The 144,179-nt window shown below is 30.6% G+C and overlaps 1 protein-coding gene and 1 pseudogene across 13 annotated transcripts; one reads left to right on the top strand and one right to left on the bottom strand.

Moving 5' to 3' along the window:
• Positions 1-29,095: 29,095 nt before the first annotated feature.
• On the top strand, positions 29,096-63,480 carry LOC142326572 (glycine dehydrogenase (decarboxylating), mitochondrial-like; annotated as a pseudogene).
• LOC142326673 (uncharacterized) lies at positions 58,416-143,326 on the bottom strand. 13 transcript variants are annotated; one of them, XR_012756832.1, is made up of 7 exons: positions 143,165-143,326; positions 142,496-142,604; positions 120,486-120,687; positions 95,894-96,001; positions 83,749-83,808; positions 67,981-68,104; positions 66,300-66,980 (listed from the first exon to the last, which is right to left on the bottom strand). XR_012756832.1 is itself a non-coding variant. In XM_075369287.1 (6 exons), exons 3-5 carry the CDS (start codon positions 120,601-120,603, stop codon positions 67,983-67,985), a joined length of 348 nt encoding a protein of 115 aa, XP_075225402.1. In that variant the 5' UTR covers positions 120,604-120,687; positions 142,496-142,604; positions 143,165-143,326; the 3' UTR covers positions 58,416-58,576; positions 67,981-67,982. The 13 variants fall into 13 exon arrangements, 7 of the variants coding, with proteins under 7 accessions (XP_075225402.1, XP_075225398.1, XP_075225403.1 ...); XR_012756833.1 differs by lacking the exon at positions 66,300-66,980 and adding an exon at positions 67,333-67,452; XM_075369287.1 differs by lacking the exons at positions 66,300-66,980; positions 83,749-83,808 and adding an exon at positions 58,416-58,576.
• Positions 143,327-144,179: the final 853 nt, after the last annotated feature.

The raw sequence follows: 144,179 nt of genomic DNA, 5'->3' as shown, positions 1-144,179 counted from the left end.
TAACCTTTTAATTAAATATTTAAATTTAACCTCTTTGGAGAGAGATAAATGTTTTTACTATGTATATTTTGTATACAAATTATGTTTACACAGTTTTGTTGGCTCAAACAGTAATTTTAATAATATACATAAAATAATTAGGTAGCTTGTAATTGCATGTACTTGTTATGTAGCTAGTAATTTCATGTAGCTTGTAATTGCATGTTCTTTTTATGTAGCTTAGAAATATAACTGTTTTATCATAAAAAATAGTTTTACTAACATTGACTAACATTAATTACACTAATTAATTTAAGTTTAGTTGATGGGTATTTTATGTATATCATTCATTCTGCTGTATTTGAGTTGAATATCTAAATTTAAATGTAATATAAATCGATTATCAATTATTAAATTATAACTGGGTCTTCAAAGAGGTTAAATTATAATTGATTTTAATGAAGAAGATATATTAACCACTTAACAGGCTTTTTATACAATTTTTCCAGTATTCTTTAAATTAATTATTTTTACAGCAATTTTTTTTAAATAAGGAGAAATTTGTGATTTGCTAATTCATAGTATTGGCTTTGTTCAATCGTATTTGATCTGTTTATGTAAAACATCCTTGCATCTTATTTTCTTTGTGGATTCACTTTTATTTTATAATTATCCTAAGTAATTTCTTAAATAAATAACCATATTTAACAAAAAAATTAATTCTAAAATGACCCTTTGATTATCTACATATAAACAAATTTAAGAATACAAATCAGATTTTTTGGCATTCGTTTAAAAAAAACTTTTCACCCTAACCATCTAATGTTAAATAAAACTATTTTTGACACCATCAAACAGTATTTGAAAGTATACTGGACTTCTACAGAGAACCATCAAGGAACTATTACAGTATATCCATCAGGAATCATTTTAGTTCTATTTAAAAGGCCTATCACTATTACCGTTGACATTTTTACAACCTAAAAATACACTATATTAAACCTTTTATATGAGCAAATTATATATATAAACCCCCTGGTTTTAGTCTTCTAGAATATATGCCATATCTTGCCTGGTGGTTATCCACTGAAATTATTAGTTTATTTCTATAAATGTATATTTTTTATAAACAATTTTCCAAAACCATGTAAAACTGAAATCGAGCACATTCTCTATCTTATACGGGATTAGAATTTGTAATTTAATTGGTACCTGTCACCTGCTATTAATCATTCTGCACCTCCCACTGTTCACATATAGAATTTCTTTGTAATTATATTTCATATTGTTGATGAAAAAAGATCTCCTTATTGATTACTGAATAATAAAATTTAATTTTTTTCTATAATCCTACAGATACAGGTAACTTCAATATTACATTTAGTATTTGCATTATTACCCCCTTTTCACTTGCATTGTCATTAATCGTAACTTGATCCATTTGCTATTCATTAGCAACTTTACCTTTTTGTCAATAATATAAATTATAGACTTTTAATTCCAACCAGGATTGGCAATATTATGCTGTGAAAATGCATTCTTAGAGAATCTTAAATGGGATAATCAAGAGGTCTGGATAGTAATGCATACACCTGCACAGGTACAAAAGGGAAAAAAAGAAATATGAAAAATACAAGTAAATTTATTATGATTAAAGACTCTCTGAGTAATTGATTTCTTCGAAAAATCTTCTATTTTTAATATTGAAAATAATAGAAAAATCCCTTAAGTTATATTTCTTCAAATCGATAACATTTTTCTGTTGAAATTATGAAACAAAAATCTTCTGGTTAATATTTCCCTAGTTCAGTCTTCTAATTCGGTTTCATTTTTAGAAATACAGTTTCAAATTATTTAACTGTAACAACACACAGATTAGATTGTATATACAGACAGAAAATTTGATATGTCATATAGTTAAGGGTGTATTGTTTTAAATTTTTTATCAACTTAGCAAGTCTGATATGCTCTGAAACACTTCAGGGTGTATTGTTATAATTTTGTTATCAACTTAGCAAGTCTAATATGCTCTGAAACAGTTCAGGGTGTATTGTTTTAAATTTTTGATCAACTTAGCAAGTCTGATATGCTCTGAAACACTTCAGGGTGTATTGTTATAAATTGTTTATCAACTTAGCAAGTCTGATATGCTCTGAAACACTTCAGGGTGTATTGTTATAAATTGTTTATCAACTTAGCAAGTCTGATATGCTCTGAAACAGTTCAGGGTGTATTGTTATAAATTTTTGATCAACTTAGCAAGTCTGATATGCTCTGAAACAGTTCAGGGTGTATTGTTTTAAATTTTTTATCAACTTAGGAAGTCTGATATGCTCTGAAACACTTCAGGGTGTATTGTTATAAATTGTTTATCAACTTAGCAAGTCTGATATGCTCTGAAACAGTTCAGGGTGTTTTGTTTTAAATTTTTGATCAACTTAGCAAGTCTGATATGCTCTGAAACACTTCACGGTGTATTGTTATAAATTTTTGATCAACTTAGCAAGTCTGATATGCTCTGAAACACTTCAGGGTGTATTGTTATAAATTTTTGATCAACTTAGCAAGTCTGATATGCTCTGAAACAGTTCAGGGTGTATTGTTTTAAATTTTTTATCAACTTAGCAAGTCTGATATGCTCTGAAACACTTCAGGGTGTATTGTTATAAATTTTTGATCAACTTAGCAAGTCTGATATGCTCTGAAACACTTCAGGGTGTATTGTTATAAATTGTTTATCAACTTAGCAAGTCTGATATGCTCTGAAACAGTTCAGGGTGTATTGTTATAAATTGTTTATCAACTTAGCAAGTCTGATATGCTCTGAAACACTTCAGGGTGTATTGTTATAAATTGTTTATCAACTTAGCAAGTCTGATATGCTCTGAAACAGTTCAGGGTGTATTGTTTTAAAATTTTGATCAACTTAGCAAGTCTGATATGCTCTGAAACACTTCACGGTGTATTGTTATAAATTTTTGATCAACTTAGCAAGTCTGATATGCTCTGAAACACTTCAGGGTGTATTGTTATAAATTTTTGATCAACTTAGCAAGTCTGATATGCTCTGAAACAGTTCAGGGTGTATTGTTTTAAATTTTTTATCAACTTAGCAAGTCTGATATGCTCTGAAACACTTCAGGGTGTATTGTTATAAATTTTTGATCAACTTAGCAAGTCTGATATGCTCTGAAACACTTCAGGGTGTATTGTTCTAAATTGTTTATCAACTTAGCAAGTCTGATATGCTCTGAAACAGTTCAGGGTGTATTGTTATAAATTTTTGATCAACTTCGCAAGTCTGATATGCTCTGAAACAGTTCAGGGTGTATGGTTTTAAATTTTTGATCAACTTGGCAAGTCTGATATGCTCTGAAACACTTCAGGGTGTATTGTTATAATTTTTTTATCAACTTAGCAAGTCTAATATGCTCTGAAACAGTTCAGGGTGTATTGTTTTAAATTGTTTATCAACTTAGCAAGTCTGATATGCTCTGAAACAGTTCAGGGTGTATGGTTTTAAATTTTTGATCAACTTAGCAAGTCTGATATGCTCTGAAACACTTCAGGGTGTATTGTTATAATTTTTTTATCAACTTAGCAAGTCTGATATGCTCTGAAACACTTCAGGGTGTATTGTTATAAATTTTTTATCAATTTAGCAGTCTGATATGCTCTGAAACACTTCAGGGTGTATTGTTATAAATTGTTTATCAACTTAGCAAGTCTGATATGCTCTGAAACAGTCAGGGTGTATGGTTTTAAATTTTTGATCAACTTAGCAAGTCTGATATGCTCTGAAACACTTCAGGGTGTATTGTTATAATTTTTTTATCAACTTAGCAAGTCTAATATGCTCTGAAACAGTTCAGGGTGTATTGTTTTAAATTTTTGATCAACTTAGCAAGTCTGATATGCTCTGAAACACTTCAGGGTGTATTGTTATAAATTTTTGATCAACTTAGCAGTCTGATATGCTCTGAAACACTTCAGGGTGTATTGTTATAAATTGTTTATCAACTTAGCAAGTCTGATATGCTCTGAAACAGTTCAGGGTGTATGGTTTTAAATTTTTTATCAACTTAGCAAGTCTGATATGCTCTGAAACAGTTCAGGGTGTATTATTTTAGATTGTTGCTTCACACGAAGCAAATCTTATATGCTGTGACAGTTCAGGGTATATTATTTCAACGTTTTCCTTAACGGGTAGGAGATTCAATGTGCTCTTGCACAGTTCCGGGTGTATTATTCTCATCTTAGCTTATCAGTTACCTAATATGATACACAATTACTTTTAATTATAATTCTTGATTACATATTGACTTTGTAAATATCTATGTTGTATGCAATGAATAGTTTTCGCAAGTGCCGGGTACATAAAGCATTCGTGCCGCGTCAACCGCGTCGCGACCGTACTTCATCATCCCGATATCGTTCATCGGGTTCGGTTGGGGGGTGCTGTGTATATAAATGTGTCTATATATTGGGGGGTGATATATAAATATGTTAATGTTAGAAATAGTTATTCATATAATTCATAATATTTAGTTATTCTATGTTTATTATGTTTCTTTGTGTTTTCAGCTCATCACTTCACTACCAGTGGCTGAAGTCCTCCTTAACTCAATTTAAATTCATAAAAAATTCAGTTTAATAATTTAAATTTTTATTTTAATTTTAAATTTAATCGCATAAAAATTCCTTTTTTTAGTTTAAATTGCTTTATCAAATTTTATTTGAAATATTAATGAGTGGGTTTTTAAAATTACCTTTTTTGTAAATTATTTAAATTTTGTTCATTTCATTGACAAAATTAATCATTTAAATAAGTTCAAGAAATTAAAAAAATAAGTAAATATATAGAGGCAATTGCTTAATTAAATGCAGCTTTTAAATCTGGTTCATGTAGGATATAATGTTAATTTTTAATTTTTTTTTTATTTGATATATATTATATTACATAAGCTTTTTCTTAAATTTTTTGGTAGGTGTTAATCAAATTGAAGGTTAGAGCATATTTATATCTAATTACAGTTTTAAGAATTTTTTATTTTTTATTTTATTTGAAATATTTTAAATTTTGAATACCCTTTGCATTCCCCAATCTGCATTCAGCCAACCAGCTTCAGAGAAGATGCATGCTTGCATGTTAGTTTAATTTTTTCAAACCAGAGTCAGCTGATTTTAGAGGTGCCATAATAAATTATTTCACTTTATTTGCTTGTTTTTTATTAAAACAATTAACTTAGTTGCAAAATTTACCAATTTTTTGTGGTAAAAACCTAAGTAGAATGATTATTTGAAAAAAATCCATCTACCATAACAGTAATCCAAATTACTTCAAAATTTAATAATTTTTTTATGTAATATATTTGCCTTGCATATTAAAAAGGCGTGTACTGATTCTGGTTTTTAGTGTGTAATTATTTTATTTTCACATATTTTGAAATTGTGGGGTAAATAAAGTGATTGGTGAAAATAAAGTGTGAAATTAAAGTGCGATCAATATCAAAGTGAGAAATTAACGTTATCTTCCTCACTACAAAAATTTACAAACTATAAATAAAAATGAGACTAGAAGTAATACAGATTACCAGATTACATTCCACATCTCATCAACTCTTCACTTCATGCTGCATCCTATTTCTTCAGACTACCAGATCGACCGATTCTTTCAGCTGCTCGATGGATTTGATCTTTGGATTAGCCTTGGCGATAAATGTATAGCTGTTACCAAATGGTAAAATATTAAGGTACTACTAATTCTTTACTACACCATATAATTTCATGATAATACTAGTATTTATTAAGACTCCATCCGTTTATGTAATGTTTAGCTTCAGTTAGAGCAACCAAGTATTGGAGATACTCACTCTGTGAATTCAACCGGCCATTATCACTTGCCTTGTACCAGGGGCCAAGGTCAGGGCATTAGCCCACTGTGGCTAGTCTAGTGGTAACTCGTCATTGCAAGTCAAATGATTTCAAAGTCGAGAGTTCTAAGGTTCAAATCCTAGTAAAGACTTTTAAATGGATTTGAATATTAGATTGTGGATATTAGTGTTCTTTCACGGTAGGGTTTCAATTAACCACACATTTCAGGAATAGTCGATGTGAGACTGAACAAAACTACACTTAATTTGCATTCCTACATATCATCTTCTTAAGTAATACCTTATGGTGGTTCCTGAGGCTAAACAGAAAAAGAGCGGGTCAGTCCATTAGTTTAGACTCCAGTTTATATCACTGATAGGTAACTTTCTCTTTTGATACTGCAGGTACTTTTATTTCTAAATTTTTAAAAAATGTTAGGTAGATCTGTCATTAAATGTCATGCGAAACACAGAAATTTTGTGTGGCAAATTACAACATAATGCAATAAAGGAAAAAACAGTATAATAAAGAAAATAAACTTAATAGTGTTACATATCAAGAAATGCCAGTATCTGGTCAATGCCTAATTTGTCTCTGATAAATATTTTATTTGAAATATAAACCACCAAAACACAGTAATTAGATAAGTTACACTTGCCATATTAATTTCCACCGACTGTTTTTTTGCAGTACCCTGCATCTCCAGTATGTATTAAATTCTATTTTTATTACATTAAAACTTATTTGTTTTAATGATATCTATTTTTTATGATAAATTATAATGTTATCTTTTGTGAAATTTTAAATGATATTATGAACATAATTAGGGTATACAACATACCCTATTGTACAGGTACAACGTATACCAAAATGAAACGACTAGCACTAAATAGGGAATCTTAAAGAGCTGCATCAAAAACCAGTCAAATGACCTAAGACAAAAAAATGAACATAAATGTACTGTGAAAATTTATAATTTATAATTATTTAATTAAATAAAATATTTATAATTTACACAAAAATAATACAAATAAATTAAAAAGAATAAGATAGAATATAATAGCAAGTGAAGGTGTAAGATACTGCACAAACCGGTTATTGGAACATAAGTATAAATAATCTAATTACTGTGTTTAGGTGATTTAAATTTCATATAATGTTAAATTTTATATATATATATGTATATACAAATTTTTATGAATTTTGTACAGCAATTAAACTTAATAACTTATTATGTACATTTCTTGGCTTACAATATTTAAAGAATATTTTGAGTATTTATCAGTTAACAACTGTACATCATTTGATTTTTTTTCATCATTGTTAATAAAATTGAAATGCAACATGTACTTATAATTTAACTCAATTATTCTTTTTGTAGAAGACAATTATTCTTTTATAATGTAAAGAATAGCCATGAAAAGCAACTGATTTTGTTTGATTTCATGTGTAAAATAAATGAAATAAGAATCAAATTATTGTCGTGACAGTCATCTTTTCACTTAGATACCTCCTTAATTATAATAAAAATGAATTTTATATATGTTTACAGATAGAGAATGGGTTTTGATAGATGAAACAAAGCAATATCTTCATTTAACGTATTATTTTAATAGAAAATATACTGTGTAAAAATTTAGAAGTGATTTCACAAGTTTTTTTTGTTTTTGATAATGGAAATTCTGTTTAGTCCTTTATTGTTTTAATTGCTTTGACAATGAATCTCTTGCCTGACGGGGGCTTGAAAATTTAATGAAACCATGCTTGCACCTCTTTGTCAAAATTTGTTGAATATACTTATAAAGTAGATGGCACATAAATATTTCATGAATTTTAAATACCAGAGCAATCAAAGCAAGTGGAAACCTATATAAAATTGTAAAAAATAATGAGAAAATAAATGATGCATTTCATTCTATAAAAATATTAAATATGATTTTAAAAAAATAATATAAAAATTAGTAAAAGGATCAGGTGGTATACCGATATCCTGTATCGATTTTTGTTACCATTCAACATTATTCTTAGCTGAAAATTTTAGCTCGGCCAAGTAGGTTCATATAACACACATTCCTGGATGCGATATAGATTTGTTACCATCTACATCAGTGAACCTTAATTCAGAATAATGTTTTTGCATTTATTCTTGGTAAAGCGCTCTGATCTTGTACGAGAGGAATCCTTGCTGCCTTAAAAGGGGCTTAGAGTTTTTTTGAGCGAGTTGTCTTGTTTAGCAATCTTCCTTTCTCACCTTCTAACTTCAACTTTCTTCCTTTATTTTCTTCTACCTTGATCTATTAAAAGGGTGTTTTTCAATGATTTCTCAATGGATATCTACCCGATGCGGGGTCCGTAAAAAATTCAGTGTTCTTTGTATCTATCTAGTGTGGAAGAAGGTAGGTACACAAGAAAAGTGTACCTACCAAGCTAGTGATTCTATTTCTGTAAAAAATGTCTATATAAATACTTGTACCTCAGGTTAAATATTTAAGAAGTAAAAATGGACCACCTAATCATTCCTAATAAATATTTTTGTTAGAAAAAGTTAAGTGCTATCATACATGAAATGAATAAAATAACTAAAACAAAACTATTTAATTTCACAACCGCTAATTGAATTTGTCTTATTTTTTTTTGTTTCAGGTAACTCAACGGTTCATTTAATATTCTAAGGGAGAGCTGCCATGTAAGTGGCCCTCCTTACATTGTGGTACTCCCTTTTATTGTAGGATAATTTTCTACTAAAGGTACTTACTTTTGTTATTATTGTTTAATATTATAAATTTTCATGTTAAAAATAAGTTGTGTAGTTTTTAAGTTAATAGTATAATATTCTTATAAAATCGCGGTAGGTGCCTAGTCCCAGTAGGGTCCCCTGATAGGAACTTTCCTTTAGGGAATTTTTTATGTCTATTTTTGTGCATGTTTCTATTTCAGGTTCAACATAAATTTTACATTAAAATTACTTAGATAAGCAGTGTAAATTAAGTTTTATGAAAATAGATATAAATTTTGTATATGCTGTGTATGTTTTTTCAGGTACAATGTAGATATTATTTTATTATTAGTTAAGTCGCGTCCGCGATCCCAATGCCTAGTCCCAGTAGGGTCCCCTGATAGGAACTTTCCTGTAGGAAATTTTTATGTCTATTTTTGTGTATGTTTCTGTTTCAGGTTCAACGTAAATTTTACATTAAAATTACTTAGATAAGCAGTGTAAATTAAGTTTTATGAAAATAGATTTAAATTTTGTATATGCTGTGTATTTTTTTTTTCAGGTACAACGTAGATATTATTTTATTATTAGTTAGTTAAGTCGCGTCCACGATCCCAATCCCTAATAGGGTCCTCCTCCCTAAGGGGGAGGTTTTTAGTCGGTGAGAGCCCGACACTACCGTCTGTTGCGGGCGCAGACGGTGGCTGGTAGAGCTTTTCCTCCTCCTACGCAAAACAAAAAAAAAAAAAAAAAAATTAACAGTTCATATTAAGTGCATTACTAATCTTTTTGCCAAGTGATTTTGAGTTGTAGGTGCTGTACTGGGAGTACTTTTAAATTCATGGAAGCTGTGACAAAAAAAAATGGTTACTGATTCTCAAATATAATATTGAAAGCGGAAAATGGTTATGGAAGATAAAAGAAAATTTTAGTTAAAGTGACTATCAACCGTAGTTTCAAATCTGGATTGAATAAAAAGTAAGTACTGTAAATGTCTAATAGAATTTTTAAAACGCAGCAAAATATAAAAATCACATCTAGAATTGGGCATGGTATTTTAACAAATATTGGGTGCTGAATTCAAAACTTATAAAATTTTGTGTAATACATTGCATTTTTAGATACATACGATTTATTTACCAATAAATGCATAATCAGTGTCATACCAATATTTCAAAAAAGTTATTATTTTTATGTATTCATTTGTTTTCAATTTGTTTAAATCAGCTAAGTTTTTGTTATTCAAATACAGATGAATTGAAATATATTCAATAGAGTTTTTAAACAATTAAATCATTGGAACTAAGTTTTTAAAATAAGTTTACAAATGTTTTCTCGCTTATACGATGTTTTATCAGTTTCTCTAAATAAAAACCAACAACAGTCATCAATCATTCTAGCGTCCCATCTTCCTTGGTAGTGATGCTGACGGAAACGGTCTCCTTGCTCATCACTGACAGAGCACAAATTTTCAGGAAAAAAGTCTAGGTGAGACTTTAGGAAATGAATTTTTAATGACATCCTACGTACTAAATATTTGTAGTTTTTTAACAGCTTATTAACCATAAACATAGTTTTCATCTTTTCTGTGGCCTAAAAAACACCAACAATGTCTCTGAAGGACTTCCATGCAGCTAATGCATGATAAATAACAGGGCTCGTCGTTTCCTGTTGAACCGTTCAGTTACTGAGCATCATATAAAAATAACACGAGGCACCCAGATTTTATCTTTATCCCTGAGTGCGCAATCCAGAAATAAGTTTTTCTTTGAGATTTATGCGTACATTTACCTCTAATGTAACAATAATTGTCTGGATGATTTGAGCATCCATCAACTTTTTAGAGGCCATGTAGCAAATAAAAATGAGAAAAAAATCTCTTCAGTATTATAAAGAATTTATGAAAATATAGCAAAACACTAATAACTGTGTGAACACAACACACAGTATAGACAATTGAAGTTTTGACTGAATATAATTTTAAGCTCTGTAGTAGGCAACAACAGATGTCTGTATTATTTGGCTGTCTCAGCGGACAGCCAAATCACCCAGCTTTTGACCCAGTTCTTAAGAATCCTAATATGAGGGAGTATGAGGACCTTCCACGTTGTACTGCGCCTGTGGGTGTCCGTACACGACGTCTGCTGCAGCATATGAGTGTTGACTCTCCCTCGTTCTTTCCATCATGTCCGTGCTCGAACCCCCCGTGGAGAATACACCATGTAAATTTTACGTTTGATCTTACAACATAATATAAGCGTTCCACGCCACCTATTGTTTTCTGGCAGATGTTTCAGTTTCTCCTCGCCAAGTTGAACCCAGGCGTGGTGATATATACTGATGGGTCGAAGCATGGCGGTAACGTTGGTTGTGCTTTTGTTATCAATGAACAGTCCTATATGTTTGGCCTACCCGGTGTTACGAGTGTGTTCACCGCAGAACTACTCGCTGTGGATAGGGCTCTAAGTATCGTTGGCCCTAAATATAGGAGCATTCTTATTTGCAGTGACTCGTACACTGCTCTCCAGACATTGGAAAACCTTTATTCCAAACATCCTGTCATTGACATTTATGATTAAATCGCTGAGTTAAATAAACGCAACAGGGAGGTAGGTTTTTGCTGGATCCCCAGCCACGTTGAAATTCTAGGTAACGAAAGAACAGATTCTGCTGCCAAGGAAGCGTGTATTCAGCCTCCTTTCACCACCCGAGTTAGTACCTTTGATTTTATCAATCATATAAAACAATCACTGCGAGCGAGGTGGCAAAGTGACTGGACGGCTACCGTCGATAATAAACTCCAATGGATTAAGTGTTGCCATGGGGCTCCTCTTGCAGAAACTCTCGTCGTGAGGAAGTTGTCCTCTGCCGGTTACGGTTGTGACATACGAGGATCACACACGAATACCTAATGTCAGGAGAAATGTTTTAATTATTTAAAACAAATAATTTTTATTGTCTATTTTACATCTACAATGATATTAGAATACAAGAATTAATTACATTTTTAGTAAGTAGAAGCAAAGTATATAATGTGCTAACACCAATCAGCTATGATTAATCTAATTACATATTCATTCATTTAATAGGTAATAGGTAAAAGAGTAGTCGATGAAACACATGATGTTACTGTTCCCAACTGTGAGGTACATTTTGTGAATAATTTTCTTTGACCTAGCAGAAGTCTTATCTTCAGTTATTGAATTACATAATCTGTCGCAATCATAATGTACTGATGCATATAAAGCACAAAAGAGGTAAGAGGTACAATTGCTTTCTATTTCATTAAGAATAATGATTTTCATACACGACCAGTCCCAGTGGTGAACGGAGTGAAGGTGTTGCTTGTAGAGCTGAAAGATTTTCTGCGTTTTAGTGGGCTTGGCCTACTCTGTGTAGAAGATGATGGGCAATTGTTTCAGTCCTCACTTTCCTTACTAAGCCCGGCATGAAATGCTTTTTTCTTGAGAATGCCAATGCTATTTTGTGGGACATGCATCTCGTATCTTGTCGCATTCAATCTTTTGTTTACGGCAAATGACATATATATATCTGATTATAATTATTTTATTGATTTATTTTTTCAAAGTACAATTTCTTCCTAAGTAACTAGAAATAAAAAAAAAATTATCATAACAGTTCCGGTTCCTCTATCGTTTTTTAAAATAAATATTTAAATATCAATCAGGTTTAAGGTAATTCTTGATTACAAATCAATATTCAGCTGTTCTTCATGATTTTCTGGCACCATGACTATGTCACTCATAATATTAGTATAATCATGAGATTATAATCTACAGATTTTAGTTTAACTGTAAGTTTGCTCACAAAAAATGAATTACAAAACAAATCTCACAGTTGGAAACAGCAATATCATATCTTTCATCAATTGCTCCTTTACCAGCACTAAATAGATTGAAGGAGTGGTTGAACAAGTCATTACATTGTAAATTCCTGATCTGTGAATTCTGTGCTATACAAGTCATGCGAGATACAAGTGATACCATATAAAGTTGATTTCTTTAAATTTACGATGACACTCTACAACCAGTCAATGTGATGAACAGAGTGAAAGGACCAATTTCAGGGCTGAATATCAGCTATAGTTTAGTCAGCTTCATGCTGGTATGCAATAATTTTTGTGGGAAAGGCACCAGGAAAACCATTAAAATATCCATTTTCCTCAGAAAGCCTAACTATTGATGTTCAGTTTTTATTAAGATTGGCTCAGCGTTTTTTTGGAAATAGATATGTGTCATGTCAGGTTATCTGTTGAGTTATGACTGCTTCAGAGACATAAAAATATTAATTATTGTGAACTAGATTCCTTGAGTCGATTGGAATCCCTTATTCATCAAATAGATTCCATGAATATCGATTACATCTTTGAGCTTTGTCTTGGATAAAATTCTGCATTTATCTCTTAGGCTGAGGCAATAGCTACTTTCTTAATCGCCCCTTAACAGAGTGATATCTGTCTGCTTATGAGACTTATATCGCAGGCAAATTATTATATTAAAAGCACAACAGACTAAACTTAGATGTCTTGATGAATTAATTTACACTTCTTATAATTTAATTCACCAAATTTCTTCATAACAAAAAGCATAAAGTTAAATTTTATAATTTTAAGGTGAATTGAATTTTGTGTTAACTAAATATCATTAAACAAAAAATTATACCAATACAACTTATAGACTTTGTTACTTATTTGTAATTTAATAATAACTAAATTGGTAAGTTTTCTTTTTCAGCAATGTCAGATGGAGGACTTTTATCCCAGAATTTAGCATAAATAGAATTGTCATTTTCATCAAATTAGATTGGAGAGGAAACAAAAATCTGTGAGTTTTCAATTTATTTATTACAATATATAAAACGTGCAATGCAATAAGTAAAAACCATTAAAAATTTTATGTAGCAAGCGGTAACATCAATGTACATTTAAGAATGTCCAGCAGCTCTTACAAAGGGGAAGACATGTGTAAGGAAAGACTAGAAGGGCTCTAGCAAAAAGAAAAAAAAGTTCCATAGGTTTTTTTAAGTTGAGAGAAAACATTAAAAAAATTAGGAAAACTTGGGATAACTCATCGATTCTTGATTCGATATTATAATATTTAAAGGCTTAACTCTATGTAAAGGCTTAGAATGTAATTAAATTCCATTGTATGAATAACAATTTGTCTTTATAATCAATACAATATTAGTAATGAAGCGATTAATTTGGATAACATCTAAAGTTCCAGGTTGTCTTTCAAATTACTTCATAAAAGAAATGAAGCATATTGTGTGTCTGTTTTAATGTATCTACCAAAGAGAGAAACTATCTGTTTAATTTTCATGAGAAAGTTTTTTATGTTTTTTGGGGTAAGAGTGACATCTTCACTTTCACTGTTGGGAAATGATATTTATAACCACTGATATTCTTTTGCAGAATTTACTAAATCTGCTATATTATAATTTTCAAACCATACAAAGATCACTTATTTTATTTTTTTTTTTGAATAAGTGTTAAGAGAATAAAGCTCACAGAGACGAAAACCCTTTAAATCATTAATTCACTTTCAGGTGTGATTTTTAATTGCAACTTACCTGTAAATTATAGTAGTAAATAATTTACTTTTTTATCCACTAAAACTTTGTGTACCTGCACTTACTCTGCCTTAACTTAAAATTATATTTTAATAAATGATGTCATTTTGTGATAATAAAATTCATAACAGTTAAAATTTATTATTTTTCATTTTACCTTCAAATAACTTTTGTGAACAAAAAGAAAACAAAAACAGAAAAAAAACAAGGATGTGGTAGTTGTAACTTTTAAAATATTTTTACTATAAATTTATATGTAAATTACAATACAATACCTATTGCAAACAATAATTCCATTTTACAATTTAATTTAATTCCACTGTAGTTATTCTCTCTTTTTAGAGCTTAATTTATTGTTAAATTTATTACAAAATGAAGCTTTATGTCACACAATTACTAGTTCATCAGAAAATTTAATAAGTATATCAAATATTATCAAGATACCGCAAAACTTACTGAGAAATAGATTTAAAAAAAACAATAATGGATAATATAGACAGATGGAACTTTTGATGGCAATAAATGTACTTTTATTGTTTTTCATACACTGAATTGATTCTTAAAGTATGTTCTGCATTACCTACCCAAATGCTACTCAATCAGAGTAAGATGCGTATTATAACGTACTTAAAATATCTTACTCAAATGCATGATAAATAAAAGTAAGTGTATACTTATATTGCAATGTTTATTCTTATAGATATTATTGTGCAGTGCACTGACAAGACAGCTTAATAGCAAGTGCACTATAATATTGATAAGGTAATCTAATTTTTATATTTCCATTAGCAAACACGTCTACCAAGCCGTAGCCATTAACCAGTTTTTGGAAAATATTTTAAATTCTTTAAGATAAAAAAATTTCATTTTCAATTTTATGAAATATTTGTAAAACATTTATTTATACCGATAAAACAACTTAGTAGCTGTGGTATCGGTATCTGAAAAGAAACTTTTCAAGTCGTACATTACAAATTCTGAACAAGTAATAGAAATTTTATCATTTGACAAGAACACACCTGTAAATTTAGGTCCTCGCTTCAAGATGTACAATGAGGAGGGCCTCAGTGAAACGTTTTTGCTTTCTTATGTTTATTAATGATCTGCCTTAAAATCTTTAGCCGTTCATTCCAACTCTTTTCACAGATGACACAACTGTATCTATTTCTAAGGATAATAAATATCTGTACTGTTCTTGTAGCTCTTTATAGTTCTTCAGGGCTATCCTTAAGTATGTCAGCAGCATCCATAATGCGAACAATTAATTCCTCACGAGAATGTATTTTTGTTTTTTGTACAATATTTTTCACCCATCCCCAGACGCAAAAAGATCTATAAAAGGTTTTAGATCAGGCGATCTTGGTGGCCAGGAATATGAACCTCCATGACCGCTCCATTTCTTAGGGAAATGATGGATACATTATGCATTAGGTTTATTTATTTTTGTAACGCAGGTATTTAAATGCCTATTTATATATTTTTGCAGATTTCATCAAATGTGGGATCATCATGATTTATCTGTTAAGTTGTTCCCTATCACAGTTGTAAACTTCATCAAATTATGATTATTTTTGTTACCTTCATCAGTCTGTAAATATCAAAGATCTTAATGATTAACTAAAACGCTGTTTACAAGCGTTTACAATATAAAAACCATTTACAAAATAACTAACTTAAGAAGATGCATTAATTTAAGAATACTGTGTAAATTCGAGTGAGTCATAATACAGTAATATTATTAATATTTGAAAATATTGATTCTTTCGAATACTGTTTTTGATATATTGAAAATTACTTGACCTAACATAATTGTATACAACAACATTAGGAAATTATTTAAACATAAAATTATTGGTAAATAATTATTAAAATTAATACAGAAAGTCAGTGTTTCTAGTAAAAAGAAAAAATATCTTAATTTATATTTTGTTTCATTATTAAATGTATTATAATGTTATAAATCCTTATTTGGAAATATTGTGGAGAAATCTTTCATTAAGATTATAATATTTAGTTTTATATTATATAAAATTAATCTTTCTTTCTTCATTGAAAGTAATATTGTTAATTATTATTGCAGGAACAATACTTTTTTATATTTATTTGGTTAATTTCTTTCTGATTTTGTTGTGTGTTTTATATTAAGAAATACTTTATTACTGAAAAACTATTATTAACTTATTTACTTTTATTAATTTTTATACTATTTATTTATGTAATTACATTAATTGTTATTTCTTTTACAAAAGAAACTAAATAATTTCCGATAGTTCCTTTTACTTTCTTCATCACTAGCATTCTTATATTTTCTACGTTCATCCATCTTTTTTACTCAGACCTCTTGCGATGTCCTCCTCAAAAATCTTCTTTACCTCCTCTTCCTCAAGCTTCTCTAAATTCCACCGATTCATCTGACACCTTTTCTTCAGGTTTTTATATCCCAATCTATATTTATTTATCACTAAATTATGGTCCCTATCAATGTCTGCTCCAGGGTAAGTTTTCCAGTTGACGAGATGATTTCTAAAACATTGCTTAACCATGTATAATCTATCTGATACCTTGCAGTATCACCTGGTTTTTTCCATGTATATATTCTTTTATTTTGATTTTTAAACTGTGTGCAATTACTAAATTATACTTCATGCAAAACTTTGTCCCCTCTTTCATTCCTTTTGCCCAGCCCATATTCACCCATAATATACTTCCTTGCTTTTTCCAGTGCTTGCATTCCAGTCTCCAAGTATTATTAAATTTTCATCCCCTTTTATGTGCTTAATTGCTTCATCAATTTCTTTGTATAAACTCTCTACATCATCATCATCATCATGAGCACTTGTAGGCATATAGATGTTAACAATCGTTGTCAGCCTAGGTTTTTTATTTTATCCTTATTACAATGATTCTGTCACTATGCATTTTGAAGTACTCTACTCTGTTCCTATCTTATTCTTCATTACGAAACCTACTGCTGCCTGCCCTTTATTTGAAGCTGAGTTAATTATTCTAAAATCATCTGCCCAAAAGCAGTTTTCCTCTTCCCAACGAACCTCACTAATTCCTACTACATCTACATTTAATCTATCCGTTTCCCTCTGTAAATTTCCTGATCTACCTACCCTTTTTTAGATTTCTAACATTCCATGCTCTGACTCGTAGAATGTTATTTTTTAATTTTCTGGTGACCCCTTCCTTAGTAGTCCCCAACCAGAGTTATGAACGGGGGACTAGTTTATCTCTGGAATATTTTACCAAGCAAGGCACTTTCATCTTTGTTATGAAAATGCAGACTTACATTTTTTTGGAAAAGCAGCTGTAGTTTTCTATTGATTTCAACTGCGCAGTACTCTGAAGATTGAGTGATGACAATATAGCCGTTTATGTCCTCTTTACCTTCGCCCTTAACAACTACTGAAAACTACTGCTGCCCTCTTTCAGGAATCATTCCTTAGTCTGGCTCTCAACAGATGCCTCTACGATATGGTTGCACCTTTGGTCCAGTTATTCTGTATCGCTGAGCACTCAAGCCCCCTCACCACCGGCAAGGTCTCGTGATTTGTAGAGGGATATAAGTTAAAATAACTTTTACTAAAATTGTTACTGATAATTACCAATTTTCTAATCATTTATCAATAATTACTCTAACAAATATAATGAGTAAACCAGGTTCATATAGATTATACCTGTAGTTCAACCTTTACAGGCCCTAATGTGTTTTATTCTGTAATATTAAAAAAAATTGATTGGGGATAATAAATGTATTTAAACCAAACCCAAAAGACAGAAATATCTGCATTTTGTAAGCTATTTTAATTAAAATGAAAATATTTACAAAGATCAATTTAATGCAAGTGAATTTATAATGTACATGTTTATGTCACCAAAAGCATTCTGTATAAATTACGTTTTAAAATATATACAACATTAATACTTATAAAAATCAATGTAATACTATATCATGATTTGTGAAGATTTATATGAATTTATATCGATTTGTGAAGGTCATTATACTAGTTTTATTAAAAGAGGAAAATATATATATTGTGAATGATATGATTCAACAAAAAAAGTTGGCCAAGAAATTTCTCAAATATGGTACTACAGATATTCTAAATAAATAAACAATTAATGAAACCCATCTTACCAGCACGTTGAAATCAATGCATGATCTTTCGGCTTACTTGAAAGCCATCATCAGGAGATAAAATTATTTAATTAAAATTAAAAATTTAAAAGCTCACATGTAAAAGTAATGACTGTATGGTCTTACCAGTATAGCGAAGGAATACTGATGTAGAGAACATGGAATACAGGAATAATCCACCAGAGTACATGTATCTTCCTTCAGTATAGTGGTAGGACCACACAGTTATGACTGTTTTAAATTTTAACTGTGATCTTTTAAATATTTTAAACTTTAATAAAATAATATTATCTCCTGATGATGGCTTTCAAGTAAGCTGAAAGATCTAGTTCATATCAACAAAATTTCTGTAATGTAGATAAAATTGTTTTTAACAAAATGATACTGATATCAAAAAAGATTAAGAGACTACATTTCTTTTATAGCATTAATAATACATAACTCATTGCTATGAATCGAATAGAATCGATTCGTAATTGAGAAAGATTTGGTTTCCCGTCGCCTATCCATTTCATTGTTAAGAATCGTAGAAAGAATCTGTTTCTCCTGCAAACCGATTCTCGATTCTTTCGTTCAGTATAAAGAGTCGAATCGAAGGAACGACTCGTTCACGATTCTTCCCATTACTAGATAGCAGTCGATCGTGAATTCAAATGATCGAAATTTGCAGGTTAATTTTCTAGTATTGTAAATAATGTGAGGGAGAGCCATTTTCCTAGATGAAAAAAATAATTACTGTAAATAATATTGTTTCAGCGTTGTGTATGATTTTTGTCTTTAAATATCATTTTTTGTAATGTATATAGTTTATAAAATGATTTATAAATAACATGTGATTTTTCAAGTATCCTAATTTATGTTGACCGGTAATTCTTACTTAACGGCTACTAATAATGTCACAATCAGCAATTTTTAGACTTAGTTTTAAAAAAATTACTGGTTTTTTAAACGTTTGTGATGGAGTACATAGAAAAGTAATTTTTAATAATAGGACGTGCTTTCATACATTCAATAAGAATTTCTCTTCTAAGAGAGATGATGAAAAACTATCGGCTCCTAACCGTTTTGAAAGAACTGAAGACAAATCAAAAGAAACTTATTTAGAATTATTGAATCATTTCAGGGTTAGGGAGACCCATAAAAGAGGACATGTGGAATTTATATATGCTGCCATGAAATATATGAAAGAATTCGGTGTTGAGAAAGATTATGCCTAAAGGAATATTTGTTGCCCAAAATATTCTTCAAGTTGAATTCATGCATTATCCTAAGCAGCAACAGTGTATATTAGTAGATCTTTTAGAGCAGATGGAATACAATAGTAAGTATTTGCTTATTATAATAATGTGTTTTATATTCTTTGTAATGTTTTATTATTTGTTCTCGTGGAATTTGTACAATTCTACAAATCCTAATGTTTCAAAAATAAAATCTAATAGAATTATTAATAAGTTTTAAATTACGAATGGGTTTAGCAATGTTTTCTGTATTTCAGTTTAAACCTGCCCTGACAGTCTTATTTTTGGAAAATATTTTATTGATCTCTATTTAATACCTTGCCTATCTGTCATTGCTAAGATTCATGCTGGTATCTTAGGCAAAATTTATGGCAAATGCAATGCTTTTGTCACATCAAATTCAATAATTTGAAAGTGTGTTTTATTCCTCAAATAGATTGTTAACATATTATCAGTCATTGTTGTAGTGTACATTATTCACTTTTTCGTTTTTTTTTAAATAACACTTTTTATGATTGTTTTCATTTTGAATTTTATTTAATAAAAAAATGTTAATTGAAATATAGTAGATTCAGTTCATTCTGAGCAAGACTGCAAAAATAGAATATAGATTTATGTGTTATGCAGCAGTTTTATTTTGACTTTAATAAGGGAATATTTAATTAAACAAAATAAAAAAATATCATTTGATGAGATCACTTGAAGTTAAAGGAATACAGTGAAAGGTAAGTTTGACAGATGGTACAGAAAAAGTTATATGTATGTTATCAAGGTAGTTGTAAATTTTATATCCTGTCTGTGAATGTAGTGATTTAAAACTTATAACCTCTATGTCTACAGCCTCTCAATGTATTATGACATGTTCTTTTAATTTAGTAAAAACTGGGTAAAATTTGCATATTGATGAAAGAGTCCTTCTAAATTACTAATGACTGATCCTTAGCACAATAATGTATACCATCAAAATCATTATCAAGAAAGTATGTCGTTTATTACAATTCACGGGAAGTGTATTGCAGACTTGAAAAAGCTGGATTCTAATCATATTACACTTTTTCTGTTTATGTTTAGCCTCCAAAACCACCATAAGGTATTATTTCAGACGATGGATGATTGAGAGTGATATGTATGAATGTAAATAAAGTGTAGTCTTGTACAGTCTCAGGTAGACCATTCCCGAAATATGTGGTTAATTGAAACCCAACCACCAAAGAACACTGGTATCCACAATTTAGTATTCAAATCCATATAAAAGTAACTGCCTTTACTAGGATTTGAACTTAGAACTCCCAATTTGAAATCAGCTGATTTATGATAAGTTCACATTAGACCAACCCAGTGGTTTAATCATATTAAACTTAGATAAAATAACTATGTCGATTCAGCCAGAGTATGATGCTCGTACACAAAACATGGAAAAAGTTGTGGGTAGTTTAAAGTGCTATAATATACTGCACAGCAGTACAGTTAGGCACCATTTCGATTTTCATTTAGCAGAGTTCCCTTGTTACAGCATATACCACAGATTATGCTTTCATAGAGATCTCTGGCTGTCATCAGTCGACTAATAACATACTTAAATATCACAAATCAAGTTTGTTAATTATATAACTAATATGAGTATAACTGTAAGTAATTGTCCAATACAATTAGGGGGGAAATTGTACACTCCTTTGTTATGGATAAGTACAAAAAAAAGGTTTTTCAGTAATTATTTAAATACAATGAGTTTTTTTATCTACTTGGCAAAATCATTCTTTTAGCAAAATTGTCTGAGTTGTCAAGTATGGTATGAATGACTGAATCTTGTTGAAATGACTGTTACAGCTTACCAATATGTGATTCATTTAACATTATATGTGCTAATGATGCATTATTGCAAAACTGGGAACGCTACTTAAAGTGTTGCTAAATAAGTACTTCTTATTTTTAAATTAATAATTTACTCATTTTATTAATGCTGTATCCAATAAATTACAAAGTTGCGGATATTCATATAAAAAGTAAAATTTGAAATATTATTGCCATGTTTATAATATTTTTATATGGAGTTTTTTTCTAAATTTCACATTCGGTTTCAATTTTTATTATCTTAATTAATGCTGTAAAGAAATTTAATATTGAATCTTAATTAGGGCAGGAAACTACATAATATACAATTGGCTAAATACAAAAAATATATAAAAAAATGTAAAGTGCAAAGAAGACAATAAATTCCCTTGGAGCACTTATTTAGTGAGTCAAATTGGTATTGCTTTTAACACGTTTTTCATGATTTTTGAGAGGTTGTTACATTTTTATTAGTATAATACACAAGAAACCTTTTTACTTGCCATAAACACATACAAAAACACTGTAGGTTGTGCAAATTTGAGATTTTTATCACCAGCCCAATCAGTTATTGGAAGCCAAAATTTGAATTTTAAAAAAGTTAGTTTTCAAAAATTCATAACAGTAGGGGTAAGTATATCACCATTAAAATTATTTATGGTAGAACTACTAACATATACCTACATATAAAGAAACATTTTTACTTGCTATAAACATCTACAAAAACATTGTAGGTTGTGCAAATTTGAGATCTTTATCGCCTGCCCAATCAGAGTTATTGGATGCCAAAATTTGAATTAAAAAAAAAAAATTAGTTCTCAAAAATTCTTAAAAAAAGGGGGTAAGTATATCCCATTAAAATTATTTATGTTAGAACTACTAACATATACCTACATATAAAAAAATCTTTCAAACTGTGCATGCCATCATCCCTGTCTATTGAAAAGAATTACCAAAAGTGAAATTTCACCGTTTTTCATGTTCAACTTTATTAGTAATTTTCTATCTCTCTTCAGTTTACCTATCTAAGATTGATGGACCAATCTTTTACGTTGAGAAAATATGAATAAATTGCTTTTTGTTTCATCCTTCCAGGAACAATAGTTTTTTTAGTTATGATTTTTTCCATAAACCCTTACAATCAGAAAAATAGGTGTGCGCATTTAGCAAAAATGGCCGCCACAGATAAACTGCTTAAAAAAATAGTTTTAATGTCCTGAGATATGTAGGAAACAATTGGGTAAGTTTCAATTTTTTTTTGAATTGGTCAAGCAACCACCCTTGGGTCACTTCAAATAGATTGACCCAGTTGCGTTATCCATTCACTGTTCAGAGCAATAGAACAAAACTTTAAAATTAACCTGATAGAAACAGAATAGTTATATAAAGATCTAATTAAAACATGCAAATTTTACTCTTAGTGGATAAAAGCCATGGCCACACTTGTACAATCTGAAATGCATATTAAATTTGAAAAAAATAACAATGAATTAAATGAACTAATACATCATAGATCAAGTATAATATTGTTGTCTGTTTCAAGATGGACATCATTATTCACATGCCACTTAATAACAGCACTTATAAAGGAGTTGCATAATGGTGCTTAGAGAACCTTCTAGTAGTAGTATAATTCTGTATATTAAGAAAGTAAGTTGTTTCTTAAATTTTTTCAAAGAATTTGTAGGGTTATTTTCAGAGATATAGGCTATATTTAATTTATAAACTCAAGAACTTAATTAGCCAATCTCCATGACGGAGTGATAGGATCTTCGCTTTTCATCCTGAGATCCGGGATTCAAATCCTGTCAGGCATGATATTTTTCATACGATACAAAATTCCATTTCCATATTCCATGTAAAAACTTCTAAGTTTCTGTGTTATTTCATCAAACAATAATAATAACCACTATTGGTGGAGAAATTATATTTACTGGAGTTTGATCTTAATAAAATAAGAACTATTCAGCTTTGTATCAAAACAAGTCTCATCACTGTTTAAATAATTTTGTTCATTGTTTAATGGTGTCAAATAGTAACTTTTACTATTTAAAGTACGTTATGTGGTGAAAATGAAAATACTCTATTTTCTGAGTGGCTGTCTCTTGACTTGACTTTGATTGCTTGCCATTAAAAACGTACTGCACATATAACCATGAAATTTGTAATAAATACTTTTTAAATAAAGTAAAAATAAATTTTTAGTTTATCATACGTTAAAGATATCAGATCTAAATCTTAAACTGTTTTAGAGTTGTTATTCAATTTGTAAAATCATTTTATGTTCATTCCTTTTTAACACTGGAATAGGTTCATTGTCTTCATTATTATTTTAAATTCGTTTACATGATATTTTATAAAAGTTAACACTAACTTGAATTTTTTTTAGAGATTTCTATGTATTGAGAAATAGATGTATTAATGAATTACTAAAAATTGTGCTGAGAAGTCAGTTCTTTCCCTCAGTTGTCTTCTTTCCAAACTTATTCTGTTACAAGTTTCAGATAATAGTAGTTGTCGACTTGGTTTTCTTATTGTATTTCCGTTTCTTTTTTAGTGATTCATTTATTTATATATTCTACTTTTCCTGGTTTTGAGAATCTGATTGGAAATGCTTCAAAAATAAAAGAAAAAAGTAGCACTTAAATTAATTATCATCTGGGCATAGTATGCATTCCTTTAGGTAATATACATTCATCCCACATATAATCCCTTAGGAAATCAGAATATTCAGAATGGGATCAGCCTGTAACAGATCACATATTTTGGCATTGATGTACGCAAATATGTGCTGTAAGAAATTGCTTTTCCTTGATTTATTAAAGAACTACTTGAGAAAAGGTGCAGGTCTCCTTAAAAGAAGTTATTCCTTGCCCATTCTTTAATTTATATGATTTGTGAAATGATTGTTTAACAAAATTATCAAGATAACTAGATGCTAGCATATTGTTATACAAAATTATTTTCTTCAAGTCTGTGACATTACAATAACCTATTGCTATTGTAACAATCTATAACAATAGCTCAGGCTATTCCTAAGGTTATTTCATTAACTGAATTTCAGCAACCAAATTGTAACAGTAATATGGGCTTTGTGTCAATCGATAGCGAGTAAGGCCCATATTAACAGTAGTGTATTAACACTGAAAGAGAATATGTGCAGTATATGGGAGTTTTTGTTAGAGTTTGAGTTATTAAAACTACTTTTAGAAGTAAACTGCTGGTCATCAATATGTGTATTTATTAATATTTATTAAAGCACTCTGCAACAGGTTATGGGCCCAGATATGTAACTGTGAACAAAGGTACAGAGGTCATGAAAATTTTGTTTAGTTGTGACCAGGTGGGTAAATATGGAATCACAGCAGTTTATGAAGTTAAATGAAAATAACTGGAATATTTGGAAATTCCAGATGAGAGTAGTATTGATAGCTAAAGATCTCTTTGTTATTACCAATGGAGATATACAGAAACCAGATGTTTTGAAAGCTGCAGAATTGAAAAAGTATGAAATTTATAATGTACGTGCACAGGAAGTGTTATTAATGTGCGTGGAATCCAGGCCTTAGTCGCACATTTTAATGTGCAAGACTGCAAATGAAATTTGGACTAAACAGAAAACAATATATGAGCATCAATTAAGTATGAATATTCATTTATTACAGCTACAATTTTTTAATTTGAAGTCTGAAAATGGTGTTATGGACTTTCTATCAAAAATTAAAAATTTAACTGTTTCTCTTAAGCAATAAGGAAGAAATACCTGAAATCTGATCTTTTTGTAATCTGGTTATTACAAAAATAATTTTATCTTTGATCATTTTTTTTGCTTGGAAATCAGTGGGTGAAAATCAGCAAATATTGCTTAAATATATTTATTGTATACTATATTATGACAATTAATACTAACAATAGAGAAATTATAAAAAGAAAAATTAGAAACTACAGTGAATGTTACATATGAGGAGAAATTTGAAAACTGTTTTCTTCTGTTAGATAAAATAAGATTTAAATTATGAGTTGCATATAAGAAAATTTAAATTATGAGTTACATATAAGAAGATTAAATTTTTATGTAATATACAATATAACAATATATACAATACAATATATACAATATAACAATACAAGAAAATAATCAACTTACTCTAAAACCTAATGAATCAAGCATAGAAGTCTGATCTTGTTCTCTTGGTCCAATATGTCTAGATGGAAATCCTTCAGATTTTGGTATCAATTCATCAAGTTTCGATCTACTATAAAATTTCATACAATTAGAAAATGTTCTATTAATGCCAAGACTTTTAAATAATACACTCCTATTAATTACATTTTTATTATATAAAACAGAATGTAATCGTAATTGTTTAAAATTTATTTTGTTTGTCATATTGTTTAGCATTTTTTTAAATAAAAATCACCCACTTGATTAAATTAGATAATATTTAATTCAGAAAATTAAAACGAATATTAAGTAAAATATAATCAAATAATAACTAGTAATAAAGCAAACCTGAATTACAATCATTAAATTAGAACTAGTACTCAAATATTTGTAACATAACTACTGTTATTTTATACATTTATAATTATATATTATTATCATACTGATAGTTCAAAAGGTTAATATTAAAAAAAAAACTACTGATATTAGTCAATTTAAAATACTATAACTGCTGTTTAATCTTTTTTTCATCTAATTTACGTGGTTAAAAATATTGTAAAAAAAAATAATTCACCACTAAACCTCAAACTTTGTACGTGAGAGTATGGAATAGACATTTTTTAGTGTATGAAAAATACCACGCCTGACCAGGGGATTCAAACCTAGGACCTTCTGAATGAAAGACTGAGATGCTACAACTTCTCCATGGAGATCAGTGAACCAATATTTTAATTCACATATATGTAAATAATGCATCATTTTATACAAAAAGAAAAAATATATATATATTTTTTTTTGTACTGGATTTTTAGCAGTTTACAACCATTATATGTTTATGTTCAAAAGTATAATAATATATTACATATTCAAAAAGGAAAGCTTTAAAAAACTGGCTCAGTTGTGGTGAGATTACTAAAAGGTAAAATAGCAATAAAAAATAAGGGCTATAATTCGAAATAAATGATAAAATAAAACTTTTATGCATTGTTCTCTTGGTCCAATATGTCTAGATGGAAATCCTTCAGATTTTGGTATCAATTCATCAAGTTTCGATCTACTATAAAATTTCATACAATTAGAAAATGTTCTATTAATGCCAAGACTTTTAAATAATACACTCCTATTAATTACGTTTTTATTATATAAAACTTCAAAAAAAAAAAAAAAAACTTCAGATAAAGTGACTTAGTACAGTGAATTTTTAGTCTCTGTCTATTGATAAGATTTAAGGGTCTGTCTCCAAGAAAAATTCTTTTAATGGTTCTTCCATATAAAAATTAAAAAGTAAATAAAATAGGGTTCATTAATGACTCATTCCTTACTTCACCTTTTCTACTTTTATTATAATTATTGGATTCTTATACAACTTATATAACTGTTTATATTTCATATTTTAATCCCATCATTCTTGAACATTTTATTTCATTTTAAATAATTTTTTTTAAGATTATAAATGTCACATTCAGATTTATACAAGCTAACCTTCTAAAATTAATCGGTAGACTAAATTTGCATTTTGTTCCCGTGCTTTTCCAGAAACCAATTCGGGTTCATCTTTATTTTGTTCTAATCTTCTATAAATTAAAAAGTTTACTGCAGAGATATTAAACTTACATTCAGATTGTTTACCTGTTTCTGCTTACTTTGGTATCTTAAAAAATAGATCATTTGTTAAAATCTGAGAGAACTTTTCAAATCTAATAAATTGCACTTTTTATACTTTTTGCTTACACACTTATTACGTATAAAAACAATTTGTTTGGTTTGTTGGAAAGATTAATATTTTGTTAGAAATTAATAAAAGTTATTTTTAAAATACTGAAAATATTTCTTCCAAAGGTCCTTTGAGAGCAAAATAGTCTTCACTGGAGATAGTCATCTTCACTGGAGATACTGCTGATGTTTATAATGTTGCTCATTTAAAAACTCAGGATACTTCTTAAGTTCATAGTTAAGTCTAAAGAAGTATGAGTACCAGTGCACATTCATATTTATCAGATGACTTTGCAGCTTTTATAAGATCTGGTTGATTTTTCCCATAATTATAACATTCAACACAGGTTTTGTTGAAGTAATACAGACAAATTAGTAAGTTTTAAACTGTTTCACTGAAAGGCCGTTGGCTCATTAGTCCACTGAGATGACATCACTGAAAAAATTCTCTCCACGTTTGCATGTGAGCTGGTATTAAAAATAAGTATTGGAACATTTTCAACAAGTGAGAATACTGATGCTTATCCATACTCTCAAAGCACCTAATCTACTTTTCACTTGAGTTTAAATTCTCCCATTTAGGCTCTCCTTCGTCATGCTGTTTGTCCATTAAAACTGTAACCGTGCTCTTTAGGCAAAGAAACTGATCATAAACCTCACTTTTTGGGAAAGAAATGTTTTTGAGGTAAAATATGTCTGATTTTTTTCTATTTGATCCCAATTAGGGATTGGCTTTAGCATTATCCAGTTAAAGGTGGATAAGTGCTGAAGGGACTCACTCCACTTATCCAATTAACCATAAGCTGTCTGGAAAAATTCCTTACATTCCCCATTAAACATCTTATCACTTTCTTTCTCTTTAACAATTATTTGCTTAATTTTAAACGCAATAAAGAGAGATTCTTTTTGTTCTTTAAGAGCCTTCAAAGTTTTGTCGAGAATTGATTTAACCTCAATAATTGAATATTTGAAGATTCAATTGTTTTTATTTTTTTTTTATGAAATAAAGACAGCTGCTTGTAGAGAAATCACATATAAGCCTCACTTAGTGTGGTTGAGAAAAAGTCCATGCGCATTTTAGGGGATTTTTCCTGATTGAGGAACTACACCTTCAAAGCTTCCTGTAAACTTAAAATTCATTCAACTGCAGGCGTAAGAGATACCCATCTTGTTCTTGAGTGGTAAAGCAACTGTTTGTAAGTTATATCAACAAACTCACAGAAACTTCAGTTCTGCTTGTGTAGAGAAGTAGTTGAACAGTTTGACAGCTACTGTGTCAAAATCCATTGCAAGGACATCAGCTGCACAAGAAACTGTATTGTGCAATGTGTGTGCAGGGCACCCAATCCCCTCTATGTCTTTCCGCAAATTACCTTGCAGTTTGTGGAAAATGTTGTTTACCCCTTTGTGGTTCGCACCTCCAAAATTAGCCTTTGTGTTATGACCACAAAATGACGAATATTTATCTAAAGGGAGGTTTACTTCAGCTAGGCTTGCTTGTTAAGCAGTAGATGGTTATGGTATCTGAACTGTTATCTTTCAGTGATGAAACCTTTATTATTTTACTGGTAATATAATCATCTTCTTTAAAATATTGAACAACAACAGGAAATATTTTTCTGCTTTATGGTCACTAGCATCAGTTGAAACTTCATAATATGGAATTTCTTCTAATTCTGAAACCCAAGTACTAACTGAATGTGAAGAAAGCATGTAACTGATAAATGAGTAGCTTTAGTGCGTGCTGTTTATTGTTTTACTGCAACCTTAGAGTCGGGATAAATATTCGGATTTAACTTATTTGAATAATCAACTGATTTAAAAGAGCGATGCTATTTTACAACATGGTACCTGCTGTAAGATCAGCAGTAGCTATGATTATTTCTTCTTTCGAATCCTTTTTCACAAAAAAATTCGCCAATCATCTTAGAAGAATTCACACCGTACATGCTATTTTTATGTTTGTTTTTAAATGGTTTAACAGATCAGCTCTAATGCCGTGACTTACTGAGATGAACTTGTTGCAGAAAGAACAATATGCTTCTTCTTCATTCTTCTCCTTTTTAATAAAAGTTCACCTTAGAATATTGTTCTCTGAAATGACATTTTCATTTTGGCATTGTACATGCAAACGCTACACTAACATGCAGCAACTTAAATATGTGCACAATGAAATAGCCTAAACTCCAAAATAACAGTAATGACACAGACTGTCTGTGAGCAGTGAAGTGACTAACCTTGATTTGGCTTTTGTTTTGGTTTGACATCTGCTGTCTGCTGTCTGCAGGCAGGCGCGCAGGTCAGAAGTTGTCAACCCTCAACGCATAAAATTTCCCTAAATTAGAGTGAAATTTGTCTTCCGAAAAATAATGTTTACATTATTTACCAAACCGGGATAATTTAATATCCTGAAAATCCTTCTCGGGACACCAGGACGTTGAGGATAAAACAAGTGACAGTCTCAAAAAATCAGGACGTACAGCAACTCTATTCATGCAGGATGGAGCCAGACCACTCACAGCTAATGTTGGTTTAGACTTTTTGCATGAAACTTTTAACGCAAATGTCATTTCAAACCGATTTCGTAATCGTTTTGTGTGCGAATAGAACTGCCCCCGAACAGTCCTGATTTGAATCCGTGTGATTATTTTCTTTGGGGATTAAAGAAGGAAAAAAATTTTCCTAAACATCCTTGTACAGTGATGGAACTGTGGGTCCCGATCATCGAGGCGTGCAATGAGATAACTGAGGATATTTGTCGTCGAGTTACTAACAATGTAGGAGTTCATGTTGATGAATTTGCTAGATGTGAGGGTGGTCATATTGAACATATGATAAGCAGAACATAATCTCCAGGTATATACTAAACACATTGTATTTTACTTTTCTGTATCGCGATTCAAATAAATATTTTTTAACAAAACCAAATGTTAGATAATTTCTTGCACCACTCTGTATACATACTCGTATATATTAAAAATAACTGCAAAATATTAAAAAAAAAAAATAGATTAACAAAAATTATTAGGTAATGACTGCAAATAGAGTTTCTCAGTATTAAAGTCATATTCTTAATGTCTGTCTATTTTGTCTGTATAGTAATATATGGCTAAAATACGACTGTTTCATTAACTGATAAACATTTTATCCAAATTATCCTTGCAAAAAGATGAATTAAATTAACTTAAAATCACATATTTGGTCATTTCTTTTATCTTTTTATTTATGTTAGGGCTTTTATTGTATGTACTACTTTTCAATAGCATACTAATATAATGGTGTTCATTACTTTGCTAATGATGTTTTCTTGATCATGTTGTTGCATTCTCCTGGTGGTTTTCTGTAAATTCCTAACTGAAGTTTCTTTTCAATTTTTTTTTGATGTTCATATCCAAAATTATTTTCTATTTCCTTTGTGTGTACTAAATTTTTATGACAGATATTGAGTCTATATCAGTCTGAATTAATTTAGTTTGTAATTTAAACTTTATGAATAAATTGCACTATGAAATAGAATATATTGATTTGTGGTTTATTATTTTTTAGTCATTGGATGAATTAAGCAGTAAGGCGGTTCCTGATAATATAAATCTGAGAAGACCATTACATTTGGATGAGCCTTTAGGTAATACATTTTTAATGGCTTTATGTATTTTTTAAGAATTTTATTTAAATCCTTTTGACAACACAAATGTTTTCAGCAAAAGTGCTGCTGTCATTGTTGCACTATGATTTCAATTAAAATTATTAGTGGTAATTTTTTTTTAAAACCACGTAAATAAGATGTCATCACACACACACACACACATACATTCAATCATACATATATATATATATATATATATATATATATATATATATATATATATATATATAATAATGTTATTTTTAAACAAATAACATTAATTTAGTTGACAAACAGATCTGGTTCAAAGATAATTTGGATGACAACTTATTTTCATATCATTTTCATGATATATATATAAAAGAGATATTCCAATTAACATTTTATTGTAAAATGTATCTGTTTCATTTTTAGTTAATCATAAAATGATATGAAAATTCTTTATTGGGCTTTATGTTTTAGAGACCTAACAAAATATAATAAGCACATTATAAAAAAATAAGCACATTATAATAAATAAATAAGTATAAGTAATTTTTGACAATTTTTTTTGACAATTAGTCAAAATTTTGGGGATCTAACTTCTTTAATTTCTGATTGTTTTGAGTTAAAAAAAAAAGGGTAAAATTCTGTAGGTGTGTATTTGTTTGGGTGTTGGCATTTATCTACCATAATGTGTCTAACATACATTCATGAAATTTCATATGATAACCTGCATATACGTAATATCGATGATGTTAAATTTTAATGAAAATTGAACAAGGTGGTGGAATTAATTACAGCTAAGAAAGTTTTGTAACCGTACTTTCAATTAAAAAGAATTGTAAAACAAAATATAAAAGCACAAACAAACAAAAGCAAATAAAAATTTCACCAACACCGATCAGGATTTTTAACATAAATGTGCAGAGCTGATTTAGTGTAAAAGATTTCAAGCCATCAGTTACTGCTATTACTTTGCTTTGTGATCTTGCTACTACTATAGATATTATTAAAATATTTTAAAGTTATAAAATTGTGAAAATCTTGCAGTTTATTTGAATTTTATCCCATCATATTTTTGTTTGTTTTTTGATGAATCAAATATTTTTTATACTTCTGTTGATGCAACACATAATGTCTCTGGAACTCAAAACTTGTTCCACAAGTGCAATCTGTGAATTGAGATATACAGAATGTTGAGGGGATATCTTGAGATATAGCAGGTTGCAGTTCATATCTGAATAATGTCTTAAATTTTGTGACATAAATGAAATGCCTCACTAAAATCCTACATCCTCCCAGGATAAGTAGGGTATCCTGAGAATGTCTTAAAATTCAAGTAAATATAGAAAATCCCTGAAAATTTTTAAATTTATCTTTTTAATTTATCAATAATAAAATTAATATTATTAAATTTAAGTTTACAGAATCCCTTTGATTCTTTGAACTCCCATTCTCACAGAATTTATGTAGCATAATTTAATTATAGGGAACAGAACTGGTTAACGGGCTATCAATGTTATTATATTGTTATATGCGACTATCCTTGAATATGTTGTCATCTAACAAACAGAATAACATAAATTTTTCCCTTGATCGTTTAAATTTGAGGTGACCATTACTATTTTCTACCCAGCACATTAAATCGAAAATTCCTAATCCAAATTGAAAACAGTTTGTTGGTCTTTTCTTATAGTTAAGGACTCTGTAATACTTGAATAACTCCCAAATAAAAGTTCATAATGCTTAAACAGTTAGTTTAATTCTTTTCTTTGTAGAGAGGGGCAATTCCTGCAATACCCTGATTGCAGTATCAGGATGTTGGAAAGTTTTGTAGATTACTTCTTGATTGACACTTAGTACTGATGAACTAATTATTGTTTTAAATGTGTGATTTATTTTATCTATTTGTATATCTTATGTATTGTGGCATTTGCAATGTGAAATATATATTACGCGATGAATTGAAATAATTGTTTATAAAGTATTGTAAAAGAATAATTAATAAAGTGCAACTTTCAAATATATAAAATACTTGTTAGAAAACAACTGACCTTGAAATGGTTCTGACCAATCAGCAGAGATGGATTGGATGCATATAGGTGGTTTATATCTTAAAAATTAATTATATTTAAAATAATTAATCTGCAAATGAATTAATTCATTTGCAGATTAATTCGATTTAGGGAGGTGCACAAAGAACATTTATTGGGGATGGATATGAAGTGCTTTGTACTTAACTTTATGGGATTAATTTAAAAATTATTATTCATATTTAAATTTACAGGTGAATATGAACTTATAAAAAAAATTAGAAAAATTGCAGAACTTAACCAAGTATGGCGGTCATATATTGGTATGGGATACCATAATTGTTGCGTCCCGCATACTATAATGAGAAATATTTTTGAAAATCCAGGCTGGTAAGTCAATTTATCTCTGTATTAAATGTTCATGGTTTTCTTATTTTTTTAATCACTACTTGTTATTTTTCTTTTATTACAAACCTATATAATGCAGCATTATAGTAGAAATCTTTTTTCAAAGTATAGAACAAAAATAACTTCTTACACACAAATATGGCCGTAAAATAATTTCCTGAAACATATAAGTCAATGATCCCTAAGATAACACGAAGCATTGTGAATTACTATTAAAATACTTTAAGAAAATGCCACAAATTAAACTTTAAAGATAATAAAAAATAATTTTGACCTTACCTAACAAAAGAATAAACAAAAACATACTTTCAGAATACACCAAGAACAATAGATAATTAACATGCTCATCCACAACATCTTAAGTAATCAGCCTCATAAACTATCTGCTTAAGTATAATCTACTCATGTCCCCTAAAGAGCACATAAGGACTCTTCACTACAGAATGTCTAACACCTAGATCTCATTCTGTGTAACAGCACACTCATCGATAGTCTTATACAAAATTAATAAAAATACTAAAAAAGGTAAGTGAAACAAAAAATACATCATATTAATATATATAAAACATAAAGAATCGGAGAAAATAGCTTATAAATTAAAAAAATCTGGATGCAGTGTGGCTTTTCAAACATTGATCAGACAAAATAAACAATTTTACACAGAAAATAAACAACCTGGAATATTTCACTATTCTGTAGTATGTAAACTGAATTGTTCAAACCACACAATTTTCTACATCAGTCAAACAGGGTACAATTTCATTCTAAGATATAATGAATATTATAAAAGCTTTCCACATCAACGTAGAACCAATATTTGCCAGTAATCGACCGACATTAATAATAAACTTGATATTCTTAATTTTCAGAAAAGAATTGCTTATTAACATACTCAAACGTTATGAAATAGAAGAAAATTTCATTCATAACTGCATTGCTGGGACTTGAAGATTAAAATGTTTTATTTTAAATAATGAAAAAGACAAACAAATGTTTTAAGACTGAGAGGTGTTGCTATCATCAACCATATCACATATAAAAATAATTTTAATAATTTTAAGAAGTGAAATAAACAAAGGTCAGGGATAGGGGCAATTACTTTTATACCGAGATTTTGAATACTAGATTTTGGATATCGGTACTCTTTGGGAGTTAGGTTTCATCTCAGAAATGGTTGATCTGAGATTGTACAAGACTACATTTCATTTACATTCATGCATATCATCCTCATTCATCTTCTGAAGTAATACCTTGTGGTGATTCTGGAGACTAAACAGAAAAGAAAAAAGGGATAAGGGCGGGCAATAATGATCAGATGAGGAAGCGGTTATAATGTTACCAGTTGTAAATAATTACAACCATTGAACTCAGTAAGTCAGGTAAACAAAAAAAGAAGAGACTTAAGAAGCAAGAAATTCATCTCCTGAAACCAGAGTTAATGGAAAAAGATGAAGAAGAAACATTGATAAAATCCAGTTTCTCTTCTTCATCTCAGTCTGTATACAAGAAAGGTGACTGCCTCAGCATTTCTTTGCAACTCACTTAAAGAGACTGTGTTATCCCCTTCATAAACTAAGGCCCCAGCAGGTGCATCCCTGCTAGACCAAAAGATACTGCCAAGGCCTTCAGAGAACAGAGGAAGAAAGGATGCAAAAATTTAGCAATTCTCCCAAGGATAACCGTAGTCAAAATTTTCAAACTTACACAATCTAATAAGATCAGAACGCAATACAAAATTCCATCCAGTTTATCTACTGGTTGTAACGAACCAGCATCTACTTGTTGTAACGAATACCATGATTCAATTTCCAGAAAATGTCATTATTTGTATATATATATATTTCACTTTCTTGTGGACACGATAACTGCCATAATCTTGTGCCAGTCACTTTCAAATTGACACAAAGTATAATGACCCAAAATTTTGGTAGAGTTCCTAAATGGGTAAAATCAAGCCATGGGGGGAAGCTTTTTCAAAAAAACAAAATATCTCTGTAACTTTCTTATTAAGTAAAATATCAAATTAATTTAAAGTTCCTACTATTCTTTGGATAAGGGCCTAAACCTTATCTAAGTAAAGTTTTTTGATATCACCAACCATTGGCCCAGTGGGTGGGAAGAATGGAGTTTCGAAGACAAAAAAAAATCATACCTCCCTTAGTAGATACAGTATCAAATCGGTTGAAAGTGGTCTTCAGTCCTCTAAACATTACTTAAAATATTTGTCTGAAACAATGACCAACCCTTATGACAAGGGATGACCAAAATTTTGCTGGAATTGTAAGATGACGAGGGGGGCTTGTCATATGCTAAACATGTGAAACCTTTTTCACGTGCAACCATTGTCATATTGAGTAAATTTGTAGTTTTTCTTAACTTTAAGGTGGAAATCGTTTTTATCTCTTACTTAGCACCGGTGAAATATACCTCCGCCTTTCAGCATGTCGAAAGGAATTTTTTATAACCGACTCAGCGTAATCTTGAGAGATTTTTGATATGTTTATTTCAGTTGTTAATAGTTATGAAGTACGTATAACTTATTCATTTTTTCCTATCGATATAAATTTGATAGAATACAGAAAAAAATTAGTTTTTATTTAAAAGTGATCTAATCGCATTGCTACAAGCCTTGTAGCAATATGTTTAATCTGCTCAGAAGACCAGTTTTCTCATTATGTAATTAAGATGTAAAAGCTGTAAAAATATACCTTTCAAATAGTGTTGGTGGTTTTCAGTAAGGTTTATAAATACAGATGGTTAATGGCTAAATGCAGATGGTGGGAATAAGTTAATAATGAGTTAATGAAGAAGTTGATGAATGACATATCATGAACTGGTTTGAACCATCAAGAGTATTTACATTATAAATGGTTAAATGTGTTTGTCTCCTACCATAGCAGTTCATAATATTAATAATAATAATCAAATTTTATATCAATTTTGCCATAATATTGATCATCTTAAAATATATTTTTTGATATATTGTTTATATAACTTTTTAAATAAAAAGTTTATCCTATAAAAGTTTTGTTTTATTTTGAGTTAATATTCCTTAAAATGACTTTTTATCTGTGTTTTTTAGGTTGGTATTTCACTTGAAACTGTATCGCATGATGATGTAAGCGATTTGCTTTGGATCTTTGGATGTGAAACATCGTTAGAAGAGGTATAGTATATATTTTTAAACTACATAAACAATATTTGAATTCATTTACTATTATTTTGAAAAAGTGTAAATTTTAATGTAATTTCATAAACATTTTAGTACATTTTATGAATATTTTTTAATGCATTAATCTATAATTCTTATGTTCACACTGAAATTGTTAATGAGCTTTCAGCCGTACATCTTGCTCTAGTAATATGTTAAAGTAAATATGAATGACAAATTTAGTTCTAAAACTGTGTCAGTGACCATATTTCTTTCTTTCCAGCCAGGAGGGCTGGCTTTACCATTAGTTTGGCTTGTTGTGCAATCCCTTCATAGGAAACAAGAGTCCTTGACTAATTCTTCAGGCAAGGTCTTACTGATACCAATCTGTAGGTGGTAGCATAGTACATAGATGGAACCAGGGCAGCTGACCGTAATACTTACCTAAGTTCCTAAGTAAGAAGGATAAGGATAACAAAAGGGTAGGGAACAGGCAAGGAACAATCAACCGATTGGTCCTGATTTGGTTAGTTTACTGTCTTCTCAGGAATGATAGTTTCTTTTTTTACTATTATAATAAAAATCTTGCAGTAGGGGGCTGCATATGTTGAGAATTTTAAGTGAAGGGGATTTACACAAAATCAGATAGCAAATACGATTGTCATTTTGTGTACGATGTGTGTGCATACGTTAGTACTGTTTAAGATATAAATAAATATTGTTACAAGAAATGTCAAGCAATTTACCTCTTTGTTTCCTTGCTCTACCTTCAATTAATGCTTTTTCCTTCTGGTATACTCTGATCATCCTCTCTATTCCGTACTCTACCAATTAAATAATAATCTATTCAAAAGCATTCAAAATCGTGTTTTATGAAACATAAATAATGTTCAGACATTGTATAGATAATGTTATGTTTTACTTGTTAAATCTTTGTAGGGTTGTATTTTTAAATAGGTGTTCCAATTTTTTGTTTCTTTTATATAGAAAGAGAGATTGTAAGATTTGTAGATTGTTACCTAACCCAAAATTTAGTTATTTAACACCTATCTAAATAATTTTTTTCATGACTGAACACTAGGAATTGTAATAAATATTTAAAAATTTTTCAGTATTTGGAACCTTCTAAAAAGAATCCATTCCTCACCAAAGCACTATTTCCTCTTCATGCCTGGACCACAAAAAAATGTAAGATTTTATTTATTTTTATTTGTTAACAGGAAAATAAACTGATTATTGATATAACTTATGTCTGAAATTTTTTCAAATCACCAGAAAAATTATATACAATTAACCTAATTCTTGTAGGGATTAGAATCTTATAATTTTTAAGAAAACCTTTTTTTAGAAAATTTCTTTTATTATTCATTAGTGTTATTTTAGAGAAATAAGGGGACATTCATTATGAAAGTACATTTTTAAAATTTTAATATGCTCTAAAGAAATTAGAATAGGACATTTTAAAAGACTTGATTTTTTAACATAAAAGGTTGAAATATTCAAAATTAATAAAATATGCAAATTACTTTAATTAGGTTTCTTAAAAATGTAGTGAAATCCATAGAAGAAATTGGTTACAAAAAAGTAAAAACTGATTGTTGTAATTTTAAACATTATATAATAAGAACATATAATAAACAAGAACTTACTGATCCCTGTCTTTAACCAAATGTGATATACTCCTATTTTGTGGAGTCACATGATCTGACAAATATGTGCTATTAAGTAAACATCAAAATCCTTTTGTAACATATTTTTTATTTAATTGTAGGAATTGTTTATATTAAATAGCGTGTAAATAAAACTATACAAAGTATTCTAAAAAGTTAAAAATATCTTTGAAAATAATTTATTAGGTGTAACAGAGAAGAATCTTTAAAACACAAAGTCTGGTTATATTAAACATATAACCATAAACAAGAAGTAAGATAAACAGTTTCATTTCTAATTATCAAATAAAATTATAAACTAGGTGAAATTAATAAAAAAAAAATTTAATTGCAGTTAAATAAACTATTTTAAAATTCATCTCGTAAATATTACATAATGTTATGAATGATTTGAATAGTATAGTGTACTGCCTAGAAAATCAGGTATATAAAGGAACATATTTACCAACAATATAGGCTATAAGAAAAACTAAAGATTTCTTTCTATAAAGGTTCAGTGTAATTAAAGAAACACATCTGTAACTGAGTAGAGCTGCCCTGGAATTACACCAATCATTCATATTAAACAACATTTTTCTAATTTCCATTTGTTTTTTTTTTTACAAAGATATAGTTATTATGCCATACTCTATGTGCTTAGTAAAGGATGTTTTTTTATCTTGTATGTAAAAAGAATTTTCCTTTTATTTCTTGATACCTGAAGTTTTTTCTGAATATCAGATCATTTTGGTAAAATGCCTCGTTCTTTAAGACAAGTCAGATCAAAGATTAGATACACGCTAAATACAATAAACAGTTTCAATTTGAAACCAAACTCTTTGTATATGGTGTGTGTGTGTGTGTTTTGGTGAAATCTGTTCAAAAGTATCATACCTATCTTTTTCTTGAAAATTACTTGAATGTGATCAGTAAAGTTTGGTAAAAGTGCAGGACTATGTTCCACGTGTATTTTTTGTAATTGCATAGAGGATGTCATTTGTTATTCAGCAGCTATTGCATGCATGAGTTTTGCAGGGCTTGTTGCAATTTTATTTTGTGCATAATGATGATATACACTAAACATTATTATATCAAGTTCTGCCAAAAGCTTAGTGAAACACAAAGAAAAACGATTAAGAAGATTAAGCAGACTTTTGGGAGTGAAGCTACAGGGGTAATAAATATTACAGAATGGAATAATAATTTTCAAAATAGTGACACTTCAGTTGAGAGTGAACAACACACCAATAGGATATTAACAAGCCGAACTCCAAATATCATTAACAATATATGCAATTTGACATGGAAAATCATCTGCTGACTAAGAAATTACAAAGGACATTCGGATTAGTGATGAGTTCACCTGATTTTAAAGGATGAATTGAGCTTGTAGACACAGACCATGAAATTTGTGCCAAAGTTGCTTTACTTGAGCAGAAAAAGATTTGTTTTGATGTTGCATAGTAGTATACCAATGTGATCCTAAATCTGTTAAGACCATGTTGTCGATGAATCTTGGGTATATGGATATAACCCAGAAACGAAAGCTCAGTTGACAGTTATCAGGATTTCCATGCACACTGGAAAACCTGGAATTTGAAAAATCTTTAAGTTCTGGAAATTTCTTGGAATTTGAGCTTATTTGTCATAAAATATTTATTACTGATGTAGAAATTTTGCAAAATTTTACTTATTTTTCCATACTATTATTTTAACCAAGTTCATTTTTTAGTAGAATATATTCTGAAAATAAGGGAGGTTGAAAGATATCTAATTTTATTATTTCTATCATTAGTTTTATTATCTTTGTCAATCAAAAAAAAAAAAATTATGACAAATAAAAAAAGTATGAGTTTCATAAAATACCTTGAAATTTTTATCTATGTCTCCACATACAACAAACAATTTTTCCACATTCACTAAATGTGTTTCACTGACTTTATTAAATTTAAGTTTCACTGACTCTACTAAATTGAAGTTGTAGAAAAAAATTGATGATCAATATCATTGATGCTTTTTTTATGCTTAACAGATGTGTAGGATTTTGAGTGTAATTTTTTAGCTGTTACTGATCTTTTTAATGCCTAAATAAATCACCATCATTTCCAAGGCCAAAGAAAGCAAGACAAGTGAAAATGAAGCTGACTGTTTTTTTTTTAATTTCCTCAGAGTTGTGCAACCCAAGTATGCCCCAGAATTCTAAACTATCAAGAAACAGAACTCTCTAAAGGATCTCCATTACCTTTGTCATGCAGTTTGGTGCAAGAGATTGGATCTATGGAAATTACATAAATGTCAGTTGCATCATAACACACACGCCTATTTGTCACATGTAATCCAGAACTTCAAATACAGAAAGTATTTATTCTGTATAGTCAAATACAGAAATCCTCAGTTCACTAGAACCTAAGACATTTTTTTGAAATCACTACTCACCAGATATGGCTCCTTGTAATTTCTGGTAACTTCAAATGCTTCTGAAAGTGTTCTGATGTCACAGCTGGGAGATATAATGATGAATGTGATAGCACAACTTGTAGAAATATCAAAAGAGATGTACAAAAAATATTTTCAGTATTATGATAAGAGGCTATTTTGTAGGAAACAAAGATTTATAGCCACTTGGTCAATGGTCAGACAGATTTTGAACAAACCTTGTATTTATGTTTTATTTTATAAAGTTTAGTAATAATTATTAATTTTCTGTTTTTAGATTGCTGAAAACAGTGATATATTAAGCAACAGTATTTTGAAGACAGAATTCAAAAGAATGTCACAGTTTATGACTCATCCTATTTTTAACACTTATCATTCTGAAACAAGAATTGTAAGATATATGAAGTCACTAGAAAACAAAGATATTTCTTTAGTTCATTCTATGATTCCACTGGTTTGTATTTTCTGATTTGTCTAAATAAACTTAGAATAGTTAAAAAATTGTTCTATGCAGTTAGGCTCTAGGAAGTGTTTTTTTCATTTTTTCCAGGAATAAAAATATTAACCCACCGGCTTGGTCTAGTGGTGAACGCGTATTCACAAATCGGCTGATTTGTAAGTCGAGAGTTCGAGCAAACTCGAGAGCCCTAGTAAAGTCTAGAGTCCTAGTAATGTCAGTTATTTTTACACGGATTTGAATAATAGATTGTGGATACCAGTGTTCTTTGGTGGTTGGTTTCAATTAACCACTCATCTCAGGAATAGTTGAACTGAGATTGTACAGGACTACACTTCATTTACCCTCATACATATCATCCTCATTCATCCTCTGAAGTATTATCTGAAAGGTAATTACCGGAAGCTAAACAGGAAAAGAAAGGAATAAAAATTTTAAAAAGTGAACAGAATTAAAATAAAGTTTAGTGCTGTCTCTAACATTATTTTTATCCTCTGTTCAAGATTTTATCTATGTTGGGTCATCTGAAATACTTCTAATTTTTGTCCTGCACTATCTTTCACCTGCTGCTGCACATTTGCAGTGTTCTTTTTTGCAAGTTCTTACATCTTCCACTGCTATCATAAACCATCTTATTGCTCTAACTGTACTTCTCATTGCTTACAGTCTCATTTTTACAACATCCTTTTTCTCTTCTCTACTATACTTCTCTTAAACTGATTTGGCAACCTCTGCATTACTTTTCTTTTCATTATTCAATATCAATTACTTTTATTATATTTCATTCTAGCCCTGCTAAATGAACCTGTTAGGTTTTCACAATATTTTGTATTTCCTCTAGATTATCATAATTGATTTGGCTGTTATTTTCTGCTTTTCCTAGCATTGTTATTCTTCCCGTTCGTATTTGGCAAATATCAAAGTATCGCCATTCTCAAAACTACTTTTAGCAATCACTTAATGCCAAAAGTAGTTTTTAGAATGGAGGTACTCCATAACGCATCGACTACAAATGTTAGAGTGACAGTGCTAGAAAGGGCAAAAAACAATATTCAAATTGACCTGTCAGGTTCATTTTACCTTGTATTTTCTCCGCATAAAAGGACTAATTCTAGCTGAGATTTGTCACCAATAAATTAGTGATTACAGTACGGTAAAGATATTACGAGTAGACAAAGCATGGAAGATCAGTTCATTTAAAGAAAGAACAATGGATGTTAATGATGAACAAAATTCACTGATGAGCTAATAAAGACAATTTCAGTGATAGACATTCAGTAATTAATCGGTATACTTCTTGAGCAGGGCTTGGTAGAATTAAGAACTGTTCTTTATTAGATCTCGACTAAAATTGTAGGCTATTAGAAATATTATGTAGAGTGTACCCAAAAATTTTGCTGACATTTATCTACAAGTTTTTTGTTTTTGTTTTTTTTTTGCTACGGAAAACAAAGAAAGCTTTCTAAACTTTACAGTAATAGCAGATGAAACAAAGACTATTTTACCTATAAATAAACTATTTAAACATCTTGGCAATTTGACACTTCCTGGCAATTTTTAAACAAATATATTAGGGAATTTGATAAATGTTACAGCTTACAATGAATTAAATAATTTTGATGTATGATTAAAAACATGTAGTAAGGAATTTTGGTTTAAGGTTAGCCTCCAATTCCATACTCTTATTTATTATACAAAGTTGTTGGAGACCATCAAGTGAGAAATTTTAGACAATTCCTCTAATAGATGTAATCTTATACAAATAACTGTATGTATATACGTGACATAATCTTAGTGGCAAGGTGCAAAAATGAGATATCCAGTCTAAAAAATACTAGGAAGATTAACAGTATATTATGAAAAACAAATCACTTAGATTCAAATCCTGGGAACACCTCATTTTGACCTACATTTTTGTAACAGAGAACACGTCTTAATATAAGTAGATAAATGACATTCAAACACCAAAGTATACGGGTGTTATGATGGACTTGACCCTATTTGTTATGCATCATTGTCTAAGTTCAAGGTAAATTAGTGGAAAAAATTGAATTATTTGTTAAATTAACAGAGGGGAAGTATAATCAGAAGTCCTTTGCTTGATGACTTTAGTGCTTTGTTTTGCAGCAGGAGGTTATCCAACATCCAAACAGCAAGTGTCTGCATATATCATGCATTTGTTTGGTACTGAATAAATACATTTGAATAGTTAGTAGGTGCTTGAGATTGATACAAATTCAGAAAAAATTATTTTTTGGTCAGGGTAGCACTTCTATACTTCAATTACCAATTACAGAATTACTAGCAAAGAATAAGATGAGAGATTTAAGACTTGCATTCTACAATCATTTCATTTCTACCTCTCCTTGTTGGCCTAAGAGTGATTTTTTTCTTTGAATGAATATCATTCATCGGATCAATGAGGCTCATGGTTCTGAAAGGCTTATCATATTGAGGCTCTCATGTTGTTATATGGAGAAACTGTTCTGTAGGGTTTGAACTGATGGTTGTAGGGTTATGAATGGATAATGGTACCTTTTATAAAACTCTTCTTTTTTACCTATTACTATTCCTTGGGCAGTAGTGGGCTCCAAGAGAAAATCAGAGTGAATTCCTCCCTGTATTTCTTCTGCCATCTTTGTGTGGATAATTCTGACCGACATCTTTGACATCAAAGCTGTTGGTCTGTAGCATAGTTATCATGATGCCAAGTTCTCTCGGGCATGCTTTACTGTGCTGCAAGAACTGGATACTTGAAAACCATGTGTTCTGCGATATCCTCTCTTCTGCAATAATTACACTTGGCTGAGGGATTCAATGCTTATGTAAACAAGTATGCTTTAAAGTAACTGACCGATCAGGAACTGAGTTAAATAGTACCCCCAGTTTTCCATGCTTTGTGGTCCAGCCATCTCCGTAGATCCAGTATTAGTCCCTATGTCTATCTTTTTTTCTTTTTTATTTGCTTCCAGGACTGTAGTTAGATATTGATGTCCAGCTATCTTTTTTGTCAACTTATCCTATACCATAAACAATGTCTGGACAGCATTAATTAACTAAGAGCAGACAATTCTGAATGCAGAAACAATATGGTAGAGTGTGATTAAATCTTAAAAGGATGCTGAAGAAGATTACTGTACTACCTGAATGAACAAATGAAAGACTTCTTTGACTGAAGCATAGGTCTGATAGAATAATTTCAAATCCTGACAGCAATTTTCCATGCTCTCAGTTTACATATGCTCTGCTTGAATAGTTCCATGTCACATTATTCAGAGATAAGAAATGGTTTTCAGTATGGATGGGATGGAAAAGTAATTTTGTTGAGTGTATATTTGAACTTGATTTAATAAAATTGTTAAATAGTAGTAATATGCTACTCTCCTCCTAGGAAAAGTCTTTGATCTCCAGAGGGATTATGGGTGGAATGGGCATCTGTTGTACTTTCCTAAGCTTGTGTGTACCAATTTTTTAGTGTTTTATTTTCTTTTTATCTCTTCCTGGGTAAATGCCTATTTATTATCACTCCTTTTTATCATTTATCTTTCCATGTTCTGTGAGTTTAGGACAGGTCCACTTAAGTCTAATATACCCTTCATGTGATTCATGGATTTAACAAAGATGTCGACTTGTGTTTTAAATGCATGATTTATGTTAATAAAAGCATTTTTTAATCTTTTATTCAGGGTTCATGCACAATGAAACTGAATAGTACTACTGAAATGATGCCTTGCAGTTTTAAGGAATTTACTGATTTACATCCATTTGTACCAAAAGAACAAGCTCAAGGTTATCAGCTTATGTTTACTGAATTAGAAAAGGATCTTTGTGAAATAACTGGCTATGATAAAATATCCTTTCAACCTAACAGGTAAAATTTCTGTGTATAAATTAAGATTAAGACCAGTTTTCTCAGATTAGAATGCCTTGAATGTTCAATATGCAAATCATTGTTTTTAGTCTTTTTATTTTAATTTCAAATTAATTAATTTGTTAATTAATTCATATGTATTTTTCCTCTATACTTACTCTTATGTATTCATATAGATTATTACATTAAAAAATTAATAAATTTAATCATTTAATCTAATAGAACTAATAAATAAAATCTATTTTACTAAAATAAAGCAAATCTAAAAACATAATTACTGAAGTGTTTAAAACTAAAAAAAAACTGACAACACAGGTTTCTGATACACGACTTACACTTACAGTAAAATTTAAAATATTTATTATTTTATTTAAATATAATATTTTTTTCATTTATTTAATTCAATGATTCTAACTAAAGTGCGCACGCAAAACGTATTTAATTTGCGCGGGTGTGGCGATACTAGCGGCGACGGTCGACACTAACTAAACTAATGTTATTTCACAACTTACATAGAGCAAATTTTGCTTGTACTGTCGGCAGACTGGTGTAGCCAAAAGGCTTAACACACCGGTTGTACGAACAGATGAAGTTCGGTGCTGATTTTAAATAATTAAAGTCATAAGTTGATGTTATTGTCAAATTCCATATTATATTTGAAAATACTTATGTATGAATAAATTAAATGTTTAATATACTCGAAATATTAAATGAATTATTTATATATTATTAAATGTTTATTGTAATTGAATTATGAACTGGAACTGCTATTTAATGCAATTATACAAGAATAATGCGATTGCCATTTGTAGGCGCCTGGAACTGAACAAGAGTGATGACTGAAGAATGAATAATGACCACAAGAATGACGATGGACTTGCTTAAATAATGTTGCTGGATCCGCTGCTTTGTCAGGAGTCGAGTGCATTCGAAAGGAGCCGAGTGATGTATAAGGAACTACTGAATTGTCAGCAGCCAAGTGCGTATGAAAGAAGCCGAGTGCTCTGTAAATATTCGAATGAATCTGACCGAAGCCGAAGATATTTAAATTTAAAAATCCTATTAAATACATTAAAGCTCCAACATTTAAACGATAATAACAAAATATGAATTTGTAAAGAATATTTAAAAATTAAAGTAACCTAAGTCTGAATACAAGGTACCGAGTCAACCGGGCGATCAAGTTCCGAGACCCGGCCAGATGAAGTTACTTTTTTACACTTAAATATTATTCATTTATTTAATTCTACCACTCACCTGTGACATCACAACATTGCAGACGACTACAATAGTGATGCTGCAAAAAATTTTTTTTTCAAATATTATTTTTAATTGTTAACAAATGTGTTAGAAAAATATGACCTTAATTAGGCGAAGTCTCGAGGTACTGAGGATGATCTTGTTCTGCAGCATCACCTCTTGACCGTTTAAGTTGAAATTTTGACCAAGTTTTGGTCAAAATCGGTCTAGTAGTACTGGAGATATAATGGTGATTTAGAGGCCAACACCAAACACACAAAAATTAACGTCTGAAAAATTTCTATCTGGTTTTTAGGTTCCTTAGGTATCAAAATGTTAAGATCCAGTGAAAACTGCATATGCCCAAATTGGACTGATTACAGTACTTTACTTTCTAGAACTACAGCTCTGCTATAGCACTTTCTAGACAGGAAAGTAAAAGATAAAGGACTAAATGTTTTTTAGGGAAATTTTTTAATCCTAATTTATTTTAATATAATTTTGGAATATTTAGCAGTTATTTTTATCTAAAAAATAATTGACTATTATTTATAATAATTGAATATTATTATGTATGTGTTGTTCATTTTTATTTAAGAAAACAAACACTAAACCATATTCAGGGTTGAATCTGATTATTTCCTTGCAAATTAAACCAGATGCAATGAAGAAATACTCTGAATAAAAGGAGCAGTATTGCTCTTTTGATAGTAGGATAAAATATTCAGAAATAACATTTTTAAGCAAGGATTCCAATGTTCAAAGATGTTTTGAGAGTTTTAGAAGCATACAATATGCTTTTCTGTTGGATGTAGTGTTCAGTGCTTAGGACAGTGCTGTAATGTAGAAGTTTTATGTTGTAGTTTTATATTTGAGTTGTCAAATCTCAAATTCTTTTTAGTATTACTTGTAGGATAAATGTGTTACAGTTTATGGGAAAAAAGGAATATTAAGAAATAATTTTAACTGTTATTTTATTAGTTTTATAAAATTTGACAACTTTGTGAATTGAATGCTTCAGTATTTGTGTAACTCTTTTTTTTTCAAAGTATTACTTTTAATTCTATTGGTCTCCAATTACCTTTGAATATTTTTCATCAAAATTAATTTATTTCCTTTTCAAATTAAATATTGTACTCATATGGTAGATGAGAACTTCATTACAATCCTGCACTTTACAACATGATATTGTCTTTGACAAATGAGACTTGACATATATCTCATTACTTTCCTTTGTCAAATATCTTGTATCGTCATTGACAATACACAAACTGTATTTTTAATTAAAGTTTTTGAAATAATCTGAATAATTCTATTCTAATAGTAGGTTCAGGTAAAATTTTGGATGAAAGAGCAGAAAACTGAATTTTTTAATTTTTAAGAAAAGTTTTATTAACATTTTTTGTTGTTTGTAAAATCAATAATCTTTGAAATATTTGCAAAAAGATCTCATTTTACCTCCGTTTACTGCTCACTCTTTCAACTTCTTTGAACTACATATTGATTAGGAGTCTGCAGAGAATCTTAATAACCTCTAAATTCTTAATAAATATTAAAACTATACTTTTAAAAGAGAAAAGTCAATTTCTCCTAATTATTTCCGTACAATCTCTTTTTGGTCTATTTTTAATGTACTATAATGAATTAGGCAATGTTTAAAATTTCCCTTGTGTCACAAACAGAGAAAGAAAGCCTTATTTAATTTTTACCACACCTATGATGTTGTTTTTAATTTTAAAGGTCAAATGAATTATTTTAGTTTTCAAAGTATATTTAGATATATTTTGTTTTATAATTTTTGTTTACAGTGGTGCCCAGGGTAAATATGCTGGTCTTAGAGCTATTCAGACATATCATGCATCACTTGGTGAAACTCAGCGTGATGTCTGTTTAATACCAGTTTCAGCTCACGGTACAAATCCTGCGTCTGCACAAATGGCTGGTTTCCAAAGATGGCAGTATTGAAATAGAACAATTAAAAGAAAAGGTTATATTTTTATTTATGTTATATCATTGTTACTTTAAATCATTGCCAGGTCCCTCATTCCTAATCTATTATTTTCAGAAGATTAATTTTTAATGGTAATCAATTTCATAACTGAAATAATTTTAAATTTATTTTATAAACTTTAGCCCCCTATGAACATAAAAACAGTTCTTGTGTGTGTGTGTGTTGGCTAGGAGAGAAGAATACTCATTCCCTTCTATGTTATTCCTGAAATCTTCTCTCCTTTTGTCTGTTCTTTTGAGAAACTGTTTTTTGTCTGTTGTACTTCTATTACAAAATGAGACTTCCTGGTTTCCCTCTGGATAACAGATTTATTAAGTAGAAAAAACCTGCAGCTAAAATTCTAAAAAAAAATATTTGTGTGGAAATTGTTTATTTTTAATCTTTTAATTCCTTGTCCCCAAAAAATGGTTACTTAAACATATACACAGCATGTAAATAACAAAAATACCTCCTGCAACATAGGGAAGAAATCCTCATTTAAAATTTAAAAGAGTACAGGTTTACTTTTTATCCTATTTAGAACAGTACATCTTGAGTGAGTAAATGGTAGAAATTCTATTTTTTTTTGTTGAGATGAATAGCCTGTGTTGGTAAATATTTTAAATGAAGAAATAGAAGATATTGTGAAACAGAGGATTTCAACCATGTACATTGTTAAGAATGCAAATACATTAACGAAGCCTTCAATATTCATTAGCTTATATGTCAAATAATGAATATTATTGAATTTGTTAATACAAGTAATGCCATTCATGTGGCACTTGTATAAATAATATAACTGACAAAAATTGAGGTAATGGGCATAAATCAAAATAAATTAAGCCATTACAGCAAAAGCCTTATTTCTTTTAGTTTTATGTGGAATGTAAAGATAATATCGAATAAAATACACCTTAGAAAAATTATTAGTAGACATAACTTTAATTATACTTACAGTATGTAGATAGCACTCACTTCAATGAATTATTCATTCACCTACCTATGAAAATTGTGGTACAATATCATTTTTTATTATGTTGCTGATATCTTGAGAAAAGGTTACTTGATTTGAATAAACGAGATACCGAAATAAAATTTAGTCTCTTTTTTGAAGATTTTACTTGCTAATTATGGCTATGTTGTTACATAATGCGATTTAGTCAGCTTCTCAAAATTCTACTATATGAAAGTGTCATTAAAATGACATGCTCACTATTTATGATTTGCTCATTCCCCAGTTCTAGAGTTACCTGGATAAATTATCCTGGAACATGCTTAGAATGATCCTTAAATCAATAATACCATTGATAAAAGGATCATTTAGCTTGGCCCATTGTTTCTTGAATTTTAAGCAAACATCATATAAAAAAATTTTAACACTTACTGTTGTTTGCTGCTTTGGTCTGCTGTACTGTTTCATATTATGCATAAATTGTAGATATATTGTCTCATTTGTAAGCTAATTTGTCATATAATTTCTTTTTAGAATGTAGTGTAATGATGATAAATGTGTCGTAAATGAGTTCATTAGTTTCATCATTAATTAGTACACTAATAAAATGGTTTTTTACAAGCCCGCCGAACTGTGAATGTGTCCAAACACAAGACATATTTTCTAGCAATGTAATCTCTTTGGAGATTTCACTGTACTCAAAAAATCTTAAAGAAAGCACTCTTTTTTGAATTACGTTTGATTCACTCATCACAGTTTGATGAATATTATCACATTTTTGGATTGCTTCTCTTTTAATGCAATTTATAAATGTGGAGATAACATTTTTAAAATAACATCACTGGGTGATTTGGATGATGAAATGATGTATTTCATAACTCTTTTCTTTTTAAAAAATCTCGGCTAATTTAAGAATGGATATTTTCTTGCAACAGAAACACCTATTTCATGAAATTCAGAACTAAGGTAATGAATTTAAGGAATCAATTTCTTTTCATCTGTTTATAAAATCTAGAAGCAGCAGAATTTAGGATGCCCAAGGAACACCGCTATCACTTTCAGGTCTCCACAAATGTTTCTAATACTGAATCATTACCGACACAAGTTTCATATTTTCTTATGACTTCTTCATATGAGCTAAAGAAATTGAGAGGATATTATTTCGAACATGAAGAAGGACTGTTTTCAAACTAGGCTTTGAGGAGTCTGTAAAAAGACGTCATTGATCAGAATGGCGCATATGTTCAAAAGCTTCAAGTAAAAATTCCACATCATTACAGTAAACTTTCTTGACAGCCTTTATATATAAAAGAATAATTCTTTATATTAAAGAAAATACTTGAATTTTTTTTTTATTCTACTTCAATATTTTGTCTAGGTGATGACAAACAATATAATCTAACGTAGTATTTATATAATTTAAATGGAAGGTATTTTAAATATTTATTTGTTACAGTTATGCAAAGATTAATATGAGTATTGTATGTATACACAAATATGAATGTGTATATATATTTCCTAAACAACATTTTTTGATAAAACTAATTGATTTTCTAGAACTCTATTAACAATAATATTTTTTAATTTTGAATAATCTAATTATTTTACAGTTTTTCTTTTCATTTACAGCTGGAAAAATTTAACAAACGAGTTTCCTGTATTATGATCACATATCCATCTACATTTGGTGTGTTTGAAGATAATGTAGCTGAAATTTGTGAAATGGTTCATAATTTCGGAGGACAGATTAGGTTTTATATATATCATTTAATTAAAAGACTTACCGTTTACAAACTTTATCGAGTTGAAAATTAGATGTATAGAAAATTAAAGATATGTATAAAGGACATTAATTGTGAACACATAAAACAAATACATCTATTTATGCATAGTAATAAAGTTTTTATTAAATGGATAACTGGTTTTTGTCGGTCAGCATGAAGAAACAATATTTTTGTTTTTATGTGTTTTAAACAGATTAAAAATGCTTATTTTTTAAAAAATATATTGATTTTTCTCCAAATGATTTTTTTTTAGGGCTATTATGTGAAACTTATTGCCATTTAATGCTGCAGATGGTACTACAATTAACAAATCCATATTGAAGCGGTTAGGACACAATTCTTAGAAGGCTGACCTTTACTCAATAATACTATAACCATTGGGCTCAATTTTGGCTATCAGATAGGAAACAGAGTCATAGTTCCAGTACATCTACATAGTTGGTCCAAAGGTTATAGCATCTTAACTAGGAGCTCAGACCTTCACCTAATGGACCATTAATGAAAAGGATAAGGAAAAGGATGGTTTAAGGAAACCCACTTACATATAATAAAATAATAATTTGCAAATATACTGGTAGTTCAGTTTACCATAAATAATTCTGTTTATAGTACAGTCATATTCTAGGTGTAGACCTTATATTTAACGGTACAGTTGTTTTGCTGAGCAGTACTATGAAACAATAATGTTTGTTATTCTCTGCCAGATGGCCAAGATTATCAGCAGTTTTATTTAAATTTTTCTTTCTTTCACACCTTTTATTCACCCCATTGTTAACTGAAATTATGAAAGTAGTTATATACACAGTCATGTTAAAATAGATAATTCAGTTTAAAAATTAATCTAAACATTTTACAAAGTAAATTTATTAAGAAGTACTAAAATAGTAGTTTTTGTAATGGCACATTGAAATTGTTTACCAGAAAAAAATGTTAACACTTAAACAGTAGATAAATAAAAACTTTGTTCTTAAATATGCTTAAACAATAATTTGTTGCATAACCTCTTAATGAAATTTGAAATCACTTTACCTGGAAAAATAGCCAAAAAATTGGTACATTTTATGTTTAATTTGTACAAGTTTTATTCAAATAATTGAAACTCTCAATAATAATACAAAAAAGAACAAGGTTTAATATAATATAAAACTTAATTTATTCCACTGAGTGGTTTTTAAGATATATTTCTTTATAAACAACCTTTTTCTTTTGCAGTAATATATTAGGAAAGTATTTTCACATGCTGTTAAATGCAGGTTTTATTATAAGATATTATGATATTAGCCACTTCCTGATTCTATTTTATTGAATAATTTGTCTAATTAAATATTTACTGATCTGTTTTATAGGTATATCTAGATGGAGCTAATATGAATGCACAGGTAGGTCTTTGTAGACCAGGGGATTATGGATCGGATGTATCTCATCTTAATTTGCATAAAACATTTTGTATACCTCATGGTGGAGGAGGTCCTGGTATGGGACCTATTGCAGTGTAAGTGATTGAAATTGTAATTTACTAACAAATATGATTGTAATAGCGGGTTAGTAACTAAAATTTAATTCACTGTAGAATACATACTCATACCAATGCATGTAGTGCAGTAATAGTCCATGCATTACACAGATTTATTAAATAATTTTATGCAATTTTTTTTTTTTTTTTAGTAAAGCTCATTTAGCCCCATTTCTACCCAATCATCCTGTTATTGATTTAACTGGGGAAGAGAAATCACAAAGTTTTGGTGCAGTAAGTGCTGCACCTTTCGGCTCATCTGCAATTTTACCAATATCATGGGCTTACATTAAGGTAATCAATTATTCATACTGTTAAATATATATATAAAAGATATATATAAAGAATTTAATAAAATAAATAAATTAACTTTAAAGTAATATAAAAATATTACTTTTATATTCATTTAAATTAAAACCAACACAACATAAATTTTTCAAAAAGATTAACTAATTATATATGATTGCTTTAAAACAAAACAATAAAAAAGTAAAATTAATAATAAATCTAATTTTAATACTTATATAGGTAAACACCTGCTTTATAGTACAATGTGGAAAGAAAAAAATTCTATACAGAAATGAGAAATGGGAATTAAAAAAGCCCAATATTTTCAAAAACAATTAAAATTTTATAAATAATATAATTAAAAAAATCTAATTATGCTGATCACATTAGGGAAAATAGACAAATTTTCAAATATAGAAAACATGCAAACATTGATAATAAAATCTAAATCTGTTACTCTCCAAAAAATGTACATCACAAAATTATAATTGTTGTCAGGAGTATGAAACCTCATCATTTATATATGATCTATATATTAAAAAGAAAAAACAGCTAACCACATTTAAAATAAGCAGATAATTTTCTTCAGTTCAGAGGCAATTTGTATCTTACTCAAGATGCTTTATATCTATCTACCTACATACATAATTTACCTTATGCGCTTTAATCTCTATTCATATTTTTACTTTGAACTATTTTGCTATTACGGCTGTGTATGAATGTATCTTTTCAATATAAGTATTTGAAAAATACAATATGTAATTTCTTTGAAGTTTCATTTACGAATTTAAAGACGTTTTCAAATGGAATATTCCTTTTGTTAATTATATTTTCCAATTCAAAGAAAATAATAAACTTGAAGCTCTTTGTACCTGATTGTAATATATTAATTATTGAATGGAAAAAAATCAGACAAATTTTTAAATTAAAAAAAAAAAACATGTCTTTTTTGTTTTTACTTCATTCATAGTAATAATAATAATTCCCTGTTCAGAGTTGAAAGAGAGACAGTAACAATTCCTGTCTTTTTTATGGTGGAGACATATGTAAAGCACTAGAGGTATAAAGGCACCCGTAAGAGTTGTTTTCTCTGAAAATAATGATAACTGTACACCAAGTTCATGTGGTAAACAGAGTGAAGGAGTCATTTGTAGGGTTGAATATCGGTAGCAGTTTGATGGGCTTAGTGTATCGATATGCCTTATTTATTTGGCTTGAAGAGAAGGCAGTGGAAAATCACTTCATTCCTCACTTTCCTTAGTAGTAAGCTATGTATGGTATTTTTTTTTTTTGGAGAGTGACATTTTTGGGAGAAACTTGATGAAACTCATGTCAAGTTTTGCCTGTACCCATTTCATTTATGACACCTAAAATTTATTTATTTTAGCAAACAGCCTAATTATAATTACAGTTACAATACTAATGAAAGATGAATTTTGTAGCATATGAAAAATGTCAGGCCTGACTAGGATTAGAATGCAGGGCCTCTATGGTGATGAATGCAGGACTTTCATGGAGATCAGCATAGTGGTAATAATAATGATGATGATAATTATTTAAATCAAGACTGAAGATGCTGTAATTATTGAAATAATACCTTCATTTCATGAGTTCTCTTATGTTATTGTATTATTTTTTCATTAATTTGTATTGATTTATACTTTTATATTATTTTTCACTACTTTTTTCAGATGATGGGTGCAAAAGGTCTTCGTAAAGCAACACAAATTGCAATTTTAAATGCAAATTATATGAGTAATCAGTTAAAAGAATATTACAAAACTGTTTATCGCAGTCCTAAAAGTGGTTTAGTAGCACATGAATTCATTATTGATGTTAGAGAATTCAAAAAACCTGCCAACATTGAGGCTGTGGATATTGCTAAACGACTTATGGATTATGGTAAGGCATGAATGAAATATTTTTTTTTCTGTATTATAAATGGTCTGCAGCATTACAACTCATTTGTATCGAACACTTTTTAGAACATTTAAAATAGCATAAAATAAAACATATTACATTATAGCACTTAACTGTTAGGTGAAACAAAAAAATGATACAAGAATATGCTCTTCATGACATAGAGAGCTACTGAAGAAAACATATTTTTATAGTTTTTTCTTTTGTATTGTCAAAATTCAATAATAATGAAATAAGTATTAGTACAACTGAAACTATACAGGCTTTTAGATTTAAATCTGGTATGAGTGAATCAAGGAAGTTTGCTTTTTATTTTGAAAAGCCAGTCACTTTTTTTCATTTTTATCTTCTTATTTTATAATGATTGCTAATCTTTTTGTATTTCTATGTCTAGAAAGTACTGTTTTTATATTTTATTATTATAATAGGGCTATTGCATATTCTCTTAATCACATTGATCAAAAAATTTTTACCTACATTTTTAAGGACAGGCTGTGTTGGTGTAAGGCTTTTCTATCATCCGCTACGATCGATCTGGCTTAAATTGTATTATAAGTTTAGGAAATATAAATCGTGTAATATAGTTTTTGTTTGCAAATATTTAAAAAGGCAGGAATAAAAATTCTGAAGAACTAATGATTTAGTGAAAATTATTGTTATATTTAATGAATTGAAAATATTCATTTGAAGCAACAATACTGATTTATGTTTGATTTCAACAGTTCCATTATTTTTTATTACAGTATGGGAATAATTTGCTTTATATAAAAATAATTTTTAAATATTTTTTTCAAAAGAACATATTCTGTTAATGAAATTTATGAGTTGTAAGCTATTTACAAATGAAAAAAATATATATCATGCTGTTGCATGCTAGCAGTTTGATAAAGATATTAGAGGATTACACATATTAAAATTCTTACAAATGCAATTTATTTACTCTTAAGTATCTTACTACTTACAAAATAGATAAATTATATTTCACAAACAATAATTCTGATTATCTATGAAATTTAGAATAATTAATAAAAATGCATACAAAACTAAAAAGTGAGGTTGCAGCGAGATTACAGTTACAGACTCCAATAAACTTTATACAAAGATATTTTACTTTTACTATTTACATAAGAAAGTGACTTATTTTTATAAACAAATAATGTCTTCTGTACTTGGTGAACAGCTTCTTGTAATCGATTGCAAAACAGATTACTGTTACAATTTCACTCATATGCTCAAATGTTACCGCACATATTCATTGAATGTTATTGCACACTCTCTGTAGCTGGCCTTCAGTAGTATCTATAATGTCAAGCCTGGGGCTTATTCTGATGTAACTGCAGCTGAATCGTATCCCTTGTTCATTCAAGGGTAATGGCTTCAAAACATCTATTGTCCAAACCTTACACACTATTTTATAAGCTTTTTCCATTGTTCCTGTGTTGTTTCTGCATTTTTCTTGATATAAACTATTAAATAATAATAATTTATAAAAACCACTTATCAACAACTTTTAAAGGAAAGTTGTAGGTAAGAGGTTTTTATAAATTATTATTATTATTGTGTAATCATACCAACAGGCCATGTTTAATAGAATTATTATATAAATTATTGTAGGTTTACATTCTTAAACATCTTAAATAATTACTAAAATTAACATTTAATGTTTTTTATTTTTAGGATTTCATGCACCGACTATGTCATGGCCAGTTCCTGGTACTCTTATGATTGAACCGACTGAATCTGAAGACAAAGAAGAATTGGACAGATTCTGTTGCGCACTCATCGGTAAATACAGCATTTCTGATAAATAATTTTTTTTTCATATAAGAAATATTTGAATGTCTTATATAAGATTTGATTTACAAAATTAAACCTTCCTTAATAGTACAAGTTTTAAGCGTGAAACCTGGATAGTAATTATATTACTTAAGTATGGTATAAGAGAAGTGGATCAAAAAATAAGTTACACCCTTGCTGTTCTTGAATTAAAGGGGTATATTAATGTCTTACGGTGGCAGCACTGGTTATGTTGTTGTCTTTACACTCCCCTAGCAGCAATTCTGTATGACATTCGGTATGTGTGTAGTATCATTGTCAATATGGCATGTCCTCTAGAGGTTTCGTCCAGTAGTATGATTTTTGTGGGCAAAAAATTACAGTTGTGAAATTCATTGCCAAATTGTCGAGGTATACGAAGAGAATGCACTGTCACACCCCATGATCACAAAATGGTGCCAAATGTTCAGAAATGTAAGAATAAATGGGAGTGACGAACTGTGTGCTGGGCGTCCTTCAACTGTAAGCACGATGGGTAACATGTGAATGCAATGATTTTGAGTAACTGGTGCATTAAAATTAGAGAGATTTTAAGTGAACTTAACATCAGTTACGGTCCTGTGTTTGCAATTATTTAGCTTGGTTACCATAAGATGTGTGCATGATGGGTGCCACATCTGTTAGACCGACAACCACAAACATCAACATTCGATTCTGTGGGAGTTGTTTACAGTAAATTTATGTCTCGAGGAACAATGAATGCTGATCTTACTATGAGACTAAAAAAATTGTGTAAAGCCATTAAAGATCAAAGACCGGAAGATTGAGCGATGGGGTAGGTTTTCTTCACGACAATATTACTTCTCATTCAGCTTATGTAACGTAGAGTTACTGCAAAAATTCAAATGAGAAGTGTGGTTTTGGTGATTATGCCAAAAAATAGATAAAAATATGTAGTTTTTTGTTCAAAAAAAAAAGAAAAGTTTTATAAATATGTATTTGTTTCATAGAGGGGGTTGTAACTTACTTTCTGATTGTCCCTTGTATTATAAGAATCCGTTTCACTTTATGATATTTTGGTTTAATACCCCTAATTTAAGAAAGCCTCTCTATCTTTCTTTTTCAATTGTTTTTTATTCCTTCTCTTCTTCCTTGGATGAATGTTAAACACTGGTCACTACGTTGGTTCCTTCCAGTAGCTGTTTCTGTTTCAAGTTTCTTGTGGTGCCTTCTAGTAGCCTGGAGGCCAGCTATTTCTCTACTTGGGCTCAGTAGAGTAACAAAGCTTTTGCGCCTGTGGATTATGTTTATGTTGAAGTTACATGAAAAGCCAAATTAATTAGACCTAAAATACCCTTCAGTTCAATTTGCCCAGTCTTCTATTTCTCATAAAATCTATCTGATCACTTGGTAATAGTTGAATTACTGTTGCCTGATGAATAAAATTTTTATGTGTTTTGTTGAAAATTATATCTCATAAAATAATGAAATTGATTTTCAGCCCAACAAATTGAAACCATAATGATTATCTTGGACTTCTAGTGTAAGAACAAAATTACAGAAAATACATGACTATCAGATTGCTTGCTGGTACCCATATGTATAAACAAAAGGACCGATAATTAATAAATAAAAATATTAATTTTGATATATTTATGTTAATACTATCTTTGCTAAATAAAGAAGTCTTATTATTTCTAACAAAAATAACAATATCCATATCAACCAAACCAAACATTTTCCTCTATGCAGCACAGTACTTCAAGAAACAGAAATCAAAATATGCTTTCATTAATAACTCATTAATTATTTTTAAAAAATTCAATTGATGCCTTCTAAATTTTATTTTAATTTCCATTGATTTTTTTACTTTATTATTATCTCATATACACTTAATATTTTTATGTATTAATTGTTTCTAATTTAAAAATAAACAAAAATTACATATTTTTTGATGGGATACTACTTAATCAGACCCTTTATTTGTGAAAATGAGGGCCATTTATTGATCTGAAGCTGCTTTTCATTCATTATATAATAATCATTCAAACTCTAGCTTACAAATTACAAGCTATTCAATCTGTTGTTAATGTACTGTTGTCAAACTTCAAAACAGTGACTGCAATGCTAGGCATTCAGATGTCAGTGGGAGTACAGTATACCTACGTGCCTGCACAAGTGCCACTCATTCTTCACCAAGTAGCCGACTGTGCAACTCTCCCACCACAGCAGTCCCATCACTCGCAGGCACCTATAAAAGAGCGAATTTTCAATTCATCATCAACCACCGCCTGGAGAAGAAGAAGAAAGAAGTTTGCTGGCTGTCGGGGGCCCAGCATGGGATTGCTCTGGGAGAACCGCCTCAGTGGAAGATGACCGACACTTTGAGGCTGTGTGGGGCCGGGGGGCCATCACTGCTGCTGAGGGAAGAGCTCGGGCAAGCTGCAATTCTCCGACTACATTTGAGCCGAAATTGCTGGAGACCAGCTTTTCCTCAGGCTATCTCACAAAAGACCCCTATCAGGGCCATCATTCCAAAAATCTCAAATGGCACTTTTCAGGACTACCACAAGATTTTAAGGTACCATGCATTGTTGAAGCCATTTGGCGACAGAATATAGCCTGTAAATTTTTAATAGGATAAAAATGGTTATCCAACCACCCATCTAAGCAACCATTTTGTTGCTTATCAAAAGTAAAAAACTCATCTTTTACAGTTTCTCAATATATCAGAAGTGTTTCTTAACTGAGTGGATAATTTAAAAAATAAAATATATTTATTATTTTGTCTTTTACTATTATTAAAGCTATCATGCAACTATAATCAAATAATTTTTTTTTTTTAAATGAATGAGTAGAAATTTACATTCTTTTTTTGCCCTGCATTGTGATCTAATTATATATACACGTTTGCACACACATCATATTTAATGTTAACATTAATTTATAAAAAATAAATTTAATCTTACATTGATTTAAACTGCAATAATAACATGTTGACATTATTGGTATGCATTCCTCAGTTCACATTTATTAGCAAACATGTCATGGGGTTGATTTCAATTATCATTTATAATTTTGTGGTTTTTTTTTAATATTATATATTCCCACAAATTTTTAAGTAAAGTTGTACCAGATTTAATGCTAGAGAATGTAGTTGTTCAAAGTAGTAGCACAGTAATACTTTGCAATTTACACTAATGGATTTTCTAAGTTGTTTAAATAAAATGTTTGTTTTAATAGGTATCAGAGAAGAAATTGCTGCAATAGAAAATAAACAAATGGATATAAATCTAAATCTTTTAAAACTATCACCGCACACACAAGAACAAGTTATGGCTGATGAATGGAATCGACCTTATAGCAGGATACAAGCAGCATTTCCAATGGTATATTTTTACTTACTCATAGGAAAAAAAAATATTTTAATTTAAAAATTACTGTAATTAAACATTCACAACACTTACTGTACGATTAGATAACGAAATTCTTATTAATATTTTAGCTAGCTGTGTTATATATATATGCATGTGGGTGTAATAAAAATTTAATTTTAAATACAACTACCTTTTTATATAGTTACTGAAAATAAATAACATTTATGTTTGAAAATATCGCTAGATGACAAAGCCAACAGACAAACTGACTGCCGTTTGATGAACTAAAATTCTTCAAATATATAATCAAACTTCTCATGGAAAATACACAACTTTCTCATAGAAAATAGAGCACCGTAAATTTCTTTTTGTAATGTCTTTCAATAATACAAAGTAATTTCAAATTTAATTATGAGGAGTGTTAAAATTTAAATTATAAATTGAATCTGGTGCGAAATATAAGAAATAAAAGCTGAAGTAGTAGCACATCTAATGGCTGGAAACAAGCATTAACCTATTCCAACAGTTCAGCACTTAGCTGTTATATGTTATTTCGTTATAAGTGGAAAAGTTTATTATTACAAAATTTCTTACAAAAGAAAATATGAAGCTGTCAGAAATTTACATAAGACTTAAAAGATATTATAGTGAAGGAAATGTTGACAAATGTAAGCATTTATAAATGGAGTAAATCTTTTAAGACTGTCGAAACATATAGAGAATAAACCTCACTCTTGTTGTTTGAAAACATCGGCAACACAGGAAATGACTGACAGGGTTAACACAATTATTCAAAATGACTGTCGAATTACAGTGAATATTGCTTCTACATTTGATATCAGTGTTGTCAGTCTGGATAGCTCTATCAAAAATCAACTCGATTATCAGAAAATAGGCACATTGCATTTTACAAATTCTAATGGACAAACACAAACAGATATGCCTGTTCGTTGTTGGTAGCAGTCTACTTACATTATCATTCCTCTTTTTACTTCCTTGGACAAAGTAAGAAAAGTACTGTGATCGCAAAAAATTTCGGTTTTTAGATTTCAACGGAATTATCTATTTTGATCATCCCTAAATCCATTTTAACTAGTTTCGGCGAGACATCTGTATGTAAAAAAGCATGAATGTATCTTGATAACTCAAAAATAATTAGCCTTTTGATTGCAATCGACTGAACCAAAAGTGTAAAAAAAAAGCCAAAAATCCAAATGTTTTGTATTTTGGACTCTTTCTTAACTGCAGTATTATAAGCCCTCAGAATTTTTCAACGATATATTGTAAGTAGTACTTAATTTTATTGGTTCCACAGTTATAGCCAAATAAAATTTAATTAATGAAATATTTGGATCTTACAAGGGGAAAGCACATCGGTTCAAATCTGAATTCATATACATTTATTCTTTTTTAACTTTTTTTTTTAATTTAAATATATTGATTTATTAATAATTGTTAACCTCTGACTGTAAAAACAAATTGCAATAAAAATTCAATAACAAAAAAAAAAAATTAAAAATAAATTGGAAGTTATTAGTGAAATAAAACTTTACATTCTTTTCATTTTAATTCAAAAATTTTTACACAGGCTAATAATTATTATTAGCAAATCAATATAATTAAATTAAAAAAAAATGTAAATGAAGTCAAGATTCCAACCGATGTGTCCATGGTTACAGATCTGACACGTTCTCACTTACACTACACAACTACTTGAGTGGCGTGTAACAAAATTAATATATAAACTGAAATAAAATGCTGATATGTACATCACAAAAAAATGTGGTCAGTGTGGTGTCCACCACAATGCAATTCTGTAACTGTTCACTTTATATAAAGTATTGGAGGATTCTATCTACATTCAAATGAAATAAGTTTAAATGAAATGCAGCAAAAAATGTGTAGATATAATTTAATAGGCTTACAAGGAAGTCATGTGGTGTTCACTTTTTTTATTTTTTATCGAGATGAAGTCTCTTACTTTTATATTTCTTGCAAATCGTTTATTTTTTCATATAGCTACATTGTTTACAGGTTTAATTTAAAAAAAAAGTAAAGCTAACTTTAAAAATCATACTACAAACCAAAGTGACTTTTTGACTTGTTCAAATTTCAGTTTTTGAAGTCGTTATTAAATTATTCTTAATTTGGTACAAAACCTAAGTCATTCTTTAAGGAGTTACAATAATGATTTTTTATTTAATTTTTCACTGTTTCAACCTGTCTCCTTGAATATTTATTAGTTTTCTCTGCATTAGACATTAACAGAGGGGGAACAATTCTCTTACCTTATCAAAGAGTTACGAAATGATAAATTCCCTGATAAATGATAAATGCCATGCCTGACGGATTCGAACCCAGGACCTCTGTATGAAAGGCTGAGATGCTACCACTCACACCATGGAGGCCGAGGCCGGCCATTTAGAGATGTAATTTTCAATGAATGTACAGTATGTTATTAGATTCAATTATGTATGTATGTGTGCGGACACATTTTTCTTGGATTTTGATTTTAGATTACTAAATTACACAAATGCAGCCAATTCGTTACATGAATTAGCCATTGGGTTTACCTCAACATGGTCACCAAAATATAAATTTTGTAATAATCATTACACAATAACGGGGTAATCGATCAAGTTGGTTCAAACATGGTAATGTAAGGTTTACTAAAATGCATAAAATATATAAATATCAATTTTGTAGATCAAGTGTTTTGTTCCACCCCCAAAATGGTGGAAAACTAACTTTTTAATAATTGAAAAAAAAGGTATGCCATAAAACCTCCAAAGCAAGAGATAAATAAATTACATTAACTTATTAACAAGTATGTTGTGGCAAAATTAAAAGTTAAGAGATTATAACTTTGTATATTTTGTATATTTGTATATTCATATTTCATTTTAAATTCTGTACAGGAATTTGTTCGACCCGATAATAAAATCTGGCCAACAGTTGGACGTATTGATGATATATATGGAGATAAACACCTTGTATGCACTTGCCCTCCAATATTACCAAGTTTTTAATATTGGGATACTATTCAAAAAGAAATAAGTGCTTGAGAATGGAATATCAAGATGGAAAAATTATAAAAGTGAGAAAAATTGTAAATATTCAATCAATTACAATTTATAACTTTTTACAACATAAATGTTAAAAAATGTTTCAAATCAATTTCAGTGTACTTTATTTAAGGTTAAAATTATAAAAATTTTATCCGAGTCTAAGTTGTATTTTCTTGGTGGTAAAAGCTTCTACAGAGTCTGCCTCTGTCGATGCTGATTGCTGTAGTAATAATGATGTTTGAACTTAATTTTGTAACATTTTTTTTATTAATTACATGCTCAAAAATTATGTAAGATATTAAGTTGTGTTTTTGTAAAACCTCTTTTATTATTATATATATTTTGGATTATTCACAAGTGTATTTAATTTGTGTCCTTTATTGTTTATTTAAGATCTTTTTAATTATGAATTCCTGTGCATTTTAGATTTGTTTCAACAAGCCAGTTTGTGAAAGTATACTCAATGGTGGAGTGAAATGTTTTAATGAGCTCTTATTATGAAATACTCCATCTGTTTTGTCAAATGTAAAACTTATTTCAGTCTCAGCAGTCAAAATTTGTACACCACAGGAGAACAAAATTGTTTGATAATTTGTATATTGTTTTATAGTTCTCAATGCGATGTTAACATAAATTATTTTAATGAATTTATCTTTTTTGTAATTTATTTTGTTTTTAATAATAAAATTTGTGTAGGAGTTTGTCTAATAGTGTACTGTAATGGTCATTTGCTTTAATTAAAAATTTTATTCATGTAATTTATCTCTGTTAAGTGGAATGAAGTGTATTAGTCTGAAAGTTAGAAGTTTATGATATTGAGATGACTAAACGTTATGTATGACAAATTTTTTCAGTTATAGTAAGTTTTCCATACATTTTAAATGTACGTTTGCATTCATGTTTTTTGACTGTAGGTCCAAGATGTTTGTACTTTTGTCTAAATAAACACATAAAGGTATATATGTATTGTCTTGCCGAGAGCGAATGAATGTGATGAAGTAAATGTCATGCGGTTAATTTAGAGCAATAGTTGTTAAAGTTGGGTGGTGGAACCACTGTTGGCGGGGCTTGACTGTGCTACTGAGGTTGACTGTGCATGGTAGTCCATGCAGCCATGAGGTGTGGAACTGTGTTGCCAAGGGGCGGTCTTCAGGTATGATGTTTATAATGGGCGATGGGATGTAATCTGAATTTTGTTATTACATGTAACACATTTTGAATGGTATGAGTTTAGCGTTGTAATGACTCATTACTTAGTTGATGGTTGAGGCATTTAATCACAAGCATTGGTATTAAAATTGGAACTAGACACAGAGTTCGCGCTTCCACGGACTCACTTAGCAGTTCAGAGGGTGATATTGTAGGAAAAAGAGTGAAGCTGTCCGAAAGAAGCCTAAAGCGAAGGTGTTGGCTGATATAATTTTTACTGTTGTAAATGTCTGCCGAGCAATTTGCATCGGTGGCATCCCGACTGATGACTGTGAGATGTAAGAGGGTCTAAAGATGGCCTCCGGTAAAGCCCCTCAGGGCTCAAAATGGAGAGGGTGGTGTGGCGACTGGAATTGCCACAAAGTGGGTGTGTCTTCCCCAATGGGATTGGGATGCAAAAAATTATTCATAAATTACAAATCTTATAGCTTAGCTTGAAATAAAGAGCAAAAATATTGGTTACAGCAAGATGGATGCTCTGTGTCACACTTCCAATTTGGCTATGGAGTTGCATGAATTTTTTTATAACTGTAATTTCTTGTGGAATACGGTATCTGTGGTCTCAAAATTTTTCTCACCACCAAATTTCTATTTTTGGTTCATTTGAAAGTTACTATAACAAGAACAACATACACACTTTGGTGAATTTAAAGAAAATATCAAAAGATAGCATTTCTGCTAGCTGAAGTCAGTGCTGCGGTAACTAAGAAAACTTGAACTGGGCATAAAAACAAGTCGATTTCTCCATCAGTGCTCAAGATGGATATTTTGAACATTTTTATGACATGTAAAAGGAAAAATACTAAAATTATACTATGCTTAGTTTTAAATATTAATAAATTACGCTTGTCATTAAAAAAATTATTTTCAAAACACATTCCTTTCACAAGTCTAAAATTACTAATAACATGGTCTTTGGAAGTTATTTTTATCCTCCTTAGTCCACCTTTGTTGTTCAATCACTTTTTTACAGTTAATTTTAGCTTGCTTAGGTTATAGTTTTGAATATAATTAATATTTTTAATGAAGCGCAGCATAATTTGTATGAAAATGACTATATCAAGGACATCCAGAAAGGTTTGGCTGATGGAAAATTACAGACTTTATTAATAAATAAAATAGAAGTAATTTAAATAAAATTAAATTAGTTTTACTTCCTTGTACGAAGTAAAGAAAGTATTGTGATCATGAAACATTTTGGTTTTCATATTTCAACAGAAATATCAATTTTGACCATCCCTGAATCTATTTTGACTAGTTGCGGCATGACATCTGTATGCACATATGTATTATGTATCTCATATAATTAAAAAATGATTAGCCGTATGATGTTGAAATTTTGGATTTAGGACTGTTTGGATTTAGGACTGTTGTAACATCTAACTGTGCACCTCTCCTTTTGATTGCCTGAACCAAAAGTGTCAAAAAAAGCCCAAAATAAAAATAAAATTGGTGTTTGGACTTTTTCTTAACTGCAGTAATAAGCCCTCATTGATAGCTTTTTAACGATATATCAAAAGTGGTACTTATTTTCATTGGTAATTAATAAAATTTTTATTAATGAAATATTTGGATCTTAGGTTCACATCGGTTCAAAACAGACTTCATCTCCTTTTTCTTTAACTTTTTTTTAAAATTTAAACACATTGATTTATTAATAATTATGTTAACCTCTCACTGTAAAATTATTTTTATGATGAATAATAATTCAATAACAAAAAAAAGATAAAATATTAGAAGTTTTTTATGAAATAAAATTTTATGTACTTTTCATTTAAAAAAAAAAATGTGTAAATGTAATTTAATTTAATCTGTGTACAAGGAAGTCATGTGTTGTCCACATCAGATATTTCTGTTATGATAAAATACTGACCTATTGCTAGTAAAAAAATTCAAGGATTACATTACTATTAAAATGTAGAATTCTATCTTTAACTTTATCGCACTTCTTAATTTTTTTTCTTGGTTGAACACATCATTTGTTATTGTGTCGGTATTTTGAGTAATTACTGTTACTGTAAAATTAAACCACTTTCTGTGTAATTTGTCTTTAGGTGTTTGTTCTATTAAATTGAATTTTTTCTCTCTTAAAAATGTATGAAGAATTTTTTAAAAGAAAATAACATCGCATATATAGTATATAAACTTAATTATAACAAAAGTAATAATTTGGGTTTTGTATGTTAGCAAAGATGATGGTCTGAATTATTACTTCAGAATGCATTTCTGTTGCTGAAGTAATTTCAGGATGGCAGTATGAACTTTTACATTGATAACAATATAGTAAAGGTACTGTAAGAATTTAGACTTTGATTAAAGTAACAACCCACCAGAAAGTAATGAACTTAGATTTTATTTTGCAGAAGTTATTGTTTCAACTAATATGCTACCATAATTTATTTTTACATTGAAAATAATCTGAAGTTTTAGGTAAGTAAGCCACTGCTCTAGTACAAAATATAACATATCAATTTGATTTTAAAAATAAATTTTTGTTTCCACATATTTTTATATTTTAATTTTCCTGGCTTTAAAAAGTTTAATATTATATTTACTTTTTCTGTCATCTGTCACACTGGTGTGATGGTATTCTCCATTTTTTTCTGTACTGTGCAAATCTTTTAACTTTGACGTATTTATACATCCTTAATCTCTGTTTTATATTCAAATATATATTTTTCACAGCTTTTTATGTTCCATACATCTTTCTGTTACTAAATTAATTGAACGTGGATATCTTAATACACAGCCCATCAATCTCTTTAAAAATTTTTGTCACAAATTTTAAATATGATTAACCTGAAAACCTAACTTTTCACTTTATCGAAGATAATTTTGATAATAATGAGATCTTTATCATGCTGATCTTTATGGGAGCATGAAAAAGTCTTTCTTCTGGAAGGTTCTTGTTTTTAATCCAAGTCAGGGTTGACTTTTTTCATACACAACAAAATTCATCTTTCATCCATAAAAAAGTATAGCAATTAAATTTGGCATCAGCCTGTAATTAAAAGCATAAATAAATTATTCCCTTAAATATAAAAAGAAAGGTGGTAAAAGGTATCTAATTTATTAAAGAAAAATTTACTTTTTTGTAACATTTTATCAAACTTATTTAAAAGAAGCATTTCTTTAAAAATAAACTGTTTTTTTTTTTTATTAGTCAGAAGTAAGATAAAAAACAAATTAATATATATCGATAACAAAATAGGAAATAAAACATTAAATTTTTGTTTACAAAATAATAAAACATTTTTTATTTTTTAATATTAAAATACCATTCGAATTTAATTTAAATTAAATGACTTCACACATAAATAAATGCATACACAACAATGTGTATTAAAATATGTGCACGTTTTAATAAATACTATCCAGAATTAAATTTTTTTTCGTCACATTTTTTTGTAATAAATGCATTCATTATTATTTATAAAAAAATTACTTATCTCTGCAGTGTAACATTTGAAAATCTGTAACAAAGAAAAGTAATACATATATTTTAAGGATTTCATTATCTTTTTTAAACGTCCTTTTAAGGATGCTGCTCTTTGTGTGAAATAATCATTACAACACAAAATGCATATATGTTGCAAAAAAAAAACCAAACATGCACGGATACACCGGTCGAATTAAAAATCATTCATTCTAAACGAAGGATACATTGATAAAGAAGTACACACAATAATCAGTTTTTATTGTAATCTTATTGCTTTGTAGCTATTAAAAGTTAGCAAAAATGATTTAAAGGAATACAATGTTTATATGAACATCATCTTTTATAGTACATATGATTTTCAGAACCTTCAATCCGATTAGCAGTACAATCTCCCTGTAACACATGGAACAGTACTTTTCATGACATACTGGAACAGTACTCTCACTAACATTTGTTTGCATTTTCATTCATTTGGTTATGTGAACATAATTTATTTTGTTATATATTGAAAGGTAAAAAAAAAAAAATTAAATCAAATTACTTGCATAGGAAATATATTTACCTTTAAAATATTTGATTATTAACATTGTTTTTATCAGTCAAAAGATGACCTAAAATCATGCCATGCTTGAACAACATATTTATGGTTCTGCCAAATGTAATAATTTCCATAATAATACCATCCTCTGAAAAAGAAGATTATATGCATTCAACACAATATACATAATAACAAATTTATACTAGAAATTACTTATGATTACAATAGTTACTGTTATCAAATCCTCTGCAATAAGTCTGCTAGGAAAAAATTGTATTATGTTAATTACTCTAATAATCAAACCAGCCTGTATATTATATTATTTGATGACACAATATATTACATAATTTGTTGATTTACTATCTTTTTATGCTTATATATATATGTATTATATATTATATATATATATATATATTATATATATATATAAAGCATGTTACAACTGTACGGTTAACGCATAAAACAGACAGCTTCTTTCAACTCAGCACATTCCCAAATCTGTACCAAAAAACCCCTTCAACTTACTTGTTTTTACCAGTTATCAATGATTTGAATTTTCTGTTTTCTTTTTCCATCATAATTTTTTAATAAACCTTACGCCCCACAAGTATTACATGCTTATGTTATCATGCAATAACACAATGCTCTTTGTTAGGTGTCATTGATTGTATATTCTGGTGTGCAATTTCTATATCATTTGATAGAAGGCTAGCGCAGCATTTGTTATGTGCTTCCTTTTTGAAAGTCGATCAACAATGTACCGAATTGATCCCGAATAACTATGGTGATAAATATGCCTAAAAAGCAAATCCTGCTTATACTTTCAATTGTGACAACAGATGTACTATACAAAAATGATTGGCATTTCATTTCTAAAGTGCTATGCAATACTCATTTTCATTACCATAAACAATCAAATTGAAAAATTCATCATTTCTTCTGTATATTATGACAAAAATGCCACTAGTTTATGGTCTTTTATTAACTAATATGAGTAGTAACATACATAAATTTTGTTATCATCCAACTCTTGATAAATGATTTTATAAAAAATTGCTCTAGAAAGAACTGGACAAATCAATCCAAATCCAAGATATTGACATGAAAGCTTAAAAGATGTAACACTGTCCTTATTTCATGGTGACAATGATAATTATATCATATATACTTTAAAACTAGATTATTTAATTAAAATTCAATATAAATGACCACGTAAAATCATTTCAAGATGGTAAATTAAAATAAACATTGGGGAAAAAACAACCCAAACTTATACTGTAGAAGAAAGTAACATTACTAAATGGTCATTCAGTAAAAATTTTAAAGTGAGAAAGTACTATATTTAAATCCTACTCGTGATACTATTTATAGTATAAATTTAAATTTTGGTAAAAAGTACTCATGTGATAATCCACATAATATTACAACAGTTATGCATAAGCATATATTCTACGGATAAAAATCTTATTTAATATAATTAAGCTATATTAATATGATATTTAATATACTACACACAAAAATTAAGATGTTTTTCTCAAAAACACTCGATTGATTTTTATTTCCAATTAATGTACACTACCTACAATCTTCTAAGAAGAGTACATTTTAATTGTGATGCAGTTTTAATCATTATAGTTTTCTGTGATAGCTCTAGTAATGTTTTAATAATAGGCTGCAATGATTGAAAGAAAACTAAAATATGTACTATGGACAAATCTTCAGTTTAATATATACTTTAGTGGAAATATTAAATGTATTGTTGCCAATATCCACAATATACAATGGAACGCCAATTTCCCAGATGTCCAACTATCTGGACTCCTTACATCTGCACTAGGCAATTTTAAAAAAGTAACACGTTATTAAAAAAAAATCTAAAACATAAATTACAATCACATCCACATCTCATAAAGATTGATTCAATAGTTGTAGCATAAAACAGCAAAAAAAATAATAAATAATTTATTTTTTATCCCTTAAAATGTTAAAATTCAAAAATCTAAAAATGGTTTTAAGATAATTATCTGAAGAGTATTTGTAAGCCCAAATCGAATGAATATCTCGTTTAGTATAATCGGAAATGGGGAAAATTTACAATCATTGTCAACATTTTTTTACCTCTCATCACTTTCAAGATAGAATTTAAAAAAAATCTAGAAACTGGTTTTTAAATACTTTGCTACCAAGAAATTGAAAAAAAAAAAAAAAATTAATATTACTCCATTTTAACTCTTTAAACTCAGAATCTAAAAAAAATACTTTCTTAATGTGATGTGCAGTTACATCATAAGAAGAATGTGTATACAAATTTTCATTAATTTATCTTCTGTAGTTTTTGATTATCAGTAAGTAAGTAAGGACATATTTTATTTATATATATATATATATATATATATCGCATGTTTTCAGTTCATATAATAATCTGGTTTGATAATTAAGGATATTGAGAGACAATACACGTAAAAATTTCTTATAAATACAATTTATAATAATGTAACTCTGGTGCTGTTAACATAAGTATCAATATTGTTAGGGATTGTTAATATCATGTCTGCAACAAAACAATTGTTTTATCAATTACAGAAAAAAGAGAGATCTTAGAAAAATTGGATAATGGTAATCAGATGAATATGGTTCAGGAACATCCACTCTTTCAGATATTTAGATAAGTGGAGAAACCATTATGATTAATGTTTTGCAACTCAAAAAAGAATAAAGTATTTCCAGTAAGACAATGAAGAAAGCATCAAATGATGAGGGGAATTGAGCTCTTTTGGTGATTTGTTCAAAAGTGATCTCTTGATAAACCAATTAGTGGATCAATTCCAGTAGAGAAAGCAATTACTTTAATAAGAATCTAAATGGGAATGAAAATATTATTGCAAATACAGGTGGCTTCAAAATTTTAATCAGCATGATGGAATTTGGGAACTTTAAATTCATGGAGAATCATCAGCAAACATCCCAGTAGCAAATGAATTTATTCAACAATTTTCTGATTCTTTTAAAATATTATGATGAATACTTTGCTTATAAAGTACTTTGTAATTAGAAATTAGATTTTTATTTCTTGTACATATATCTTTTGTTATGTTCTTGTATGTTATGTAAATCTTTGTAATTTTTATATCCAGGTCTGAGCACAGGAGGTAACTCTCAGCTGAACTGATTCATTCTATTTATAGAGGTCTATCATGTTACATTTGAGTACCTGAATAAATTGAATTTAATTGAAAATTGTGACAATATGTCCTTGAATGGAAAGCTCTTCCTAAGATAACTTTTTTCCCAGCAAAGAAGAATCAGCTCCAGGCTACAAAATATTTGACACTGTTGGTTGGTAGTAACACAACTTGAGATCATCGATTAAATCTTATACTGATTGGATTAGTCAAAAAGATCATAGAGGTGACCGCAAGAAAAATTTTTTTTTTTTCTAGCAAATTTTTTCAGATTGATATGATTATTTCTATTTAATCTTTTCCTGGACAGACAACTAAATGTCTTTATCAACACCTGGACACTATATTACTAGAATGAACAATTAGTTAAAAATACCAAACTTAAAAATTAAATTACAGAGTTATAAAAGAAATAAAATCAGCAATTAAAATGCTCAATATCAACAACAATAAACAAAAATATTTTTTATACAGTACAGCATAATGTGAAGTGCCTATGTCATATGTTAAAGGCGAAATAAAATCGATATTTTATTTCGCCTAAATCGATATTTTTAAAGCGATATTTTTTCAATAGGAGATATTAACGTAAATATTAATGAACGAATAAAACAGTAATGGTGAACAATATCTAGAAATAATTAGCATGAATGGCTATCACTCCTTAGTTAATGCTGATACAAGAGTTACTGAGGATGTAATAGGCCATCCTGTATTGATCACATCTTCGATCAATTTTATATTAATACACAGTGTTTCTACTGCTGTCACTCTGACACATTTTAATGATCATAGGGCTTTTGTCATGGCTATTAATAAGGACAGAACCTAAAATAATTTGTATTGTAATTTACATGAGCATAACTGGAGGGAAATTCTTGATAATGATGTTGATTTTCAGTTTAATAACTTTTTAAATATTATATTAATCAAAATCTGTTATTTATCTTAAAATAAATCTATTTATTTATTTTAAGTCATGGATAAAGTTGGGCTGCACATTAGCATTTCTCAAAGAGACAGGTTGTATAAGATATGGCCTAAAAATTCTCACAGCCACAGACTGAATACATTAAGTTCAAGAAAAAGATAGATTGTTGATTACGGCAGCTAAAAAAAAACAATTTTAAAAATATGAGGGAATTACCTACAAAGAATCAGTGGCGAATTAAAAAAAAACAGTATACTTCTATGCCTACTACTAAATAAAAAAATATTAAAAATATAAGTAATGTTTTTTCTGATAAAGATAAAATTGTTAATGAATATGGTTCTTGGGTCTACTCTATTTATAATTTTCATCAATGTCCTACTTTCACATAAATTTTATGGTAAAGTTATAACTTTTGCAGATGATATTGCTCTAGTATAATCATAAGAATCTTGATGGTTGCAAACTGTAATGCAGACTGATCTAGATAATTTAGATTTATAGTTTTATGTCATTAAATTAGTTCATAATGCTTTAAAAATAAAATATCTCATTTTTACTTTACTATCTGCTTCCAGCTTATTAGTTGCATTAATATACCATAACAGTGACTGTGCTTATGCACAATGCAACTGTTACATGAAATATCAGGTGAATTTTATTAAATACTTGGGTCGATGGTTTTTTAAATTCATGGGATTTGCATATACAGAATTTCATATAAGTATGTTTTTTCCACTAGATGTGCACCAAATTTACTTTGTTCTAGTTAATTTGAAATTCAATTATAACATTGCATTGCCAGGGATCAACACAAGAAAAAAAATAATGTGTGGATTATGGCAGCTAAAAAACAAAATTAAAAAATTGAAGTAATTACCTGCCAACAGGTAGTGTAGAATTATAAACCAGATACTGGTATGTCTGCTATTACAAAGAAACTATCAAAAATATGTATAAATGGTAATGTTCCTGATGAACGTGAAATTGTTCTTCTTTTTTTTTTAAATCAATACTTTGTTGGAGTATTTAATGAAGTTGTCAGTAGCACTGGTACTGTGAATGACAGAATGATGCAGAATTACCATGATCAGTTTAATTTTCCCATTCTTTAAATACTGTTAATTATTATGAGCTTGGTATGTGTAATGTCTCTTAAAACTAGGTAAATGTCCAGGTACCGACAAGATCTCATCTGCTTGTGTTAAGGAAATCTCTGTTCAAGTAATTCCTATCTTACCAGCTATATACAATAGTAGTTTTGCTATGGGTAAATTTCCTTCCTCCCTGAAATCAGCAGAAATTGTTCCATTTCATAAATCAGGCTCTTTAGATGTGTTTGGCAACTATTGGCCCATTTTACTTTGTTTTTTTTTTTTATTTCTAAAGACAGCAATTAAAAAAAGAAGGTTAGTTTTTTATCCAAAAATTTACTTGCGTCAATTTGGAACTCAGGAGGGTGAGTATTGAATTTGCAATGCACGGTTCCTTATTACTTCTTGATATTTGTAAAGCATTTGATATAGTTAGTCATCAAATTCACCTTTATTTAAAATGTATAGTACTGAAATTAGAAGTCTAGCTTTAAAATCGTTGCATATTATCTGGAAGGCAGAAGCAAGTGTATAATTGTGGACGATTGTATGAGCAATAACCTTCAGGTGAATTGTATAATTCCCACAGCCTGGTTATTAAGGACCTATTCAATTTATAATTTTTATTAATGATATATTTATTTCAAATAAAGTTTATGGCAAGAGAAAGATATATATTGTTGGCAGATGTTGCTCTAAGAATATTGATAGATTGCAGACTGATCTGGAATGCTTTAAAATCAATTATCTAATTTTTTCTTTAAAATCTGCTTCCAGGTTATTAATTCCATTAATATACCACACTGTTGATTTTGCTTGTTTTCAATTACAATGCCACTTTTTAATCATATCTTGGGTGAATTCTACTAAGTACTTAGGGTTCATGGTGGATGGCAAATTATCAAGGAATTTACATATATGTGTAAAATTATGAAGAGATATTTTTTTACAATCATTAAAAATTGTTACAATTTTTTTTCGGTAGTTCATCAAATCTATTTTGCTCTAGTTCATTCAAAATTAAACTATGGATTGCATAGTTCGGGATCAACTTATTGGCTATCTTCATGTTCATTCTGCAAAATGCTATTGTACGGGTAATGTGTAATGAGGGTAGAAAACATTTTTTCCCTTTTTTCAGTAAATATGTTTATTTTGCATTAGATCTCTTCTAACCTTTTCCAAATGACGTGGTAACGTCGGGGTGATAATAGCTAAGGGTGAAAGCTATTATATAACTAACCATACTTTTACAGAAAATGTTACTGTTCCTTATTATACATAGTTTCAAAAACCTTTTTATTTCTACACACAATCTTTTTATTTGTTTTTAACTGCCTGCTTGGGTAGTGCAATACCTAATGGTGGTACTGGAGGTTAAAAAAGAAAAAAGGATAGTGCAAGAAGTACCTGTAATCTTAATTTAAGTTTAACTTAAAAGAGTGTATTCAATAGTGATTTAGTCCAAATGAAAGAGTAGTCAATTTTAAATTTAAATGTTATGTTAATATACATGACTGATGCCAATCTAAACTAGCACTTACTTCTGTATTAATACATGCTTTTTTTTCATTTCTTACTGAACGAGTTGCAGGTTTATAAATTATATATTTGGTTTCGAAGCCTTTTTGTAGTTAACAACAAAAACAAAATAACAAACGAAAGATCAACTCAAACTCTTCATACACATTCACACACAGTGCTTACTTGAAGCTAGTACACGGAATTCCACCCTAGACATTGCGAGCGATCAATGATCGACCAAAATTGGCCTCTCGTTCGACCAACTTGTTGGCCACCCCTGGTCTATAGCATCTTTCTCGATGCTCATGGTAAGATTAATTAATTAAATTAAATTGAACGTATTTGTGTAATTGCATTATTTACTGTATAATATATTGTTTGAAAGGTTAAAATACATACTTATTCTTCAAAACTCCTTGAATCTTCATTCAAACCATATTATTGTAGGGCAATAAACAGACTAAATTTGAGAGGTTAAATTCGGCAAGAAGGAATGCAGAAGATATCTATATTTGTTGTGGAAAGTTAGTGACAGTTTTTATACAAAAAACCGAGAGAGATTGATGAGCCTACGAAGAAATTATGATCCCAAGCAACACATTTTATGTAAGTTAGTATTAAAATAAATCTATTAATTTTAGATGTTTCACTCGCTGATAACTATCCTGACATATTAACCAAAATAACAAAGGTGAATACTTAGTTCATTATCAGAAATTCACGTTATTTTTGAAAATACCTTGTCTCACTGAAATGGTTAAGAATGGGTTGTTTTTTCTCATTGCATTTATTATTAAGTCGGATTTACAACTCTTTAAATTCACTCTGTTCACCACAGGAATTGGCGTCATAGTGAAAAACTGGATCATATAGCATAAAACAAAAAATTAATACACCTGTTATTATTGTGAAATAATGCAGCATATATAAGGTCTTAATAGGGCATGGGAATTTTTAAACAATAAATATTTTAACAGTAAACATAGAAAAATTAAATTTAACAGACATAGCGAAATCATTTTATTGAGTACATCATGATACTATATGCTATAATTCCACTACGGATTATAATACAGAGATACTCACATTTTATTTGATTCATGGAATGTGGTTATGTACAACCGGAATGTCTTACAGCAAGTGTTGGAATTGTCCACCATTTACCTGAAGGCAGGTCTGAACCCTTCGTACCATATTTTTTGACACCCTTCATAGAATATCAGGGCTAATGGAATTCATCTCAAAAAATATGGTGCAAAGGACTCGGACCTGCCTTCAGTAAAATTGTGGGCATTTCCAACAGTTGCACATAATTAATTACATTCCAAGAATCAAATCAACTATTTCTCTGTATTATAGACCCTAGTGTAGTTATCTTATATTGTATCATAATGATCTCGCTACGCTACTATCTCAAAATTATCCATTTTTGATTGAATCTACCTCATTCCCAAGCCGTTCAAGAGGGAGAACTCAAAAATTTTAAATGTAAGGGTAGATTTGTAATACACCATTTTTAATAAAGAACACTGAACAAAAATTTTAATGTAAAAAACTTCAGTCTGTGACAAAATGGAAGCGATTTAATATTAAAATATAGCATACAGTACATTCCAGCTAGCTGTCTCATACCAAAAATATACCATTTTGAGGTAGGAGCATTTATAATTTTTTTTTTTGAGGTTTCAATGTTGTATAATTTGTTTTAAAAATACTAGAACCATTTTTAAAAGTAGCTGTGTTAAGCATTAATTAACAATTATCTTTGTTAGGGTTGTCTGATGATTTCTATGATTACTAATAATTTCTAATTATTACTTGTATTTTTTGTTTTAGGAAATTTATTGAGAAATAATATGTATCATTAAAGAAAGAAAATCAAAAATTTCCTTTCCTTATTAGGGAATGAAGTGGTATCGAGCTTGTTGTATGGGCAAGATATGGTAAGTTTGTTAGTTTGTTTAAAATATCTTGAGCTAGAGAATGTATGAAAAGAAAACAAAGTAAACTAGAGTTTCTCTTAATTGAAACAGAACTGAACCTGTACCGCATCAGTTATGCCAAGTAATTTATTAAATTATTTATTGTTACAATCATAATTGATTTGTATTCCTTAGTAAAATAATTTTTTCATGAAAGTTTATGTTGTTTTTAATTATTTATCTTCTTTGTCCATCCTTTATAGTTTTACTATGTAAATAACATTAGCATATTAACTTAATGGATGTTGGTACAATTTGTAAGTAATTTTAAGTCATGTGTGGTTTCAGTTAAACAAAAAAAGGCCAATATTGCGAGAATTACCTTGGTGTTAATTTGTTAAATATTGTTTATAAATTATATGATTAATGGTAGAAATACACCATTTACAGACAGAATCAAATCATCACATAAAAAAGCTACTGTAATAAGGGTTGACGAATGGGAGGGCATATCACGCACTCAGAAAAATATAACCCAAGGAATGCAGCATGTAGTTTTTCATTGGGAGTTGTGCTGTATGTACTCTGGCACCCTTCTCCTGAAAACACCCTTTCACTATATTCCAGTTGCGATATCTCAACTTGCATAACAAGAAGATTTCAACCATACAGTTAAAATAAATATTTGGTGTTTACTGTCATCACCCTCGAAAATGTAGGACATAATAATTCTGCGTGTTAAAATGGTACATCACACAACAACCTTTGGACTAGCGGCTGCTTATGTTATTGGTGTGGATTTATAGACATCCGATATCAGAAATTTTGTTTGTTATATCCATTTAGTGAGAATATTGCTTCATCATTCACGATAAGGAACCTCTCAGGTCATCAGTGCGTGTTTGTGTGAGATACAGCTGCACCATCTGTTGCCAACAGTCGATGGAAAGCGCTTTGTACATAACAGTTAATGACTGTAAAATGTTCAGTTTATACAAATGAAAATGCAGATCATTGTGTAAAATTTTTTCCCCATTTCTATACAGCAAATTCAAGTGTTATTTTGCCACACTGATGGACATGGACTCCTCGCACAGGTTGTTCTCATTTGCTCGATATTTTCAGGCGACCAGATGGTGTTTCAACACGTATGAGTTTTATTCTATATGGATCTAGTCTTATGTCATCAATGTACCTCTTGATTGATTATTTGTAATTTTTTCTTTTTTTAGACTACATTGAAGAAAAATGTGTACTGTTAAGATTCCTAGAACAAGACTGTGTTTATGATGCTATCAAAAAATTATCATCGTAACTTAATTTGATAGGATATAATTATGTAAATCTGTATTTTATTTTATCTACAAAACTCTATATTAATTTGTTACTAGTATTTGTATTTATTTTGCTTAATTAAGATTGTGTTTATGTGTATGGTGTAATAAACATTAGTCTCATTCAATTAAATGTGTATTAATGAATTACTTGTCAATTTATTTACATTACAAAATATTCCTGTATAACAAATTAGGTCTTATAAACAAATTATCTTTTGTTAGTATATATATCATACAAATTAGATTAATAATCTTGTCATATTAGTTTGTATTTAGAAGTTAAATAAAAAAAAGTCTTATATATAGATATAAAATTTGTTTCTTGTTGTGGATAGTTATCTTTCCCAGCTCTAGCTATATAAAAATGTATGTTCTTATACAGAATTTCAACTAAAAGAGCCCCATCAGTTAGTTTAGTCTGTAAATAATAGTTTATTACTAAACATTTAAATGATAATTTACAGGTGTTGAAAATGATGTATAGATTTTCCTATAAACTATTATTTTAATTAACCCCATAGAAAGAATCCTGATTTAGTCAGATCAGGAGATGTTGGTAGTCATAATCCTTTACAAATGATTCTTCCTCTGAAAAATTTTTGTAGCATCAGGGCCAGGCAAACAGCCCATTAGTCTGTGCCCCAGCTCGGATTAAAGAAATCAAGGGGTGCAAACTTGCCAAAACGAAATGAAAAAAGATCGCAACTTCTCTGAAATAATTAGAAAATGTTCTGAAAAAAATTCTAAAACATAATAAAACAGTCTGTTTTGTTCTAATGACCACAAAATTTTCAAGGCACTACTCCAGTAATCTATATATATATATATAAACAATTTCTGTCTGTGTGTGTGTGTGCGCGCGCGCGCGTGTGCATTACAGCTCAGAGACCGCTGCACTTACAGGTACGAAGGTGACCCAGGAGAGAAGCCGAGAAGCGATTTTTTCAATTTTTGAACTAGATTTTTCGTTATTTAATGTTTTATCTATATTTTCGCCTTTTACAATGAAGTTCCATATTAAAATTGTTGCAAGTCCGGAAGTTGAACAGATACACAAAATTTTTATACCACCTGAGATATTATAATATCCTACCCAAGAAGACCAATTTCAAATCTGTACAATAATTAAACATGTGTTGGTAATTAATTAAAATACGGTCACCCTTTCAGACGAAACGCTAATTTCCCGTAAAGTCTTTTTTGTAAATCGCGCTAAAAATTTTACTACCTTCATACGGAAACGTATGAAGGTAGTGAGCGATTTCATTCGAGCTGGCGAATGAATTCAATTTGAATTGCATTGGTTTCTTAGTTTATTGGTTCACCTTTGGCAACAGTGAGCAGACCACTTTATTTTTTTAAGCCTTGACCAAAGCAACAAACAAAATATATAATATATTTAATACGACAATATAATACAACAATATATGTAATATAAGAGTGAATACGGAAGTTCATCTTAGTGTGCTCAAAATTCATTTTGTTAGATAACCAAATCTTGTAATGTTTACTGAAGTTACGTTTACATATTGTTTTCTCAAATTTTGGGCCCAAAATAAATAATGAAGGTATTAAGGTAACAGACCTGTTTTTTACCTTTTAACGCTTAGGTAGTAGTACTAATAAAAAAAATTGGACTGTTACCGAGTGTCCTTCATTAAGAACAATTATCACCAAATCGTAAAATTTTGAAAACGTCTCATATTTGGAGCCCAAAAACCACATGTGGAGAGACTGGTGGAAAAATCTGAAATTTACAGAAGTAAGTACTTTTTATGTAATTTAAAACCATATAATATTTATTTTGTTACTCAATGGGGTTGACGAGTAATGAAGCCAACAATACCGCTAAAAACACTGTTCCTTCTAACCTAAATATGTTATTAATAATTAATAAATAGTCAGTTACAGAATGATAAATAATAATTACTAAACTATAAAAATTCAAATAGATTAAAAAGTTGTTAGATCCATTTTTACCTTTTTTTACTCCTGCTAATGGAAGTTATGAATAAATCTTGCGCTTTTTGATAACAAACTTAACTAACAAAACTTAGTGCTGCTGCCATTTTTTATCGAGTAGAACTGGTAAGTCTTCATTCATCTTTGGTGTAATGTTGTGTACTCTTCCAGTAGTCGATAAAAAATCTCTGAAGGCGTGGGAATCTAAATATTGTTTGCACGTTTGATTATCCCTCAATGATTTCTTGAATAAAGTACCAGGACCTTGGAAAAAGTATATTCTATATTCCTCTTCATTTTTACGTATTTTGACTTCCATGTCTTCATCTAACCACCATTTGCCATTGTACACGCAGCAGACATAATTTTTACATTTTAACTTTGGTAAACCTATAAAGCAATCAGAAACACTAATGTTCTTATGTACCGATTCTAACGTAAATGTTTCTGATTCAGAGGTCGCCCGGACTTTCAGAATATATTTCTGACTTGTTGGAACATTTCTATATCACACATCATAGTTGAAAGGAGAATTTTATAATAAATTTCATTATTAGATCAGATAAAATGAGTTTTACATTTTGGTGGGTGACACACACACACACACAAACAAACAGAGTACCTGACCCACCAGCCTGAACACAAAATTTAGGTCTTAAATCAGCCGATTAAAAAACATTTTTAAATATTTTTCTTTGAAGGCTGTGTTCAATTTTTTTAAGTTACATAAGGTAAGCTTTTTTGAATATTAATTTTCTTCCCATCAGCTTGTCTTACAGACACACAATCCTTCTTGCCTGGCATCATTCGGCTATGCTCATCATTCTGGTAAAAATCTTGGACACATTTAATCACATTTTCATCAATTACGTGACTGGGTTTCTTTTTGCCGATTTGTGGCAAAATTCCACTTGTTTTAAGTAATCGTTTGGATTGACGGGCTAAATACAGACTAACACTAAACTCATTTTGAATGCTCCAGCTGCGGGGTAATAAACGTATATTATTCATTTTTTCCTCGGTCGATGTAACTGTATTCATTTTATCCTTAATTTTAATGATTAATTCATATTCCCTACATAAATCGGCATAATTTTGTGGAACTAAACCGGTTTCAGGACTATGGCCCGAGTGTATTTCTGATGCAGAAAGGATTTGTCTTTCGAAAACAGGTCCAGCGTCCCCGATGTACAACTTTGATTTCCCTACTGATACCGGCGGACGTAGGTTCACTTCAAACAACTGTACAAGATATCTCAGCAACTGAGACAAAATTCACAGAAATCGGTTGAAGTATTCTGTACCCGGAGACTCGCTTTTCTGCTTCAGCTACATCTTCTTCTTTAGCAAAATATGGCTGTAGAGATTAGCGACGTACAGTTCAAACCCTCAAAAATCATGAAACAACAAAAAACATTTTGAAGCCCAAAAAAAAACTCGGCTTGAATCGAGTATTCGTTTAAAAAATTCGCAAACAATAGACGCTACTTCTCAATGATTTTGGTATACAGAAACCTATCATCAGATCACAATTTTTCAACTTACGGTGTCGATCGTCAACTTTATGAAAAAGCTGCTTGGCATTTACAGGTAGCAACGAAAATTTGTTTGAACACGGTAATGGAATCTTTTTAAAGCTGCTCCAACTATTAGGTGAATTTGATCCTCATGGAGGAGCATGTGAGGAGGGCTTTGAACAAACAGCATAAAATAACCCACATACTTAAATAAAACCATTCAAAATGAGTTCATTCACCTAATTGCTTATACGTCAAAAGTCACATATTAGATGAAGTGAAAAAATAAAAATATTAGTTATATTAGATCGCACACCTGACTTGAGTAAAGCGGAACAAATGACCTTCATTATAAGATGTGTCCACTGAACAAGATGATATCAACATTCACGAACATTTTTTGGGCTTTCTTCCGATCGATAGATCGTAAGCCAACAACCTTTCAATGTCTTACTTCTAGAACTAGAAAACCTGGGATTGCCTTTGGAAAACATAAGATACGGGGCGAATATGAAAGGAGAACATGCGAGGGTGCAAGCAAAGATTATAAACATCAATCCTTGTCCTTTTTTGATACCGTGTGAGAGATTTAACCTGATGGTAAATGATATGGCCTAATCGTCATTAGAAGGAGCCAACACTTAATATTGTCCAATAATTGTACTCTTTTTTTTCTTCATCGACTTTCAGACGGGCCATTTTATTGAAGCACGTTGAAGAACTAACCTTAAAGTCTCTCGGCAAAACCAGGTGGGAAATTCGAATCGATGCTATAAAGCCGCTGAGGTATCAAATTTGTCAAATATACGATGCATAGCTTAGCATTTACGAGAACAAAGATATAGTATAAGGTAACTTGTTTGATTTTGAAATAATTTTTGTAATTTACCGAAGAATAAAATTAAAAAATTATTCAATACAGAATTGAAGGTACGAAGTGGATACTGTAAAATTTATTTCAGATTTGATAAATCACTGTGACCTCAGGAACAGGCATGACGCCAGTAACATTAAAAAAAAATTAACTCCCCCTTCTTAAGAAAAAAACATTTAAATAAATTATAAATAATAATACGAAAATATTTTTATTCCAATGTTGCCGGTCCAAAAATTTATTTTTGTCAGTCGGACGTTTGTGCGTATGTATGTTGGCTTGTGATTGTTCTCATAACCGTGGACCGATTTTCTGTAAACTTGGAAGACAACAAGCACTACCTTCGAAGGTGGGGGAATGTATTAAACGTTTGCAGCAAAAACTGGAAAAAGGGATCACGGTTTTTTGGCCGAAATAAAATTTCAAATCTTTACCGGGACGCTTTAGCGAAAACTTTTCTTACAGAAATTGAACCTTTTTTTGATCGATATGTGAAATTCCAAAAAAATGTTTATTTAATATTCACCCCCCAAAGAATAAATTTATTTTATTTAGGGGTAAGGCCGTAACCCCCGGGTTGGTCTATCGGTGAACGCGTCTTCCCTGATCGGCTGATTTGGAAGTCGAGAGTTCCTGCGGTTAAGGTCCTAGTAAAGTCAGTTATTTTTATACGGATTTTGTATACCAGATCGTGGATAACGGTGTTCTTTGGCGGTTGGGTTTCAATTAATCACATATCTCAGGAATGCTCAAAGATGAGCATAATTCCTGGAAGCTAAATAAGAAAAAGAAGACGGGGTACGGCCGTATCCCTCTGCCAGACCGGGAATAAAATTTATTAGAATTACAAATGTAGACAAATATTTTTCCTGCTTCATGAATTTTTAGTTATCCGTTACGGAAATATATTACAGAGACTCTATAACAATTAAACTAATTATATTCCCGCTCCTAAGTACGACCACTAACACATCTCAGTACTGTAAACAACTCGTAAAGTACTGTACCAAATTCGTAGATCCTATGATGCCTCTACAAAAATTAACAATTTTAAACGACGATACGTACCCCACTCCTTTAAATAAGTTCAAAATTTTATGTTATCAATGCCTTATATTTATATGTAGATGTATCGCAATATTCGAGTGAAATTTCAAATTTTAATGGTTAACGGGTCATATGTTAAGCGGTCATTCAGCAAGTATTGGAAAAGATTACAACAATTTAAATAAAAAATATTTATTTTTATTATTTTTAATGTAAATAAGAATATCAAAGATTAAATTCCACGGAAAACTAAATGAACTTTTCCAGCATTTGCCCGATCGCATCAAGGGAAAACATGGCAAAACCTTGATAAGAACAGCCTAACAATATTTATGTCTATGATACATTATCAGATTACAGGCATATAACATGAGTAAAAAAATTTACATATTATGATATTACAATTTTAATTATAAGTCTTGGCGATTTATAAAGTTCTTCCACATCGGATATCCTTTTTCCCTGTAAAAAAAAAAAAGACAAAAATTATTATAATAACGATCAACACAAAACTTCCAGAACACTGGACCACAGCCCTCATCCATCCATTACATAAAAAAGGGGATAAAACTAATCCTGAAAACTACAGAGGCATATCTCTCCTGGATTGCACATACAAAATCCTGTCGAGAATCATATACAACCGATGCAAAGACCAACTTGAACTGGAACTTGGGGAATACCAAGGGGGATTTAGGCCATGGAGAGGTTGCCCGGAGCAAATAATATCCCTAAAACTTATGATGGACTTATATAAAAGACGGAAAAAACAACTAATAATCACCTTCGTCGACTTTAAAAGGGCCTATGATTGTATACACCGACCATCCATGCTGAATATTCTGAGAAACCTGGGCCTTCACCCTAAACTCGTAAACATGATAAAATTAACTTTAACCGATACCCAGTCCAGAGTGAAATTCAGAGGTGAACTCTCTCAACCCTTCTACATAAAAACTGGATTGAGGCAAGGAGACGGCCTCTCACCACTCCTTTTTAACTGCGCCCTTGAATTTGTCATGAGAAAATGGTATGAAATAAATCCCAAAAATATAAAAATGGGTACTAAGAAAAACTCCATCACACTAAATTGCCTAGGATTTGCAGATGACCTCGCTCTTTTAGCAAATAATATTCAAGAAGCCAAAACACAAATCATGAGCCTTCAAAACCTAGCAAAAAAAAAAGGGCTTCATATCTCTTTCGAAAAAACTGAACTAATGGCCATAGATCCTCTGGTAATAGAGCGCATTACGGTAAACAATCAGAAAATTAAAATAGTAAAACAATTTAAATATCTAGGGGAAATAATAACTTATAATTTAAATGAAAAACTGACATGGCAAAACAGGACAAATAAAATAATTAAATCCCAAAAATTAACTTGGTCAACATATAACAAAAAATGACTTTCTGCTAAAACAAAACTTAAACATTATAAAACTGTAGTACAGCCAGAAGTCACCTACGGAAGCGAGACCCTTTTCAAAATCACTCAGAAAAACCGAATTGAAAAAATTCTGAAAATAGAGAGGAGAATTGTCAGAACGTGTATCAATAAAAAAACACCAAAAAGAAGGCCGATGGTGGATTGTGCCAAATGAGGTGGTGTATCGAGAAATAGAGCCTGTTACTGATACTATGCGGAAAAAAAGAATCTCTTTCTTCGGTCATCTCATAAGGACACCGCAAACAAGACCGTCAAGAAATATCATTGAAAAGCTCTGGTTCCAAAAGCTAGAAGTAGGATGGATCAAAGAAATTAGAGAAGATATGAAAGAATTGGGAATTTCCCTGACTGACCTACAGAATAAAACTGGAAAAATTACAAAGCTAAAAGATAAAAGCATTAGATTTAAACAAAAGACAGACAAACGACAAAATACAACGAAGAGGGTGTTTACGGATGAAGAAAAGAAAGCAAGATCTGAACGGATGAAGAAATACTGGGCAGCTCGAAAGAGTAAAGTAGCACGCTTTTCTCAGAAAAGATCCAACTAAAATTGACTTAAGTGGTCACATGTTGGCCGTAAAAGCATAATAATAATAACGATCAACAATCTCTTATCAATAAAATAAATCGAATGGCTTTCACCTCTTACACCCATCTTGAGGAGAATGAAAGAATCGAGTGGAAAAAAATAATAATATGACACGATGATTCATTATAAGTACGAGTATAATACGTCAGTTCTACTAATTGTTTATGAATATATTTATCGTAAAATATTACAAAAGTCCTTTTATGAGAAAAAATGTAAAATTAATGTAATCGACATATGGATTAACAAAATAAAAGTTCTCTAAGTACGTTGAAAAATGAACTGAAACAGAAATTTACAATTACGTAATTATTCTGATCTGTTGAAGATAAAAATCTAAACAGCATTTTGGTCCCACCACCAACAACATTCATTTGTTAAAACATAAAAATATTTAAAATTATTATGAAAAAACCCCAAAATTTGGGATGTTAGTAAGACCTACCACCAACAATATTCATTTGTTAAAATATACAAATATTTTAAATTGTTATGAAAAAAATCCCATTATTTGGGATATTATTAAGTTGAGCACATATTTACATGACTGCCCAAAAAGGAGTGTAATGTATTTTAGGGTGTACGTATGTACGTTCCATCGTAGCAGCTCAACAGCGGAACCAATTTAGATGTATCCTTACATTATGGGGAGTGTCATAGGCTCTATATATATATATGTATGTTTAATTGTAACTAAAAGGCCACAAAAAATCATATTACGATTCTAAATTGATAATCAATAATATTTTCAATATCGATTTATTTGTGTCGAAAATAGTTGTGATTTGAGAGCTGCTACGATACTGAATGAATGAATTACGGTAGTAAAACTTATTAATTTATTTTATAATTATTATTACAGTTGTTATTTATTGTTTACAAAATTTAAGAAAAAATCTGGTTTTTTGATGGGCAGTATGTTTAATCATGTAAGCATGTTCTTTCTTCTTGCTCTTATTTGTCGGTGTTGCTTTATTTTATTACTGCTAAATATTAACTAATAATCCCTTTATTTTATTAATAAAATTAATAAATAAATATAAAATAATCTAAGCTTAGAAATTAAATTATATAATCTGTAAATTAATTGACAACGGACTGCTTTTAGCAGGAGAGTTGTGGAAGAAGCCATGTACAATCGCCCGGCACATCACCACCATTGGTCTGCTTTGTGCCACAAATCTATTGCTAAATATCAACTAATAATCCCTTTCTTTTATTTAATTTTTATAATTGTTTTTATTATTTACATGACTGCCCAAAAGGGGAAGGAATGTTTTTAGGGTGTATGTATGTTCCGCTGCAGCAGCTCGACGACTGAACCGATATACATCAATGACCCTGCGCTGAAATTCCTAAGTTTCCAGGAGTGTCATAGGCTATATAAATATGTATACATATGTGTATGTATACTTATAAAAATATATGTAGCAGTGGAAATTTGCCGGTTGAAGTACCAACTTTAATGAATTGAATTAATGAACTGTGAACCTGTATCACTGTGCGAGCTGGGTTTGAATTGAACGAACTGATTGAATACTATTACAAGAGTAACAGAATTAAATTTACATTAAATAAAATAAAATAATATTAAATAATTTCTGTTTAATAATGAGCTTCTTGTGGGGACTGTGTGTGAGGCTACAGTTGGTGAGGTGATGCAAGCACCTTGTGCGAGGCTAAACCAACCATCACCATCAACTGGTAAACTGGATGTCTCTGGGGTGCTGTTTTGGAAGGTGCAATGGGGTGCTCTTATATTGCTGCAAACAATCATCCGGTTTTTAAAATTCAAATGGGGTATTTGTTAGAAGGTTGAGGACTAATTTTTACATGCATTAGGTACACTCTCGATCTAACAGATCACGGTTATTCATAAATGTTGTTATATCTTCACAACCAATCTTCCAGTTTTCAAAATTTTAATGAGGTATTTGCTAGTAAAATACAAAATCATGATGGAACCTAACCAGAAAAAAAGTTGTCAGCAATGTTTTTTTTTTTCGGCAGTCATGTTTTTAATTTTTAATAGTAATCTCTTGTATGAATTAAATATACGTACAAGGGTTGTTCAATAATTAAACAGACAAACACCAACACTGGAAAAACTATTTCAAGAATAAACTGAAACCGATTGACATTTAAGTTGGCATCCCTCACCTAGTGTGTATTAGTTGTTTGAAAAGAATTTCAGTTATTATCACCTTTTTTGTTTAGTTTAAAATGTCAGCTTCACTTGATATGTGTTCAGTGGAAGATTTGGAAGTTTTGACTGATGCTTCACAAAATTCCATACCTTATTCGCAAGAACAAATGCATAAAAATTGGGAAAACTGCTGAAATTTGTAACGGAAGTATAAACATCACCCATTCCATAATTATAAGCTGAATAACTACATTAAGCTGAATTAAACATGTTCAAAGTGGTTTCTGAGACAACTGACTCCAAGACACCCAAATTCACATTTGAATTCATCATTTTTAGCCAGAATCCAAACATCAGAATGGAATGAAAACACCAGAGGAGTTTGCTCACCAGGAAAAATTCAAAAACTGCACATCACCCTGCTGAAATTTGTAACAGAAGTATAAGCATTACCCATTCCAGTATTACAAGCTGAATTACTACATTAAGCTGAATTAAACATGTTCAAAGTGGTTTCTGAGACAACTGACTCCAAGACACCCAAATTCATATTTGAATTTTTTTAGATTGCATAATTTGAATTCATCATTTTTAGCCAGAATCCAAACATCAGAGAATGGAATGGAAACACAAGAGGAGTTTGTTCACCAGAAAAATTCAAAAACTCCACATCAGCCAGTAAAGTGATGCTAACAGTGTTTTGGACTAAAAAGGGTTTTTTATTGGGATTATTTGAATGAAAAACAAACAATCAACACCAAGTACTATTGTGATGTAATAGAAAAGTGAAACTTGCAGTAAGGAGAAAACTTCCTGATTCTCTCTCGAAAGGCATAATTCTTATGCATAACACTCATCCCCTACTGCTCAAAAGACACGGGAAACTATTCAAAAGTTGGGTCAGGAGGTGTTGTCACATCTACCGTACATTTCCAATCTCACACTATCGGACAGTTTGTTTAATCCTCTCACAGTTTTTGCGTGGGACAAAGTTCAGCAACAATGAGCAGGTCAAAAATGCGGTCAGTACAAGAACTGCTCTTTTGATACCAAGCTGTACATTTCTTTACTACTGGTATAATACAGTATACAATATATGCAATATAATATCTAAGCGTTTCCCAAGTACCAAATATATAAAGATGTCTTAGTTCAACAGAAAAAGTAACAGACAAAGAAGAATATTTAGAGTAGCATTTCTTGGGCACCGAAAGACAATCAGAAACAATCGCAATGTACAGTATGAATCTAAATAAAAATAGGTGTGAGGAAATGCACCATTTTTCTCATTCTCCAACTTGTTTAAAGCTCATTACAAAGCTATTGATGTTGTAAATAAGATTTGAAATATTTCATTTTTTTCATCACAAACGTTGATCTTTTAAAATTATTAGTTTGTACAAGAAAAAACTATTAATATACTAATGCATCACACTTAGATACTGTATTTACAAGAGCAATTATTTTAAGCAGTATCAACTACCGGTCATTAACCTCAAAATATAAATGTCACATCATTCTTTAAAAGTGTAATGCGTGTTAATTTTAATTTTGTTGATATAATATGACTTCAGCCAATGACAATTCATCCTTGCTGCAGATACTTTAATTTACAGGATGCTACTCTGAAAGATTACAGGATGCTACTCTGAAAGATTACAGGATGTTAGCAGAATCATCTTACCCAGTAATAATTAATTGTAACATTAGCTAAGAATAGCTAATATACTGTGCTCACATATTATAAGCACTAATCAGCTACTATTACTTTTTTCAAAATAGTCATATCTACTTTGATACATCAGTTTAAAAAAAACAGCAAATAATTCTAATGTACTTTTGTAGACTACAACACATGCTTAACAAATTAAATTATATACACATCAGTTTTTAGTTTATTCCTCTTTTTGTATTCGATTAACTAAATTATAGGCCTACTGACTGGACAATTCTTACTAACTTATCTACTTTTATCACAAACTTAGTAGACATCTTCGTTCCTGTATCCCTAATGTTAGTTGTCTACTAACTGTACTTATCATTGCTCAGGTCATCACACTAATCAATTTTTGATAGTGAAATATTAAAAAAAAAAAATTTAACAGAATAAAATGACCAGAAAAAATTCACTGATAAGCACAATTCTGTTTCAATTCATACCAAAAATAGAAACTTGATTTTGTTTTTGTCTCGTTCAAATAACCCTGAATTAGTAAATTTTAACATTTGAGAATTGTGTAATGACAACTCATGGAAATGAAATGCGACCGTACATAGATAAGAATAATTGTAAATACTAGCTTTGTCACAAGCTAGTGAAATGGAGTTGTATACTTCAGTCAAAACTTCAACTTATAATTACAATTATCGTAAAAATGGATTTCATTAAAAACTCAGCTTTTTAGAGTACAAAATATACTGACGCCACAATATAATGTTTCAATTTATTAACCTGACTTTTTATAAATGTAAGTAATATGTTACGATCTAGCAACAACAATCTGCACTCAAAATCAAAAAGCTGCAAAAAATATCATATATCCTAAATTCTATCAATTTTATGCTTTTAGAAAATAGGTTGGCTACCTCATAATCTCGGGTGAAGCCGAGACGGGAGATGGTATAAATAAATAAATAAGTATATATATATATATATATATATATATATAAAATAGCATATCGAGAGTGATCAATGCCCAGCAAAAACTACTGAAGATAAATTGCTGAAAATTTAATTGCTAAGCAATTATAAAAAAATTCTTAGTATCCACTTTCTCCTTACGGTGTAAGTGCATACTAAGAAAATCCACTTTGAAATTCCGAGTTTAACGGGTTAAAATGGATTAATAATAAGGAAATTATTATTTTTTTTTTTTTTTATTTCTCTGTATCTCTGTAACAGTCCTAGGTATCAACTTAATTTTTTGTGTGTGTAATCTTAATATGAATATCTAAAAGTTGATTTGTACATTTTTTTGAAATTCAGAGATTAAAAGTGTTAAAATTGATTTTTGATTTTTTTAAATCCTGTTATTTTTTTAATTTCTTGGTAACAAATGAAGAAATCAACCTGATTTTTGGTGACTGTAATCTTCATGTCGATAAACTAATTTCTAGATTTTTCAAATTCGACCTTGAAAGGGGATGAAGAAAGATATAATCGACTACTTTACAAATTTTATAGAGAAATGTAACTACACAACTAGGGTTGGAAAAATACATAGAATGTAGACCCCCAGTAATTTTTTATCATCAACAGAACAGGCCTTGGTACCCTATCGTTTTAAGGTTATTTTATGTTACCCATGTTTGGAAACAACAGTTAATTTAAGTTCTAACAGCACCTAGAAATCAATTACAAAAAAAAAAACTCTAAGAAACACTGGTAAGTGAATATGATGTACAAAATGTCTAACATACTAGGAGGTTTCAGAATGATAAAGCAATGAAAACCTTTTATCATTCCGTACCGCCTAAAGCTGTAAGGGAAATTCCCAAAGTTGGGATATGCTGGCAGTAAAATCCCTCCTGCATAGTTTCATTGTGGCCTTAAATAAAAATCTATAGAGACCTACTTTTCATATATTTCCTGATTTCCTGATGTTCTTGTATCGTTTTCTAATCTGGTTGCTCTGCTTTTTTTATAGACCTAGCCTCCAAAACCTGCTTTTTCACTAAAGGGGTGAACCTAACCAGAAAGACAGAACAGAATGATTTACACCACCAAGTGAAAAGCATAAAGAAAATAGTTCAGTTAAGATCAGAAGCCAGGTTTCACGGCTTCTTGACCTGAAATCTTTTTTTGTGGAGCAGAGCAATTAATGAAATAAAATAGACGCAAAATAAAAATCTAACCTTATTTACTCAAAGCTGGAGCGAGTAATCCAAGAACATTTTTTAAATTCTGGTAAACCTAAGTACAACATCTAACACTTAATAAATAACACGATGATGAAAGAATACAATAAAAGAATATACAATATGATTTGAATACAACATCAGAAATGTGACAAATATCACACTTAATCACGGTAGTGTTCAACTGCACTTACAATTCAATTACAGTACAATAAAAAGTAAAATAAAATACGATTAATGATTTAAATATTTAATTACAATTAAAAATTATAATAACGTGCGATAAAACACTATACACATGAAAATTCATCTAAAATAATAAATCTACAAATACAACCATCAATCAGAAACTAATTTAAAGAGCTTTTCAATTTATTTAACTAGTTTTATTACATATTAGATTATTTAATTACTTAATAGATTATTAAAGCTATTTAAATTATGTAATTTTTTCAGTACCGGTATGTTTATGACTGTTAACAAAAACCGCTGAAAAACTAATTTTTCCTACCGAAAATATTTATAAAAAATTTAAAATGTGAAAATAGTCTACTTTTCTATAAAAGAAATTGCGTTATAACAAAATAAGTAAAACAAATCTTTACATAACATAACATGAATACACAGTTTTCATTATGATGTGGACAATCAGAGCATTAAACATAATTTTTTTTTTTTGTAGCATTTAATTAGTCCTTATAAATAAAAGAAGTTGAAAAATGTCGAGCAAAGCTGTCCTACAATTTTTTAGTAGCTAGCATCATGTAATAACCACAGCAACAGGTGTCATTTAAAATTTATGTTTAATATTTTACGTTCACTACTTTTAAGGTATTGAACTGTGCTAACAGATCAAGTTCAAAACCGGAATAATAATTATTCAATAATTCTGTAATTAAAAAAAAAAAGCTGACAAAGTTGTAATATTTTCCCGGGATTGGTTATATGTTCTTATATAGAGGAAAATTAATGATACTTGAAAAAGTTTCCTGACATTTATTTTTTTGGGATGGGGGTAATTTACGATGAAGTTTTATTGTAAAATTATCATTACATGATAAAATAAACCAAAAAAAGTTTAAAAAATTAAAACAAAATTACTTTTATTTTTCTATGCTCCCTCACTTCCAAAGGTTTTTGATTTTTCTACATTTACTACATTAAATGGAAGAAACTAAAAAAAAAATTCCACTGAAAAATGTACAACCAATAGTTACCTAAAAATTTTTTTTGAGAGAGGTGGATGAATTACAATGAAACGTTATTGCAATATTATTATTAAAATCTTAAATAAACCACAAAAAAGTTTTTCTAAATTAAAAAAAATCAAAACTTTGATAGTCTCCTGCACCTCTAATATTTTTCACAAAGTATTTTTTTTGGGTCACTTCTACTATTATTATGCTTAGGAAGACATAAAAAAAATTTTGGTTAAAAAAAAATGCAATAAATAAAAAGATAGTTTTTTAAAATTTTTGGGGAAGGGGGAATTTTGGGACAATTTTTTTTTAAATGGGGGATAAGCATGCAAAATGTACTGAGCTTAATTAAACCGTGGTATGCTTGCAAAAGTTTGAGAAAATTGATCCCAAAAAACTATCTACACTACTCCCTAGAGATATTGACCACAAAACTTTACTAAAAATTGTCCCATTCACATGAGTGTACAAAACTTCACCAAAATAAATTTATCCAGTCGAAAGTTAAGCTAAAAACACACCAACACACTTGTATATGTATATATGAATATAACCCCCCCCCCATTTTTATTTTATTTTTTTGGGTACCTGGGTCATGAAACATCAAGAAATGCAAAACAACCCATACCTGTTTTTTGACTGATTACCATACTTTCCTTCTTGCATAACTCTAGAGCAGCAACAGGGAATTTTTTTGGGAGGACCAAAGAAAAATGAAAACGAGCTAGATGGGCCACCTGGGTCATGAAACATCAAGAAATGCAAAACAACCCATACCTGTTTTTTGACTGATTACCATACTTTCCTTCTTGCATAACTCTAGAGCAGCAACAGGGAATTTTTTTGGGAGGACCAAAGAAAAATGAAAACGAGCTAGATGGGCCAACAAAATTTATTAAAAAATAACACATGTACAGCTATATTTTATATTTATCTTTATCTTACGATATATTGTTACAAAACTCAATTTATGATTGAATGAGGTATGAAGGAGTGCGTGATGATGGAATTGTGACTGTACTTTTAAAAGTTTCTCAAAATCTGATTGTAACCGGGATGCGCTGACTCTTAAAAGTGAAGCTAAATGGTCATCTGTCAATCTATTTCTAACGCTATTTTTTTGAAGTTTTACGGTAGAAAACACTTGTTTGCAAACATAGAATGATTCTAGCATGGTGGTTATCTTCTGGACATGAGATCTCAAATTTGGGAAACTTGATCTCGATAGGGACTTGTAGAACTCTTAATTTCAGGACACTGAGAAACAACTGTCTCAACTAAGTGTTACATTGCAACTCAACTAGTTCAAGCTGAAATTCCGATTTCACTGTGTTGCAGTCCAAATTAAATGGCGTACTAAAATTATTCAAATCTTGTTCGATAGTTTTGAAGTCTTGAAACCTGCATTCAAATTCATCATGGAGCCTTTCTCATGCTTTCCTCGTAGCTCACTAGTTTGTCTTCAATCGCTGGGACTATTGTTTTTAGTGTCGAGAAGTGGGACAGATCTTTCTTAACTAGCTGTTTGACAAACAGAACTAGTTGCATTTTAAACTTTCTGAGATGGCCCCAGATATTGTGGATAAATCGATTTCTTCCTTGCAGCTTAACATTCAATTTATTCATGATGACATAGAAGATCTGTAAGAAATGCAAAAACTGAAAGTCATGCAGTATCTTCCTGCATTTCACAGCCTTTAAACATCTGTTTTTCATGCATGAATGAAATTATTTCCTCTTTCAGCTCCCAAACTCGCTTGAAGAAACGTTCTGCACTAAGCCACCTTACTTTAATGTAAGAAAGTATATCAGTGTATTCAGACTGCACTGAGTCAAGAAACTCTTGAAATTGTCTGCGAGTAAGCGCTTCAGATCGAATAATATTACAAAGCTTCATAATGACATCAAGCATGTGTTTCATATCTAGGGCAGATTTACACAGAGTCTTGTGATGCATGACACAATGAAGAAATACAACTTTGTTCTCAAAATATGTTTGGTTAAACATGCCAACAAACCAGATTTCTTCGCTGTCATATTAGGTGCTCCATCAGTCGTAATATTGCATATTCTAGTTATGGGTAATTTCAAAGTCAATGGCCTTCTTGAAATTCATTTAATGATCACATGCATGCTAGTTCTTCAATAATACAAAAATTATCATCAATACCTCTTATAAATAGTAGTAACTGGGCAATATCAATTATGTCAGTACTCTTGTTCACAGTAACAGAACAGAATTTAAACTAATTCTTGATATTAGCTGTGACAATAGGTGTTTATCTTTTGTTTCAATTCTAAAAGTAACTGTTTTTTTGAGACAAACTGACAGTCTCAAAATCATTTGTTTTGTCAAGACACAAAATATCACAAACTTAGAGCGTGCAATGTTTCACAAACTCCCCATCAGAAAGAGCTTTGTTACTTTTAGCAATATTGTATGCTACAACATAAATAGCATGTGCAGCTGCTTTTTGAGAACTATTTTGTTTTTTAAAAATATTTGCGAGACCTTTTCACATAGACCCTCTGCTGTTTGTTTCCTTCTATTTTCGGTCATAGCTCCATAACTGGCATTTTTATGCTTAGATGTAAAGTGCCGGGAAATGTTAAAAATTCTTTGTAGATGGTCATAGTTCCATTAGAAATAAGACACAATGGTTTATTATTCTTAAAAGCTGTGAAAAAGTATTTCCAAGTCCACTCCTCTTTGAAAACACGGCACACTGAATTAACTTTACATTTTTTAGTTGTCATCTTGGCAAATCAGAAACATCTCACAAATACTCAGTACAAAACAGCAAACAATAATAACTGACAAGAATATTTGAGATCAAATTGAGAACTACTGCATAATTAGCTACTGACTCAACTGACTGAGAGTATTAGGGTGTTAGGTGGCGGCTGGAGTGGTGGGGATAACATGAGTCAGTCTGTTGAGCACTACAGTTATGAATGCTCTGGCGCCTTTCCGTGACCTACTGCTGTCTGCTACCCTGTGTGCAGAATACAGACACAGAAAGAATACGTTGTATTCTTTCTGTGAAGTCTGAAATGCATCTAAGTGTTTGGTTGAGAGAACTGAACGTGATAAAGAATGTGTGTAGGTAGCCATTTAGAACCATGTCATGTGCCAAATTAGACCAGTCTGGGGGCCACATCTGGCCTGCGGGCCGTACTTTGCCCATCACTGCTCTAGAGCTATGATGTAAAAACAAAAGAAAAATGGAAAAACGAAAAGTATAAACAGTGAATGCTGATTTTTTAAACTCATATTTAGAAAGAAAAAATGTAATTGTTACCTGTTTCTTTCTGTACATCAGATGCGATAGTAACAGCTTCGTCTAAGAAATTGACAACTTTAACAAAATCGTTTTCTTTTAGCTGTCTGGAAGTAAGAGCGGCTGTACCTATAAACAAATAATAACTTAAAAACAATATGCTAAAGATGTTGATGACACATGTCAGATTTACTTAGAACCTACAACAAATGTACTTGAATATTCAGTCACATATTCTTCCTATCTCCAGTATGGTATGTACATTAAACTATCACTCTTTCCTTATTTTAATTCATTGGGAGTGTCTTATTCATCTTTTTTGAAGAAAACTAAAAGAATTCATTTTAGAGTGGAGTCACACTTAATCTTTTAGATTAAATATTAATGATAAATTCAATGAATTTACTTTTAATTTTTGTAAATTAAAAGATTAAAAATATATGCAAAGTAATCTTGTATCTGACTTCATGATATGAGTATCTGGTACAAGTAATAAAATTACATTAATCTAAGTTAGTTCAAAGCTCATACTTTATCTGATCCTCACCTACCCTTTGCAATATTACTGTCCATGACTTGTCTGTGACCGGACCAGTCGTAAAACTGATGACAATGCCAATTTCTGACTGATGGTAAGCCAAATGTATACAATATAATAATCTAAACAATGAGTGTTATATCGTATAACATGTGTTTAAAAAATAAGATTCAATCACTTTATCCCTGGGACCGGTAACCACAATTGTGATAATTTAGCTGGTAATAACTCGCAGACACCAAAGTTAAATGCTTTACTAGAATCTAGAAGAAAGAGAACTATAACTTTTCTGTGGTCCATTGTCAAACAGACATTCTGTCACTTTTTGAAGAAAATCAAGATCACACATTAAAATAAATCAAGGATGTTTTGACACAGTAGAGAGTGCTGCACCTGATTGTAAACTATGCACTCCAATCTCTTAGCCAGTATACTTAATAAAGTTATAAGCTGAGACTCTGAGTTCAAGGCCAAGGAAGTACAGAGACTTTCTTAATGGGTGGATTAAGACTCTTTCCATAAGGAAAAAAAATACTTTCCTTACTCAAGAAACTTCTCTGATCGTAAAGATGAATTGAAAACATTATTGATGCACAGTAAAAGCGGGTCAGATATTATTATATCTAAAGGTATCGATATCATATGATAATTTCTATATGAACTCTGGCTCAACAAAACATAGCTTACATTTAAATAATGCTGTTCTATGGACTTCTACAAACCTAATTATTCCATTTCTTGTTATAATACTGGGTGGAAATAAAATGTTATACTTTTAATATCGGATGGAAAAATGTAATTAAAAAAGGATTCTCTGTTGGGATTAGGAAGCAAGCAGCAATAATCTGGAATATCTGCTAAAAATCATTAAATGTTAATATCAGGAGTTAACCGAGGGGAAGGTGTATGAGAAGCATAAAGAGCATAGACAGGAATGTAATGTTTGAATAAACATAAGTAGGTTATAGAACATTTCTACCCGTGCCTCCTCCTAGTTAGCAAGGCTTTTTTTTAGCATTTTATTGAGAAATTTATCAATAGAAGACTTTTTTAAATCACGGAAAACAACAAAATTCTGCTCATAATTCAGGGTATCAAGAAGCGGCATATAGAAAACAACAGGCAGAAATAACCAGGTAGGATGCTGGCCATGATACCATACACTTCTAAACTGCCAAGTGAAATGATATGAATTTAAAAAAAGGAATGCTAATTACACAATGATAAGTGGGTTTGGTGGTAAAATATTCCAATAATTTAGTCATTTGCAACAAAGATAACATCATTGCAATTAGACTAAAAAACGAGCTAAAAAAACTCTGAAAATTAATCGCAATCTTTAACTACAAGGTCTAACTCTTACTAGAATTTGTAGCTGCAAAGGGTAGGTAAAGTGAACCATAAATACAAAAAGAACTAGAAATTTAATTTCCATAATTACACAAAATTTGTGATACATGCAAATGATATATATATATATATATATTAACATCAACACACAAATAAATAAATTCGAAAAATGTATGGAAAACAGTGCACTGGGTAAAACAAATTAACATGTGAAGCATATAAACTTATTATTATAAAACTGCAAACACAGACACACACTCTCTCTCTTTCTCTTTCTCTCAATGGTGAACATTTGAAAAGTAAAATATATAAATGACTATAGAAACACGCATGCTCTGATCAAACAATAAATGTAACAAATAACAATCTTAAAACAGTTTTTAATAGGAAATTCAATGGATAGCTCACATGTATACAGCAAATGAGGGCTTATTTGACTGTGGAACAAGGATAATGTACAGTAGACAGAAAGGTGGTGTAAGTCACATAATTACTGAAGTAGAATCAGGCAATAGTATGGTTTTCATACTAACTAAATACCTACTGTTTAAATATTATTAGACATAAAATATAAAAACCAGTAATTGATGCAGAAAAAGGTAATTTTTCTATGGATTTAAAAAAAAAACAAATATACAGTGAAGTTTAAACAAAATATAACTGATTTTTTAAGAAGGTAAGTAGATTAGAATATGTGCTCAGCAACAATAAAAAATAGAACAATGTATACGATTTCATTGTTTGGTAATACATATTAAAGATAAAGAAAGAAATAACTGGTGTGAGGAAAAAATCACATATACTCATAAACACAGCACTTACAAGTAAATATATAGGCAACTCAAAATTGCACAGCAATACTTCAGAAACTTATTTGGAACATTAATATAAGAAATAATATTCTTTTTCTCCTTATAAATCTATTAATAATCGTTACTTATAATTTATTTTTCTCCTTATAAATCTATTAATAATCGTTACTTATAATTTATTTTTCTCCTTATAAATCTATTAATAATCGTTACTTATAATTTATTTTTCTCCTTATAAATGGATTATATTAATTGTGTAACTATTTCTTAATCTCATTAGCGGAAATGATTATGCATGCCTGCTGTTAAAGATGACCACAAAATTCTGAGATTGATTCCCCAAGACATCATATAAAATTTGTAATTTAATTCACCTTGCTTAGATTTAAATCCAGTAGCATTGTTGTAAATTAAATTTATTTTGTTCAATAAAAATAGATTTCTTAAATTTTTTGTGTTTGATTTCATTACCACCACCACTGTCTGATCTGAAGATTCTTTCCTGCGATATGCAACTTGCTTTGTACAACATCCAGATATGTCACAAATTGATCAGCATAAATGACAGCAATAATATAATAATAATTATAATAATGCCCTGAGGTAGATAATCCTTACAACCAGAACGTACCATCTATGTTCCACGTCCAGGGTGGTAACAGCTATACGTAAGTTCAATACATACAGGTAGCAATGGGATTCCAAGTATTTTTCTTGAAAATATAATCATTCTTTTGATTTCCATCTTCAGGTCACTATATGAACTGGAATTTTGATCACACTAAAACACTATATGATCAGAGCAGGCTACCTGCAGATCATGAACAATGGAAATGGACTTAAACCACCTTTAGAGCTGGGGGATGTGATGGCCGGGGTCAATGTGATAGTAGGTGTAAAAGAGACCCTTCTGTTGTACACATGCTCCCTGCAATGGTAAGCATGTAGTAAGGTGCCCATGTGTGTCAATGCATGGGAGCCCTGAAAACTTTGGTGAGTAGAGGACTGGAGTCAGTGTAGAGACTGCGCATCCTCTCTCTACCAGGACATATTCTTGTTCCACCAGAGTACCAGGACAGATCTCCAGGGTCAGTAGCTCTGGAATGGGGGTTATACCCTGGCAGCTAGCTTGCTATGGAGGGGATCAAAATTTCATGGAAGTTGAACTATTTATCGTGGCAGAGGGTTTATGTAAACATCCTCGTTTGGAACCAGCCGTGTGACGACAAGTGAAATTGCAGAAGAGTTTTTGAGGAGGAAGAATTCATAGTAGTCTGAAGGATCTGCAGAGAACTGCTATCAAGAACTGTTCATCCAGATCTAAATATCTGGTGATTATAAATGAAGGTGGAAATTATGTAACGGTAATAACTAATTTCTAATTGCTCGTGAAATAACTATTGCACTGGAGGGCCGGTAAAGGAAATACAAAAAATTTTCAACAGTCTTTACATCCAGATGACCAACGATATCCAGTTGCAGATTCTTTGAATAAAGAAAATAGAAGAGTTTGCTGTACGTGTAGATCCTCACAGCACTCTTAATACCTCAAAGGAGTTGTGGTTTGTCAAGATCTATTCAACCTATTCTGAGCAAGAAATTTTGTAGGAGTTGTCACCTCAGGGAATAATATAGTGCTGAAGGTTGAACATGGGAAGGAATGATGAAGTTCTAACTTCTGCCTCTCATGTAATCACTTTTAATAAACCAACCTTGCTGGAGAAAGTGCATGCTGGTATATGCTGTCTGGATATGTGTGCATTGCATTCTTGTTGCAACCCATGTAATGCTTCAGATGCAAACAATTTGGCTACACTGTGGTTTGATATGAGAGACTAAAAATATGCATGTATGATGAAGAGACCCATAAGGGGAATGATGTAAGAAATCTCCTGTCTGCATCTACTGCAAAGGAAAGCATTCGTGCCAGTCAAGAAACTGTCCTGTTTACAAATATGAAGTAGCTGCTCAAGAAGTTAAAACCATAGAGGTCGGCTATTTTGAAGCTAAAAAAATTGTAAACAGCCAAAAATGTAGAGCAACAACAACGCTGAACAACATATGCAACAACATATGCTGAAACAGCAGCTACTGTTTCTACTGCAAGTTAATGGAAATCAACTTCTCAGTAAACTCGTTCTAATGTTAGCTAAAATGATAGTTAGAATAATAGGTAAAACGAAATCTCTCTCTCAAAAGGAAGCTAAGAGACTGTCCAAGATAAAGCCACCAGATAATGTATCAAGCAAACATAAAGTGCATATGAGCAGAATATGATGTCTGTTCAGAAAATAACTCAACTTTATTTTTTTATCTTTATTATTAATTTACAGATTATTGGTCCTTGTCCCCTTCAAAGTACTCCCCTTCTCTATTCACACACTTTTCCCGGCCTGTTTCCACTTTGCAAAGCAGTAATGGATAGTGTCATTTGAAATGGCCTTTAAGGTTCGTGACGAATTTGCTTTAATGTCACCAATAGTCTCAAAACGGCATCCTTTCATCACTGATTTAATTACGGAAATAAGAAAAAAATTGCAAGCAGCCAGGTCTGTGCCAAAAATCAGATGACTGATTTTTGGCACAAAACTTATGAATTGACAAAGCTGAGTGTGAAGGCGCATTGTCATGGTGAAGGGACCATGATTTGTCTCTTTTTGGAGGAACAATTCTGGTCCCTTTTTGTGGATTTTTTTATGTAAGCATTGCAAAATGCCTTCATAGCATGGACCTTATGGGAAGAATTCATAATGCATAACCCATTAAAATAAAAAGGAAAAAAAGAAATAGAGAGCATTAGTTTGAGATTGGATTGAGTCTGACATGCTTTCTTGAGGCGTGGAGATCCTTTGCCAATCTGTTGTGATGATTGAACTTTTGTCTCAATGTCATAGCTGTAAACCCAGTTTCTGTCTCCTGTTATGATCCTTTGCATAAATATTTCACTGTCATTGGCTTGTTCAAGAAGTTGCAGACAAACGTCTACTTGATGTTCTTTCTGCTGATTGGTCATTAAATGAGGAACAAACTTCACTACAACTTGATGCATGTTCAATTTTTCAGTCAAAATGTCATGGCAAGAACCATTTGAAATGCTAACCTCTTCTGCAAGTTCTCTGACAGTAAATTGGCAATTTGTAAGCACCAGATCATTGATTTTCTCATAGTGGGTATTGTCAGTTAAAATCAAAGGCCTTCCTAGTCACGAGTCATCTTCAACTGACTGATGACCGCTTTTAAATTGTGAAAACCATTCGTAACATTGCGTACAAGTCAGAGCATCTTCTCCATACATTTGTTTATAACACAAAAACTAAATAAAACACCAATAATCCAAGAATATGTGATTGCAAAGGAGGTTATGTGGAACACAATGCAGCCAGTTGAATGACACTAAATAATCTGAGAAATATCTCCGTTGGCACATAATTAAAAATGTTCAATTATTTTCTGAATAGACCTTGTAAGAAGGAAAATAAATCTGGGTTCAAGTTCATCTACATAACCTGTCGGATGAGCATGTTAGGAGGGTAAAAGCTTCAGAGAGAGCCCTCTAAAGAGGCTCTGAAACCATCTCTGATGTGGTCTCATGAAGCCACAAGGGGAACCCCTATTTCCCCGTTTGCTGAAACAGTGGCTGATGTGCTTCTTTTGTGGGTGTCTCCAATTCCTGTCTGAATCAGCGCCTAAACTGAGCACCAAGTCATGCCTGTTGTTGTCCACCATTTCCTTCATCTCCAACTCCGACGATGGGAGCTACAGAGGGTATGACATAATTTTAGAATGTAAAGCTGTTCAGAGAATGAAGAAGAGAAAAAAGGAATGGGCAAACACTGAGATTAACTGGCTAATATAATCAAGTCAATTCTTCAACGGAACATCAATGAAAGGATAGATTAATGGAGCTCAAGGATGATTGTCAAACACTCTTGACCTTCATCACTTGGTACATGATGTAGACCCAATTTGTATATGTCTGCAAGAAATATACTTCCACCGAGATGAAAATTCCAACTTAAGAAGATATAACAAAAATATTTACATCAGTGATAATATGTTTTTATCGACAAGACCAACGGCCAAATATAAGTTAGAGGTGGAGTAGCAATATTAGCATCGCCTAGAGCTACCACTGAAGCAACTGAAACATAAAAGTGATCGCAATCAGAAAGAAGTGCTCACTACAGATTATTATCTGTAGCATATACTTACCAAATTTTGATAAGGAGGATGAAATAATGCAATAAATCGCTCAGCTTCTCCCAACCATTCTATCAATGGGTAACTTTAATGAACACAACCCTATTTTGGGGTTGAATCGAACATATCTTCAGGGAAGAGAATTAGAAAAGTTCCTTTTAAATTCTGACTATTATTTTAAATGATGACTCAAGAACTTATTTTAATGTCAGAAACGGATTGAAGTTCTGTATAAATTTAACTTTTATTAGTGCTTCAATTGCATTGAAATTCTCTTTCAAGGTTTTACAAGATCTTTACGGATCTTTTAGTGACCATTCTCTGGTGAAAATTACAACTGATACTACAATAAAATAATATCCCATCTCCAACAAATGAAAGCGCAATAAGGCAGATTGGACTAGCTTCACTGCTAATACAACACTCCAGTCCAGAAGTAACTGGAGTTATTGAAAATGATGTCTTTGATACAACCAATGTTATATTTGACTTGGGATTAAGATAAATACCCAGAACATCTGGAAAACTCAAGAAGCCACCTGATCCTAGCAACAATACATGCCATATATTAGCAGAAATACAACCGTATTGATATTTGGAAGAAATTGAAGGCTATCTGTGGGCATACAAACTATACTCCCATAAGTTGCCTTCAATATGAACATGAGCTAACAGATACTCCACGTGAAATTGCAGAATTATTAGCCAATCAATTTGAAAAAGCTAATAAAACGGCAAGTTATGACGAAGGCTTCAAAAATAAAAAATAAAACAGAACTTTGTCACCTAAATGTTGGAACCAAAGTGAATTTTTTTACAATGTACCTTTCTAAATAGATTTGTGAAAGCGTTGGAGAAAAATGGTAATACAGCATCAGGTCCAGATGAAAAACATTATGAAATACATCAGAATGCTAAGCATTGCTGCAGAACTTAGATTGCTACAACCATATAACTTGATATGGCAGGATGGAATGTACTTGCAGCAGTGGAAGAAAGCATATATTGTTCCAATTCCAAAAAAAGATAAAAATCTGATCGATCCCAATAGTTACCTTTTCATAAAAACATCTCCTTCCACAATTTGTTGCAGAGAATACACATGAAACCCTCATCCAAGAAGGCCTTTGTCTTAGCAAGTGAAGAGATTCAGAGAGTCAAGTTTTGTGATATAGAAAAGAAGTATTGAACTATGTTTCCACCTAAGAGCTATGGACCAATTCCAAAATATTTGGTAATAAAGAAGAAAGAAGGGAATTTTTCTAAAATCAGTTCTTTTGTGACTCCTCGAGGGATCACGGAACCTGAAGGAGGACCTTTAAAGGAGAGAATGAAGACTGCTATGGGACTGTTTGTTGAGACCTGTCAATGATCTACAGATGTGGATAGTCAACAGTGATCTGAGTAGCTCTGGCTACTCAAAGCTATTAAGATATTAAGTAAGTTGAAGTATAGTCTTGTACAGTCTCAGTACGACCGTTTCTGAGACGTGTGGTTAATTGAAACCCAACCACCAAAGAACACCGGTATCCACGATCTAGTATTCAAATCCGTGTAAAAATAACTGGCTTTACTAGGACTTGAACGCTGGAACTCTCGACTTCCAAATCAGCTGATTTGGGAAGACGCGTTCACCGCTAGACCAACCCGGTGGCTTTGGCTAAGGACCTAAAACTTATCTAAGTAAACTTTTTTGATATCTCCAACCATTGGCCAAGGGGTTGGAAAAAAATGGGGTTCTGAAGACAAAAAATTCATACCTCCCTTAATAAGCACAGTATCGAATCGGTTTAAAGTGGTCGTTAGTCCTTTAAACATTACCTAAAACTTTTGTCTGAAACAATTTTTGACATGACCAACCCTTACAGCAAGAAATGACCAAAATATTGCTGGAATTGTAAGGTGGAGTTTGTCATACGTAAAACATATGAATATTTTTTTCACATGCAACCATTGTCTTATGGAGTAAATTTGAAATTTGTCTTAACTTTAAGATGGAAATCTTTTTTATCCGTTACTTAGCACCGGTGAAATATACCTCAGCCTTCCGGCGTGCTGGAAAGCGGATATTTTTTTTAATTTCTAAGATTCGATTATGTCCCGGTTAAAAAAAATTACACGATTTAATAGGATAAATAATATATATGGCTATATGATAAAATTATTATAAAAATCGACTAGAAAATATTATAAGTAAACGTAATATTTTTGTTAATGAATACTAAATCTATTATTTATCATAAAAATTATACCTTTTCTAGAATATAATCGGTATGTGTAGGCAGACCACGTTTGGAATATGTAAAACAAATTGTTGGGGATGTAGGATGTAGAGGGTATACTGAAATGAAACGACTAGCACTAGATAGGGAATCTTGGAGAGCTGCATCAAACCAGTCAAATGACTGAAGACAAAAAAAAAAAATCGGTATAAAATAAGTTTCAGAATAAATAAAACAGATAAATGCACATCTCCGTGGCGGAGTGGTAGGTAGCGTCTCAGCCTTTCATCTGGAGGTCCTGGATTCGAACCCCTCTCAGACATGGCGATACTCATACTCTTCAAATTTCCATTCTCACAGAGAAAAATTACCAAAGGGTTGATGCCCGTCATCTCAAAAAATCGTATCAAAAATTATAAAAAAACGTTGAAAAAGTAATTAAATTCATAAATCGGAGCCCCTAAGGTTACATTTTTAAAAAGTACCCGTTCTGCCCGCATTAATACTAGACACAATTGGACTTTCAATTTCCAAAAATGAAAGTATAAAAAAAATTATATTTTAGCTATTTCAGTTTTACTCAGCGCCCCCATGTTACGGGGATTTAATAAGTTTATCACTGGAATATTATTATTTTTTTCAATCTGATGCAATATTAATAAATAATTCGAAAAAATGTATTGTTTGATTCTCCCTGGTCCAATGGAGACGAAAAATCAACCGACTATTTGTAGCAACTTTCAATTGTTTTTTGGTAATCTGATTTCGTTTACGAGGTAGAAGGCAAAAACCGATCGATTTAAAACTTGAATACGTACTTTCATTCTACTAAATCTCAATTTTCTACAATCGCTATATAAAAATTAAAAATAACGAAAACTAGCCCTCCCTCGACTTTTAATCCTATCAGTACCTCATAAAGAACATTTTTAGTCGTTTTCCAAGTGTTTATGTCGAGTCGGTCTGAAGTAATTAATAAAAATACAGGTATGCTACGAACATACAATTCCAGAAATTTCTATTTTGATTTGTTTTATCTAATTGCGGTTACAAACTTCAGCATCTACAAAAGCCCCAAAACCCAAATCGTTATACTATTTGTTTATAGCTATGCTGTTTCAGCATCGACAGAATTTTAGTAGGGAAGTTAAACACAGATGAGTTCAACGGTATTACTAAAACGGTCATTAATACGTGAACGTAGAAAGGAAATCGACCAAATTTTTTTCTACAAACAATCTTCATTTTAAAAAGATTGTAAGGACAGAATAATAATCAAAAAACAACTGGCTTACACTTTTCGTAAAACAAAAGAATACAGACACTGAAAAAAATAAAAATAAATAAACGTAATTTTAGCGTTAACGAGATCGCGTTAAGCAAATTAATCTCTACGATTGGAAATATTAAAAATAAAATTAATTTTGTCAAGACGGTGGGAAATTATTCTTTAAAGAAAATAAAACCGGTTACAGATTCCTACGGCAAATGAAAATTTATATTGAAATTAGAATAAAAACCAATTTGGCTCGTTATAAGAAAAGAGAAATACGCCTTTGCTAGGCGACTAAAAATAAAATAAATTTAAGTAAGAAAACAATTATCGGGAACTTATTGTAACAGCAACGCAAAAAACTATCGTTAAATAAAAGTACGGAAACACCGTTTAAAAAACTTTAAAATTAAAATTTTTTTCTTTTAATTTTTCTTTCTCGCAAAAGTTTCTAGAACGCTAAACGTTACTCTTTAACGGTCGACGGCATTGAATCTTCATGTCATCGAGTCTTGAGTTAAAATCTTTTTTATAATACCAAACTTAAAATAAGAAAAGTGAAGTGTAGCGGCCGGTTACAAGGTATCATTTTATAAATTCATTTTTTTTAATTTAAATTTCTATCTATTGCATTTACAACGCTTATTACTGATATATATAAATATATTTTTATTTAATTACGATTATTTTATTCGGCATAATCTAATTTTTATTTACGATCACAAAGATTAGACGCATAATAAATTGTTGCCGGTATCGCTTTTGAATAATAACTGTAAATTCTATTACGCTGGAATGAATCTTCGTTAACTTTATGAAAAATAATTACATTTTTTCTCTTTGTAAAGCTATAAGGAAAAAAGAAATTGTGGAATAAACAAATAGATTTTGAATATTTTTTTACAAACTACTTTCTATTTTTTGTTATATCCGAATACTTATTTAAATAAAATAAATATTAAAAAAGAAAATATAATTTTATAACCGAGAAAAATCCTTTCCGATCGTGGATTTATTGCGTTTTATTACTTTTAGTTGTAAATACAGTAAATTAAAGAACGTTTTAAATTTTAAATATATTTATTACCTACTACAGTATATTTTTTTGGCATTGAACACATTTAAAACAAACGAGGTACAAGAACCGTCATTCAGATAATACTTTTTCTGATAGTAATGATGTTCACTACATCCGCGATCATAGTGAGAACGGAGAGATGTCATTTGTAGAGCTGATAATCACCTGAATTTTAGTTTAACGCAGGTATATAGCAGAAGCTGTTCGTTCAGCTTTAACGAAGAAGGAAACAGGAAACCGCTTCACTCCTGAGGTTTCCTAGTTAAACTTGGTATATTTTGATTGTTGTTCTTAAGAATGTATTTGAAGTTGCGGCTTTTGGCCGGTGTCAGGCTGTTTTAATATTTTCCTGACACCGGTTAATTATTTCTCTATAGTGAAAAAATAATGATTCAAGAAAAAAGTTTAAAAAATTCGTTATTTTATTACTTTTTCTGCTCTCCTACCCCCAAAATCACATCCCAAGAAAACGATTAGGTTTATTTTCATTTAGTATGTTAAATGGAAGAAATAAGAAAATTTCACTGAAAAATGTACAACAAAAAGTTATCTAAGGTTTCTTTTTAAGGGGTGGGGGTGAATTATGATGATTTTTTATTGTAATATTATTAATAAAGATTTAAATAAACTAGAAACTTTTTTAAAAATTCCAGAATTTGATATTTTTAAACTTTGATCGATTCTCCCATCACCAATATTGTCTCCAAAGTTACGAAGACAAAAAGAAAAAAAAATACCGTGGACACCGCATGACTAATTGTACGCCTATTAAATTACATATACACATTTTTTAGAATGAAAGGTAAATAAAATTTTATTTCATTAATAAATTCGGATATTTTTTCATATTCTTTATTTTATTTAATTATTATTTATTGTAAAAATCGTTTTACAATCAGAGGTTAATAATTGTTTATAAATCAATGTATTTAAATTAAAAAAAGAGATAAGTCGGATTGGAACCGACCCGATTAAATAAACAATTATTATTAATTAAATTCTGAATAAGTGCTCTGTTTCTGTCCAACCTATGGGCCCAAACGGACGCAGCATAAAAGACCATACTTTCGAAGACACCTCAGTACACCGTGTACAAATGACGGCCCGATAGCCCGTAATCCTTCCCAGCAATCCTCCTAAGCTTGTGCATCAGAGACACTTACGTACTTATGAACTCTAACTCGGCTGATCACACAGCCTTTATACTTAATGTGAGGGTCGCCTGGGCCGTGACCCTTTCTGCGAATGTCAGTCTCAGAAATCCGTCAAATACCAGGTTGCACAGCAGGTGAACGAGAACAGAACCCTGCGGGCTTCCCCTGGTGACGGACGTTTCTACAGCCAGGTACGTATCTCTAAACAGAGCCGTACGCGTATACAAATAGTCACGCACTACGGCCTGCAGGGCTACGGGAACATTGCGCCGTTCCAACTCATAGAGGACTGAACTCCAACACATGCCGGTGTTCTTTGGCGGTTGGGTTTCAATTAACCACGCATCTCGGGTACGGTCGAACCGAGAATGTAAAGACCACACTTCATTTACACTCATACATATCATTCTCATTCATCCACTGAAGTATAATCTAAAAACGGTAGTTACCGGAGGCTAAACAGGAAAAAGGAAGAGAATTCCAACATAAGGATGGAAATGCTGCCTCTATGTCAGTAAAAATTGCCAAAACATATTTACAGTCGGCGCTTTCCACTTCGGCAAGAGCATTTAAGATGCGATCCTTGGTTCCAACCCCTTTAACGAAGCCGTACTGGCCTCGATTAAGAAGCGAGTTCATATCGATGCTTTCCAGAGCCGTTCCACAACCAGCCTTTCAAGCAACTTGGCTGACGGGTCGATAACTGCTGATCTCACTCGGATCCTTTCCTGATTTTAAGAGCACCCTCACCAAAGCCACCTTCCAACAAGTCGAAAAGCAACCCTAGCTTAGGCACCCCGAGAACAGCCTGCCAAGCGGCTCTGATAGAAAATAGCAACATATGATAGAAAATATCCGAGTCAAGTTGATCAGTTCCCGTGATTTGATTGTTTGTCAACGGAATTTTAAAAGTGAGGTGTCATTTTGTTCAAAATAAAATGCTTAATAAATTTTGTAATTAGTAAAAATGTTATCAAACAATTACAAAGATATTGACGAATAAAAATTATGATGGCCGCCATTTTGAAGGTGAAGTTTTCAAAATATTTATTTTGTAAAATAAAAAACTAGATTTTCTAAATTTAATTAATGTAGGTTTACCCGCTCCTGAGAAATATTTTTTTTTTTAATATCACAAACTGGCGTCCGAAGGAAAACAAAGCTGAGCAAGATTTATGTTGATATGATTATTAAAAATTTGAATCTGAGAATTTGGAATTTGAATTTTATCTTAACATTTTACTTTTAACAAGTAATTGTGAATAGCGATAAATCTTGAGATCAGCAGTCCACACGTAATTACTAAAAATCTATTCCAAATGTTTGAAGTTCTTTACGCATATAGTACGGGCGAACCCGCGACGAGGGATGCTAGTAATCAAATAAAATTTGAACGTCAATTCTTTTCGTAAAAATACCATCACCAAAGAATAAAAAGTAAATTTAGTAAACAGTAATAAATAACATTGTACGAATTAACACGCAAGATATATTAACAAAAAACAGTTATCAAAATATTAACTACTGAATGAGAATGAGATAATTAAAATGAAACCGCAGCATTTGCAGAAAATAATTTTTCGGGTGGCATTATTGCGGCGCCAATAACCCATAGACAGTCAAAACATTAGAGTATTATTAAACAGTAATTAATCTTATTCGATGTTTGTACTTGTGAAAAAAATAAGTAACATTCATATTTCAAATGAGCCGTCCGATTAATCTCAATTCGATTATGCCCGTCGCTAGACGAGAGTAATAAAATAAACAATTAATAGTGGAGTTCGTAGTAGCAGCAATGTTAAAAGTGACACTAATAATTACAGTTCGAACCGGGTCGGTTCGGTTTTAAGTCTCTCATCCTGTACATATGAAAGTAATTTCGCTCACTAGTAGTTAATTTTCGGTACGGTTTTGGAATAAAATAAAATTTAAAACAATCGCATACAGAATTCGTAAACCAAGAGTAAACTATGCGAGGTATATGACAACTGAATTTCGTTGTAATAAAACAGGTTTGACTAATTATCCTTTGAATTATTTATTAAATTAAAATCTATTGGGAATTCGGTAAAAATAGCGTTTGATAAATTTAGTACGTATCACATTCTACCTTCATTATATAAAAACTAACAAAATAGAAAAATTCCAGTACAGTACATAGTATTTATTTAATACGTAAGGCAGTATTTGGAACTATCTTGGATTTAAAATGCATTACGATTTTGATTCGACGAAGTAGATGTCCACATTACGGCGGTGAAAGAAACTAGCACCGCGTTTGAATTCAGATAACCGTACTAAAAGATCAGCGAAATCGTAATATAAACAAAACTTTGTTGCACAGTTAAATTCCTCAATTAACAAAATAATCTGCTAATTACGCAAAAATGGTAACATAATTTTGACCATACAAAAGTAATAAGTGAAATCGGTCAGCCGAATTCAAAAATTAGTCGGATCCAAAGTTCTTTAATAATAAACTCCACTGCCCGGTCAAGGTAACCCAAAATATATTTTCATCATATAAATCTATTTTCATCATCGCTTGAGAGGCGAAATAATATTAAGTACAAAACCATAAAGTTAAATCGAGTAAATCAAATAACTATAAGAAAATTCATATAACATTAAGGACTTGGAATTTAGCGTTTGAAATAAATTCAATGCTTTTTTTATCGCATTTCATTCAACGTACACGTGTAAAAATTACTTACGGCAGAAAAGTTTCACACAAAAAAACTTTGAGGTGCCAACCTGACGTGTCACCTACTAAACGGAGAATAATAGAGGAAAAACCTTCGCTACATCAAAGAGGTTAACTATAGGAATAATAAAAAAACATAAATAATAATAACACACACCTCATCGGGTGCAATAAAACTAATTTTTATCTTTCTTTAAACAAAAATATATCGCTTAGAATAAATTCTTTTCTACTTCAGCCTATCACCTTGAATTGATTTTCTTTATTTGTACAAATATAATTTCAAGATATGCGATTGCAAATATTTTTTTTGGAAATTTTGAACCGAACCGAAACTTTTTTCATATAATACTTTGAAAATAAATTTAAAGAACATTTCAAAGGACATAAATTAAGAAAATTAATTTTTTACAAAATTTTTTTAACTTAAAACTAGCGTTTACCTCATTTCCTCTTCTCAAAGAAATCTAAAAAAAATTATCTTATAGAAAAAAAGGGTCTTACACTTCGAACGGCGTTCTCCTCCTTTAAACAAAATATTTGTTTAACAATTAACTCGTTGGATATACATTATAGAACAGTAAATAAATAAAGACTGAACTATTGTGTTAAAAGCACGAAAGCGTTTTCATGGGGTTTTTTAACCCTCGAAAATACAACCTGGTTCGCGAATGAAGTTTTTTTTTTTACAAATCTTACACTTTTTTGTAATGTCGTAATAAATGTTACATTTTAAAAAAATCATTCGGTCGTACTTGGACTGATTTAAACATTAAATTTTGATGAAATTATTACAAAAGTTGATCGAATGACAAAAATGGTGTCCGATTCTGTATTCGGCTCAACGAGTAGGGAACGGGAAAGTCACGTGCTACTCTTCTTTTACTTACGCTTTTTTTTTAATAACTAAAAAAGTTTAAAATCATGTCACCGTCTACCGTTTGGTTACAGAACGTAACAAACAAAACTTTGACAAAAATGCTCAAAATATTATTGAAAATTTTCTGGCAGGTCCTTTAAAAAGTAATATTTTATTAATAAAGAAACACTTGAGGGCACAAAAACACCGACCGATTGTTCTCGAGAAAAAATAGAAACAAGCAAGCGATCACGGTAAAATTTAGACGTTAAAATTAGCTTAATTTGATAGTCGACTGTACACAAAGAACTATTTTTAGTAAAGGAACATGCCTGATCTTAAACTACCACCATCAATGTACCCTTTATGAGTTAGTCGGAGAGTTTTCGATTTGGTTTACAAATTTTAACCTCTCGCAGCAGGTAGTATTTGAACCGGCAAATCTCACATTATAAAACTAATTATTATAGATAAACCTTCATTCTGATCGAGACACAATAATACATTATATAGATTACGTCTAAAAAATTACAAAAACAAATTATAAGATAAACAAGAGATGAATATTAAAAATTAAAAAAACACGACTGCCCAAAAGAAACTGCTGACAAACGTTGTTCTTTTTCTTTTGGTTTGGTTCCATTATGATTTTCTATACTAGTAAACACCGCGCTTGAATTCTGAAAATCGGAAGATCGGTTGCGAAGATGTAATATTTCCGAATAACCGTTATTTGTTAAATCGAAAGTATTTGATAAACGCAAAAGTTAGCTTTCAATCTACTAAGTAACAAATTTTCAAAATCGGACGATTGTTTGCAAAAATATTATAAGAACATCCCATTGCACCTCCCGAAACAGCACCCTACGAGCATTATACGTGTATTACCGATTGATGATCGCACGAGGTTTCTGCATCACTTCACCAGTAGCCTTACACTCAGTCCCCCATGGGAAGCCATATTATTAGATAGATAGATCCATTTATTTTATTTTTTTCTATTTTAATATTAAATAGAAATCTTTATTAAACAGAATTTTTTTTAATCTATTTAATATTAGTCTATTTTATTTAACGTAATTTTCTTTCTTTCCTGTTTAGCCTCCGGTAACTACCGTTTAGATAATTCTTCAGAGGATGATAGGTATGAGTGTAAATGAAATGTAGTCTTGTACATTCTCAGTTCGACCATTCCTGAGATGTGTGGTTAATTGAAACGCAACCACCAAAGAACACCGGTATCCACGATGTAGTATTCAAATCCGTGTAAAAATAACCGGCTTTACTAGGACTTGAACGCTGGAACTCTCGACTTCCAAATCAGCTGATTTGGAAAGACGCGTTAACCACTAGACCAACTCGGTGGGTTAATATTATTTATATCTAAAAAAAAAAAAAAAAAAAAAACTTTATCGTAACTAATTTCAATAAATTTATACATGACAAAATGAATTATTATCAATCATGACATAAATTAAGTTGACATCAATAACAAATTATACATGCAAAATCAATAATTAAAAATAATATAGCATGTACTGTACTTTACTTTGAGCGAGCCATTCATTCCGTTTTTGCTTTTTTTATCACATCGATAGTTATCATTTAAATTTACTTTTATGTTTTTACTAACCGCAAAGTTACTTACATAGACAAACACAAACATTTTGTTTTTAAAAATGTTTGGTTCTATTATCACAAAAAAAAAGAAAAATAATAGTAAAAATTTAAGTAAAATAAATAGTTAATACTTTTCAAATAAACTGTATAGTATTTTACATATTTACATGTATAAATATTTTTTTTTTCGAAATTCTTTGAAGTATGTCTACTACGACTTTTAGTTATTAACTGTCCCGCTTTTGAAAAAAGTCGTTCACTGGAAGCAGCGGTTGCAGGAATGCAAAGTCTAGTTTGCATTATTTTGAATAATCTTGGATAAATTAACCTCCTTTATTTCCACTAAGAGAGAGGATTTTGTGTTCTTGAGATGAGAAATTTATTTATATATTTATGTAACTCTTCTACCGATGTTTTAAATATATTTTTATTTTGTTTTAATGGTTTTTTTTTACTACTACTTCTATATTAACGGTGAATTATTTGGTTTAATTTTCAATCAAACAGTATATATTATCGTAAAATATTTTCAATAATAATAATAATAATAATAATAATGTTTAAAATGGTATTTTTGGTTTAATAAATAAGTTTTACAACTAAAAAAGGAATTTCTAACAGACAGTTGGGATTCGGTTCGCTTTAATCGATCAGAATCGTACCATCTGAAATAATTTCAATGATTTCCCGAGAAAAAAATTATAGATACGAAGTAACCAGGTGTACTTAACTAAGTTGATTTCCAAGGTGTTAACTGTTATAATAATAAACAAATTACTTATTTAAATACATTCTGGCGGTCAAATCAGTATATAAAAGTTATATATCATAAACATACGTAACTCAAAGCGTTATTTAAGATAAAATAAAAATACGGCCGACGGTACACGAATGACTTATGGAGAGGACCACAAGTCGCTTCTGAAAACAACTTAAGAATAACAAATTCTCATGTCAGGCTTACAAGGAAAAGTGAAGACTGGAAATAAATGGTTTCCCAAAATGCAGATAATATTGTGCGTGTAAGAACTTCATGTAGTGAGCATTATTACTCTCAGAGAAAGTAATTCTGACCGTTAATTTTACTATCTGAGGTATTTTAGATGTATTATAACAACAATAAAGTCTGGAGCAGATAGAATTATAACAGCAAATTAATGTGGCCGTTGTAAAACAAGGAGATGTTATCTTGGTGTTTTCAACCGATTTTATCTATTTATTTAAAACATGCCACCAGGCTAGGATATGTTGTTAATGAAACTCTACAAAAGAATAATGCCGAAGACAGTTTTGAGGAGTAGCCGAAGATAAAATGTAACCGATTCAGTAAAATAACATCAGAGTGTTAATATTTTATATTCATAGAAATATACATTTTTGTAATTTTTTCTAGCGAATAGATATTAAGGTCAAAAAAACACGTCCATACTCATACTCTCTCTTCCTCTCCCTCTATATATCTCTCTTTCACATAGACAAGCACGATTTGTAGAAGCAGATAATAAAAAAGAAACTATTAGATAATAATTTAAGTAAAAATTTAATTGTAGGCTGTACTTACCACGCTATGCTCCTAAAAAAATTAATATAATTACAATTCCGCTCCGATCACCGCGATACAAAAAAACTTAAATGATACAATTATACTCAGTAATTTTATTAATCCGACTATCAATTACCCGGACTTCCGCATTCATTTATCCGTAAAATATGCATATATTTTTTATTGTAAAATTTACTTTTATGAATTATTAATAGTATCAAAAAAAACTTCCTTTGTTGGAAAATAGAAAAGTAAATATATTCAAAATAAACATATTCATTAATTAACATCTATCAAAATCTCGATTATCCGTACCTCCATTCTCAAAAGCTTACCAGTAAGTAATTTGAAAATATATAATTAAAGATACTAAATAATCTGCTGAACCGAATGGTAGATAACGAGTTTTGACACTAGCACCGCACCTAATCATTCTTCTCGGACTCCGTTACTGAAGCAGAGACACTAATTACAATTGAATTGTTGCGAGTATCATTAAGGAGGGTAAAATATATTTACGGATTCTAACCAGGTACTTTCGGATTGGACAATAAATGTTCTACTACTGAGCTATCTTCACCAAACTTTCTCTCTCTCTCTCTAGAGGGCTATAGTCCCGAACGAAGCGGTCGGGCGATTATGTTCATTAGTTTATTTGTCAGTACATAGAGATATTACTGTTAATCCTAATGAAGTTTTAGATATTATGGCGAGAAATAAAAATCGACGATTAGCTTTATAATAATTCATAATTTTTATTGGAGTGTAAATAACATTATGATTCTTATTTGCGTAGTAAATTATGTATTAAATCTAAGCATATGTTTCGCGTTTCTCAAATGGAAGAAAGTATAAAAAATCGTTTCAATATAAAATATTTTCATTATTATTATTATTTTATGATCTCATCAGCACCCTACACAATATGTAATGTTAAATTACATAAACTTTAAAATACGTATAATATAAAAGATTAATACAATGTTGACTCTTGTGTTTATAAAAATAATCAGTTTTAAAATAAAAATGTTGCTGAAAGGTGCCGAATCCCAGACAGCCTTTGTATTTTGAATATGCTAAAATATTAATTTCATAATAAAAAAAATTAAAAATAATTTAACGTTGATATGCTGTCGATTCAAATTTGTTAATAGATGCATTTTGACGCGTCAGTAGAGTATTTGTTTTAGTAAACGCGGAAGACATAACAATTTTTATTCACCCGCTGTCTATCCGTATGTAGCAACGGTTGTTAGGAAACCGAATTCCCTACCTCACTTCGACTACTACAACCTTTCAAGGTTAGACAGCTATGAATCTGGCAACTCTGTACCCGCGGTTGCTAGGAAACCGAATCCTCACTTCCGCTACATACAACCAACCGTTCAAGGTTACACAGTTGGAACGTAAATGCATCACTTACTGTATTTTATAAAATTATAACTAACCAAAAATATAAAATTAAACCCTTTAACACTACAAACGTTTTCATCACCGATGTATTTATTTTTTTATATTGGTTGTGGCCATTATTTCGATTGAAATTATTGAAAAAAAAATACTTGTAAGTCAAAAATTGAATTCAAGACTTTTTTAATGTATGAAACCTAGCTAAACAACTGCCGATGGTGGTCTAACCTGGTCTGTCTAACCATGAGACTCGAACCTAACACCTTCATAATAAAATCTTTTATTATGAATTTATATATAGATGTCGATGTAAAAAATATTTATTTGTATAAGAAACCAGTAGAGATTGCGATTATAATGTTTATAGTCGTTGACCATGATTATGTACAATGTAACTGAAAATTGATCCCTTTATGTTACAGAATTTTTTTTTTTTTTTTAAGTGACAAATTTCTATCCAAAACGAGAATCAACTCAAATCTTCAATAAGCGGTTGCCGTAACATCTCGGCAACCGCTCGTCCGATTTTCACGATTCAAACGGCGTATGTATCGGCAGGTCGAGTGCTAAGTGTTTAACGCATCGCATACACTCTTGATCGACCGGATGTTGGTTATCCGGAAATTAAATCGTTTAGTCCTATGTTTTGATTGCACTCACCCACCGTAAAACGTACCGATCCGATCTTTCGATAAATACGCTCAAACCTGTGCGCTAGCGCAGCTGTAAATTATAAACTTATGAAGAGTAAAAAACAGAAAATAAAAAATATATAAAAGAAGTTTTTAAAAACCACTCTTATATTAAATGCCATAAAACGTTGAAAGAAAAAAAATTAAAACATCGCTCTTAAATTAAACGCACTAAAAGTAAAAAATAATTTTACGACGGTATCTCAGAATGGATTTGACAACAAGCTTTGGTGGTGGTATGTAAGATTACGTGAAAGTCACAGCTTAAATAAGTCAAAATGTATTTTGTTTTGCTTTCCTTTCAGATATATTTGCATGCCCCATTTAAAGTTATCACAGCTGCCTATGAGGCAGCTGTGATAACTGAAAGTTATTAACGCCTATGAGGCGTTAAGCCTCACAGCTGCAACAATCTGCCGACGGTGTAGAAGAAATTTGTTCTGTGTAACTTGTGAAATTACATAAGTTAATGCCGACTGTTGCCGCTAGTACCGTCACACATGACGGTATGCAAATTAAATACCGTCTTTAAATTAAATACATTATGCGATATATGAGCGCATAAATATTTTCTACTGATTTAAATAAAATAATAAATATTTTAATTAAGTTGTGTGTGTAAGCCGTGCATCAGAATTAGAAATAATGGCTAATTGAAGACTACAGAATAAGAAATTCACAGTCCGCTTATTTTATTCTATTCTTATAAAAAATTATACTTTATTTATATATTTTTGTAATTTCAAAACTAGTAAACGGTCGCATAACTTCCCCAGATTTCCTCTCGACTGATTTTTATTTCAAATACGCCATTGATATTTAGAGTACAATCGCGAAATATTTTTAAATATCGAGTAATAAAGTTCGAGTCAGATTTGAACCCCTTTGTCAAATGACGTTTTTTCTATAAAAATTATGCAGTACTGAAAGTATATCGAGATCCAAATAAAAGAGTAAACGCGACGGTTTTTCTTTTCTTTGAGAAATCTGAGTAAAAAATCGAAAGAAATTGGTTTGAGAACTGTATTTTTAGTAGTTTATGAGAAATCACGGTTAAAAGACAAACAATGTGTACATTTCCCGCATTATATGCTTCCGTTACTGAACCGTTTCAAAAAAAAATTTAACATCGGTTGTTTATTTAAAAAACGATTAAATTATTTCATTCTACATAAACAATATTACTGTGCCCATGTCACTTAATCCCACCCTTCCATTATCGATATGGTTCTACCATTTCTGTTTTTAGTTTTCTTTTAATATGTTAGTCTTTTAATAATATTTTCCTTGTATTATAGTCGGGTCAGCTGTTTTAAGTTTTTTTTGTACTTCTTTAAATTTTTTAAACTGCTGACTTTCTTTTATTTACGAGATACTTTAAGGTTGTTTCTTAGCTCTTTTTTTATCAAGTCTCTTTCGGTTCTATAAACTTCTAAGTCCGGTTTCTTGTTTCCCTTAGTTTTAAAACTTTGTTATAAACGGTTAAGAAATGTTTTTTTTTGTCTCGAGTGTTGTTAATTATCGATTAAACCTTTCGCGATTAGTTTTGTCGCTTGTTTTCTGTAAACTAGAGTTTGATATTTAAATCGTCGACGTAGATCTTTTCCTTATATGTGGCTTTTGTTTTTTTTATTTAACTGCAAAAGCACTTTTCGTCTTTTTATAAACATGAAAACGTGTATAGCTTTGTTAGCCTGGACTTGTATAAGTTTATAGTTCTTAAGCGAAGTCGGATATATATACTCCTATCAGATATTCAAATAGAAGTGAATTTAAAAATAATAACGTTACTGCGTTACGTTAAACATCGTTAAAGAAAATTTCTAATTTTATTGCTTTGTTCGTTTTTTTATTTAGTTCTAATGTAATAAAAAAAAGCTAACGCGATTGTTTCTGATGCCCGGCTTACACGCAAATTAGTTTAAAATATTTATCGCTTTATTTAAATACAATATTTTACCTTTATTTAATTCAGTGATTCTAACTATTGCGCGCGCGCGCATACCGTATTTAATTCGCGTGGGTGTGTCGGTACTATCGGCGACGGTCGGCACTAACTAAAATAAACACAACTTATATAGAACAAATTTTGCTTGTACGGTCGGCAGACCGGTGCAGCCGCGAGGCCTAACGCACAAGGCACCGACTCGACCGGGCGATCGAGTTCGGGACGAGTACTATTTACACTTTAAGTACTATTCATTTATTTAATTCTACCGTTCATCTGTGACATCACAACATCAGAACACTACAACAAAATTTTTCGGGGTGGGCGTGGGTTTTTGAAAGAAAACCACGCTTATTATATTATAAGGAATAAATATAGTCAAATCAAATTTAATTCGAATCTCTGACATATTTTTTTATGTACGTGTATCGATTCTATGAAATTATTTCGTAAATACAAAAATTATATTTCTCACTGTAACGAGAGTAATCCCGTCTAAATTTTTTAAACGTTCAAGTTGATCGTCGCATCGAATTTACAAACTTTATTAAGACTTTTAGTGAAGAAATTATTTTATCATAAATGATGTTTTTAAAAAGGTAATTCTATAAAATGTAAACTATACATTTTATATTTGCGTATTTTTATTTTATATTTTAATTTGTGTAATTAAATATATATGTATACACACAAGATGATTTAGGAGGAAAGAGAAATAATTTGGGAACCGATTTTAGAGCTTGAAATTAAGAAGAAGGGTTCCTACAAACATATGTCCGAAAACAGTTTGTAATCGAGTTACGGCTAGCATATTCAACGAAGAAGAATTACGAAGAAGCCGTTTCCCGTTAGATACTTTACTTAGCTAACATATGTTGTCGCGTAACCTACTGAAACGGAAATGATGTTCAGTCGTACAAATGACACCTTCACTTCTTTCACCTCAACGAAGGCTGTATATACCGAGCATCATTACAATCCGAGAAAGCAATTCTTATTGGTACCTCCTATACCAGAGACGGTTTATATTTATCACAATCGCAAGAAAGAATGCGAGAAATTAATGGATTCTTTCTTCAGGAAACGATGTATTATACACAGACTCCAGTTTGTGTGGAATGTATAGTAATTAAGTCTATATCAGATAGTTTTCTACCGATATAGAGTAATATAAATATTAAAATAATATTAATATAAAGAACCTTACCTAGATCAATAATGAAGGTCATTAAACACCAAAACAAAATAAACAACGTATAAGAAATAGTTAAACAAGAATGACCGCAGACACGAGGATCCAAATTGAACTGCATATCACACGCCATCTGTAATGTCGCTAGATTCCATAAGCTTTCGTTCTCTGCCACGCACGTTATTTCTCTGTCGCTTCAAACAACGTCCGAACAAATCTGCAAAATAAATTATGAAAATTGGCGCGCCAACTAAAATGTATTACCTACACTGTACTGTTTCTCCTCTCATAATAACAACCGACAGTATAGCATTAATGTTTTACAGATTTGAAAACTTTTAATTTTACAAAATAATAACTGAAACCAAATTTTCGCTTAAACCTATGTATACAAAGTTAACAAAGGAACGTAACCAACGTTAAACTGTAATGTTAAGGTTTTCAGTTATTTCCTTTTATTCGAACCCGGGACCTCCGGAGAGACCCTCTGTCTCGCTTCCTCACCATCACTGATCCCCCTACCAACCCCTCTCGCAATTTCTCTCCATCGCCCTCGCACCCACTCCCACCAAATCTCTCTCACACTACCCGCTCTCTCTCCCAGTCACTCTCTCACTCTCCCCCTCCGTCAATCTCTCTCGCTGTATGCGGTGGACTACTTAAACATGTTTGTATTTTTTCAATTTTCTCACTCAAAGTGCATTTTTACAAAAACTTTGTAATAAAAAAAATTGACCGTTAAGGTTTTTGCCGACGAGAAGAAAAGTTACAACGTCGTTTGTAGTAATAAAAAATTACGCGTATAGAATTTTATTTCGAAAATACGAGTACACCGTTAAATTATGTTACTTCAATTGTTTTTAAATTTCAGCGCTCCTTTGATCAGCTAAACAAACATAGTTTTTTTTGTAATTTATTTATTTCGCGTCGTTTATTATTGTACGTAATGAACTGTAACCTATAAGGAATGCCGAAATTCGAACCCAGAATTTTCGGTATATCAGTCGGTTAATTTACCAACCGATCGATCTGAGGGTCATTAAAACTTTCTTAAAAATAGTTTTCCTCTAAAAGAATGATCGACTATACATTTTCAACAATTTTGTGATTTTTTTTTTTAATTTAGCTTAAAAAATATAAATTAAACACGGGAAATGTTAAATATAAAAATCTGTAATGAACTATTTGTTGTATATATCTCGTTGTACTGTTTACGAATAATTTCTGCTTTAAATATTATGTACGCATAATTATTAAGATGATACACGATTATACAGAGTCATCTGCTGGATAGGGGGGCAGGTTTTTTTAGCGGGGGAGAACCCCGTACTGCCGTCAGTGCTGGCCTGACGGCGGCTGGCAGAGATTTTTCCTCCGCCTACGGAAAGAGAAAAAAAAAAGAATATTATTAAAAATACTGGTATCAACATTTTATTTTTATTAAATTTCAACTCTACCCGTATTCTATTTTCCCATTTTTGACAGCTGTTTTTAAACGCTGCACAGAGAAGTTAATACAGTATAAAAAATTAATGAAACTTATAGTAAAATCCAATATAAGTTACGTAAATTAGCAAGCGATTTAATAAATAAACCTCGAAAATGAGAAAACTATTTCACAAGAACAAAATATTTTTTATACATTTGGTAAATATAAAAAGCATACAAATGCTGCATAATAAATATGTACAACTTTATCCCGGTTTCAAAATCGCCACAATAAACACTTAAATTACTTATATACGCTATTACTATCTCGTATCAGACATATATATATATATATATATATATAGGTTATCCACGTTAAAAATGTACATTTATTTCTACTGTGGAATTTTTAATCCCCATAATAATACTAGAAAGGCAACAACGACATTTTTAAGAAATTATACGCATAATAACTTTTAAGATACGAGTAATAAATAATTTCTTATTTTTTACCGTATTTTACGATAATTTATTCGGTTAACGTAGTTTCTCAAAATTTTTGGAACTCTGCTTCAGATCGTGCTTAAAACACAATTAACGTTTCGTTAATTATTCCGTTATATTTAATAAACGGATGTAGAAAGTTTAAGCATTTTAAAAGATTTATTACGTTTTTTAACGGGATTTAAAAAACATTCAGTAGAATAAATCCATAATACATCAGTAGATCGATTAACTCATCGTAATCAGGAAAAGGAAAGGTGGATATCGTTTTGATAATAACCGTAAATTAAAAGAAGTAGTCCATCTTTGAGTTAATGGAGTTTTTATTTCTGTAAACTACAGGTACGTAAAACTGATAGGCGACGGTCGTAAACGTATCAAACAAATATCACACCTTTATAAAACAATGCAAGCAAAACCGACATCAAAATCCGTTCAGCACGCAACACCCGGTCGGTTTACCGAAAACGATTTGGATGGATTTCAATTAAACAACAAATTTTTCTTTGAAATTACGAACGGTAACGTATTCCTTATAAAATTATGATCATTTCCGTCTTCATTTTCTCAATTTATCCACCATCGTGTCATATTAGTAACGTTTTCATCGGTTTCTTAACGTCTGCGAGTAAACTGTAATTTTATTTGCAATTATTTCTAAATTCGGAAAATAAAATTAGGTTGGAATTACGAACAAAATTAATATGATAGCTGCCGTAATTACAATGAAGTAAAAGTTAAAATAGAAAGCAATTGTAATGTTTACAAGCCGTAAATTTTAACGGTAAATATTGTTCGAGCTGGTTGTAAGTAATAGTTTAGATGAAAAATTAGATATTATTTGTAAATTACCCGTCAAGATTGCGATTATTATTTTAAGATAGGTAAATCGGATTCATATTTTAAGTTTTTTTGTTATTTTTGCGTAATAAAATAAATTTTATATCCATTGAAATGTTATTTTTTGAAAAATGCTTAGTAAATTTTTGGAAGGCGTAATTTGTTTTTATCTATTTCAAGAAAAATTGCCCGTAATAACGAATAAATTTGAGCGGTGCAAAAAAGTAGATTTCTTTGCTTGCGAATTCCGAGTTTTTATAAAATGTTTATAGCGCCTTAGAAATTAAAGAAATCTGCATATCAAACGGAAATATTTATAAAACAATCGAACTTTATGTTTCAACCTCGCTCGGTTCTTTTAATCTTGGATTTATTTTTATATTATGTTTTTATTTATTTTTATTTATGTTTTTTTAGTAAATTAACCGGAGGCAGGGGCAATTTTTTTTTCTTTACCTTCCTTCACCCCTTTTGAAAAATCGAAGTCGGTTGTTATTTATTCGCGTGAAAATTACACACATCAGAGAACCAATAGATTTACCGCTGAAAGAAAAATCTGAAAAATTATAAATACGGATTCTATTATTTATTATTAAAAAATGTTACGCGCTTTTTAAGTGTGTTAACATTTTCCGTTGAAAATACATTTTTTAAAAAATAATAATAAACGTTCTTCTGGTAGCGAGTGATCTTTATTTAAATATTCTACATTACATTACACAATTAACGATTACTAAAATTACAAGCGATAACAAAATTCTAATAGATATTTCACTAGTAATAATTTTTTTTTCTTTTTAACAGGTGACAAATTAATTTTATCTAATTCTAATGTTTTTAAACTTATATAAAATTCTGTGCGTCGAGACTAATCAAAACTTAGTTCATTATATAATTTTGGATGCCCGCGACTTTTATCGCATACTGTGGGTTATTTATTTATATAATTTTACCGTTATTAGGATCGATAAGATATATTCCTTAAAGTGTTTTAGTTATTTTTTACTTATAATTTACAACTTTTATTTTTACGTAAAAGGAAGTATTGTAATCGCGAATAATTTCGGTTTTCAGATTACAACGGAAATATCCATTTTCACTTGTTTTTGCGTGACGTCTGTACATATGTAAGTGCGTACGTAATTACCTCGCGTAGCTCAAAAACGATTAGCCGTAGAATGTTGGAATTTTGGATTTAAAACAGTTGTAACACATCTAGTTGTGCACCTCCCCTTTTGATTACAATCGGATGAACCAAAACCGTCCAAAAAAAGCCAAAATTTAAAAAAAATTAGATTTTGAACTTTTTCTTAACTGAAGTAATAAGCTCTGATCGAGAGGTTTTCTGCGATATATCGTAAGCGGTACTTGTTTTCATCGGTTCCAGAGTTATAGCCCCCAATAAAATTTTAATTAATGAAAGAAAGCGACCCCACGCACTCGTGGGTAAGACTACCTTTGCGGGCCCAGTTAAGAGTTAAATTAAAAACTTGATTATATATTTAATAATCTTTACATCACACGAATTTATTTTATTCGTTTTTCCGATTAACATTAGCAGTTAAATTACGGGTTCGTTTATTGACTTCATGTAGTTTTTAACTCTTAAGTAATTAACCGTTTAAAACAATATCTTTTTCACGTGTAAAGAAGGATATATTTTAGGTAAGAGGGCCGTATTAAAACCACGTGTTTTCGCGTCCCTCAGTTTTCTGTTTTTTATTAAATATTTATTAATTAAATATTTACTCGATTAGTATTAGGGCATAGAGTATATTTCTGTGAACATTTTCAAGTGATTTGATCAATTTTAGGACGATTCTGTGATTTATTGTAGAATTTTACGGTTTTTAATTTTAATATTAATTTTTAATAGCCATTTAAATGTTTATAATAAATGACGTATAGCTACTTCGATGACGCCATCTTTCTCGTTAAGTGTGTGTGTGTGTGTGTGTGTGTGTGTGTGTGTGCTGCCAGGCCAGCTGCGCTTCCCTACTCTGTTGCTATTGGTGCAGAGGGGACACGTGATGCGCCATGCTGCTCTGCGCATCTCAGTCACTGCTATGTAGTTAGTGCAAGAATTATATAAAAATAAAAAACCTAGACTTTAACGTAATATCTGTTAGAATTACTACTATTCCAGGAATACGCTTGCATATGCTAAATACTAACTCCTCCTTCACCCAAAAATACCCGGGAGCTGCTGATTACAATACAATACATAAATACGAGCCTTATAAAAATTTAATTCGCTAACGTCTAAAAATCTGGATTCCTGCAACTCTTTCTTGCGTAAAGTAGTGGGTTATTTCTATATAAAATTTTACTATTATTGGGGTCGATGAGATACGTTCCTATTCCTTAAAGTCTTTTCGTTATCGTTTCCTGATGGTCTGATCGGGTAGCGGTTACGTAAGATAAAAGAAAAACATAATAAATCGCATAAACGCTATTTAAAGTTTGTTAAATTTATAATTATATACCAGAATCGCAAGAAGAGTTTACGCGTCAACTATAATAAAGGAAAACAATACGGTAAATAACATTTACGCTACAAGAACAGAAGACTAAACTGAAAATATTACGCTCTGCATCGAACACACATTATATTTGCAAATACAAAAATAATAAAATCTAATTTTACCTTTTTTTATTACATTCCGACAACACAGAAACAGCCGCGAACAGTAAGTCAGAATTAAATAAAATATTTAGATACTTTAATCTTGTAAAGAGCTTAGCGCAATGATTTATCGATAACAAAACATTTACACTGCACAACGTACTCGTATTACAACGTTTATTATATTTGTTGACAAATTCTAGCCCGGTATTGCCAAATCGACAACTCTGCTGGCGACGTTGCTGTCTGCGACGTGTGTCCTTGACCACAAAATCTAATAATTTTTATTTTTTCCTTTTGCGGCACACATGACAAAAAATACTGCATCTCTGTTATATCCGTTTAATTAAATTTTCATTAACATCTAAAGAAACATATTTACAATTCTTATTTGTATCGCTAGATTAAATAATAAAATCTTCACAATTTATTTCTCGATCGATATTATTTCAAATGAACATAAATATTTCCATTACTTTTTGTTAGCACTAGACTAGATAGGGAATCTTGGAGAGCTGCATCAAACCCGTCAAATGACTGAAGACAAAAAAAACTTGTTTTTCCTTATTCTAATTTTTGTTGATACTATTCCAGTCGCATAAAATATCAGTTACATATTATTCATACAGTCGATTATCCTACTCTCTTAGCCCTCCTTTTTCTAAATAAGATACATCCCATATATCGTTTATTTTTTGAATTTTTAGAACTCAAAATCGTATTTTGAAATTTTAAAAACTAACTGAGATTATTAATTTTCCCTACTCCATACCCTGATGTTAGAATATTCCTGATCTGTGCTTTTCCCCTTATCGACCTAGTATCTATTAACTCTCTCTCCTGATCGAGCGATTTTTCATCCGCGTGTTTGTTACCGATGTACTGAAGCTTCATTTCTTCAAAATTTTCTGTTAGTTTTCGTTGCGGTACATCATTATGGCCGATAATGATATTTTTCTGTCGATTATCGTTTCACCTTGGACGATCTTAACTTTGCCGTTCTTCATTTTTCTATTAATTTTATTTCAAAATATCTATATACAGTACATCGCCCGTAAATTTTTAAGTATAATATAACGAATTATATGAAATCAAAGAACGATTAAACGATCGCCAACAAAAAACAAATAAACGAAATGACGATCAGCTCCGACTTGGCAAGAATATTGTGCGACAATATCAGAAGAGTAATGAACTAAAAGATACAAATTTTTTGCACCTTATTAAAGATCGGGCATGCATGTCTCAGTGTATATGTTGTTGTTCTTATGAGGGTCTATTTTTCAGTCAGTCTGTAATTAACTTTAATGTAGATAAAATTAAACAGAAATTAAAGTAGAAAATCCAAAAATAATACGATTATAAATTATAATTTTCAATTAATATTAAATAATCAGACACTTCACCAAATCTATTAGATATACACGTTTTTAAAATTCCATAAAATTTTATTTCACTAATAACTTCTGATTTTTTTTCATATATATATATATATATATATATATATATATATATATATATATATATATATATATATATATTATTGAATTGTAATTTATTGTATTTATTATTGTAATTTTTTTTTTTTTTAATAATGGGTTAATAATTATTAAAGCAATATATTTAAACTAAAAAAAAATGAAAGTTAAAAAAATAAATAAAAAATTAAAATAAAAAAACGTTATGAAGTGTGATTGGAATCGATGAGCCTTCCCTTTAAGATCCAAACATTTCATAAATTAAAATTTTATTTTAATTTCGATCGCAATCGAAAAGTGTGGTCCACAATTAATGTTACAACAGCCCTAATCTAAAATTTCAACATCCTACGGCTAATCGTAGGATTCGTTATAAATACCGAACATTTTCGGGTAACCCATCTTTTTCTTTCTTTTTCCTGTTTAGCCTCCGGGAATTACCGTCCAGGTATTACTTCAGAGAGATATGTATCTGTAAATGAGGTATTTTTACAGTCTCAATTCGACCGTTCCTGAGATGCGTGGTTAATTGAAATTCAACCGCCAAAGAACACCGGTATCCACGATCTAGTATTCAAATCCGTATAAAAGTAACTGATTTTACTACGACTTGAACGCCGGAACTCTCGACTTCCAAATCGGCTGATTTAGGAAGACGCGTTCACCACTAGACCGATTCGGTGGGTTAGTAAACATCACTGAGTTGTGATGTTAGTGTCCATGTCTGGTTCTTCGAACGTAAAAATTATAATTAATCTTAACGTCAAGCCTATCTAGGAAATATATTTAATGTAAATATAGTCTTATGAAAGCAAACAATACGAGGTGTATTTTCTCCTCCTTTTAGGTAATTAGTTATAAAGGAGGTAAACTCCTAACTCAAAATTTGTGTTAAGATTAACCTTCTCGGCGGTCCCTCTACCGAAGATTTATGACTTATTGTTAAGTCGTCATAGCTATTACGATAATAAAGGAATTACTTAAAACCGATTACGGTCACACATTACTGACATCAGATATTCTTTATTTCTCTGTTATAACATCCATAGAAATGTAGTCCCTACTCCAAATTATAGAACGTAGGAAACCCCCTTAGTTCTTTTGCTTTTCTTAACCGCCTATTAATAATCTGCCTCAAAATGTTATCGTTAATTTTAACCCTCTTCGCAGAATTTTCTGTAAAAAAAATAATCTGACGAGTAAGAAAAATCACCTAAATGTATCGATTAAAATTTATTTCATTCCTTTTTCATCAAAATGAAAGACTTTCAAGAAACAAATGTATCCCGTGTGCTCTTTCTTTTGCGCTCGTAAGTAACAAACATCTTTACCGTTGTACGATAAATTCTAATTTATCCTTGTATCTTTATTTAACATCACACTATTCGGTAGTCACTTATTCTAAAGAAAAAAAAACAAAATTACCTGTATTTTATCGAATCGGGCTATAGAACAGTTTACTTGTTCTTTGGAGTACAAGAAAGGAGTTAATTATTTTTCTGCTGTTGTTCTTAATAAGATCTAGTTAAATCTTTTTCCCCGTTAATTTAATTAAAATATTCTCTTTTACAGAAAAAAATAATATTCCGTTTTCAATGATTTTTTAATTCGTTTTTTTCATCGCTGTGTAATATGCGCTCAATGCCTTTTAGCTGTTTATTTTTTTGAATTTTATTTAATCTACCGATCATCTATGCAGATATTTAATATTTCTAAGAACTAATATAGACTCACCGCATCCAATTTTATTTTATATGTCGCTCTAATTAAAGTTTTACCTCTATTTTCTTTGATTTATCCGGTATTATAAGAGTTATTTTTTTATCGATGTATTTCCATCCTTAACCTTTCTTGATATTAATTGTATAATGCATTATCAGTGCAAAATATTTGTAGATTTAATACAGGTCTGTTGTCCTGTCACCGTCTGAAATAATTTTACCGTCTAGACGAAAACAACTTTATACTTAATTACATCGGGATAGGAACAGAACTTCTTAGGCGCACTCTTTGATTTTACATAATCGGTGTTATGCTAAATATATGCTGTAATTCTTTTCTCAAAAACAACCGCTTTAATGTAATTTAGTTAATTAGCGAATTCTTCGTTAAATACTAGCTAAAATAAAAAATGATAACTAATTGAAAACTTCAAGTTAATTTCTAGCGATTTCAATTTATAAATTTCTTCTGTATGAAATGAAGCGCGTCAAAACAGAGGTACTGGAATTTCTGATGAAAGATGCTATATTTCATCGGAAATTAAATAATATAGATTATCTATGTAGATTATTTGTAAATTCATTTCTACATTAAATAAATCGTGACCGATTATTTTTTCGATTATATTTCATTAAACTAAATAATTTCTTCACTTAATGTTTCTATTTAATGATGTGTGTCTCTCACACTCTCTCTCTCTGCGCGCGCGCGCGCGTGTGTGTGTGTGTGTGTGTGTGTGCAAAACAGTTTAACCTTTGGTTTTTTTTGTAAGATTACGTGCATCGACTACTATCGTCATGTAGCCCCGACCGAAATTTGTAGCGTATGAAAAATGCCATACCTGACCGGGATTCAAACCCGGGACCTCCTGAAGATTGATCTGTACATTTTTAAAATTACAATCGGGCTTGAAATTGGAAAGTAATAAAAGTACGGTATATCTATATTGCGATTCTTTGTTTAGCGTAAGTACTGAAAAAATAATTATGTAAATTAATTTTTAGAAATTTTTCGTTTAACTTATCTAACCTTAAAAATTTTAATTCAATAAATTTTTGTAACTAAAGTTTTAATTTATCGACCGAATATTTATACGAACAGAAATGAATTTGTTGTTTAAATAGTCCAAATTAATGATGCTATCAAAACTACGTTTTATAGAATTTTACGATGCCGTTCATCGGAATAAAATGGAGTTATAATATTTTATCGTAAAACGAAAAATATAATTTAAAAAAAATTGTTTGTTACATAACATTCTAGTTAATAATATAATTAAATCGATTAATTATTTAATAAAATTAAGGTTCTGCTCGCGATTTAAATTTAGCTTTTTATTTCGATCGGATTAAAATATGTGTTTGTGTCGATATATTATTTCTACGTAAGAGTAGCTGTGACTAGAGTTATCGACAAAAATTATTAATATTTATGCATATATATATATATACATGGTAATCTATTACCGGAAAGGTGAAATGACATATCCGCGAACAAAAAGAGACGAAGAGAATCTCGGTCGGACAAAAGCCGGTGCCAACGAACGTGGAGCGATTAGGAAGAGGGAATCCGTATCTTAAACCGTCGTCAGGATGTTAACGTCCCGTTCTGAATTCATCGATAGAAAATCTTATCTGGTCGGTTGTCGTATTTCAGTTAACGGAATTCGGGATCTTAGGAAAAAAACTTGGCTGCGATACGATAGAAAGACACTTTCGGGAAACTAAATTTAAATAGTTTTTTCGATGAAGCCGCCTTTACATTTAACATATTACTTGATCTGTACGCTAAAAATAAACATATTTTATAACTTTACAATTATACTACCTTAATCGCTCGGCTTTCCTTATCGTTAGTGTGAAAAGACCACCACTCCGATCCATATTTAAAAAATAAGTCGTTTCAAATTTTCATATCGTATTTACTTTTTTTTTATTCGACTAAAGAGAGAAGGAAATCTCGTTTAAAATAAAAAATGAAACTAGTTTCTTTAAGTTTTTAAACGACATTCTGAGCAGGTAAACCGTAAAATAAAATCACTTTTGAATGGAGTCAAATGTCGAAATTGTTGATCAGAAATATCGTAAACCGTTCGTTACCGTATCTGTAATTATATTCTGTGTACGTTTTGATCCTAGATATCTTTTAGTAAAATCCACCGTGCGCTTGTAATAAAATTGACGAGCGATTTTTGATTTTTGTTACAGAAAAAGCTATACGATGCCGAAAATTTAAAGGAAAGTTTAAAGGTAATTCAACTTAGAACAGCTAAGACCGTCATCCGTACGAGGAAACCTGGAAGGTGTTAAAATTGCACTTGAAGATATTTCATATAAAACATTTATAATTATAAATAATAACCGTAATAATACAAAAGATAATTTAGCGAATTTCAAAATAAGATCAAGAACGATCGATTCTATTTCTTTTACGATTACAAGTCTAAAAGCGACGAATATTACGTTAATAATAACGGAAATAGTCAACAAATTTCTGTGATTTACATTTTAAAATTTAATTAGGAATTTTTGTTATGTCTTGGAAAATAATGCTGCACAGCTACTCAAAATTACTTAAAAAAAAGTGAAAATATTTTCTAAAAGAAAATAACATTTTTTTGTTTCGGTTACTGTGTTTATTATAAAAGATTCGTTCGCTTTCAACACAAATAGAATAATAAATATATTATACGCCCGGTTTACGATAGATTATTCTAAGTTTGAAAGTAATAAATAAAAGAATTTTAGGCGGTTCAGAATACTACTGTTTTTTTTATTTTTTAAACCGGATATTTTTTTTTAACGACGATTAAAATTATAGTAAAGTCTTAAGCTACAATATTTTCATGTAGCCCACTCTCACGATAAACAATTTTTCGGGATTTTTGATACGGTTAAGCAGGATAAAAGATAAATATACCGTAAAATTTGTTAAGTTTTAGTAAAAAAAATTTTAGAATTTTCAAGAGGGCTCCACCGCTGGAAAAGATCGCTCGAGACAGTTTTTTGTAATATATGACATCAAAACCTTTTTTTGGGAAAGAATCCTTAACGGTGAAATTAAGATAGATTTTTAACGACTTTACTGGAAAAAAATTGTCAAAATTTCAAATCGAGCTTTCTTTCCCGTATTGGCGAAACCTTTTTGAGGTTTATTCGCTCGGGGTGCACTTACAAAATAATTTCAACGGAAAATTCAAGCCAACATAACCGGAGACTACATTCGAAGGAATTATTTTTTCGTAATTTTAAGCCGGATTCTACTTTTAGTCGCCGATACAAGAGCGTTGTATTGTTTTAGCTGTCAGATTCTAACCGAATGTGTGTTGTAGAATTTTGGATCGCATACTATGAGACGATTATATTTTTCGTACTTGCAGTAGAACCGATTGCAACCCGTACATAAAATTTTATGAAAATGATTAAACATTGAAACTTTAAATACTACTAAATTTCATTACTTTTAAGCAGTGCGTATGCGTGTAAAAATATTTTATAAATAATTTTTGAATAAAAATCGAGCGAAAATGGATCATCTTTTTATTTATTTTTACAGTATTAAAAATAACGAGTAAAAATACGTTTAATCTGGGATTTTAATAATATAATCATTAGCGGTATTGAGCTTACTTTTACACGAAATTATCTCTATTTATTATGTATATATTTGCTTTAAACTGAGATTAAACGGCCCTTATTCAGTAACTAAATAATAATAACATGAACGATTAAAATATCATAATCCCGATTTATTACTATAAACTACGACTCGATGTTGACAACATACCGATTCCAGTCGAATGAAAAAAAATCTTAAAAAGGTAAACGAAGCGGTAATCTATTTCTGTTTTCTTCGAGCGATTATTTATTTACGAGCTGAGATACCGTTATTAGAAAGACAAGAAACTAATAAAAATTCCGAACAACTGTCCTACGATATCGGCATGAAATTTGATCGATACAAATTGTTGATTTTTTTCTAAAATCCATTCTGAGCGTGTAATTTTGTATATGTAATCGACGCATAAGAATTTTTAACCGGAATGTTACAATGAAAGCACGGCCGGCCGCATGCCCAGAAACCACACTTTTTTTTGCGTTTGAGATGCAGTGTTTATAAAAGCGTATTTGGCTAGATTAAATTTCTCATTTAACAATTCAATTTTTTTGCACACTTTTCCCCAGGATAGTGCATTATTCATTACCCAGTAGTGTTCACTTTGGTAGAAAAAATTAGGCCAAGCAAAGCCAGTCCAACTAACAGTTTTACGGCCCAGTACAACAAATCAGTGCCGCCTAGGCTTTTCTTTTAAGCTATGAAACGTTCAAATTATCTGTCAAATTTAACCGGTTATTAATAGCGATAAATTTTATGCTATTTTACAATTTTAGATTGTGCCACTAGTCTATCGCAAATTTCATAGTAATCGCTTCAATTTATGCAAGCTACAAGTTATTCGTCAAAATTTTATGAAAAATAAAAGAAAAAATATACAATATCTAGTTATGTCGAATAAGCTCGATGAATTAGTATATTGAGCATGTATACGTTAAATGACGCGTTACAAAAATTTAATTAAAACAAAGATGTCGCCGTGAATCACGGCTTCATCCAAAAATACATTTTTTTGTAAAATAGAAAATAGAATTAAATCGCAAGAAAATTACATCGTTATAAAAAATAACAAAGCCTAATTACATTAAGGAATTCATTTTTAAATAAGTTTCAGAATCAGTGCGGTATTTTTAATTTCGCATAATCATTGCAAACTACGGACAACCACGTGCTGGTGCCTTTTAAATTAATTGAAAATACTTTTAAAAACTACGTATTAATATTTTTTCTCGCATAAACAAACGTCGCGTTCAAATAAGCTTATCCTAATTTTATCTTAATTGCTAGTAATTTTTAAGTAATATCTACAACGACGATGTCATCCCTTCCAAAGTTTTATGATCGCGTTACCTATTTGAATATCTTTGAAACGACTATAAATGCCGAAGCCTATTGCGAATTTCTATGTAAGTAACGGCGCCCCACTTAAAATCGCCGACGGGGTCGCTCTGTAGCACGATAATGCACGACCACATGTTGCGGGTCCGAGAACATTTGGAAGGGAAATTTACGATCACCACCATATAGTTTTTTTTGTACTTCTTTAAATTTTTTAAACTGCTGACTTTCTTTTATTTACGAGATACTTTAAGGTTGTTTCTTAGCTCTTTTTTTATCAAGTCTCTTTCGGTTCTATAAACTTCTAAGTCCGGTTTCTTGTTTCCCTTAGTTTTAAAACTTTGTTATAAACGGTTAAGAAATGTTTTTTTTTTTGTCTCAAGTGTTGTTAATTATCGATTAAACCTTTCGCGGTTAGTTTTGTCGCTTGTTTTCTGTAAACTAGAGTTTGATATTTAAATCGTCTACGTAGATCTTTTCCTTATATGTGGCTTTTGTTTTTTTTATTTAACTGCAAAAGCACTTTTCGTCTTTTTATAAACCTGAAAACGTGTAGCTTTGTTAGCCTGGACTTGTATAAGTTTATAGTTCTTAAGCGAAGTCGGATATATATACTCCTATCAGATATTCAAATAGAAGTGAATTTAAAAATAATAACGTTACTGAGTTACGTTAAACATCGTTAAAGAAAATTTCTAATTTTATTGCTTTGTTCGTTTTTTTATTTAGTTCTAATGTAATAAAAAAAAGCTAACGCGATTGTTTCTGATGCCCGGCTTACACGCAAATTAGTTTAAAATATTTATCGCTTTATTTAAATACAATATTTTACCTTTATTTAATTCAGTGATTCTAACTATTGCGCGCGCGCGCATACCGTATTTAATTCGCGTGGGTGTGTCGGTACTATCGGCGACGGTCGGCACTAACTAAAATAAAGTAATATCACAACTTATATAGAACAAATTTTGCTTGTACGGTCGGCAGACCGGTGCAGCCGCGAGGCCTAACGCACAAGGCACCGAGTCGACCGGGCGATCGAGTTCGGGACGAGTACTATTTACACTTTAAGTACTATTCATTTATTTAATTCTACCGTTCATCTGTGACATCACAACATCAGAACACTACAACAAAATTTTTCGGGGTGGGCGTGGGTTTTTGAAAGAAAATTATTTTTTGCAAATATTGTTATTTTTTAATCGTTATACTGAGGGTGACCTAACTCTACAGCCTCGACTCCCTGACTTTTTAAGTTAAAGATTGAATGTCATCAATATCCCGTACTTAGAAGTAATCTGACCAAGTTTGGTCGAAATCGGTCTAATAGTTCTGGAGAAATAAGGCGATTAAGAGACCAACAATAAACACACACACACACACACACACACACACACACACACACACACACGTACGTACGTTCGTACGAACGTCCGGAACCTGAAGATCGGGTGAAAACCACATATGCCCGAATCGGACCTATTACAATATAGTCCCTTGTAGAGCTACAGCTCTGCTATAGCCCTACGTAGACGTGATAGTGAAAACGCTAATATTATGCGATATATGAGCGCATAAATATTTTCTACTGAGTTAAACCGGTATATATAATCGATCGTTTCAAAATAGAAACGGACACATTTACATGTAGCGTTGCACTATTTGTCCCGATCTCTTTTTACGACTGTAATGTACGTAAAAATAACAACGCGCAAGAGACACCGGTTACAGTAGCCTTCTCTGAGAGCAGTGATGTTTACTAAAAGCCGGTCCGTGTATCGAGCGTAGTGAAAAGTTCATGTCATCTGAATATTATTTGATTTTTCTGTGGACCGGCACGCTGACATGTTTGACTCGATAAAGAAGGAGATAGGAAACATTTCAGTTTCGCATTTCTTATTAAATCTGGCACGGGATGCTTGTTATTCTTGAGGACGGCTCTACCGGTTTTAGAAGTAACAGTGATTCGTGTCAGGTCCTCTTCAACTTTATACCCTTATGCGATTTCATCATACGTACGAATTAACAACCTTATTTGTGTACAATATTACACCAAATATTAAATACATTTTATTTGTTTTACACGATATAATAATACACGAATGTAACTGTTAAAGAAATATAATAACGCTACGATAACAAAATGGCATTTAAAATCGGTATTAGTAATATTCATTAAATTTTTCAGAAAAAACTGAAAACGCATTTTTGAAAATTCACTCGGTTAAATCTAAAGATTTTTTTTTTTAATGCGGCTTTTGGTCATTCGATAAAATTTTAGTCAAATTTTGTATATATACTCAGCATGAGGAATGCTGAATATAATATTAGATGCAGTGTAACATTTTTTATATGATATTATAGGCAGGAAATGCATGCAACATAGAAACCTGGCTGAAATGTGTTATTAAGCTTGTAAATAATACATCTTGTTAGTACGAAACGATTCTGAGGCGGGTATCTTGGACCAGGTGGAGAAAAATTCTGTTTCGCTATTTACTAATTAGAAAATAGTTAATTAAAAAAGGTTTTATTATGTCCAATTCACATCGGAAGAAGTGTTAAAATTGTTGTCCTTCTGTTGTTATGAGTTCATACAACATTTATCTGATCAAGAACATAACTTTTATTTTTAATAAAGTACCATTATGATTTATAAAATCAGGACAAATATTTAAAAGCTTAAAATTGTTCAGGTCATTTGTATTTAAAGAAAATACCGTGTTTTATTTTGTCTAAAAAAAAAAAAAATTGAAAATTTGCAAAGCGTCAAATTACACGAATACGGTAGCCATTCAGGTTTTCCTTTGGTAGGTTAAACACTCATAAAAAGTTTGATCGAGTTATTATCTAATTTAACCCCTATCTAGCTCAAAACACAGGGATGGGTCTCGAAACAAAGGGATGTTTAAAAATAGGGTTTTAATAGTTTAAAAATAAAAATAAGAGTACCTTGTACCATTTCATAATCTTCATTAAAGAAAAATTACAAGATGGTACAGGATTAGAGTAAGTTAGGAAAACTCGCGCCAGCCTGCGTGGTGAAACCCACCGGGTCGGTCTAGCGGTGAACGTGTCTTCCCAAATCAGCTGATTTGGAAGTCGAGAGTTACAGCGTTCAAGTCCTAGTAAAGCCAGTTATTTTTACACGGATTTGAGTACTAGATCGTGGATAGCGGTGTTCTTTGGCGGTCGGGTTTCAATTAACCACATATGTCAGGAACGGTCGAACTGAGAACGTACAAGACTACACTTCACTTACGCTCATACATAACATCCTCTGAAGTATTATCTGAACGGTAATTACCGGAGGATAAACAGGAAAAAGAAAGCCTCCGTGGTGAGAGCGGTAGCGTCTCGGCCTTTTATCCGGCGGTCCCGGGTTCGAATCCCGGTCAGGTATGGCATTTTCACACACGCTACAAATCATTCATCTCATCCTCTGAAGAAAAAAGAAAAAAAAAGTTAGGTTAATGATAGCTTAACCGACCGGATCGGTCTAGTGATGAACGCGTCTTCCCGAATCAGCGATTTGGAAGTCGAGAGTTCCAGCGTTCAAGTCCTAGTAAAGGCAGTTAATTTGTAAAATTTATATAATATTACTATTTTGTAAAAAAATAAAAATATTTAGTTCATTTGATTTTTTAAATTCCCGTTTATTCAGTTAATAAATTAACGTTCTATTCCGCCATCATATTATTTAACGCCGTACTATTTTTCTTAGCGCAAAATATTACTTAAATTACTTACAGAGTCGGGTACAAAAATCATTTTCTATATTGCTTTTTATTTATATAAAATACTCGTATGACGAAAGATAAATTATAACTAGAAATAACTGCCTAAGATATACGATATCCTTCGAAACGGTTTTAAATAGGCGACAGATAGGCGGTAAATAATGCAAACCCAGCAATTACTCAACATAGACTGTTATTCTCTTCCTTTTTGGTTTCATCACCGTAATCGCACTACACAAAGCTAGCCCGCACTATTTTACTATCTTTGTTTTAAAAACATTTTTTTTTTTACTTGTAGTTCTATATTAACGTTGAATTATCGGGTTTAAGTCTTCAAGTAAATATTTCATTATGTTGTACTTTTAAAGTATTTTCAATAGTAATATATTTAAAATGGTATTACTTATTTAATAAATAAGTTTTACAGGCTGGTCTAGTGGTTAACTTGTAATTCAGTTGTTTAAAGCTGATGTTCGAAGTCAAAGGTATTCAGGTTCAAACCTACTAAATGTTAGTCGCTTTTATACGGATTTAAAAACTAAACCCGTGCATACTGATGTGCTTTGTACCATATGTCTCGGGAATGGTAGGCCTGAGTACCATTACTTGGGGTGATTACTTGGGGCTGAGTAGGCCATTACTTGGGGTGATAGTGCGATAATCATTGATATCTGAACGTTACAGTTTTTAAGTAATACTAACATGGTAGCCGATTACTGTTGGACATTAATTCGGGATGTGCCTGAGGCTATTTACAAAAAGAAAAGCATCAGCAAAATCATTCTAACACGTATGGCCATGCAAAATTATAAATTTTACAGATTTTAATTATATTTTCCTTTAATTTTTTTTAACCGTAATTTATTTAAAACTAAGGGTGATAGAAAAATTGTATTTACAGATTTGTAATGTACGCAAAAATGCAATTTAAGAAATGGTATCAGTGTAATCTAAGAACATAAATTCAACTATAACCTAAGACAAACAAATTTCTAGTCAAATTTAATGATTTCAAGAGGTTTTTATGATTAAATGCAATGAATATTTGGTTTCAACATAAATGCTTGTATTTCTGAAAGACAGAAACTGATAATAGCTATGGATAAATGTGACTAATAATTTTTAAATAATTTATCAAGAGGAAGAAATAATTTAAATGAATTATTTTTGTCATGATTATCACCAAATTATATTATCTCTCTCATTCTGTGTTTTCCAGTAAATTAATAAAATGGGTTGACAAATTCACCTAGCCAAAAGAATAATCCAAGAAATAAGGGATTAAGGGTAAGTAAAAATAGAAGGTGGTAATGATCTACTCAGGAGAAATGTGATAAAATAAACCCACTAAAAAGAATGCTTCAAAGTACCTTCTTGTAGAGATAGTATTCTATACCCCACTCACAATTGGACTGGACTTCCACCAGTCACAACATTCAGTACATTCAAACAGATGGAAAGGCAGATACTGCTATTTTAGAAAAGTTGGTAAAGATACAATGATCACCAAGCACTTAAATCCTATTTTATGGAATATCAAACTTTTTGGATATCAAATAATACAAAGAAGAGGATTTTCAACTTTTTGTTGCAAGTTGTTTCACAAATGGATCCAAAGTCTTCCTTATAATTTAAAAGTAGAATTAGCTCTATGGAGTAGTTTTCAAAGAAATTGTCTAATATCTTAGATCGAGAAAGAAATGATGATATCCTAAGAAAATGGACGGAAAATCTTTTTCAGTGGATAAGAATTACACAATAGAAAATTTGGTTCTTGATTCTTGCTAGAAGGAGAAAGAAGGGTCAGCTAATGATTGTTCTAACTTTGTGGGGAAACAAGTACCGAAGGATGAAAACACTATAATACAGACCTATGGTATTTTGAGTTGTGGTAAACAGCATTCTATACAAGCTAGTGTATACGAAGCTATAATACTGTATGCTGTACCTATCTGTGCTGATCAAGTGAGCTACACATGTTACAGGAATAGTTTGTTAAGAGCCCAGGATTTCCTATTTTTGTCTGTGATTGGTGCCTAGAGGACTGTCTCTCGAGAAACAGTCCTTGTTATTTCTGGTATTAAGTCCATTAATATTCTTACAACCCAGTGCCAATTACATAATTATACCAAGAAGATAGACCAACTTACTTCTGGGCACATAAAAGAAATAGATGATCATGGTTTCCATTTATGGCAGGTCAGCTGGACTTAATCATTTGATGGCTGTTAAACACATGATATTTTTCGTTATGTGAGAACTAAGCAGGTAGGTAGGTGGATTTCCCCCAGTTGGTATATTATAGTTTCTTTATGGACATGGTGCTTTTTAAGATATGTTGGCCAGATTTGGTTTGATTGATTCAAGCTTGTTCCTGAGTGTAAGCCCACTGATGATGTGTGCCATGTCTTATATTTCTGCGCCAGGTAAGATGCTGAATGTACCAAAGTAGCTAGAGAGCTTGTGAGGATCAGTTCTGATTTTGATCTACTAGTTAATTAGAAAACCGAAAGGGAATGGAACATAGTTGCTGGCTTCCTTAGAATCTTAGCCCTGTGGAGGATGGTTGAGGGGATCTGAAGCTGTTGTAGATGTATAGGTAGAATAGCAACCCGGGTGACTAGAGGTCCACCGGGTGCTTACTTAGCTTACTAAACACTTGCCAGTTGCTTACTTCCTCTACAGAGGTCAGGATGTTGATAATAATTAAATGAGATTTTTTTTATTATACAGGTGATCTTTCTGATTACAAACTTGACTCACATTTAATAACACTCAGATATATAAAAGCAGCATCAACGGAAAGAAAACTCATTTTCAGTGGATGGTGCAGCTGTCATATAGTTATTGATTTCGTCACTAGGGCGATGGGAGAAAAAATAGCTGCCAGGGAAGACTTTTTATGTTCTGAATTTTCATGTCTGTCAGTCTTTTATCACTGTGCATTGTAATTTTGTAAGGAACTTTGGTAAATAAGCACTCAATGGGCCCAGGTGTCAGTAAGTGGTATTCCGACTTTAAAACAAGGGGATGCATCTGTAAGCAAAAGTCAGCCAGCTGTCCACCAATAAGCAAGGCAAATATGGAATGTGTGAGAGAGTTTCATATGAAGTCCACAGAAATCACCACCACAACCAGTAGAGATTAGACATCCCCTAACCAACTGTGGAAGATTATGAACTTTAAAGGAAACCACCAAAATGATGGATTAGGTTTGTTGAATAGTGCAACTACCAAAGAGATAAATTGGGCATGCTGCCCATGACAATAGTGAATGTTTGCATTAACCTCCATATTCCCCAGACTTTCCACCCTGAATTTTTCTCTGTGGTTTTATCAAACAACACATGTATCAGCTACCAACCAGGATCTTTACAGTTCGCATCAGAAAGGCCATTGTATTAGCGGATCGATCAATGTTACAACCTGTATTATAGGAATTGGACTGCAGATTCAATGCGTATTGCATGATAGAGGGAGCTCACATTGAGCACATGTGTTGTGATATTGTGAACCAAATGTAATACAAAGCTTTTTGCGTAATAATCCTGAATTATGTTAAAATTTTATTTTATGAAAAAAAATTCAATCGATGTATTTTTTATCTTAAATATATGTAGATTTATTGTTTTAAATTTGACCGACTTTTATTAAAACAGATTCTACTGTAATTGGTTTTCAGGATTAGATTTAATTTAAAACTTTCCGATTAATTTCATTAGGATTCTTATTCCTCTTCTGTTTTGTTGTAATAAAAAGGTAAAATTAATACTGTAGTACTGAAATAGTATAATTAAATATACAGTAATAATCAAAGAACATAAGAAAGAAGATGTACAGAATTCTCTTCTGAATTCTGTACAGAATTCAGAAGAGAGTAGAAGGTACAGAAGAATTCAGAAGACAGTGGAAGAAGTGTTAGAAGACCGTTTTGGTTTCAGGAAAAGTATAGGGACAAGGGAAGCAATTTCAGCGCTCAGATTAATAGTAGAAGGGAGATTAAAGAAAAAACAAACTAACATACTTGGTACTTACAGATCTAGAAATGGCATTCGGTAACGTAGACTGGAATAAAATGTTCAACATTTTAAAAATGTTATAAGAAATAGAAGAACAATTGCTAACATTTACAGGAACAGTAATAATTGAAGAACGTAAGAAAGAAGCCGTAATAAGAAAGGGAGTCCGATAAGGATGTTCCCTATCCCCGTTTATCAGTTAATGATGTTAAAGAACAATTTAGATTCGGAGTAACAGTTCAAGGTGAAAAGATAAAGATGCTACGATTTGCTCATGATATAGTAATTCTAGCCAAGAGTAAAAAGGATTTAGAAGAAACAATGAATGGCATGGATGATGTTCTATGCAATAAAATAAACAAGAACGAAACGAAAGTAATGAAATGTAGTAGAAATAACAAAGATGGACCACTGAATCTGATAATAGGAGAAGAAAAGATTATGGAGGTAGAAGAATTTTGTTATTTGGGAAGTAGAATTACTAAAGACGGATGAAGCAGAATGGGATGAATCACATATTTTTCTTCCTGAGAAAAACAAAATTATTTTTTGTTTCCCAGTGTTATTGAACAAGTCAAGTGTAAGTAACTCTAACTTTCATTACTTCACTACAGTTTTCTATTTTTACTAAAGTAATTATTTTTATTTAATGACATGCAGTAGAATATAATTTAAACATTAAAACAATACACATCGTTTTATTTAAATTGCTTACTTCATCGGCTACTTTATCTGCATCAGATGTGCCAGCTTCTTCGGCATCACTTTTTTCTTCTTGTGTTTTTTGTGTTTACTGGGCTTCTTATGTTTCTTTGAATCATTCTCTAAAAAGTACAAAGAAAAAAAACTTTTACTCATAAAATATAAAACAGGATGAGATAAAATTTATTTCATCTACCTTTATCCAATAAATTCAATAACTAATGGACTGATTTACCTAACATTTTTATTACATCTTTGTTTGAATATTCTGATAGCCAGAATCCTTTAGCAATAAAATAAATTTTATTTATTTTGCCGAAGTAATACAAGAGTCAAAATACAACATAAACCTTTATTTAGATCTGTAACTGGAGAAAATCAGGAACAGGAAAGACAATAACCAGGTCATTATCACCACAATGGAAAAAATATAGGAAAAGGATACGTTTTAAGGACTGACAGTCATACTAACGGTAGCTAAGTGTAAAGGCAATAAGCATTTATCAGACTAGCCTACATATCATAACCTAACCTAAGAGTACTCAGATAAAATAATTAACACACTGGAAATTCATTTACATCCACTGACTTATTTGATAAAAATCATCCATTAATAGTGTTTACTTCATAAAAATTCGAGTTTTTTTATAAAAAAAGTATAAAAATTTTTTTTTAAACATACCTCTCTATTCTTTACCTTCAATCGTATCTCTCCCCACTCTCTTAACCATGTCCCTTTATTTCACTTAATTCATTAACAATCAATTCTTATCAAAAATTTCAGTCCACTAAACAAAAAATTATAACAAAAAAAATTGTTCTCAAAGTACGCCATTGAACGCGACTAAATAAATATTATTTCATAGTCGATATTAAATAATCGTAATTCGTTGAAGATCGATTAGATTTTATGAGTCGACTAAAATTCGGACTAAGTAACCTATTTTAGATACGTAGCAAAGAGAAGTATATTTTTGAGAAATATAAATAACATTTTTTTTTTTTTTGTCTTCAGTCGACTGGTTTGATGCAGCTCTCCAAGATTCCCTATCTAGTGCTAGTCGTTTCATTTCGGTATACCACCTAACAATTTGTTTTACATATTCCAATCCTGGCCTGGCTGCAAAATCTTTTGCTTCAGCATGTCCTTCCAATATTAAGCGACTATTCCAGGATGCCTAATATGTGGTCTCTCTTCTTAACTATATTTTTCCAAATGCTTCTTTCTTCATCTATTTGCCGCAACACCACTACATTTGTCACTTTATCCACCCATTATTTATATCAGATCTAATAACATATAACATCAGGAATTTGTGTTTGAGAAAATGGTTTAGAAATTTAAGTCGCGTATAAAAATGAAAATTTGGCAGAAATGCATTTACTGTACTTAAGCAATGAATGGAAAATTGTAATCATTGTAACAAATAGTTAAATTTCCCACATTTAAAAGAAGGACAAGTAAAAGGAAAAAATTGTGTAGGCAGACCACGTTTGGAATGTATAAAACAAATTGTTAGGGATGTAGGATGTAGGGGATATACCGAAATCAAACGACTAGCACTAGATAGGGAATCATGGAGAACTGCATCAAACCAGTCAAATGACTGAAGACAAAAAAAACACAATCTCTTGAGATTTTCTTTCAGCTACAAAAACAGGTTATGAAAAGCCAAACAAAAGACAGAATAGTAACA

The sequence above is a fragment of the Lycorma delicatula genome, chromosome 6 (genome assembly GCF_047948215.1).
Source record: "Lycorma delicatula isolate Av1 chromosome 6, ASM4794821v1, whole genome shotgun sequence".
In the NCBI taxonomy this organism is placed as follows: Eukaryota; Metazoa; Arthropoda; class Insecta; order Hemiptera; family Fulgoridae; genus Lycorma; species Lycorma delicatula.
This window is presented reverse-complemented; position numbering and strand designations above follow the sequence as displayed.

Excerpts from the sequence above, each read along its gene's own strand:
- LOC142326673 (XM_075369287.1), bottom strand. The coding sequence starts at position 120,603 with ATGGCGTGTGATATGCAGTTCAATTTGGATCCTCGTGTCTGCGGTCAT. Across the intron at positions 96,002-120,485 it reads GACCTTCATTATTGATCTAG|GTACAGCCGCTCTTACTTCC; the intron begins GTAAGGTTCTTT and ends ATTTGTTTATAG. Across the intron at positions 68,105-95,893 it reads TGATGTACAGAAAGAAACAG|AGGATGGTATTATTATGGAA; the intron begins GTAACAATTACA and ends CTTCTTTTTCAG.